Source organism: Crinia signifera, chromosome 3 (assembly GCF_055691185.1).
Source record: "Crinia signifera chromosome 3, ASM5569118v1, whole genome shotgun sequence".
In the NCBI taxonomy this organism is placed as follows: domain Eukaryota; kingdom Metazoa; phylum Chordata; class Amphibia; order Anura; family Myobatrachidae; genus Crinia; species Crinia signifera.
In genome coordinates, this window is record NC_139219.1 from 276791247 (window position 1) to 276935425 (window position 144179).

General features: G+C 44.2%; 1 protein-coding gene across 1 annotated transcript; it reads left to right on the plus strand.

Annotated features, from left to right (window-relative positions):
* Positions 1–25358: 25358 nt before the first annotated feature.
* On the plus strand, positions 25359–107108 carry ACSL3 (acyl-CoA synthetase long chain family member 3). Its single transcript, XM_083178105.1, has 15 exons — positions 25359–25518; positions 58344–58744; positions 63553–63730; positions 80491–80600; positions 82612–82738; positions 87318–87465; positions 89397–89520; positions 91666–91737; positions 92998–93137; positions 95194–95366; positions 95918–95992; positions 97311–97502; positions 99918–100032; positions 100485–100642; positions 101306–107108. Exons 2-15 carry the CDS (start codon positions 58394–58396, stop codon positions 101461–101463), a joined length of 2121 nt encoding a protein of 706 aa, XP_083034231.1. The 5' UTR covers positions 25359–25518; positions 58344–58393; the 3' UTR covers positions 101464–107108.
* The last annotated feature ends 37071 nt before the right edge of the window (positions 107109–144179 follow it).

The window sequence follows — 144179 nt, forward strand, 5'->3', positions numbered from 1 at the left end:
GGACAGCAGCGGGACGCGGCTTGCAGCGGAGGCCCGACAGAGCGGAAGAAGACCCGGCAGCACTAGCGGGGAGGCGCCCAGACAACGCGAGCGACCCGCAGCGTCACCCAGCCGCGTCATCCCCCACGCGCCCCCGGCGACGAGACAGAGAGACTGGACGGCGCGAGAGAAGAGGACGCCGGGTCAACAGCGCGGCAGTGAGGACAGCCGGCGGCAAGGTATAGCAGGGCGAGTGTGGCGCAGCTGAGTGTGGCAACGCTGCGGCTGCAGCGCCCACACTAGCGTGCCCCCCCTGCGGAGAAGCGATCCAGCCGGTCAGACCCCGGGGGACCCCATCGCCACGGCAGGAGCCGCAACCAACTGTAAGTCGCATACGCCTGCACCCTGACCACCTGCTACCCTGCCTGCACCCTGACCGCCCGGCCACCAGCACCACAGTGACTGCCTGCACCACAGGCCACCTGCCACCCTGCCTGCACCACAGGCCACCTGCTACCCTGCCTGAACCCTGACCTCCCGGCCACCAGCACCACAGTGACTGCCTGCACCACAGGCCACCTGCCACCCTGCCTGCACCACAGGCCACCTGCGTTCCCCAGGAGAAGGGAATTGCTTACCCCTATGTCGCAGTTTGACCCCAGGCAGCCATAAAACGCCCTCCCCTTAGCCAGTGGGGACCCGGAGGGACTCTTAACCTCCCCAGGGAGAAAACCAACTCTGCTAAGACGTCAGGTCAGTCCCTCCTACGGTCTGTAATCACAGGGAGAGGAGACTGCCCTAAAGATCTCTCACCAGCCCCTGCGCTGTAGAATCAGGCCCCTTACTCTACAGAGTACTGTTATATCTTCAATAGAGATCCTACAGCGCCATCTTGTGGCCTGAATTAGGAACTTCCTTTCCCAACACTCAAGCAGAGATTCCAGTGTTTTTCCGGATTCCGGACATTCCCCCTTCAGTGTCCTCTGTAGTTCCCCAGGAAGACTGTTCTTAGGCTCTACATGACTGCGCAGTAGCGGAATAGAGGCCTCTAACTGACTCCAACCCTAACCCTGTGCACAGGCCTGCCTCAGAGGCAGTGGTTACGGACACACTCATTGGGTATCCCGTCACGTGACACTGTTGTGGTTTAACGTTAGAGTGATTTATACTATTTGCACTATATATGTGATTTCTTGTTGAAGTGATTTATACTGTAAGGTACAGAAAAGTATTAGAGTATAATTATACGGGTTTACCTAACTGTTAGCAAGTGCCCAGTTGCATACGCACTTTATTTGAGGCGATATTGACATTGTTTCTGTTGCCAAATATATGCTGTTACATGGTTGCGAGTGTTTGACCGGTGACTACAGGTACTCCGGTAAATAAACACCCTTGAAGCCTATCCTCAGCCTGTTCATTGTCTCGGCCGCCAAGAAGAAAGAAGACGTCTGTTCAGCTCCGGTATCAAGGTAACACAAAGGGTTACTGGCCGATCTTTTCCGGTGTACCACACTAGCCCACATTACACTGTTACATCATAGTTACCTCCCCTCCTGCATTCTGCAGGAGACTCCCTGAAATAACAGCAATCTCCCTCTCTCCCTCATGTCACCTAGCCCACATAACACCTAGCCCACATTACACTGTTACATCATAGTTACCTCCCCTCCTGCATTCTGCAGGAGACTTCCTGACATAGCAGCAATCTCCCTCTCTCCCTCATTAGTCTAGCAATCTCCCTCATGTCTCCTAGCCCACATTACACTGTTACATCATAGTTACCTCCCCTCCTGCATTCTGCGGGAGACTCCCTGAAATAGCAGCAATCTCCCTCTCTCCCTCATTAGTCTAGCAATCTCCCTCATGTCACCTAGCCCACATTACGCTGGTACATTTTTGGGGAAAAAAGGAATGGAAGATAGATACACGTACATTGAATCGTCAGCTCCATTTCCCAGCACTTTACCAAATATAGTAGCTCTTACTAACTGATTTGGGGCACATTTACATTTGGATATAAAGATTCTTCTCAGATGTATCCGTACACACCCACACTTATAGAGGCGTCTTTGACAATCTTTTTTCACAATCTCTCCATATATGAACTGGACACTCCATTGGGGTGGAGCATGACATGCCCCCTCAATGGGGCGCTGTGCAAAATTCTATTACCAGCTATAATCTCCCTGAAACTAGTTTCTAAAAGTAGGCAAGTATGGCTCATCTAGTGTATAACATTGTATAGACCTCCTACAAGTTAGTTGCCTTTGGCCTTCACAAAACATTTATCTATTCCTAGATTAGATATTGCTCAAAGAAAACTGAAACTCTTTAGTCATTCATAGAACATGACTAGAAAAAAATTGTGATAAAAATGAGTGTATAATATAATGAAATCAAGCCATTCAGCAAACTGACGGGGGGAAATACAATGTTTTACATACAAACTTGACATACTAGTTTCAGGGAGATTATAGTTGGTAATAGAATTTTGCAAGGTGCCCCTTTGGGGGGGGGGGGGGTGTCATGCTCCTCCCAAAGGGTGTGTCTAGTTCCATATATGGATAGATTGTGAAAAGAGATTGTGAACGTGGCACCTAGAAGCGTTGGTGTGTACTGCTACATCTGGAATCTTTAAAAATGACTTGTATCCAAATGTAGATGAGCCCCAGAGCAGTTAGTAAGATCTACTATACTTGGTAAAGTGCTGGGAAATGGTGCAGATGATTCAATGTAAACGTATATGTCTCCTTTTCTACCCAAAATGTAACAGTATAAAGTGGGCTAGGTGACATGAGGGAGATTGCTAGACAAATTAGGGAGAGAGGGAGATTGCTGCTATTTCAGGGAGTCTCCTGCAGAATGCAGAAGGGTAAGCAACTATGATGTATTAACAATCCACATAATTATCCTTTGAAGGGAATTATTCTGAAAAAGAAAATAGACTGAAATATGTCTGACTGATATGCTGGCATATTGGCTGACAAGAATGTCTTAAAGCTAGTAATTAAAAAATAAATGTATAATGTATTGTCTAGACTTGTGTTTAGTGCTACCACCTTATTGTAACCAAAAATTACAGGCCGTTATTCCTTAAACATGTGGACGGAAAATGTAACATCACCCGTGTAAGATTCACAAGGATTCTAGAATTTTAAAAACATGTTCACTGTGAATCACCGGTAGAAAATAAAAGTGTATGTTAGCCTGGATGTCTACATTCAGAGCCAGGAACAGAATACAATACATACCTAAACTGAGCATAGTCTGTGTACCCAATTTTACAGGGCTTCAGCTCCTCCATATCAGGGAGATCTGATAAACATCATGGGGGAGATTCTCTAAGCTAAAAATGCGGTAAAAACCCCGTTATCGGGTTTTTACCGCATTTTGGGATGCTGTAAGCATTCCCCGCCGGGTTACCACGGCGGGGACATCGCCAGAAAAATCTGGCGATGCCCCATAGAAGCCAATGGGCTTCTAGCGCATCCCACCGCCGCCCCGCAACGACCCCCCGCCGCCCCGCACGGACCCCCGCCGCCCCGCATCGCCCCCTCACCTGTGTCCGGGCAGCACAGAGCTGTGCTGCCCGGACCTGTGACCTCCTCCCTGCACTGATCCTCTTCCGGGTGCAGGGAGGAGGGGAGCCCGACACAGCAGCAGCGCCGGGTGTGTGAGGGAGGGGGGAGCCGCCGGGACCTGCTGGGACCCGGCGACTCTCACCGCAAAGGACAGCTCTTAACGCAAGAGCTGTCCTTTGCTATAATTATCGCATATGTTAGAACATATGCGATAATTATAAATGCGAAAAGAGGTGAAGGGGGTGGAGATTCTTAGAGAATCTCCCCCAATGTGATGAATTGTGGTGCCATGCCCTATGATGTTATCATGCCGCACACTGAATTAAGTCACATGTTCCTTACGGAGAATAGGTCTGTCTGTTGTCTGTCCAAATATTTATATATATATATATATATATGCGATGGACAGGTATGCTCACACACCAAGTATAGGCCCTTATTCAGATCTGATCGCAGTACAAATTTGTTCTCAAAATGGGCAAAACCATGTGCGCTGCAGGTGGGGCAGATGTAACATGTGCAGAGAGAGTTACATTTGGGTGGGGTGTTTTGAAACTGAAATCTAAATTGCAGTGTAAAAATAATGCAGCCAGTATTTACCCTGCACAGAAACAAAATAACTCACACAAATCTAACTCTCTCTGCACATGTTACATCTGCCCCAACTGTAGGGCACATGGTTTTGCCCATTTTGAGAACAAATTTGTACTGCGATCAGATCTGAATAAGGGCCATAGACACTCGGCCTTGGCCTTCATATACTTTAAAGCAAGGGTGTCCAAACTTTTTGCAACAAGGGCCAGATTTGGTGAGGTGAAAATTAATCACATCAGAATGGTCCCCCACTCTGTCCCCATTCACTCTTTGTCCCCCAGCATGCCCCCATTTACTGTATGTCCCCCAGCCTGCCCCCATTCACTGTATGTCCCCCAGCCTGCACCCATTCACTGTATGTCCCCCAGCCTGCCCCTTCACTGTATATTCCCTTGCCTGCCCCCATTTGCTGTATATCCTCCACTCTGCCCCCTTCACATTATATTCCCCTGCCTGACCATCCTTCTCTGTATCCTTCTCTGTATGGCCCCCAGCCTGCCCCTCCTTCACTGTATGCCTCCCATTCACTGTATGTTCCCAACTTTGCACCCATTCACTCCGTCCCATAGCTTGCCCCCCCTTCTCTGAATGTCCAGGGGTTGGACGCACACTCACCAGAAAGCCACTAAACACATCTCACTGTGGCTGCCGGCACCTCCACACTGCTGCAGACAGCAAGGTAAAGGCACGCTCACCGGGACCCCACCTTTAGTGTCCTGTGCTGTACATCCTGCATTTGATGCTCCGCCTGCTTCTGGCTGGATGCTGCGGGCCACTTGAAATGTTGGCACGGGCCACAATTTGCCCCCAGGCCGGACTTTGGACATGCTTGCTTTAAATGGACTCAGGTTTGGCCAGTGATAAAAAACAGACACTTTATCACTTCACTGAGCTTAATAAATTTGCCCCACAGTGCTCTATTCCTGGACTTCCCTCTTAGTATAAAAATGTAATATCACTGCTAATTATTATTTAAATATTGCTGATACCAACTGCATACCCTCCAACATGACCCATTCCATTAGGTTCAAAATGCTCTGCTACTGGACTTCCCTCTCACTGTATGATTTCCGTCACCTTTTTTGAAACACCCTTCTCATCAATTGACTAGTACAACACAGGTGATGGCAATCATACATTGAGTCCAGGAGCAGAGCATGTTGTACCTAATGGAATGGGTCAAGCCCTTGAGCTTTGCCGGCAGCTCCCCGTGAGTCTCGCATATGATTTGGCACTTGATGTGCATGCGATTTATTGCATGTAAAAACTCCCGGGGAGCTGCCAGCGGTGGGGTCCATGCAGCGGGGTCCGTGCGGCGCGGTGCAGGCAGCGTGGTGCGTAGGTAAGCTGAGAACTAGTAGCAGTATATTCCGGGAGGGGGGTTGGGAATCGGCTGCTGAATTATAAAAAATATTTTGAAAAGACTGGATGGTCTATTATTGGCTGAGAGAATTCTCTCAGCCAATCAGTGTCCGGCAAGTCCTTTCAAAATATATTTTTCAAATTCAGCAGCCGCTTCCCACCCCCCAGCAGATACCGATACAAGCTCCCAGCCACTGATGGGCCCAATCCGATAAATTTAATGTGCAGCCCATTCCGACCTCCACACTCCGATGCGCTTGAGACCACACATCGGGTTGGAGGGGATGTCAAACACAACCGATTTGGGCTGATTTCTCGGCATGATCCGTTGGAATCTGGCAAAATCTTCCCAAATCGGATAAGTGTATGGGCACTTTTACCACTTGTCTGCTGGATGGATCTTACTACTTAGCTAATGGATCTTTCCATGCATGACCTTCTATGGTCATTGAAAAATAGGCATCCGAAAAGTTGCCGGGGAAACTTGGCAAAAACATATCTCTGGCTTGGGTACCACTGGTATATCATACCCACCTGCATTGCAAGTTTTCCCTTGCCCCTACAGAGACGTGAGGGAAAACTTGCATTACTGCAACCAGACAATATATATGTGCAGCCGGCATCCCCCCAATATCTGACAGCACGACACATTCAATCCCCCATTGCTACCATATTTGCTTATGAAAGTATTGTTAACATAGCTGGTGCAAGTTATGCTTCTAAAATCAGAGAGATCTCATAGCCCAAAACTCTGCCAACCTTTGTTGTAGCCTACGAGGTGTCTGATTGTAGCAAGGACAGAGCTCTGCAGGGTTATTGCTCGTTGCTGTACCTCCACCCTATGATTAATCATGTTTATCTACTTTGATTTGGCTGAATGTCACAGAAAGAGGTGTGAGCAGGCGTCCTATTTAATTTGGACCCAGTATATTGTAAGCTGTGTAAATTAATCTGCCCGGTTTTATTTGCACATTGCCAGCTCTAAAGATATAAACCCCTTAGCAAACATGAATATCAAAAGATATCAAAGGATACTAGGAATATAAAATGCAGTAACACTAGGCAAATAAGAAAAATTGTGCAAAGTGCATTCCATATAATGTTATAATGGGATCACACAACGCCAAAAGAACAAACCCTAATAAAAAAAATGAAAACCATTTTAAGTGGTTTTTAGTGGCTCCTATAAAGAAAGGTTTTAAGGTGACCAGGAACAGCTTATGTTGTTTCTTCTCCTTTCACTTATAATATGTCATTAGATAACCATAGCAAAACTTAAATCTGTTGCTTTCAACAAGAAACCTAAAAACTATATACATTGTGGAAGGGACAGCATCTTTACACATGAAAGTAGCCAGGCCTGGTATAAAAGCCCAATGCTGGTTCATACAATCAGTAATTTGTTTTGTCTGTATTTTTACAACCAGGACTGTCTCAAAGAGCCCGGGGCTGGTTATGCTTAGGAGGGAGGACTGCGCATCTCTTCTTTTAAACTTTTTGAACTATTTGAACACTTTTCCAGACAGAAGCCTGCACAGATCTCATTGATGTGTGAATGCTTCTGTCAAACTCACCTGCCTGAACCTTGTCTATTATTCTGGCAATTTTTGGTAAGGTTTTTTGTTAGATTTTAACAATCGCATTCTATTGCATTTGTGACTCCTATAGTTTTTAATGGAAAAACATCTGGATGTGATTTGATATGTGGCCTTTTTAGTAAAGGTAACATTTTTTACACTAACCGCACCCTATGACATTTGCGATTTGTGAAAAATATGAGATATTTAGTAAAAAATCTCAATCTTCCCAAAACCGCTACCTATTATGTACATCTGGCCTACTGAGTGTAGTCTGTGTATGAAAATTCTTATTACTATTATTATACTTTATATATAGGCAGGGAACGGATTAAGCACGGGGCGACCGGGGCAGTCATCCTGGGGCCCCCACATCAGCACTGCTGCGGCAGTGGTGGGTGGGTGGCAGGCAGCGGGTCGGGCAGCGCAGGGCGGGCAGGGGGTCCCTGGGCACTGCAGTCAGCGGTGGGGAGCTGTGGCAGATAGGAAGTTAGCAGTGGGGTCCCTGCACTGCCTCCCCAGCGCTGCACGGATCCCGCTGCCCGGCTCTAAGGTACCACCTGTCCAGGGCCCCCACATACCTTAATCTGGCCCTGTATATAGGGCTCCACAAGAGGCCTGCAGCGCCTTATATAGTGCAGATACAGTTACAAAGGAATACAGTCATTGGGTCTACAGCAAGATGGTCGTCAATCGTTAGGTCGACATGGTTCTCGGTCGACATGGGTCAAGGTCAACATGGGTTTAGGTCGACAGGTCATTAGGTCGACACAAGCATTAAGTTGACAGTGTCTAGGTCAACAGTCAAAAGGTTGACATAGGGGTTTTCACTGTTTTGTGAGCCGACATGTGCCGTCAGGCAGTAATTTATGCCCTACCATCCACTATGGCGTGGTGGGAGAATAAAATAGTGTGCAGAGCACAGCAAGGCGCCGCGCCCGAAGCATTGCGAGTGATACGAGGGGATGCGGTGGACTTCAAACAGTGTCCATGTCGACTGTGTTGACATTCGCTTAAAAAAAACAGTGAAAAACCCCTTGTCAACCTAATGCTTGTGTCGACCTATTGAACTGTCGACCTAGACCCATGTCGACCTTGTCCCATGTCGACCAACTTTCTGTAGACTCAATGATCCCAACCCGTTACAACATGACTAAACATAGGGGAGCCTAGCGAGCAGGTTGACACCGCCCCGCCTAACGCACGCCCCCCCCCCCCCCCCCGCGCGCTGCCTGAATACACTCGCTACACTGCAAGCAGATGTGTACATTTACACATCCGCCCGCACACAGGAGAAATTTAATGACTTTTCCTCAGCTCACAGCCGAAAGGTTGTCCACCAGCTGCACAGTGTTTGCCAAATTAGGGGCTGGTGCTTACGTCATGTGATGTCAGCTGCCCGCCCCGAGCGGGGGAAGGCCTGTGTTCTCTGAGGCCCACCCAGCGTTTCTATCGGCACGCCCACCATTTTTGTGAGCACGCCCATGAAACGTCGGGTGACCACCCTGGAATGCCACCTGGCTGTCAATCACTGCGCAAGCACCCTGGTGAGTGAAAAGCCGCCTGCAGCGGAGGTCTGCACATGTGCATAACCAGGCCCCCACTATCAACAGAGGGGCCAAATTGGCTGCTCTATGAGCAGGTCTGAATCGGGCCCATAAAGTGCAAAAACGTACCATTACTAACAGCAAAGGTATATTGGATGCAAGCCATATAAACATTGCTGCATATACAGACATCATACACACAAAGCAGCACCAGTGGAACCAGATAGTTCAGTGGCGCTGGTGACAAAGGGAAGGAGATAGGCCCTTATTCTACTCGGCTCGGTACGGCCCGCGTGCGGCCGTACCGCCGATGTTTTTGTTCTGCACATGCGCAGAGGTCATTCTGCGCATGTGCAGCCCCCTTCGCCGCAGACGGATTTCGTCCGCCGCAAAGGGGGAGTATAGGGGCGTGAGGGGCTTCAGCCCCTCATTACCCTATGTGTACGCCCCGCGTTTCATGGGCGTTCCCATGCAAACGCGGGGCGTATGCATGGTAATGAGGGCATGACGCCCTCATTACCATGACATGGGGGCGGAAAGCTGACGTCGCCGGATGTCAGCTTTCAGCCCCCTTTCAAGCTCCCACACGGACGATTGTCCGTGTGGTCTGAGCTTGCGGGAGCTGCCGCGGCGTGCGGGCCTGCCTTCGATGGTCGTCGACCATCGAAGGCAGGGGGCAGCTCCCACCATGGTGGAGGCGTAGCCTCCACCATTTTTGTGCGGATCGCCAGCCGTCCGTGTACGGACGGCCGTGGCGATCCGTCGGGTGGGCGGCCCTTGGTTTGTGCGGTCGGAGCCCCGTGTGCGGCTCTGACCGCACCAACCAGAATAAGGGCCATAATGAGGAAAGGAAAGAAAGAGCACATGGCAGAAATGGGCACTGCTCCATAGAGTTTACATACTAGAGGGGAGGGGCAGACAGACATGAGTGACACAGAGGATAGGGGAGGGGCAGACAGACATGGGTGACACAGAGGAGTGAGTCAGTGTGTGAGGAAACACAGAAGGGCAGGATGAGAACTAGTCAGATTGAATATAGAAATGTGTTTTCAGTGCCTGTTTGAAGGTGAAGACTCTGATGGGAGAGGAGAGTTTTCCAGTATAGGGCCTGGCAGAGAGGGGACGAGGCAGATAGTTGTTTGGGGAGACCGATGAGCTAAACAGCAATGTTTAGGATGGATTGGGACTAAGTAAAAACCGGACCCGGACAAGACCCTGGACTCTTACATCTCAGAGTAAAAGGAGTATAAGGCAAGCCATTAACTGCGCTGCAGATGTTATTATTAAACAATGTAGTTGTGTTCTACAAAGTATAGCAAATAGTTAAGTGGTTTCTTTTGGAAATAATAATTTAACTTGGCAAGGTTTTGATAGGTGTTGTTAATCTGTAACTGCATGTGACTAACTGTACACATCTAATGATTATCTCACCTACCTTATAATTTGTGATGCAATATACTGTATACTCCATCCCTGGTAAATAGCCATTATGAAAATCTACAAGCTAAAGGTGGCCATACATCAGAAAGATATTGTACCCAATCATACAATCTCAATTGATTGTAAAATGGATTGTATGCAGATTGTGTGCACATGTTGTGTACACAATCATACAATCATGCAGCAGATGGATTATATGACTGATTGTATGGTGGATTGTGAGTAGATTGTGTGTCCAAAAACCACCAAGGACTGCCGGGGATTTTAAGGGAAATTGTACACAATCATGAGCGCAATCGATCTTAAGATCGATCTTTCTGATGTATGGCCAGCTAAAGAGTCAATGAAATAAAATACAATAATCAAACCACAACCATGGCACTTTAATGGTGTGTACACGCGGTCAGATGTGTTGTGCGATGCGAACCCCGATGCGTTCAGATCGCATCGGGATCGCATTGCACGGCATGCATGCGATGGCATACAATTTTGACTATATAGTGCAGATCTGCTCTATATAGTCAAGGCAGCCAAGACTTTCTGCCGTGCAATATGGGAGCGCGCATCAGGATCGCAAGGGTTAAAACCCTTGCGATCTGCGTGTGATACTTTTTGCCCACACTTTAAACAAACTTACTTAAACTTTATATAGAAACTTATCACTAAAAATAACGAGACAGACACAAGTGCTGGCGTTTCAAATAGAATGTCAAATGTATTAATTGACAGCTATATCTGACTATAAATGGTGGCGGCACTAAAGAACGGTCATAGAAAAGAGGGGGTAAAGATCACACACACCATTCAAACATCGTTGGTGTTCAACTTTCCAATCACAACCCACCCGTGCAGATGGTGCAGACCATCCCCTGTCCAGGGGCATCGGCTAACAACATATTGATGCCGGGAGAGTGCACCCCACTATCTACATACGATTTTCATATAGACAAGACCGTTCTTTACCACCGCCTAGAAATAGAAAAATAGGGATGGGAGGGTGGGGAAAGCTGATCCAGAGAGGAAGTTCACCTAACTTCCTGCCTTTTCTAAGAACATCACAACTCCACCCCTGATCCCTGATTGGCTATCTTATTCCTAGTCAGAGCACCCTAACAACTTGCTACTTAAAGTGCCAGCAACTCAGGTCCCTTCGGTGGTTTATGTCACCTCTTTCTTAAACAGCCCTGTTTTCTTAAACTCACCATCGGTAACCTTATAGCACACACTTTAAACAAACTTACTTAAACTTTGCATATAAACTTATCACTAAAAATAACGAGACAGACACAAGTGTTGGCGTTTCAAATAGAATGTCAAATTTATTAATTGACAGCTATTTCTGACTATAAATGGTGGCAGCACTAAAGAACGGTCATAGAAAAGAGGGGGGTAAAGATCACGCACACCATTCAAACATCGTTTGAATAAATTGTCTTTATTCCTTATTTCTTTATTTTTATACTGAAGGAGGTCTGTCCTATCCCATTGTCTTGCTTTTATTTGTGCATCATTCACAATATCAGCGGGATATCATTTTTCTCAGAACTGTTTAGAATATATCTCCGCCTGTTGATCAATGTTTTAATATCAATACAGTTCCTTCTAAGCCTCGTGTACTGGGAGAAGGGGATATTTGTTTTCCATCGATCTAAGTGACAACTCTGGAAATCTAGATAGCTGTTACTATCCACTACTTTAAATGGGTATATGTATCAATCATACGAGTTTCATCAAAGTTTTCTGTAGAGATTACCAGATCCAAAAATCAAAATTCAATTTTAGGATCACTAATTGTATGGGTGAGCGAGAGATTATGATTGTTAACATTTATATGGGTCATAAAACTTTCAAATTCCATTATAGTCCCGTCCCATACAATAACGATGTCGTCGATGTATCGTTTAAACATGACAATTTTTTCCTTATACTGTATATATATATATATATATATATATATATATATATATATATATATATATATATATATATATATATATATATACACCCTCCAATATGCCCATCTCCCATTGACTCATGTGTATATTTGCTAGACTAGGGGGACAGATACTCCCCATCACAGTTCCACACTGCTGCAGGTAGTATACCTCAAGAAAACTAAAATAATTATACCGAAGGACGAAGTCCAAACATTTACATACAAAATCTGCCCTCTCCAGATCCATCTCAGGATCCTGTCCAAGCCTTTTCCTTACTGCAACTATACCTTTCCCACGAGGGATTGAGGTATAGAGCACCTGTACATCAACCGTGCACCATTTGTACTTTTTGGACCAATTTAGCTCATTTATTATTTTCAATATGTGAGTAGTATCCTGTATATATGTTTCGGTACTTGTGTACTTTTACGGCTCCCATCACATGCCAAATGTAGTGGCATGCGATGGGATGCGATTTTTGCAGTTTTAAGCATTTTTGAAAAATCGCATGCGATTTTTAACAGAAATGCATCCAAATGCATTGAAATTAGTATCAAACATGTTCAATGGCCCCCAAATGTCATTTTTGAGGCTGTACCACCCCCACTATCAACGCGAACCCGAAGCGTGGCGAGCGCTCGGTGGCTCGCTGCGCTCGCCACACTTTCTATTCTCAACTCCACACCGACGTGGATAGTGGGGGTATGAAAAGGTCTTGGTACGCGTCCTACGACCTTTTCATACCCCCACTATCCACGTCGGCGTGGAGTTGAGAATAGAAAGTGTGGCGAGCGCAGCGAGCCACCGAGGACACCTGTGTAGCCCGCGAGGGGACGCGTATACCTGTGAAGGTATCCGTGTCCGCTCGCCACGCTTCGGGCTCGGTGGCTCGCCACACTTTCTATTCTCGACTCCACGCCGACGTGGATAGTGGGGGAATGAAAAGGTCGTAGGACGTGTACCGCCGCCCCTCGCGGGGTCGCTGCGCTCGCCACGCTTCGGGTTCGCGTTGATAGTGGGGGTGGTACAGCCTGAAAAATGACATTTGGGGGCCATTGAACATGTTTGATACTCATTTCAATGCATTTGGATGCATTTCTGTTAAAAATCGCATGCGATGCGATTTTTTACTATGCGATGGACATCGCGGGAGCCGTGATTGTCCACAAGTACCCAAATTTTACTAAAAGTGCAGGCTCACATACATCATAGATAACAGCAAACAGCTTGCCACAGTGATATCCAAAACGGTGCACCAACGACTTGAATAGCCGGGACCAGCCTTTTCGCCGCCGCCAGGGTCTCAGTGGTCAGGAACTTCAAAAGCACAGCGTTGTCAGTTTAGGCCACGCCCAATGCATTTCGTCATCTGAGGACTTCGTCAGGGGGTATAAATATATATTACTGTATGTATAATCGCCAGTCTGCGAATGGGATATATTCTGTATGATGGTACAATCGCATTAGTATTGGTATATATTGCACTATATATGCACAAGCTGTTATTTTCTATATAATTAGTGTATTTCATATATATTGCGTCCTTTGCACTTTTAAAAAAATGCTGCAGATATATATATATATATATATATATATATATATATATATATGCTTTGGGCTTTTTTTCTATATACTGTAAGCATTTTTTTCTATACAGGTCGAGTATCCCGTATCCGAATATCCGTTATCCGAATTATTCCGAAAACCATACATTCCAGAAAGTGAAGAAAATTTTTTTTTTTTTATAAAAACTCACTGGGGACATATGTAACAGCACTTCTGAGGACATGACATGTAACTGGCACTATATATGTACAAGAAAATGATTGCTTGCCATTCAAATTCAGTATCTGAGATAGTACACAAATTTTGTTTCATGTTTTGAAACCTTGTTTTTTGAACAAATAAAATATATTTGTGTGTATTTTATGTGGTAATAAAATATATATGTGTGTATTTTATGTGTTTATACAGCATAAATGCAAGATACTTCAAAAAACATCATTGAAATATTAAAATATTCCGAAATACGGAATAATCCGTTATCCAAAATTCTCCTGGTCCCGAGCATTTTGGATAAGGGATACTCAACCTGTATAAGCATTATTTTATGATTTATGTGTATGATTTTTATTGGTATAAATGGATTATGTATGGCAAAACTATTAAAACAGTTATTAGCCTGTTATCGGTATCCCCAGCTGAGGCAAACTCTGATTGTCGAGGCGGGGGTCAAAAGAGGCAACTGACTGATGCTAGGCCAGCCCTCTGGCCATGTTGATGACAAAATGTGTGGCCTAGCATTGACACTTGAACGAAGGAGTTTGGATGTGAGTGTAACCAGCTCCAACACTACGTGTGCTTGACACCGTTCACATGCTGTATTGATTGCAGTTTCTTATACTGCCTATTGTGGTATGTGATCCTTCTGTGTTTTTATGTGCATCTATTCAATTATTTTATCACAGTTACATGCACTACGGAGCGCGTGTTTTCATTGCTATTCTAGAAACGACTGTACTTGTTGGACTCAGGAACACCGCAAGGTTGAAATCAGAGCTGCCGGGTTAGCAATTGAGACCTGAGTGCTGCAGGATATTTTTGGACTGGATTTGGACTATGTCTGCACATTTCCCATCCTATAGAAACTACATTAAAAATTGATATCATACCACCGTATTAGTATTCCACGAAGATCTTTTTGTACCTTCTCTTTTGCATGTACAGCTTCTAAGAATCTTATAAAGAGGAAATAGAAAAAGTGTTCTGCACCAGGGAAGTAACATTCTATTTTACTTGGCGCTCACAATCAAGGTTATATGTTGTTTTTTTTTCAGTTTATGAAAGGTGTTTCTTTTCCCTCATTAATGAAACAAAGATGATGAAATTCCTGTTTTGAGTCTTGATAGCCTTTTTTAGAGATAGCAGAAGGAGAAGTTTTATAGACTTGGTAAGCATCGGTCATGATACTTCTTTTTTCCTTTGTGAGACGTATTGTATGAAATGACCCCTTATTACCGCTTTGGATGTTTGTCGGAATAGGAGGGGATCTGTTTCGGCTTAGGGATGGCCAACCAACGATGGTTTATGTCTGACGTTGAATAGTTTTGACATTGATGGGGGAGAACCAGATGGTTTTCCACCATCGATGTCAAGCTTAAATTAATAGTTTTGTTTTGCATTTTCCTGGGACATGGAGCATAGCTCCGCCCAGGACACGTGAAGCCCCATCCCCGTATTCTGATTGGCCCACAGGCCAATCAGTCAAAGAAAATGGATGACCATTGATATGTAAAAACATTGATGGTCATCCATTGCATAGTTATGCACCATCGATGGTCAGGTGCACTTTTGACATCGATGGCAAAGGTAACGATTGCCATCTCTATTTCGGCTACAGATACATTTTCTAGTCTAAGTTCTTCACAAAATACTGCAAGTTTGTTGCGAGAGCCTAGTGAGGAGTAGAAATCAGTAGGAAAATGCCACAATTTAAACAACCCAATATCGAGGGAGAAAGAAAGTTAGAGCCAAATTAGGGAATGATCTGAAAGGAGCATCGGCTAAATTTGTGCATCAATAACATTACACAAAATGCTCTCTGATAAAAGAAGGAAGTCTATTCTTGACAGGGATCTGTGTACTGCTGACAACAGTGGCAAACGCAGGATTTTCAGAAGGGGGTTTCCAGAGGGGCGGAGCAAAGCACGGAAATGGACACTTAGGTGACCCAGTATATGCCGGGTTAGTTAAAGTATTACAGATAGACCAAATGTATATAAATAATAAAAACAAATATATATATATATATGTGTATATATATATAGATATATATATATATATATATATACATATATATATATATATATATATATATATACATACAGGGGCCTCAACAGCAGTGTAGGCCCCTGGGCATAGCAATGTATTGGGGCCCCTACCGATCCTCCAGCGGTAGGGGTGGGGGAAGCTTTGATGTCCCACAAGTGGTAGGGGGTATTATATCAACTGCTCAGCATGTAGGGCCTGGATCAGTAATTTCCACTAATTACCCCTTTACTGTACAGATGGTGGAAGATTAGGGCATTGGGCTGAATGAAGGGGCCCTGATAAATAACTTCCAGGGTGGTAGCGGATGTTTAATATGCAGAGGAGGGGTGTATAGTGGAGTGGGCTTATTATCCATAATTTTCTGGTGGGAGGACAGCTTGCTTGACTGCAGATATCTCCAGTTCCTGGAAATAGATTTATTAGATTTTAATGGAATTAAAAACTAGATAATCCCACCTACCAAATGGTATTGGGGACTAGGGGATCAGAGTTCAGGAGGCAGAGCAATCTGCCAACAAGTATATAAAACTACATACCAGGTGTTTGGAGCTGGAGCAGCAACCAACTGCTGGAAGGCTGATATCTCTGGTTCTGGGAACAGTAGAGACAAGCTACTAGTGTCCTTTAAAGGGGGAGAGTCCCCGCTTTTGGAATATACCCTCAGAAAAACTCTAAGTCAGACAGAACCTGAAAGATCTGACTGGGAAGAGGAATTAACAGGCTTGGATGGGGACCACTGCTTTGAAGTCATATATCTCCGGTTCCCAAGGGCCGATTTGTAAAATTCTTGTACCCATGGAAAGAGGGGACCCTCAGCTTTAAGCCTAGGGCCCTTAGACTTCTGGGGGGGTTTCTGGGTACTCGGAAACCCCCCCTACTGGACAAACAGATGTATTCCCTCACAGTAGGGTGCTAAGATCTTTAGGTATCATTGAGTGCAAGCTGGTCTGCAAAAAATGGAACACCTAATTTGAAGCGGTGATCTGGAGTGGGAAGATAAATTAGTATCTATGTACTTAGATGTTGTCACATCTGAGGGGTGACTCTGGTCTGGGGTTGGAGTGAAACGAAAGCTGGGTTCTTTAATCAACTTAGACCACATAAACGGAGACCTTTAATGTAGGAGACCTGAAGGTGTGACTGTGAGAAATTCAGGAATTTGGATGGAACCGAAGGAGAATACTCTGAACTGGAATCAGGTAAATTAGATAAAACGCTGGAGTCTCTGGAACAAGGAATCGGTCCTGACTGATGATGACCATCGATGGTGGATGATGACACAGGAGAACACTAGTTAAGTATAAGGCTCAGGCCGATACCACTAACAGATGCACAAGAGAGGTCCACCGATGATGATCATGGTAATATCGATGTTGACACTCTGATAAGGTGGCTGGTAATTTGGGTGGTCCTGGGTATACAAACAGGTAGCAGATGAACATACCTCCCAACTGTCCCGCTAAACGCGGGAATGTCCCGGTTTATGGGGACATTCCCGCGTCCCTCCCGTGGCCACAGCATCTATTCGCGATCGAAAATGAGATGCGGCCTAATTAGCATAAGTCACACCCTCATTTACATATACCATGCCCCTTTTCGGGCGCTCGTGCACGAGTGTCCCTATTCTGACATTAATAAAGTTGGTAGGTATGGATGATGAAGCAGGAACCGATGTAAAGAACAATAATAAACTTGGGTAGAACCGAAGCAATTTCCAGTCTAGCCACTGGAGGGAGTCAGGCTGCAGTATGGTGGTAAACTGCACGTGCTGTAGAAAGCAGGAGACATTAAGGAGCAACTTGGAGATGCTGTTAACTCAAGAGACATCATTGCGCTGACGATTTGTCTGGCCTACTCCCAGCTTACTTATGGGCAGTGAGTACATCGGGGGGGGCGCTGTGCATGTGGGGGTGCTGGGGGCTGCGGTGCTATAGTTAAACCCCCCCTCAATCCCCCGCAGACTTACCGATCACCACAAAATGGCCGCCCCCATATAGCACACAGTTCTCTGAAACTGTCTGCTGTATGGGGGCGGCCATTTTCTGGTGGTCCTCAGCAGAAGAACAGAGCCGCCGGGACCAGCGCGATAGGTAAGGCTGTGGGGGATTGAGGGGGGGTTAGCATGGGCGGCGGGGTAGGGGTGCTCGGCAGGGCGGCGGGGTAGGGGTGCTCGGCAGGGCGGCGACGGGGGGGGGGGCGCCCCCCCCCCTAACGGCGGGGGGGGGGGCGCCCAAAACGTAGCTACGCCACTGGGATGAACATGCCAGATAGCACTATCCGAGGGATCGCAGGCTGTGTCAGGGAAGACAATGTGAGAGCCGCCAGCCTGGGCCGGCCATACACCGCCTTGACTGCAGGAGAGAGTCTAATGCGGTGTACACACGGGGGCGATAGGGGCTGAGATCGCTGGGAATATGGTCACTGGCGACCATATTGCCAGTGATGGGAGTGTGCCCTGGCGAGAAATCGCCGTGTACGCGCCCGTTTTCTGCCCCATTCTAATCGCTGGTCGCAGGAGCTTGCTCCTGCGACCAGCAGGTTACTTCTGCGGCACCGCCAGCTGAAGTTCCTTTTCATCAGCGTCCATCTCTGGTCGCTGATGAAAAGGGGACACTGAGCAATATATTGCTCAGTAATATATTGCTAGCAATATATGGCTGAGCAATATATCTCCCCCGTGTGTACGGGGCTTAAGAGCAAGCCTGGAGAAACACTTGGATGGTAAGTAATACGTGTTTCTCAGACACTGGATCGTGACAGATATATTGAAAACGTATTGATGATATTGAAGTCTCCACCCACAATCAAACAATGGGATAAACAAGGATATCAGGAGTAGCATAGACATTACAGATTACATATCGAGAGCAATAAATATTTAAGTCTACATTTTTCTGCGAGTAATAGATGCGCATCTTGTTGAAATATAACCATATTTTTGCAACCAGGACCAGTCCAAGATCCCAATGCTTATTTTTTTTTTAAATACAGGGGATCCCTACTCTTTTTGTCCTCCATATTTCTGAAACCAGGACTGGCTCACAGTGCCCGGTGTTGGTTATGTGTGTGTATGTGTATGTGTGTGTATGTGGGGGGGGAATTATTCGATGGTCGCTCATCATCGAACGATATTTCTTACGCAAATAAAAGTAAGCCTAGCTTTCACTTTTATTCTGCCCGGAGATGGCCAAATTTTGTGCAAGCACTGACATGTGCCCCAAGCAGGCATCGGCACGCCTGCGTTCACAGGGGTATGACCAGCATTTTTGTGGGCATGCCCATAAAATGCTGGGCAGTCCTCTGCATCTGCCTTCTCTGCGCCCATCAATGATCAAATGTCTTGTTGAATGTGAAACTCGCCCAAAGGCGCATATTTGTGCATGCGCAAAACCCCAACAATTGGCTGGAGGAGCGAGTGGGTCTGAATCACCCACTATGGGCGGTATTCAATGAGAATACCTGCGAGGTGCAGCGAATCCTTTTTTGGATTCGCTGCACATTCGCCACGTTCCGGAGCCTCACCGGCTCCGGTATTCAACGAGTCAGGGGCAGCGAGCCCCTGACCAGCGAATATGAGCTCCTGCGGCGAATGCCGCAGGGAGCATGAGGACGGTGGCAGGCAGAGAGATGGAAGTCTCTCTGCCTGCCCCAGAACGTTTGTGGGGGGGAGGTGGGCTCCCCGGGTGCCAGGCAGCACAGGCTGCCCCCCGGGGGTGCCAGCAGGGGACCTATATTCACTACACCCGATCGTAACGATCGGTGCAGTGAATATATGAATATGTAATGAGCGGCTCGGCTCCGGCGCCCCCTGCTGGCTGCTGTGTAAAAAAAAATATATATATTTTTTTAATTAAATATATATTCATGTGCTTACAGCACATGAATAAAAGTAGCATGCCCCTCCTCAGAATAAAATTCCTGATTTTTTTACACCAAATGTAAAAAACAAAACACTTTATTTTAAAAGTTCACATTCCACTTCTCCATCAAAAGATAGCGATTGCTACTCGGTGAATCATGGCGAAAAAAACCTTCAAATGTATTCGCCATGTGGTCATTGAATAGGGTGAATCACCGTTTTAGTCCAAAATTCGCCAAACAGCACAAATTCGCCATAAAAACATGGCGAATCAGGCTCATTGAATACCGCCCTATATGTATAAGCACAGGGCAACTAGCAGGTAATTAAAAGTAATTAGAAGCCTTACTGTGGGTCATAAGTCGGCAGGGGCATTTTGTGTGTGGGACATAAAATGGTGTCAGCAGCATAACTGTGTGTGGTAGGAATTACAGTGTGTGGCATACAATGTAACAGGCATTACATGTATAGCGTAAAGTGAAATAAGCATTATGATGTGTGGCATAACATATAAAGGGCATTAGGGTGTGTGGCATAACGTGTAAGGGACATTACGGTGTGCGGCATAATGTGTAAGGGGCATTACAGTGTGTGGCATAATGTGGTGTGTTGTATAATGTGTATGGAAGAAAAAATGTCAACTAATATATAGGACATGAATGAGGACCCCCCCCCACCTTTGGTTGCCAACGTATGGGTATACAGGTTGCAAAAGTGGGCTATAAGGTCTTTTCCTGCAAGATCATGGGCCTCATTCAGACCTGTTTACACGGCTGCAAATTTTCAGGCCGGGCGATTATTGATTAACTGCACATGAGTATGGCCTGCAGTATGCATGCGCCAGGCCTACTGCGATAAAAGCCTGATACTTTTTTTAATCACTGGCCACTTGCAAGCTGATTGACAGGAAGCTGGTGTTTGGGGGTGGTAACTGACCATTTTCGGGGAGTGTCAGGGAAAACGCAGACGTGCTCAATCCTTTGAAAGGGAGGGTGTGTGACATCAGCGCTAACCCAGCCTGTTTCTATCGCAGCAGCCGAGTAAGTCATGGGCTACACACAGAATGCACACTGTAGAAATATAATTTTACGGTGAGCGTTTTGAGAATTTCTGCAATATTTTTGCAAGTATGTATACTGTGCTGAGTTAGTAAAGAAATATCACAACATATATACAGTTGCAAACAAGAAATCCAGTATTGCAGGCTATGTACACATGGGGTGATTTCAGACCATTTTATAAGAGATCTGACTAGATTGCTTACAAATTAAACACAAATCACTCAGTGTGGATGCCCCCGAGTGACGTGATGCTCGTTCCAACATGTTGGATTCACCTGACTAGGGAGATTATTCTGATTCACTCGGAAAGGCACAATCACTCTTTAATGGACAAAACCACAAAACCATATTCACTGCAGGTGGGGCTGATGTAACATTTGCAGAGAGAGTGAAGCCCCGTACACACGGGGGAGATATATTGCTCAGCAATATATTGCTGAGCAATATATTGCTCTGTGTCTCCTGTTCATCAGCGACCAGAGATGGTCGCTGATGAAAAAGAAACTGCCGGGGGGAGCCCGGCAGTGGAAATCAGCTGGTCGCAGGAGCATGTTCCCGTGACCAGCGATCACCACAGGGGCAAAAACGGGAGCGCGCACCCGGCGATATATCACCGGTGCACACTCCCATTGCGGGCAATATGGTCGCTCAGCGACCATATTTCCAGCGATTTTACACAAAATCGCCCCCGTGTGTACGCTCCTTGAGCATACCCTCCAACATGACCCATTCCATTCGGTACACAATGCTCTTTTCCTGGACGTCCCTGGTAATGTATGATTGTCATCACCTGTGGTGAAACATCCTTCTCTTCAATTACCTAGCTCCCCACAGGTGCTGGCAATCATACATTACCAGGGACGTCCAGGAACAGAGCATTGTGTAACGAATGGAATGGGTCATGTTGGAGGGTATGCTTTAGATTTGGGTGGGGTGTACCATACTTGCCTACCTGACCCTCTTCATGAGGGAGAAAATGCTCCTGGTAATGTATAATTGCCATCACCTGTGGTGAAACACCTTTCTTATCAATTACCTAGCTCCCCACAGGTGACGGCAATCATATAGTACCAGGGAAGCCCAGGAACAGAGCATTTTCTCCCTCATGGAGAGGGTCAGGTAGGCAAGTATGGGGTATACTTCACACGGATATCTATATTGCAGTGTAAAAATAAAGCTGCCAGTATTTACCCTGCACGGAAACAATAAAACACTCAAATCTAACTCTCTGCACATGTTACATCAACCCCACCGGCAGTGCTTATGGTTTTGTCCATTAGAGAGTGATTGTGCCTTTCCAAGTGAATCAGAATAACACCCTAGATCAGTGGTTCCCAACCTGGTGTACTAGTACCCCTGGGGGTACTCTGCAGACCAGTTGGGGGTACTTGAAAATAATATTGGTAATGGCAGACGATGAAAAGGTCTTTTGATGGCTGAAGAAGACCCATTGCCATGGAGACAAACCATGTTGTGTCATATGCCTGACCAGCAATCCACTGGGAGCTTCCCATGCTGCCCTCACACATCAGCAGTCATCTGCCCAGCACTGACAAAGGTGGAGGAAGCAGCGGCATTAACTCTACCGGTGTTGGCGGGAATCCTGGAGATAATACACAACCAGTGTCTAGACACAGAAGGGCATGATTCCTGGCTGTATACTACTCCTCCTTAATATAAGGACATGCATAAGGATCCGCATACCGCTAAATACTGTCCATATTTCAAAATGAGAGGAGGGGGTACTTATCAATGAAAAGCCTAATCAGGGCCGTTTCTATAGGCGGACAAGCCGTGCAGCAGCCCGGGGCACAGCACGGCTTGTCCACCTGTTACACAGCCGGGGCGCCCGGCCGGCAGCTGAGCTTCCACAATGCCGCCTTCAAGTCCTGCCGCCGCCGCCCGCCTCCGCCTCCAAGTCCCCCGCTCCCCGTCCGCAATGAACAGGCACAAGTGAGCCCCAGGGGATGGGAGCGCATCGCGCGTATCTCCTTCCCCTCGCTCACTGTGTCATTGGGCTGGCAGCCAATCAGAGGACCTCGCGGGCTGGCAGCCAATCAGGAGCCAGCCCGCTCGGTATGAATGGCTGATGGCTCAGGGACACATGAGTGAAAGCAAAGCAGCAGCATGCAGCGGCGGGGGACTGGAGGGGGAGACCTAGAGAGATAGTGAGTTGTGCTGCTGGCACTTTGGGGGAATGTGTGGCACTGTGGGGGCATATATGTGGCACTTTGGGGGCATATATGTGGCACTGGGGACATATCTATGGCACTAGGGGCATATTTGGCATTGTGGGGGCATATCTGGCACTGTATGGGCATATGTGTGTCACTGTGGGGGCATATGTGTGTCACTGTGGGGGCATATCTGGCACTGGGGACATATCTGTGGCACTGTGGGGGCATATATATGTGGCACTGTGGAGGCATAGCTGTCACTGTGGGGGCATATGTGTGGCACTGTGGGGACATATCTGGCACTGGGGACATATCTGTGGCACTATGGGGGCATATATATGTAGCACTGTGGGGGCATATATATATGTGGCACTGTGGGGGCATATTTGTATGTGGCACTGTGGGGGCATATATGTGTGGCACTGTGGGGGCATATGTGTGGCACTGTGGGGGCATATCTGGCACTGGGGACATATCTGTGGCACTGTGGGGGCATATATATATGTGGCACTGTGGGGGCATATTAGTAAACGGCATGAGTTGTACGGCAGCGGCGTGTGGGGCATAATGTGTAATAGGCATTACGGTGTGTAGAGTATTGTGTAATTGCCATCACAGTGTGGGGTGTAACGGGCATCATAATGTGTAATTGTCATCATGGTGTGCGGCGTAATGTGTAATTGTCATCACGGTGTGCGACATAATGTGTAATTATCATCAAGGTGTGCGACAATGTGTAATTGTCATCACTGTGCGGCGTCATGTGTAATTGGCATCACAGATAAATAGTGTATAATGATTCAAGTAGCCTGTCATTGTTTGGCCTCGATCTGTGAGGCGTACTAGGTCACTGTGTGGGCCTTTATATTTTTATGTCACTGTGTGGCCTTCAGCCCGCCAACTAAAGTGCGGGAGTACAATGACAATTCCTGCGGTAACCAATGTCTGGACATGCAGGTTGCAAAAGTGAGATGTAAGGTAATTGTTTTCCTGCTAGACCACGCCCTTGTATTAAGCCACACCCCTTCTTAAAATAAACCACGCCCCTATTTCGGCGCGTGCAATTTCTTCTATGTCATGTTAACTTTTTTTGGGGGGGGGGGGGGGGGGCGCAATTTTATTCCTTTGCCCTGGGAGCTAAATTGTCTAGAAACGGCCCTGAGCCTAATCAAGGGGCACGGGAGAGAAAAAAGGTTGGGAACCACTGCCCTAGATCTTGACTACATGTAGTACTGTCAAGATCTAGTCAGATTGCCAGTGTTCTAACACTGGTTAGCACAGATCGCCCATACACACTTCGCTATGTGTGTATGGGCGATCTAGCCACTATGAAGCACAGGGGCAATTCCCCTAGCCTACATCGCGCAGCATGCAGGCTAGCAGAAATCGTCTTGTCTGTACAGGCTATAGCATCAATATTTGCATAATTTTCCAAAATATTTTATTACGAATGTTATAGACATTCAGATGGAGCAGCTCCTATCGTGTGATTGCATGTCAGAGACACTCGCACGCCCCATTCTCAGCTTGTCCGTCTGCCAGCAGCGAAAACGTCAACAGCTGCTCCATCTGTATCATATACAAGCATTTACACACACACCCATACATTGGGTGAGGCATGACACATCCCGCAATGGTGAATCCAAGGGAACTACCAACTATAATCTTCCTTAAACTAGTTTCCAAAGAAGGAAAGTTCCTATGACTCCAGCACTGGGCAACTATATAGCTTTTGTAACTGTGTATTACACACATAATTGCCTGCAATTAAGTATTTTTTTTTAAATGAGAGGATTTCCTTCCGCAAGCGTACGTAGGTTAACTGGGCGCCCAACTAACATATAAGTACCAGAGTAATTAATGAAAGCAGTGATCAGGCTGTATCCTCTTTAAATACATTTATTTAAGGGGGGGGGGGGGGATTTTATATTAATATTATTCAATATTTGTAAATTAAACCTCACTTATTTGTACAGTTGCACACTAACACCCATACAGAGTTGGGGACGATCGATCAGCTACCCGGTGTTACCATGGCACCTGTGTAACATTTTAACTACCCAGGATGTTATATCCCTTTTTCTAATTGTAAAGCGCAACAGAACTAAGCAACTGTTCTAATTCAAATAATAATAATAATAATAATAATAATAATAATAATAATAATAATAATAGTAATGTCATGAGGCAGGGCTGCTATATCAGTACACACACAAACGTGCCTGGCTGAGAGTGACCTCTAATAAACCCTACCCGCCCAGCCATGACAGCGCTTCCAGCCCCCACCACCGCGCCACTTCCCGCCAGCCAATAGGCACGGCGCTCTCATTGTCCTCAATGACACTGGAGGAAGGATGGGGGGAGGCGGGGCGCTGCGTAGAGTCGGAGGTTTGAGTCACACCTCTGCCATGCCGGTCGCTGATTGGCTGAATGAGGCGTGGAGGTGACGTCACTGGATGCCTTGCGCTCTCACGGCGGTGATACCGGCCACGGCGAGCGAGGAGCAGCAGATACTGTGCGTGAAGCGTCCGCCAGCAGCCGCCGGGACCACAGCTGGCCCTGTCCCCTGGGTGAGTCTCCCTCCGCTCCAGCAGCGCTAATCACGCACGGGGGGGGGATCTTCAGTCACATGTCCTCTGTTCCTGCCCGGTCCTGGGCGCTGCGTGATGCTAATGACGTGTGATCCCAAATTGCAGCATCTCCATTGTGCAGCTCTTGCTGTTTATCCCTATCATGTACATTGCCCTGTGATGCTGTGCAGCTTCCCTTCAATTGTTTACAGTATGTATGTGACCTAGAGAGGAAAGGGGGGTGTGTGTATATATTTTGTATATGCGTGCGTATTTGGTTTTTGTTCTTTTCAATCATGCATGTAATTGCATTCACCATCTAATTAACTTCTTTTATTATGTGTTGTGTTCCACAAGGTCGGATTTTCAACTATTTTTCTATTCCATTTTGCTTCTAGTAGCAATCCAAAATCTTTAGAAATGGAATGCTTTTGATTCGATCATGTGGCATCAAAATCCAATAGAAAATAGACTGTGCCGGCAAGACCATCTAGTACAGATCTGTTCTATCTAGTCTAAATCTAATGTGTACACAGCACTATGAAAATACATTGCACCATGTGTACATTCCTCAAGGCCCAATAAACACTAGAGACAATATGAACAATGTTCATTAACGATGGTGTTCTGCAAATGATATTGCGTGCACACACTGAATGATATCGATAAGCTATTTCATCCTGACATCCCTGGGACCCTACTGAACATGCAGGTCATTGACTACATAGCCTAAATTGACCTGCATGCTCCGGCAACAGGGAGGGGAAGCAAACGTGCATACATACTGAGCAATTATTATTATTTTTTTAATAGCTTAGTAGGGTAAAAATGAGAGATATCTTTGAAAAGTAAAGCCCCATACACACTAGACCGCTTTTTGAGTGGCCTGCAGAGCATGAATGGGGTACATGATGTATAGCTGTACAATAACCATAGTGATCCGATACCCTAGTGTTTATTCTAGCACCTCCCATATTTGAAAACCGATCCAGTTCCTATTCCCTGCCTGGGGTGTCTCTTCTAGCACAGTGTGGTCTGTATATCAGCACTGATATGCAAGCAAGTCCTGTGCTAGAAACACCACAGCAGACAGCGACACCCTAGGCAGGGAAGAGGAACTGCATCGGTTTTTAAATATGGCAGGTGCTAGAATGAACACTACACCCCACATACAGGTATAATATGGCGTTTGCCATGGAAGCATGTCTGCTTTATGTAAACATCTTGTTTCCATTGTAGTCACAATGCACTGTGCAGTGACCCAGAGGACAGCACATACATGACACACTGACTTGAGTATTCAAGTGAGCAGATATGCAAGCTGATTCTAGCTTGTCAGCCCTATAGTCACCAATAAATCCCATCTACTATAGCTTGATGTCAACACATTTAGGATATTGGTCTATGAAGCATCAGGGTTTTTGTAACTCAGGGCTCTGGGTCATATTCATACCCAAACTTTTAAAAGGAAATGACTTTGCTTGTAAAATCATTGCCCTTTTTAAATGTTGGGCATAAACACAATCAGAAGTGCCCTGTTTTACAACCCAACGTTTAGTAAATAAACCCTTAATCTTTTTTAACCTGCTTTTGGATCAGAGCTAAAAGGACCTAGGAAAAGGCCAGAGCTATAATGGAACAAGAGATGCAGGGAATGGGCTATGCAGGAGCTCCTCTTTGTAAAATAAACCTTACATAATGTGTGTAAAGCACATAACAATGTAACAACAATGTGCTTATCTACTTTGATTTTATTATTTTATTGTAGCATAAAAAATGGTGAACCTGCACAGACTGAATGCAGTTTGACATAATACTGTATACTACAGGGTGTTATACATAGTGGTGTAATATAGTGCAAGGTGTCTTATGCACAGGAATCATATGTAAACGGTTGTAAGTAGAAACCTATTACATGGACACTGAACACTTACATTAGTAGTGGTCACTCTAGGAATTTTTTAGGGCAGGGTGCTGACCTTCGGGGATGGCACATTTTACATTAGAAACTACATCCACGAACAACAAAAAAGTCTTCTATAAAAGATTGCACACTGTGCCAGGATTATGCCCATTACACATTAGGCCACACACTGTAATGCCCATTACACATTATGCCACTTAACTGCCGCTTACCTACATGCTGGTTGCCACAGAGGTTATTGTGTGCTCATTGCCCAAAGAAGCTGACACGCTTCTGACAGCAGGGGGTCCTGTCAGCGCAGTGGGGGATGGGATAAGGCTGGAAAAGCTTACACTCTGCGTCAGTGCGTCAGCTCTTCCAGCCGCATCCCGCCCCCGCCGCTCCCACCAGAGGACTTTACTTCAAGGGCAGGGCGGCTTTAGAAGTAAAAAAAACGGGCTATCTGGTGTGAAATAATTCCAGTAAAGTATAAGCAGTATCTTATTATTGGACTATATAGTACTCTGAGGACCTTAATATCTGCCTCATGTACTTAATTCAGAGTAAATGACCTGTAGGAGAATCTGGCTACTTAAGTAGAGTGTGGTATGACGCTCAGACAGTTGGGATTCCTATGGTCATTAGTCTGACATCGGACTCCTGGCCGCCGGGACTCTGACAGGGGACAAGCGCTATGAAGCCTGCTGCGTTCGACACAGGTTCTCTTTTTTTTTTTTTCTCTATGGGGGTCGTGGACCCTCACGAGGGAGAATAAACCCTGTCAGACCAGGATCCCGACTGTCGGGCATTTAACAGTTGGGATTCCGATGTCTAACTAATGAGTGTCTTCCGGCACAAGTCAATTTATGGTCTATGAGCCAGATTTAACAACAGGTGATATCCTTGTTATCACTCCTTATGAATGATAAATTGTGTTCCACATAGAATATCTTTCCTTGGTAAATCTGCCCCTATGTGTACTAAGCAGAGAAATGAATCAAGCAGACATCATGGTGATCTATGAATTTTATTTCAATCTGATAAGGCCACTTCTACAGACAACATCAAATCAGTAAAACCGGTTCTATATACTAAAGGTGCGTACACACGGGGGCGATTTTGTGCAAAATCACGGGAAATATGGTAGCTCAGCCACCATATTGCCCGCAATGGGAGTGTGCACCGGCGATCTATCGCCAGGTGCGCGCTCCCATTTTTGCCCCTGTGGTGATCGCTGGTCGCAGGAACATGCTCCTGCGACCAGCTGATTACCACTGCCGGGCTCCCCCGGCAGTTTCTTTTTCATCAGCGACCATCTCTGGTAGCTGATGAACAGGAGAAACTGAGCAATATATTGCTCAGCCATATATGGCTGAGCAATATATCTCCCCCGTGTGTACGGGGCTTTACTGTTAAGGAATGAGAAAGTGGATGGGCATAAAGTTCCAGCCAATCAGCTCATGTCATTTTTATTGCACTACCTGTAACTTGGCAGTTAGGAGCTGGTATTTTATCCACATCCACTTGATCTCTCCAACAGTTAGTACATCGACTGCATTTTGCTGAATTGGTGCTCTCTGGAGAAGTGGTTTAATCAGATCAGAATAAAATTCATATATCGCCATGGTGACTGCCTGATACATTGGTGTTGTAAACGCTGAGGTAAACGCTGAGGAAAGGGTATTTGGCTGGTAATCCAAGTGTTCATGCATCCTTTGCTAGACATCTAAACAAATAGACGTCAATTCAATTATTTCTCTGATCATCTGCTCCAGACCTCCCCAAAAAAAATTCTCGTAAGAATCCAGAGGCGTGAAAGGAAATGTGTTAAAAATCCAGAGCACCCAAACCAGGACTTCAGATATCCAATCTAGAACTAGATTTAGCCGCTTTGCACGGTTTCTCCCTATACCCCCGTGGGCCAATCCAACTCTTTCTCTCAACAAATAGTTGTGGCACTCAGTCAGGAATAATCACATTAAGCCATACAGAATTATGCCAATGTCTAGTGCTTTTACTAATCATGGGTACATACCCTGACTCTGATGGTAATGTGTGATTACTAAAAGCACTGAAATGTTGGCATAATGTAGTGAAGCTTAATGTGATTATTCCTGAGCGCGTGTGCCGTACCTAAACAGTCAGGTATTTCCTGCAATCGTTCAGGCTCAGGGCAAGTAATGATGGTGCTGTTCCTGATAGATTTACTGTTGTCTGTGTGTGTCTGTCCTTTCTCTTTCTCTTTCTCTTTCTCTTTCTCTTTCTCTTTCTCTTTCTCTTTCTCTTTCTTTTTTATATATATTTATGAACATTTTGTATCAAGTTTTTAATCAGCTGCAAGTCATTATATGGGGCACGAGACTAGCGGTGCTGTGTACCAAATTTTTATGTACAGTAAAAATGCATGTGTCTTCCAAGCCCTTTTTCTCTCTTGAGTAAGCTCAAATTGCTCACTGCGGGCATGACTGCTGGCACCTGAAGCCATGCAATTGTCCATTCTATTTTGTTGAGCATGTCACAAGTGGTGGTTGTTACGTTCATTTGTGTGCGTTACCTGCGATTGTTGTTAGTGCTTGGGATGGCCCAAAAATGTTTGTTCTTTTTTTTGCTTTAAACCTGTTTTAGTTATCATATGGAGCAACTTCAGTAGGTAGGAGGATGATATTTTTTTTAGACCACCCTAGTGTGTGTGTGTGTGTGTGTGTGTGTGTGTGTGTGTGTGTGTGTGTGTGTGTGTGTGTGTGTGTGTGTGTGTGTGTGTATGTATGTATATATATTTTATAATATTTTTTTTTTCTAGAAGAAGGGAAACGGGCGCTGATAGTGCATGAATTGTTTTAAAGCAGATATTTATTTCTGACACAAATGGGCAAGTAAAGGTATGAATAAACGTACCAACGGTTCTCATTCACCACAGTCAACAGCATGAATGAAGGTGGAGCCGGTTACACTCGCTTCTCCGTCCTCCAAAGCACAGCAGTAGTGGGATTGATCTTGACACTTGGCCACACCCCTACGCATTTCGTATCAACTTAGTCAGAGCTCTAATTGTGAACTGATTACACTCACAGGTTCTATTAGTTCAGCGCACTGATATATATATATATATATATATATAATTTCCTCCCTCCACGCGCTTATGAATATTTATAAACCAAATAAGAAATCGGCTGCCTTACCACAGTGTCCCCAGAGTGTTAAGGGACAAAACCAACAATACAATACACAATTGTGGTGCGGCGCCTAAAATTTGGAAATAATGTCCATACATATGGTGATCCAAATGTTCAGTGAAGCAAACAGGGAAAGTTCATCCAAAAACGTCTGCTGTCCTTCCCTGTTGGAGATAGAGCTTTTACTCAGATATATAAGGAATCCATAGAAGGACAAGATATTTCTCTCTCCTAGAACTACCTGCAGAGACAATTCTTTCTAGGAAGATTTTTACATTGTACCCCTGATGAAGTCACTGAAGACGAAACTTTTTGCAACATTTGTACATTGTTTTGCCTGTGAAAACATGAAGGACTGAATTAAGCAAGTTTTTGGTTGAACTTTCCCTGTTTGCTTCACTGAACATTTGGATCACCATATGTATGGACATTATTTGCAAATTGTAGGCGCCGTACCACAATTGTGTTCTATCTATCTATCTATCTGTATCACTCACATTATACAAACTCTAGGAATGGCGGCACTTGTAGGTCTTGAAAATGAAGAATATTAAGGCGCCGGACACCAGTCATATCAGCTTTTCAGTTTACCTTTAAACTTTCATCAGGATATACTAATAAAGTAAGTACATAGATTTATACCCCATTCTCACTGTAGACAAATTCCTGGGTCTAGCATGTCGACCCAGGAATTTGCCTTTTAACACAGGTTTTTCTGCAGTGTGAACGGGTCGCATACAGGGATCTCGTACATGGATAAAACCCTTCTTTTTACCTGTGATTGAGATCCGGGTATGCAGACACGGGTTGACCCGTTCACACTGTAGAAAAGCCCGTGTTAAAAGGAAAATTATCAGGTAAAACTTCTTCACCCGGGAATTTGCCTTGCAGTGAGAACGGGGGTCCGCCCGTGCAGTCCCCGGCATTTTAATGCTGGGGAAAAGCAGTGTATTTCTCGCTGGCAGTGAGAACGCGGTATTATAATCACCCAGTGCAGGTCCTACTTGTGATGTGCAGCCGCCCAAGATTGAGGTATGACTTCATCACCGGCGCCTCGCCAGTGGTGAGTCACATGTCAATCAAAATCATTAAACAGAGATAAACCACCTTCACGACAAAAAAATGTTAGATCAAAAAACATATGACTGAAATGGGGTATTACTGAAATGGTCATAGATGGGTAGAATACTCAAATGCGGTGCAGTCATGATAGCAACACGAATGTAAATACTGGCCTTGGCGTTAGTCACTAGGGGGAGGGTTACACTGTGGTGGAGGTTAGGCTACAGGAGAGGTGGGTTAAGGAAAAGACACTTAACCCAACCCATCAACTATGGCCTGATGCCTTTAGACATTAAAAGGGCAGACTAGAAGAAACATGGTGTTCACATTTATTATTTTATTATCATTATATGGTGCCACAGCACCCAATTACAGAGAACATAAACAATTATGAAAAAACAGTACACCGTGAGTTGCAGTACAAGACCAGATGGGACATGGACAGTGTATATAGTCTTGGCTGTACCAGCAAATGACACAGAGAGGGTGGCAGAAACCGAGGGATTTGATCGTTTAAATAAGAGTAGGAAAAGCACATGAGGGAAGAGGGCCCTGCTTGTGAGTGCTTGCATTCTATAGGGCTGTATTCAATGCGGCCGGCGAGGGGGTTAAACGGCGCGGATCTCCGAAAATAAGCGACCCCCCCCCTTTGTGCTGGCCGCTCAGCTGATTCAATGTTCCAGGGGAACCCTCGCTGTCAGATGATGGCGAGGATTCCCCTGAACAGCGAGGCTCGTGGCTAATGCAGGGAACCCACTGCATTTAGGGGCCGCTCAGATTCTGTATGTTATACATAGTAACCTGTCTGAGAGAGCGCTCATTGCACAAAGTTGGCCACGCCTCTCTATTTGGTTTGATTAATAGCTGTGACTGGTCCTTTCGGTAAGCCTGATGTGTGCGAATAGCCTATGTTTGGAATGGAGTTAAAAGGAACCCCAAATTCTTCTGCATTAACTGCAAGTGAAAAGTGCTGTATTGTTAATAAAAGCTGTTTTAGCCCTGATTTTTTGGATAGGTGCCCTTAGTTACAGAAAAGGGGTCAATCTCTAAACAAAGTCATTTTAATAGGCCTGCACTGCTTTTGGATCGTGTTCTGCAATGTAATCCTATTTTTAGTTTAGTTGTGTGTTGCTGCTTGGTTCTCTTGCAACAAGCTTGCTTTATTCTGTGTCAGGCTCTGTTGCCAGGGTGCAAAATGCTTTTACGTGATCTCCAGTCCAGCTATGTTTATCTTTTGTACGGAACAATAGTACTTTTTGTTATCTGATCGCATACAGAATCTGACATAGACGGTAGGCCTGTGAAGTGGATAGACTGATCAAGAGACCATTGCACAGATCCTTCTTTACTTCTTTCCAGTGTGGGCCCTCTTGCGGCACTAATTAACACAAGGCCCCAAAAAGTTTAAACTACTACGCTGGAAATGCAGCAGCCAAAATGATGGGGTGCAATCAGGGCCGGCTCTACCATTAGGCAGCTAAACAATGCCAAGGGAGGAGGAGGAAAAAAAGAAAACTCTGGGTGGGGGCACCCTAGTATCACAGATCAAGAGATTTAGTTCAACATTAAAATATAATCTTTATTTAGGTATGCTTTAAAATAAGGGTTCCTGTACTATGAGGGTTAAATACAATAAAAAAGCGCAGCAAAAATATTGGAAGTATATAGAGACCCTGGTCAGGCTCAAGGTCAATAGAATCCTCATTAATCCCCTGATTAGCACCAGTTTTTGGTCTGCTTGTTAGTGGGGAAGGTATTAAATCATAGGATTTTCCTGAACCAGGTATTTGTCTCGCAAACAAGGCAGGGATTTACAGCAGTGTGTTGTGTACTATGTGACAGATGATAAACTGACTGGTAGGTGCAGTTGTGACAAATGTGATATAAATGTGGACGGTACAGCAGGCAAAAGAAAATAGCGATGATATAAGGAAAAAGAGAAATCCACTGGTGAGGACCAGTGGTTACCTGGGGAGAAGAGGTGACCAAGCGTAGCGAAACGTACGTCAGAGGATTCCGCCGGTTCACGTGGTGCACACACGTGACCGGCTTCTCTCCAGGCAGGGACGCCAGCAGCCAGCAGCGAGCGCATACAACCCGACACAACAGCAGACCTCACTCCGACGTATCTCACCGGTGGGGTCTCCCCAGGTAACCACTGGTCCTCACCAGTGGATTTCTCTTTTTCCTTATATCATCGCTATTTTCTTTTGCCTGCTGTACCGTCCACATTTATATCACATTTGTCACAACTGCACCTACCAGTCAGTTTATCATCTGTCACATAGTACACAACACACTGCTGTAAATCCCTGCCTTGTTTGCGAGACAAATACCTGGTTCAGGAAAATCCTATGATTTAATACCTTCCCCACTAACAAGCAGACCAAAAACTGGTGCTAATCAGGGGATTAATGAGGATTCTATTGACCTTGAGCCTGACCAGGGTCTCTATATACTTCCAATATTTTTGCTGCGCTTTTTTATTGTATTTAACCCTCATAGTACAGGAACCCTTATTTTAAAGCATACCTAAATAAAGATTATATTTTAATGTTGAACTAAATCTCTTGATCTGTGATACTAGGGTGCCCCCACCCAGAGTTTTCTTTTTTTCCTCCTCCTCCCTTGGCATTGTTTAACTACAATTATTACTCCGGGGTGCACCACTGACTGTCCCGCACAGAGGCACCACATGACATATATTGTCTGAGTGCTCTGGGACCTACCTTTCCTTGCTATTAGGAATTTAGTCAGTTATTGTTACAGATCACTTATCACCTCATTTATCATCTAATAAATATCGGTGCGGATTTACTCCTCTCCTTTCCCCCTCCCACATCCCCCCGTCCTCCTCCTCAAAAAACCTCTACATAAGCTTTAGGCAGCTGCCTGGGGTGCTGGTAAATCAAGGATGTCTATGACGATCCTTGTTGTACTTAATGCAGGTGGCTGTTGTGGAACTTTTAAGGCCTCAGCCCCATGCTTTCCCTTGAAGCATACTTCCCTACTCTTCTGCTCCCTCCTCCTTGTACTCTGTTGTGGGAGGCAAAGGGAGGCCTCCAGGGAAAGCAGGGGACCACCTGATTTGTGGGAGCCTCCCTGCCATTCTGGAATGTTATGCAAGTATGCCTTAAGGGGATGGAAAGAGGGTATTGGTTGCAGTATGGGGGGGGGTGTGGAGTGGAGGCAGTAGGTTGAAGTTTTGCCTAGGGTGTTGAGAAGCCTTACACCGGCCTGGGTGCAATAGGCTAAGATGCCGGGATTTGATTAATCTGTGTTATATGAAATAAGACTCTCTATGTCAGGGCTGGGCAATAGTGGCCCCCCAGCTGTTGATGAACTACACATCCCAGGATGCTTTGTATTAGTTTTGCTATGTGGCCATGCTGAAACTGATGCAAGGCATGCTGGTATGTGTAGTTCATCAACATCTGGAGGGCCGCTATTGCCCAGCCCTGCTCTATGTGCTCAAAGGTTTACCACCAAGTTTTGTTTACAAAATGATGTACGGCAGATATAAATTAAATATATTATAGCGCCAGCAGGAATACAATTCAATAAGGTCCCCTTTCCTTGGAAAGAACGTTGCACATGCTGGGACCCCCCCCATACAAATACAGAACAATAAATTGATGAATGAAGCGTTCGTTGGATAAGAGCAGTGTCTGACCAAGTCGCTGTCACAATGATGCCTAAAATGTGTCCTGGCAACTAAAGCTGCATGTCCCATCCTGGTGCTGCACTTCAGCTACTGTACGGGTAGGAAACTTGGAAACCTTTTACATTGTTTTTTTTTTTTTTAACTTCTGGAGTTTCAATATACTCGCAGCATTTTGAGCCTTAACTGTTTTGCCTGAAGCACAGTGGTATCGGGAGCAGTGTAGTTTTGTAGAGAACTCTCTGACTTCAGTAATAGCTCAGCATAGTGCAGGAACTGCATTTACTCCCATCCCCAACACAAAAAACATGCCACAGTCTGTAGCGTAGTTGGCCATGCAGGAGCACCGACCGAGCAATGCAGTGTGTGTGCCAGATGTGCAGATGTCTGCGGTCACTGAGGAATATGCCTGATATGTAGTTCCAGGTTTGTCCAGAAACAACCAATTGGGCCAATACTAGTTCTTGTGTGGTAAGATTTGGGTTTCTTTTTTTTCCTTTTATCTCAACATTTGTAGGAGAACCATCTTGTGGTGAAAGTGACCTTGATATCCAAGCTCATTACAATAATAATTAATAAAGTCCCAATGCATATTGTGGTTGCTCATACTTCTAATCTGTAGTGATGGCCAATCTGATACCTTGCAGGGGATACAGGTGTGTATCCCTTCAATTGGCCACACATTACTCTTAATTTCAGTAAGTTAAAAATATATGTACCGTATATACACGAGTATAAGTCGACCTGAATATAAGCCGAGGCACCTAATTTTACAACAAAAAATGGGAAAACTTATTTACTCAAGTGGGACCCTCACTCGAGTATAAGCCGAGGGGGGCTTTTCTAAGCATAAAAATGTTCTGAAAAAGTAGGCTTATACCGAGTATATATGGTAAGTAGAACCTCTATTCATAAAGACATACAGTAGGAGCAGGTAATTTATTACAGCTATAACATACAGTGGGTGTAGTATGAGCTGGGGACCACAGGTGGAGGGCTACCTGTTGCTGATAAGGTCAACAGAGCTTGAAGTGGGGGGAAGCATTATCATTGGGGGATTACAGACGGTGTAATGGTTAGCATTACTGCCTCACAGCGCTGAGGTCATGGGTTTGATTCCCACCATGGCCCTAACTGTGCCGAGTTTGTATATTCTCCCCACATTTGCGTGGGTTTCCTCCGGGTACTCCGGTTTCCTCCCACAATCCAAAAATATACTGGTAGGTCAATTGGCTCCAAACAAATTAACCCTAGAATGTCTCTGTGTGTGCGTACATGTGGTAGGGAATACTGGGGCAGGGAGTGATGTGAATACTCTGTAAATCGCTGCGGAATATGTGTGCGCTATGTAAGAAACTGTTGTTCAATAAATAAATCATTGCTGGATAATACGAAGAACTAGGGAGGAATTAACAGCACAACAATAAGGTTACACTATGCTGTGTTACTTGGGTTTTTGTTTTCAGCACAAATGAGTCCTGTTTAACTCCATATTATCGCAGATACAAAGTTATCTTATTAGTTTACAGTTTATGCTGATTCCACATTGCTCAAGTAGAAGGTTTCTGGTGTATGTGCTGTATTGTATTTCCTGTCAATGTGTCTTTAGACCCTTTGAGTGCCAAGTGACTTTGTCAAAACAGGTGTAAAATTTTGCCAAGCAAACCTTTTTATTCATCATAATGACCTGTAATGTTTTCCCTTTTATAAAGGAACTATCCTCTTTTTATACACAGTATTTTTTAACAACGCTATATAACAAATGTGAGCGATGCTGGGATTTTTAGCAATGTTCTGCGCATCTCACAGATATTGGCACTCAAAGGGTTAAATGGGTACAGCTTCTAAATATAAAAAGGAGTGTTGCCCGTAGCAACTTATCACATTTCCCTATTGCATCCTAGAATATATCTGATTGGCTGCTGTGGGCTACATCACCTAATTTCGTTTTTAGCAGCTTTAGTAAATATCCCTTTAAGTTCATCCTACAGACTCGGCCAGTTTAATGTTGAATGAGAATACGTTTGTTTCTGGATCATGTTGCTGCAGCTATATTCTCTGTGCAGACGGTCATCTGTGGTAGATGGTGAATTTTGGCCGGAGCAGAGCACAAATTAGATTTCTCCGTTTCACATGGAAGGTTCGTTCATTGCTCTCCAATCAGATGCTCCAGAGCTTCCGTTATTTTTAGTGCACTGTAAAATCTGTCCTAATATAAGGTATCTGGAAGTACTCAGTTACTTGTGTATATGTAATATATTTGACATTTTTATAATCTTATCCGATTCCCAGGAAGGGTATAAAATACCCAATAATTGAAATCAAGAGTATAAAACTATTTAAGAACAGAAATAACTGACCGGATATGATACGTTTTACATATACTGTTGGGAATCTATTTTTATTGTATGAAATATTCTGAAATTGATTGCAAAATTTGGGTGAAGAATAAAACTAAAGATGCAGTTTCTAGTAAGCGAGGAGTTGAAACACATAAGAGCGCACTCTGCTGGTGACAGTTATGTCCTCCCTGTGTCTGGAAGTGTTCTGCCAAATACTGTATACTAATGTATCCGAAGATTCCAGAGAGGAACTTGTGCCAACATCCACGTTGACTCTGGTAGGAGTGATTGCCACACCTTTTAAAGTAAAAAAAAAAAGATTATTATTCTACTTTGTTAATTTGTTTTTATCTTGATGAGGACAACTGAATTGAGGCTTGAATGGAGCAGAACTGTAGATTTAGATCCTTTAGAACCATTAAGCATACAGAAAATGATGTCGCTTTTGTGAGTGCAATTGTATAATAAAGTTGTGACGTTATACAGTAGATCTAGTGCTGGGGAGGCAGTTTTCTGGATGTCACAAGTGAGGGTGAATCCTACCCAGAATAAGTCATATACATTTTATATTGATCTGGTGTCTCGGGGGTAGATTTATTAAGCTGGATGAAGTGATAAATGTTCTGGTTTTTATCACTGGCCAATCAGCTCCTACCTGTAATTTTTTTAAACCAAGCCAGTAACTTCACTGTTAGGAGCTGATTGGCCGGTGATAAAAACCAGACACTTTATCACGTCACCGAGCTTAATAAATCTGCCCATTAGTCACAGCATTTATGAATTTGAAGTGAATTCACCTTTTTTGTACAGAAACATTATTTTTATTTTTTTTATCGGCCACTGTACAAAATTAGAGGAGATGGTAGAGGGGCAGCAATGAGGTGATTCAGGGCCACATGTACTGAGCTTGAAAAAGTGATGACATGAAATAAAGCACCACCCAATCAGCTCCTAACTGTCATGTCACAAGCTGGGTTTTGAAAAATGAAAGGAGCTGATTGGTGGTTTATCACTTTTCAAGCCAGTTTTGCACTGAGGGGCCAGATGTACTATCAAGCCCCTGAACCTCCCAGATCATTTTGGAAGTGGAGGTTGTCCAGGGGGTTAGGATTTTTCTCCCAGAAGATCAGGCGATTATATGTTTGTCATGACAGATTAGTTTATGCATTGTTGGTAAGAGCTAGACTGAACTGCAGTCATCTTAATTTCCCCATTTAAAAATAAAAATAAAATTGAGTGATTTGCTTGCTTTCTTAATGCTTTCTGCAACCTTGGCACACTTGATATACATAGCCATAATGATAGCTCTTGCATATCATTGACCAGAGCCTGTGACATTCAGCACAGTTCAAATACCATAAATAAATAACCCTCTGAGGCACTTACAGTATGTATTATATGGCTTTTCTTCTGGACTTGTAACTTGATGGGACTGCTATGCTATTACTGGTGCCTGTCCTTGTGTTTCCCTCCTATATCCCTATAGATTGTAAGCTTGCAGCAGGGCTCTCCTACCTCCAAGTCTGTGTGTTGTTACCCAGCTTGTTTTATCTCTGTCTACTATTGTAAAGCGCAACAGATTCTGTTGCGCTATCAGTGGCATAACTATTAAATATGCCCCCCCCGCCTTACGGCTCGGCATAATGCCGCCGATACCTGCCGCATCAGTCTGCGGTCCCGGCTATCCCTGCTCCTGATAATGAAAAGTGACACTAAGAAGATGGCTGCCCCCATACAGCAGACCGTTTTTAAGGGAGCTAGAGGAGGCCTCTGCCCCCCCCCCCTCCCCCCGCATCCATTATCTATATATAAGCACAATAAGGCGGCCCTCACGGGACCTTTATGAAAAGCTTCACTCAACAACCCGTGTCTCCTGTCTAATGTTTAAGTCAGAAGTGAGTCAGAACGTTTCAGTCAGAAGTGACTTCTATCCTGTTCTTGTAATGAACTATGTTCAGTGCCTCCAGCTACAATTCTACTCTTTTCATTTGTTCTGTTTTATGTACCAGAAACTGAGCTATTACTACTTTCCCTTAATATAATGTTCCATTGTACTTTTATCTTCCACAATATTCCAAGCTTTGTTTAAAAAACTACAATTTCAGCAGCAGAAATAGTGATTGACATGTGAGCTGTGTCACTATCTCGGTGTGCATGCTATGTAACACCAGAGATGCACAGCAAAGCTGCTGATAAGATAGTGACAAATTTGGCTGAATAATTTCCGTTAATGAGCCACAGTTGAATAGAATGCAGTTACAGCTTTTGTCATGTTCCGGGCCCGGGTGCCGGACGGGTTCCCGACAGTCGGGATCCCGACAATCATTTACCCGACGTCGGGATCCCGACTGTCAAAACGCCGACAGCCGGGTGCCCGACAGCCACCCGCTATTTTCCCTCGTGGGGGTCCACGACCCCCATAGAGGGAGAATAGAAAAAAGCCCCCGCAAGGGGCTTTTTTGCACTCGCCATGCTGTCTGACTCTGGCCAGTCGGGATCCCGACTGTCGGAGTCCCATACCACACCCCCGGGCCCTCTGCTTGTTCTCGTTCCCTCTCTGGGCTGCCTACTGTGGTAATTGTGTTGGAGCCAGTGTGTATGGAGAGTGTCTTTAGCCACTGTAATCCTTCACAAGAGGATATATGGTAGTGAGAGTGTTGCTTTCTTATTAGGAAAATATGGTTTCAGTGTATTATCTGGGAGTATCAAATGGAAAAGTACTGTACTCTTGCTGGGTTGCTGCTTAATTATACTGCCAGCTAACTCCTTGTCCTTTGTTTTTGGTGTCAATATTTAATTTAGTACTAAATAAATAGACATTACAATTCATTAGTTGTTTGTGACCACTCTCCTGCACATGCTCATGGTTTTGCATTTGGTTTACTCTAAACTGTGTCAGAGTAGGCCATTGGTGTGGTTGCCATTAACAGATTGAGCCATGCTCCATGGTAAAAGTAAAAAAGACTATGGGGATATTTATAAAAGCTTGTAGAGAGAAAAAAAACGAAAAATAAGTTTTTAAGCGCTTTCTCCACAAACACAAAATGTAAGCTAGAAGCTGATTGGCTAGTATTTTTCTCTCCCAATGTTATCTCTTTAAGCTTTGATAAATATCCACTAAAAATGCCCACACACACTGCGATTATCGCATGCGTTTTGAACTTTTAAAGTTCAAAACTCATCGCATTGGATAGAATCGCACCTTGTACCTGCGGGGATGCGATGCGCGTCCCCGCGGTTACAATATTGTATAGCACAAAAAGTATCTGCAGACAGTACTTTTTGTGCTACATTGCATTTCATGACTTTTGTAGTACATGCGATGTACATTACTTAACTATGAACTAAAAAAAAAAAAAAAAGGTTAAAATTGCATCGCATCACACCCGTACAGTAGATTGCATCGCATCCCCCTTCAAATACCAAAATCGCACGATACAAAACGCACAGCACACATCGGCACGTGTATGGGCACCTTTACTGAGAGCCTTGTATTTGCCTATGGCCCAAAATTTTCAAGTAAGATTGATGTTGAATGAACTTGGAAGCCAAGCAATGTGTGACCTGGCAGCGTTCTGGATGGAAAACCAGGTGCTGAAGTGCCGCCGTCGTACACTAATATAACTATAAAGAGAAGCCGTTATCGCCACATAACTTTAAAATAATCAGAATAAACATCAGTGTTTTAGAAGGCTCAGCAATTAGCATGATATATAACTCCCATAATCCCCTGCAAACCATTGGCTCAGACATATTGCAACCATTTGGAGGTTTTGATGTGTTGGTCTATCCTAGATAGAGTGGATTGCAACTGTGTATAGGTGTTACAGCTTATTATGCTCTTAAGTGGCTTTTCTGCCACGTGGGAACACGCTTTACCAGCTTTTTAGCAAGCTAATTGTGCTTCACTGGAGTTGGTACATGCAGATGGGTGTGCTTCCTCTAGGCTTACTAAATGCAATTATTGATTATGCAACATCCCTTGTGCTAGGCATACCTATTTATGCTGACGTAAGGCTATTAGTTCAGGGGAAGTGGAAGATCCAAGAGGTATTTTGGTGTAATTGGGTGCTGAAGGGAATGTGGGTCTGTTTCAGATGAAAGGTCTGAGGACTGTTTTGATGCAAGTGTGGGTATGGGTGGCATGTGAAGTCCATAAAGGAGTTTAGTGTTGCTTTCGGAGTATTGTTTTTTTACATTCTGAGATATGTAATTGTTGGATCACCGTACATTTATTATTTATTTACAGTTTCTTATATGGCGCAGCAAATTCCATTGCTCTTTACAATAGGAAACAAACTGGGTAGTAACAAGCTGACATAGAGGGCCCTGCTCGCAAGCTTACAATCTATATGGATAATGGTATAGGATTTCATAGCATGGTAGTCCCTCTAGATTGCAAGACCAGTAGGTATCAAAGATTCCTGCTGCGATTTCTCCTAGATACATTCTGGAGGTCTAAATATTTGCGGCTAAAACCCAAAAATGGGTGTTTTGGGGGAATTGGCTGTATTTTCTTAAACTCAAAGAAGTGCAATTTCCAGCTAAATTATGTGTTGTAGTTGGAGCATCTCCCTATTAATGGGAAGGATACATCCAGCAAACATATGCCAATGCTCGGCTGAGGCTATTTATCAAGGATCATAACTGTGCATTTATGAGGTGAGGCTATTAAATAATAAGAGTCTATTTGTAAAGGATAAACCGTACTGCAGCCCAGATGTACTAAGCCTGAAAAGTGATAAAATGGAGTGATCAACCCCCAGCCAATCGGCTCCTACCTGCCATGTCACAGGCTGTGTTTAACCACCAACCAATCAACTCCTACCTGTCATTTTTTTTTTTTTTTTTTTTTTTTTAATCACTCGCCATTTTATCCCTTTTCAAGGCTTAGTACATCTTGCGTGGGGTAAAAGGGAGTGGGAGAACACGGACTTTGGCGTCTCTTGCACAGACAATTTACTGTCACAATGGCCCTTATTCTGATCGGTGCGGCCCGATCAGGATATGCGGCCACGACCGTGCAGGCGAATCCCCGCCTTCCATACGGATCGCCACCTCCGTCCGTACGCGGATATGTGGCGATCCGCATGAAAGTGGACGGGGATACGCCTCCTCCGTCTTGGGAGCAGCCCCTGCATTCGATGGTCGCCGAACATCGAATGCAGGGCCGCACGCTCCACTAGGTCCCGCCACCCAAGACCACACGGACACTTTCCGTGTGAAATCATGTATGGGGGCGGGCAGCTGACATCCGGCGATGTCAGATGCCCGCCCCCTACACACGCGTCACGGCTTCATTACCATGCATACGCCCCGCGTTTGCATGGGAACGCCCATGAAACGCGGGGCGTATGCATAGGGTAATGAGGCTAAGTAGCCCCTCACGCCCCTCTACGCCCCCTGTGCGGCGTGTAAAGAATACGTGCGGCGAAATCGCCTGCACATGCGCAGACGATAACCATCGGCGGGACGACCGCATGCTGAGAAATCCGCACCGATCAGAATAAGGCCCATTATGTTTTTTTTTTTTTTTTCCTGTGCATCTTAAAAATGCTTAACTCAAAAGTAGAGCACGTGTTGACTTAAGTGTTTTAGTTAAATTTCACAAAACACCTACTTAATCTTTCCGTATGATAATAAGGCTTAAGCTGGCCATACATCTACAGATCTATTGTCAGATTGCAAGACAGAGGGGGTTTGCAGGTGCACAATGCAATCATTACTGCTAACGTATTCCTTTTATAATTCATTTATGAGGATGTTAGCATACATTTGGCCAAATATATCTACCTGCTCACCACGTTAAGGTCTCCTCATTAGAGCAGGTCCCTAGCACTATGGGGTTCGTGCCTGGGGTACAGGGCACCCCCAAGCCAGTCCAGCAAAACCACCCCAGGGCATCAGATAAATAAAATATAGCTGTGAAGTGTAATAGAGTGTAAAGTATCGGGGGCGATAGGGGCTATAATCGCTGGGAATATGGTCGCAGGCGACCATATTGCCAGTGATTGGAGTGCGCACCAGCGATAAATCGCCGGGTGCGCGCTCCCGTTTTCTGCCCCATTGTAATCGCTGGTCGCAGGAGCTTGCTCCTGCGACCAGCTAATTACCTCTGCGGCTCCCCCAGCAGAGGTTCCTTTTCATCAGCGACCATCTCTGGTTGCTGATGAAAAGGAGACACTGAGCAATATATTGCTCAGCAATATATTGCTAGGGTACTTCTGTACTTTCACGGCGCCACTAGAAATCGCTGGATCGCGGCCATTGAATGCACTAAAAATCGGGTGCGACGCGATGCCCGCGATTTCCCATAGGGACCAATGTTAAATTTCTCAATTGACACGATTTTTCTGTTCAGTGCCTCAATTGACACGATTTTTCCATAGGAATCAATGTTAAATGGCCCACAGAGGCCAAATAGACACCCTGAAGTGTGAAATGGCCCCCACAATTGTTAACGCCACCCCACGATCAACGTGAACCCGAAGCGTGGCGAGCGCAGCGGTACGCGTCCTCCGACCTTTTCATACCCCCACTATCCACGTCGGCGTGGAGTTGAGAATAGAATAGTGTGGCGAGCCACCGAGCCCCGCGAGGGGACACGGATACCTTCACAGGTAAACGCGTCCCTTCGCGGGCTTCACAGGTATCCTCGTCCCCTCGCGGGGCTCGCCACGCTTCGGGCTCGGTGGCTCGCTGCGCTCGCCACACTATTCTATTCTCAGCTCCACGCCGACGTGGATAGTGGGGGTATGAAAAGGTCGGAGGACGCGTACCGCCGCCCCTCGCGGGCTCGCTGCGCTCGCCACGCTTCGGGTTCACGTTGATCGTGGGGTGGCGTTAACAATTGTGGGGGCCATTTCACACTTCAGGGTGCCTATTTGGCCTCTGTGGGCCATTTAACATTGATTCCTATGGAAAAATCGTGTCAATTGAGGCATTGAACAGAAAAATCGTGTCAATTGAGAAATTTAACATTGGTCCCTATGGGAAATCGCGGGCATCGCGTCGCACCCGATTTTTTTTTTTAGTGCATTCAATGCCCGCGATATCCTATCTGTCCTAATCTAGTGGCGCCGTGAAAGTAAAGAAGTACCATTGCTAGCAATATATCTCCCCCCGTGTGTGTACGCACCTTTAGAGTTGTGTTTTTGGCCAAAAATCAGATTGCAGTGCTAGAAGACACTCCATACTTGACGGACCTAGCACTGCATAACCTATTTTCCCTAAAGTCAAATCTGTACTCAAAGGCACCCTTTTACATCGAGGTAAAGGTGAAAACAATGGAGCTGTTACAATGGCTGACTAATAATGCGCTACAGCATGGCTTTAATGAATAAAAAAGAAGAATGCTAGAGTGTGTGGATGCAGAAGACGAGTACATAGCAGGGGAACAGAATTAAAATGTATTTACTATAATTAAATGTAAATGATCTTGTCAGACTTGTTTACTAGACACACCCCGTACATCCCAGGATGGCCATACAAACTATTGATTGAAGAAAAAAAATATTATATTTAACCAAAGCCCTTTTTTTTTTTTTTTTTTTAAACTTGAACAAAGTTCTTAAGTCCATATATACATTCATCGTATCCGCACTCACCTAGAGTATAATGCAGGAGCCTTTTGCCCTTGTCTGAAATCACATAGGAAAGTCAAGAACAGTTTTCCCCCTAATTATCATTAAACTAAACTTCTAAAATGTTAAATAGCTGTTGTATTATTAAAGCTAATAGGGTAAAAATATAGAGACCTAGAGAGACCCTTTTTCCCCCCCCCATATTACATTCACTGATCTTGTAGCTAAATTTTTCAATTGTGCTGGACCTGTAGTCACTGCCGGCCTAAAGCCAGGACTATAAAAGTAATGCATATCCTCTCTCTATATAGGTCTAGTGTCTGTCTCCGAAACACTGCCAGCTCTTTGCAGCGAGTGAAACTACATCTTTCTATCTGACTGGCTTATGTGCCAGTTTGTACAATATACACCATTGAATATAAAATTGTTCCCATAGTGAACAAAACGGTGTTCTACTTTAGTTTTACAGGGAAAATTAAAAACACTACAATATTTCACATTGCTGTCCACATGGTGGCTCTCCAGAGCTTTTTCTTTTTTGTGGTCCACAGTGTTCCAGAATACGCCATGGAATGTATTTCATGTCCTTTTTCTCAGTATTGATCAATGCTTGTAAAGATATCTTAATTTCCTCTACTTTCCCTTTCTCCCGCTACAAGCAACTAGGGTGAGCCTAGAACGAAGTAACCATTTTATGTCTGGTGAACCAACCAACCAATCACCTCCTAACTTTCAAGTTACAGGCTGGGTTTTAAAAATGACAATAAGGAGGTGATTGGCTTGTGCGTTATCACCAACCACTTTATCACTTCCATAGGTTTAATACATCTTCCCAATGTCACCCATGACTCAGGGCCAGATGTATAAAGCTCCTAACAGTCATGTTACAGGCTGGGTTTGGAAAATGACAGGTAGGAGCTGATTGACTGGTTAGTTTATCACTTTTATGGAGCTTAATACATCTGTCCCTCTGTATCAAATGGGTGTCTTGTCTGAGATGATGCGTGAAAGCGTCAGGGCTGCCACTAGTAATGTTGGGGCCCTGGACTGACCTTCATCTCCCTCCTTCCAGGACGGTCGGGTGCGCACGCTGCACTGTGTATTGTGCGTGCCTGGCTGAGGGGCGCTGGGTTGGGGATGCATTGTGCGGGGGATGGCGCTGTGCCACTGTGGGCAGCTGCCCGGGCCCCTCCAGCACCACCCTGTCGGCGGCCATGGAAAGTGTCTGCAATTAGAAAAAGTAAACTTGATTTAACTATAACTTCATAGGAAATGATTCTGGTGAGCTGACGCTGGTGTGAAAGCCTGCAGGGACATACTGTATTATTGGCCATTTAATAACTTTCGGTTTTTAATCTCCATTCACAAGTATTCATAGTGTTATGCTTCACTGCATGTTCAGTAAAATCAAAATTGCTTCACACTGACCCTCTTATAAGGAAATGGGTAGTGCGGCTCCAGGTTATTGGATCACAGCAGATGGGGCACTACATGTCTAAGCTGCTGTATAGCTGTTGTGCTGTTTACAAAACATTTTTTATGATCGTTGGTGCTAATGGCAATTTATCGGATGCTATTTGTATGCACTGTAATGCTATTTATAATGTGTACAGTACAGATTGTCAGAGCTGTGGTTTTTGCTGGCAGGGTTCACTCTAGGTCATTGCTTTGTATACTGGGAATGGATCTTTGCCTGACTATAAACCTCCCAATCCTCCCAATCATCTGTATCTGGCAAGGAGCACTAATGAGGTTTGTGTATAATCTATTCCACTTGTTTCATTAGAAGGAGTCAGTATCCAATCCCAGGGGTGGCTGCGCTTTAGTGTCAAGGCAACTGCTGGTTATTCACTCCCTGTACAGTCATCTACCACCCATTCATTCTTTTTTTTTTTTTTTTTTTTTTTTATTTATTCAGAAAAAACAAATACATAACATTTATATAACAATTGACATACAGACAAACAATAGACATTATTGGTTTACTTTAGCATCTGTGGGACATCCCCCGCACAATCTTACTGATTTTACCTTAGCTAGCTAGCTTATCTGCGTGCTACGCAGTTTTATAACAGCGAGATTGTTATATGTTACTACTCTGCTGCTATCATACCGTGCCAATATTGCTTGGGGCTTATCTGTACTCAATATTGCCTATTGTACATTTATTAAACATTACATCACTAGACAATACAATACAATACAATAAGCGGTTGATACGGTGACCTTTGTCCATTTCATTGAAATTTTTTTTGCATACATATACTGATAGAAAAAATTTTGGCTTTACAACATATGTTCCTGATATACTTTAAGCATGGTTCTTAGGTACTAAGATGTCTAGGTCCACCCCCTTTTCCCTTTCCCCCGTTTATTTTGTTATGTTATCACCATTTTGTTATATTATCACCACTTTAACCAGTGGATTGTGAACCTTTATATAATTTTTTTTTTTTTTTTTTTTTTTTTCCCCCCCCTTTGTGGTTTTTATTATTAATTCTATACCACAGTTTTACTGTGTCTTGTGTTGTTACAACATAATCTGTCATTTCCGTTTTATGTGCTACGTGTTTAGACTCGCATAGCGAGAGTTAATCCATCTGTGCCAAATTTTAAAAAAGGTGCTTATATTGCCTCTACTTGTGTAATTAAATTTCTCTTGTGCCATTGTGTAATTAACTAATTTTACCCACGCACCGTACTCTGGGCCTTCCTTTGCCATCCATTGTCTAGCTATTTGAACCTTGGCAAGTGCACAAACATTATTAATATAGACTTTGTCAAATTTATTATAGCTGCCCCCATTACATATTCCCAGTACACAGCACTTTGGTCCCAGGAGACTTATAGCTATCCCAGTATTGTTAATCGCCCTGACCACTTTACTCCAAAACGATCTCAGAGCCACACATTCCCATATGAGGTGCCACATTGTGCCTATTTCTCCTTGGCACTTGGGGCACCATGGCGACTTATTACCCCCCATTTTACCTATCCTCACTGGGGTCAGATAGCATCTATGCAGAACAAACAATTGGATCTGCTGTACCCTCAGCGAGTTAGTGGCTTTTGGTATGGATTTAAGCGCGTTATTCCATTCTTCTTCTGTTAACTCACCTAGATCTCCTGCCCATTTATCTCTTAAGGCATTAAGTTGATCTTTGGAGATAGCTTCCTCCACTATATTATAAAGCCTAGCTACTGCTTTTTTTTTTCCTTTTTCCCTTAATTCCTTTTTTACTGGTAGTGCTGAGATTATTGGTGTCGTTTTATAGAATTGGGCCTCTAGTGCACTCCTTAATTGCAAGAATCTAAAATAAAAGGATCGTGGGAGCGAGAACTCTGCCTCTATTTCCTCGTACGATTTTATCCCGGCCTCGGTGTAGACCTGACCTATGGCTGTAATGCCGTAGGGTCTCCAGGTTGTCTCCAATTGTAATGATTTTAGTTCGCTAAATCGCCTGTTATCTATTAGGGGATGTTCTGGATCCATGTCTGTGTGGGCCATCAGTTTAGATACTTCCCTCCAAATTTTTACGGCTTGGACGACCAGTGGGGCATCTTTGCGACTTATAACTCCTCTTAACAGACACTGCAAAGGGGTATACATTGCATTTGATTGTGCAACTAATATTTTTACATGATCGCTGCCTCTGTCTTCCATAACCCATTCGTATAGATGAGTTAGTTGACCTACTAAATAGTATAACCTAAAATTAGGAAGGGATAACCCCCCTTGTCCTTTTCTCCTCATCAAAGTATCTAGCCTAACCTTTGCCCTCCTTCTGTTCCAAATGAAGGAAGAGATTATACTATTAAGTTTTTGGAAGAAGCTCATGGGAATATAGACCGGGGATTGCTGTAAAATATAAAGAAATTTTGGTAAAATAATCATTTTTATTAAATTTACTCTGCCATATACTGATAGGGGCAATTTACTCCATGTTTTAAACTTATCTATAACCAGATCTATCAAAGGTTGTAGGTTAAGACTTACAAATCTATAGGGGTCCCTATCAATCCATAGCCCCAAATACTTAAACGTATCTGTCCACTTGATAGTAGCCAGAGCTCGTGTATGGGGATCGGGCTGCACTCTGACCGCCATTATGTTGGACTTGGATGCATTTACCTCGAATCCAGAGTAACCAGAGTGCCGCTCGATCAATTGCAAGACCTTTAAAATGGCGATATTATGATTAAGCATAAAGATGAGTAGATCGTCCGCATACAATGCCACAGTGTCCGATCTCTGTCCTATTTGAAAGCCAGTAATATCCGGATCCCTCCGCAAGGCACAGGCCAAGGGCTCTATAGCCAGGGCGAAGAGACCGGGCGAAAGCGGACATCCCTGCCTAGTCCCTCTAGAGAGGGAAAAGGCAGGAGACGTCCAACCATTCACCGAAACTCTGGCACACGGGCCAGAGTATAACAGCTGCACCCATTTCACAAAATTCGATCCAAAGCCAAACGCTTTCAAGACTTCCCATAGATACTCCCATTCTACAGCATCAAAAGCCTTAACAGCATCTAATGACATAATTGCCGCTTCATCTACACAGTTGTCATGAACCTGCAGATGTCTAAAAACTTTTCTTATATTAGTCGAAGTTGATTTACCGGGCATAAATCCGGTCTGATCCGGATGTATGATTTTAGCTATATATTTATTTAACCTTATAGATAGAATTTTTGCCAGTATCTTGGCTTCTGTTGGCAGCAGTGATATCGGCCTATACGCCTCCAATGCTTCCGGATCTTTGCCTGGTTTAGCTATCAAAATTATTCTTGCTTCCATCATGGACTGGGGACACACACCCAGACCATAGCAGGCGTTATAAAGATCAAGGAGCAGAGGAGCGAAGAAGTCGAGCTGCTTCTTATATAAGTCAATAGGGATGCCATCTAGGCCTGGCGCTTTACCGCCTGGCAGGTCTCTTATTGCATTTACTACTTCCTCAAGATCCACCGGAGCCTCCAATGCCCGACTATCTACTTCCTCCAGGGAGGGTAGGCCTATATTACTTATATAGCCCCTCAGTTGTTCTCGGTTATAAGGGGATCTAGATTTATAAACATTACAAAAATATTCTTTAAACGCACTTCCAATATCCGACGTATTGATCTGCTCCATTCCGTGTATATCAATAATTTTATTAATTATGTTTGGGGGATTGTCTGACTTAGCTAGGAAGGCAAGGTAACTCCCGGCTCTGTCTGAGTTCAAATATCTTTGCTGTGTGCTATACTTCAGTTTACTGATATTTTCTCCTTTAATGGTCTCCAACCATATTTCCCTTGCATTTTCCCAGACTTTCTTGGACTCTAAGCTGCCGTCTATCAGATACTTCATCTCTGCCTCCCTGCATAGTTTTTCCAGCTCTGCTATTTTTTCTTGACTAACCCTTCTAATTACTGAGATTTTTTTTTTAAAAATGCCTCTCATATAGGCTTTAAATGCATCCCATGTTGTCAACTCAGAGGCAGACCCCCTGTTCAATCTCCAGAACTCCTCCCACTGCTCTGTTAATCCATTCATCACCTCTGGTGTATTCAGCCAAGAGGGATCACATTTCCAATGATGACAACCTTTATCGACCATCTCCTCTAGCACCACTACCAAAGGAGAATGGTCCGAGATGCCTCTGGTTTTATACTCAGTGCTTATTATTTGTGGGAGCAATGATCTGGAAACCAACACAAGGTCTATCCTCGAAAAGGCAGAATGCGATGCTGAATAACAGGAAAAATGCATCTCCTTAGGATGCCTCAGTCTCCATGGGTCAACCAACCCCATATTTTCCACATAAGTAGCGAAGCCCCTGGAGACACTGCCCCTACTATTAACCCCTACATTTTTGTGCCTCTTATCTAAATTAGCATCTAGAACATTGTTAAAGTCCCCTAAGCAAAACATTGGGACATCTGGGGTTTGGGCCGCAAATTCCGTAATTTTCACCATCACGTCATAGGAGAATGGCGGGGGAATATACACAGCAAACAATAAAAGATGATAATTATTTATGACACAATCAATAAAAATATATCTCCCGCCAGGATCTATTTTAACTTTGGTATATGTAAACTTAACGCTTTTTTTAATTAAGACGGATATACCTCTAGCGGACGAGGTAAAAGGAGCATGGAAGATGTGACCTACCCAAGCTCTTTTGAGTGCTAATAATTTCCCACCTGTAAGGTGGGTTTCGGAGAGACAGGCTATATCAACATTTTCTTTCCTAATATACCTAAGCACAAGTGCCCTTTTTATCTGGTCATTGAGTCCCCTGGTATTCCATGCTAGTATCCGTACCATTTATGTTGCTTGGCCACTGATTTTTCCTGCTTTACTAATATCCTATACCAACCGCACAAAACAACATATATACATTTACCCCCCACCCCCCACCCTGTATACCTACCCCCCCTAGGCATACCTACAATAAGGATCCCCCCCTCAACAAACACACCCCGCCCAAATCACTTATAAAACACACTACACCCACCCTGGGGCTAACAACCCTTTGACCACTTTACCAGTGGAGTAGTGATAGCATAACCCCCCCCCCCCGGCATTTTACACAGTATTTCTACACTTATAATTAATCTGCTGCGTTTTTTTTTTTTTTTTTTTTTTCAATATATATTTTACATTTTTTTTTTTTTTTTTTTTTTTTTTTCCTATCTTAAGTCTGCCCTTCTATTGATTCCTTCCAATACTTAAATGCACTGCCAAGAGCGGTACCACTTATCCCAGCAGCCTTGCATACGTCAAAAACATTAATGTTTATACAATCGCGAAGCTGTCTAAGCTCTCCACCAGCCACCAAATGTGATTTCTATTAGCTTTTAGAAGGAAAACGGACGTCCATCCAGTCACAAGCCTCTTTTGGGGAGAAAAAGAATTTAACTTCATCGTCTACCACCACTCGTAGTTTGGCTGGAAATAGCATTGCATATTTTATATCCAACTGTCTTAGTCGTCGCTTAACATCAGAATATTTTGCTCTGCTTTTTTGCACCTCTAAAGAGAAGTCAGGATATACTGCCAATTTAATTCCTTTGTAATCCAAGGGGCCTTTCATACGAGAAAGACGGAGTATTGTGTCCCGGTCTTGATAATTGAGCATTTTGAATATAAGAGTGCGTGGTGGTGCCCCCGGAGGTGGAGGTTTGGTTGGCACTCTGTGCGCCCTTTCTATGGCAAATTGCCCAGAGAACGATGAGACATCGTAGTTGTCCCGAAGCAGTTGTTCCACAAATTTAGATATTGCGGTCCCTTCCTCTCTCTCCGGCAGTCCTATCAACCTGATATTATTGCGTCTTAGTCTGCCTTCGACGTCGGACAGTTTGGAATTAATATCTCGAATTTGGTCCGCCATTGTAGAGACAGCCTTCAGCAGCTTATTGTTAGTATCCTCCACGCTAGACACACGACTTTCTGCCTCTTTAATACGTTCTTTTACTGACTTTACATCTTGTTTTATTTGTACCAGGTCAGATTGCAAATCATTAATTCGCTCGGTCAGACGTGTTTCACTTTTGCTGATCGCCTCTAATATCTGCTGCAGCGAGGTATCTGGGGTAGCAGGGGGATTAGAGCCTTTTACTGGCGTAGAATGGGGGGTATCTGTGGCTGAGTGTGAGGTATTACCTGGCTGAGTCCTTGAGTACTTTTCAAGTCGTGCAGCTGCAGCAGCTGCAGCTGCGGTGCTGGTTTTACCCATTATCCGGATGTATGATCTGGGCCTTTTAGTGGGTTACTCCTCACTTGTCCTGGCTTCTTTTAGCGCCGGATACTGCAAGCAACACCTTTTAAGCCTTAATACTGACACCGGGCAACCTGCCTCACACACTGCTGGTCCTAGATTTACCCAGGGCCAGTGGGGGGCTGCAGAATCGCCCGCTATTGGATACAATTCAGGGTACAGTTCAATCTCCTGTAATCTCTGCACACACTTTATTGGGCACCGCAGCCCAGTCGCATATGCCACTACACCCCGCAGATACAGGACAGTTAGATAGTACCAGACTCACCCCCTGCTTCACCTCCTGAGCGACAGCATAGCTTCCCGTGCGGTGTTTCTTTGGTATAATTACCAGCAATTTGTTTCTGATCCTCCGCAGCGTGTTCACCGAGCCTCGCTCCGTCTCCTGCTGCACAAGGCTACGTCGCGGTCTGCAGGTTAAACAGCGCCAGTCATACGCGCATATTTCTACTCCCGAAGCCGAAGACACAGGATAGTAGTGGAAGAGAGCCTCTCCGTCGGGTTCGCCGCCCTGGCTCGCTAGCGTGGTGCATGGACCGGCACTTGGGCGTCACACTCTGCCGGAAGCAGACGTCACTGATCGGGCATTCTGTTACGCAGCCACCGTTCGGATATTCAGCCGGGGGGAGCAGCCATCACACTCCTCACTCCTTCCCGTCCGTGGTCACGCCCCCACCAATAGAAAAATAGCACCACCCATTCATTCTGGTGCCACGTGAGATGTCCCGTCCCACATCAACCGTAACAGCCTACACACCGTGCCAATAACTGGTTCTAGCAGCCACAGCTTTATGGAAGCATTCCAACTGTGTATACATAATACTGCTAGTACTTTATTATCAGGCCCAAAGGTGATGATGGAGGGTAAAGGGACACATATCACACGTGTATATACTGTATGCAGTAAATCAGCTTCATTTTTCAATTGCACAGTGAAAATCTGTCATAAAGAGTGTGTGGAAATATGCAGTCATGTGTAATGCTGGGCACACACAGGACGACAAGGGTCCGATCCCATCAATCTAGATCCAATTCCGACTGATTAGATGTAGATTGTGTGGTGATTGGGCCCTTTTCTGTCCTGGTGTGGTCCGATGCCGATCCGATGCGCGGTCCCGCGGGTCGGTCATTATTCAGATTCTACCTGCAGCAGGTAGGATCTGGAAACAATACTCCCGGGTGCGAGTCGCCATCGGATCGGACCCTCTCACGGTGCATCGTGAGCGGGTCGTGCCCCCCGTGTCATCTGACCCGCTCACAATGTGCATCGTGAGCGGGTCGTCCTGGTGTGTACCCCGCATTATAGTCACAGGAATATACAACCGGACCGCAACTGGGATTCTTGTCATATACCCCCCCCCCCCCCCAAACAATCTGAAATGTAAGAATCTAGCCTCAATTATTTCATTTCATCAACCTGAATATAAAACTGTTCTGTTTAACCAGGTCTACCCAGTCCCACAATGCTTTTGCATGATAAATTGAAAATTCAATATGTAGTAGTAATAATAATAATTTATTATTGCCATATAATGTTTAAAACTAATTATTTGACAAACCACATTAGTTTCTGTTCTTGCCTTTTTGTTTAGATGATTGATCAGAGTGAGGGTCCTGCTCCTCAGCCCCATATACACTAGCCGGTATGCTCTATGAGCGATATTGGCAGTGTTCCCCCTGAACTCACTAGAAAACTATATGCAGTAGTATGTACGCTGGTACATTGGTAAGCTATATCAGTCAGTGACTTCATCGGGACCCGCTGAACATGCAGGTCATTGGCTATGTAGGAAGAATTTACCTGCATGTTCAGCAGATGGAGGGAGTCGTTAACGATGGAGCAGTGGAACGTGGGAGATATTGAGTGCAGAAGGGTCTTCTGAGCGATATTATTTCATTTCTCATCTAGCGTATATGGGGCTTGGGGAATCTGTACATTTGTGGGGAAATGGGTGGAACCCCAGATACCTGGAAATGTCAATTTGGAGACTGAGAATTTAGCACACTGTAGATGCAGGGTGGCATTGTGAAGGCACAACATGATGTGAGGGGTCTGCCATAACAGACCCAGGCTCTTTCGATCAGTAATCTGAGAGATTAGAGAAGTTGCTACCCCATACAGAGATGGTAGGGACCCACTTTAAGTACCGCTGGTTTAGAACATATTAAAGCTTGGTACACACTATATGTTATTCGGAGAGATCTATCTATCTATCTAAATCTGATGTGTTAGAATGAGAAAATCTAAATATCATCCAGTGTGTATGCATACCTCCCAACTTTACCAGCTCAGCAGGCGGGACGCTGCCAAAATTTTCAGGGCGTGGCCTAATTTGGGGGCGTGGCCTATACTCACGGCTCTCCCGCGAGGCCACGCCCCCATTTTGCCGCTATGGGGGCATGACCCAGAGGCTCTGTGAGCCTCTAGCCATGCCCCCAGCCCCCTGGCTGCGGGAATAGACGCTGTGCGCATGCTTAGCAGCTGACAGGGGGGACTCCCAACAGCCCCCCCACACCGCGGGACACTGCCGCCCGCGGGTGGGACAGGCCCTGATAATCGGGACTGTCCCGCTAAAATCGGGACTGTTGGGAGGTATGTGTATGCACTGTCGCTGACTGCTCTGCCTGCAGGATGATGGAGGTAATCACTAGAAAAAGCCATGGCACAGAATAGAGTGTATACATTTGCCGATGCAAAGTCTATGTCTCTGCTGATATCACTGGTTGGTACACACATGAGTCTGTTGCAAATTTGTCTACTATGGGATTCAGGGAGATGCTGCGAAATAAGCGCCAATGGAGAATATAATGCAGCTGCCTACAAATGAGTCATGGGGTCATGAAGGTTCATGTTTTCTTGTGACTTCTTCTGTCCAGCATTTATTTGTTCTAGTGAAGGGGTAAAAATGAAACCAGCATATTTTTATGTCTCAAGCTTCATAGTCTTGAACTATGCTGTATGTCTACCAGTGACCTGCCTGACACATAGGCTTGTTTCCTCATTGCATACAAAGACTTAAGCAGTAAGTGGAAGTCCATGGCTAAATAAGATGACTATAACTGGAACTGCAGTTATTTCATTTTTTAAATGGAGGTGATAGAGGCTAAGGGAGGTATTCAATCATGGGCCACGGCTATCGAGCTGGCCCGACAGCCGTGACCCTGTCCCGTTCTTGGTCTGCTCAACCGACTAAAAGCAGGCAGGTTTCAATGTCCCACCTGTAGCGGGACCAGAAGGGGGCATAGCCGGGAGCTCGTCTCTTCCCGGCCGTTCACAAGAAGTCGGACTCGCTCTGTTCAAGCAGGCCCAGTAACTACTGTTAATTTAAATCAAAACTGGATGCATTTTTGTCCACTAAGGGAATCCTATAGATATGACTTTTACTCAAGTCAGTAGTTCAAAGTTAGATAGGTTGAACTTGATGGACTAACGCAGTGGTAGCCAACTCCAGTCCTCGAGAGCTACCAACAGTTCCCATTTTCCAGACAACCTAGCTGCTGCACAGGTGCACTCATTACTAGCTGACACATTTTTAAAAGATCCACAGGTGGAGATAATTACTTAATTGCTTGTGGTTCTGGGGCAGATTTATTAAGCTCGGTGAAGTGATAGTGTCTGGTCTTTATCACTGGCCAATCAGCTCCTACCTGTCATATTTCGTACCAAACCTGTAACTTCAGAGGTAGGAGCTGATTGGTCGGTGATAAAGTACCAGGCCAGCCATATTATCGCTTCACCGAGCTTAATAAATCTACCCCTCTTTGAGGAGATCTGGGAAAACATTAACTGTTGGTAGCTTTTTTTCAGCCTTTCGTTCTTTTTAGTTACGATGTGGCTTTGGTGTGATAACTGTATTGTTTTAAACAAGCTTTGCTATTTCTTTATTTTCAGAATGTGAACATTAAGTTTTAGATAGGGCAGTAATTTTTGCTTCAACAGAGAACAGTGCCACCTTGTGGCAAAAGGTGGCACCTGTGTGGATGGTTTGTCTAGTTTGAGGAACCTTTCTTGGACATAGGTAGACCATTATTTTACTAGAAGATATTACTACTTAATTTTGCTTGCAAAACAAGTAGATGAAATTGAATTTACAATCCTTCATATAATTTAGCATTGCATGCTCTAAGATTTATGCTCTTAAAAGCCAATTATATTTTTATCTGGCATAACTTTTTCTACAAATATGACAAATTGGACGCCACCTGATGGCTAAAAATTAAAATGCATAGCAAAGTGTACAAAGTGCTATTGCATAACAACATAAATACTTAAGCAGTTTACCATTTCTGTTTCATGTGTATTCAGTTTTCAGAACCTCCTTAACTTCTTATGTTTGTGACTGTTTGGAACACACCATTATGTAATCTGCTTTAGTGCTACTTCTTGCTTTCCTGTTGCTCCCACACAGTAGAAGTGGCCGTAGTCCCTGCGATCTGTATAAGGGCTCATTGCCCCCAATGTATGATGGGTATCTGTAGTCCATGTATAGTGCTTTCGCTCTCTCTCAGGGCCGCCACCTTCAGTCCGGGTTCCCCCCGCACTCGCGCACCCCCCCCCCCCTTCCCCGGAACTGACCTTCATTCACACTTACTTACCTAGCTGCGGCATTCCACGTCTCCTCAGCAGCACACACTACAGTGCAGCCTGCAGAGTGCCGAGCCCCTCTGTGTCCTAGGCTCAGCGCTCTGCAGGCATGCACTTTGTATCGTGCATGCCTGGCTGGGGGGCTGCCGGGTGGGGGAGGCGGTGTGCAGGGGTGGATGGTGTCGCTGTGGGCAGCTACCCGGGCCCCTCCAGAGGCCGAGGCCCGGGACAGCTGTACCCACAGCACCCCCTGTCGGTGGCTCTGCTCTTTCTAAGCCGCACTATACCTTTGCTAGCTCTAAATTTAATGTCTTGAGAAATAGGGGGTATTCAATTCAGGGTCCCGACAGTCGGGACCATGGCCCGGTTTCAGTCCGCTCGCCTGTTTTTTGGCAGGCAGGATTCAATGTCCTACCTGCCGATTGGCAAAAAGGTGGCGCGTCTGCGAAAACGGCAGTGGATTGTCCAGATCCGGCTGAGATCTCGACCATACTTGGCCATTTTTCGGTCTAATGGGCCCGATGGCTTTTAAAGTCGTGTTCGTTCGGACGAGATGCCGCTTCAATGCTGCCGGGAAAGACCGCATTAAATATGCGCCCACCGCTATTTCCCCAGCCAGAAATAGCGACGGGCATTGAATATCCCCCATAGACTATTGTATTACCTATTTTGATGTAGCTTCATATGTTTCATAAATGTTATTGCATTCTCCACTGATGATCTCTTTTTTTTTTTGTTTCATTTCAGATATTTATTTGTTGCCATCACTCCAGCTCTCCCCTTAATTGATTTCCAAAATGAAGATAAAAGAGGAAATAAACCCAGTGCTGCTTTGCATCTTGCATTGCTTTATGTGGCTTTATGATGTTATTGTCTTTGTTCCCTGGTACTTACTCTCTGGAGCAAGGGAAAGGCAACGGCGGGCAAAGCGGATAAAAGCCGAGCCTCTGACTGATGATCCGAGCAGCCCATTCCGCTCGGTGGACAGCCCCCACAGTCTCGCCTCCTCTCTTTATCAGGGCTGTGATACTCTGGACAAGGTCTTCAAGCACGCCACAGACCTTTTTAAAAACAAGAGATGCCTGGGAACCAGAGAAGTGCTTAGTGAGGAGGATGAGATCCAGCCGAATGGAAAGGTCTTCAAAAAGGTGTGTATTCATCTGTAGTTGGAACCACTATGCAATCAGTTCCTTGGCCATGGTATGACAAGGTGAGATTTAAGGTGCACAGACTGTAATGCCCAGTGGTGGCAGTAATTTTATAGACTGCACCAGCTTATGAGATGACCACACACACTCACACCAGTGCCTCGGTGATGCCAGAAGTTCCTTGTGAACTCTTGGTCGAAGGGCACAGAGGGCTTAAATAACATCACTCACCGGTTCACGTTACAAATTCCCATTGCTACTTTGTATGTGGCTTTGTTTTACACATTTTGGGGGTCGTTTACTAAGATGGGAGTTGTATTTCACATGGGATGTTGCTATGGGCAACCAATCAGAATCTACTTATTTATTTAGCACCCTCTAGAAGATAATAGACAGGATCTGATTGGCTTCCCATGGCAGCATCTCATCTTAGTACATTTCCCCCTTTGTGATTTACAGGATATTGCCACTTTCAGACAAGTTGTTTCTGTTCAGTCTGTTTCTTAGACCAAAACCTACATTTTACTTCTGCGTTGTTGTAGAAGGTACAGTGTATTCTGAGCTCCTGGAAATTATATTATTATATATGCAATAAAAAGTTTGTGTACCGCGTACAAATCTGTGATATTATTGTGATAATGTTGCATTGTCACGAGTACAAATGTGAAAAAAATGACCTCTGCGTTAAAGGTTGAGAAGACCCCACACAACAAAAAAGGTTAGTTAATCGTGTTCATTCTTGCACGCAGCAGCTGTTGAAACCCGTTAAGCCATACTTGCCTACTTTCAAATTCACCTCTCCGGGAGAAGCCTGGAGAGGCAACATGTCGGGGGCGGGAGCAAGGCTGACATCACTTGGCCCCGCCCCCATGCCGGAAAACTCAGTGATTCACGGGCCTGCGGAGGGGGGCGTGGCTTAAATGCAGCGAAATTCCGCAATGGCGTCATTTTTGCCCCTCCCCCTCTCCGTGGACCATGATTTCCAGTAATTAAACCAGCGGGCATGGGGGAGTGGGGGCTATTACCACAAAGTGGGAGACTTGCCTACTTTCTCGGAGGTCCGGGAGAAGGACCCGATTTCCGGGGGGCTCCTGGTCCTTCCGGGAGGGTAGGCAAACCTGCGTTAAGTTCTTCTTCCTGCCTGGGATGTCTATCTGGTGTGGTGCTTCTAACACAAGTCTGGTCTGCAAATACAGACCTCCCTGTAATAGAAGCATCACAGCACAGACACCCCAGGCAGGGGTGTCACTCCAGATGCAGAGGGCTAGAATGTACAGGAAAGTAAGCTGTATTTGACAGCTCTTCATCAGTGTTTAGTGAATTCTGTTTTGCATGCTATGATACAGGTCATCGATCCACCCATTCATCCGCCCCCACAAAAAAAAAGGAGGGGAGGAGAAAAAGGTAAGAAGAGGAGAAAAGAAGGGATGTAAGTCAAAAAAGCAGTCGGCAAACTAAATATCACAATCTATTGGGACACATCCGTCTACTTGCTGATACCAAGAGGTGGTTTAAATACATTTTCGGATTGCTAATTTGGTAGGAGTAGGAAGAGTATGAATATATTTAATTGAGAAGAGATAGGGGAGATGAAGATTGCGCTGGGAGCAGCTCAGTTAGGTGACAGTGAAGAGGGCACACATGAAATCCGAAGTGTTGCGGTTTTACTTGTCACCACTAGGGTGCAGTATTTCTATTCCATTGAGTTGTGCTGGGTGAACAGAGGATGCACATTTTGAAGACTTAGAATTTTTTCTGCTATAAGTGGCCTCGCACTCTCTGCAGTGTATATAATAATGGTATTTAGGTATGGTTCCAAAATTGTTTTCCCTCATAATAAATTCTGCCTACACTTACTGTATTTCCTTCCTTGCTGGGAGTTGGTTATATGTGACGTACATCTACATGCTGGTTATCTCTCACGCCTGTTATTTGACATCATTTATTTCAAGCTGACTCACTATAAAAAGTAGTGTTGTGAAAGTAGTATATGCACCATCAGCTGTATTTATGCTAACTGTCCTGCTAGATTTTCTCTTGACACTCCATTTTACTACTGTGCAGTTTATGGGTTTATGTACATTTACAGTGTTTGCTTTCCATTTAACAATAATACTGCTTTCACATTGCAGAAACCGGTATTGACCCTGTATCCTTAAATGGGACTTTAAAACGGGTCTGAGCCTTGAGACCTTTCACATTGCAGGTGAAAACCGTTTTAAAAATCATTTAATACCATTCAAACATTCAACCCGTTTAACCCCCAAGGGACACGTTTCAAGCCATTGAAATAGAGCTGTTCAAACTGCCAAAAAAACGGCTTTAAAACGTGTAGGACTCTGCTTTTTAACCGTGTTGAAATACCGGTTAACTTTAACCTGTAACTCAACTCTGGCACTTTCACATTGCAGCCTTAAACGTTTTAAAATGGGGAAAAAAACGGCAATATACCGTTTTAAAAGTGCCATGTGAAAGGGGTATTAATGTATTACTAGTCTATCCCATCAACTGTTTCTTAAGATATTTAGGGACAGATGTATCAAGCTTTATAAAGTGGAGAGCTAAACAGTCAGCCAATCGGCTCCTACCTGTCATGATATAGTCTGGGTTTGAAAAAAAACGACAGGAGCTGATTGGATGGTTGTTTCTCACTCTCCACTTTATCACATTCTGAGGCTTGATACATCTGGCCCTGACGGTGAGTTTTCAAGAGCTGTTCCTCACAGATTTCTTCATAGATTTTTGGGAGACTGACTGACTTCTCCAACAACAACTCTGGAAGCACCCCAATAGGTGTCCCTTATAAAGAAGACCTTTATGTATAACCTCATATCTCCTTATACAGGTTGTTCGCTTGTGTACTAGGGGTGTGCAGGGCTTCCAACGGATAGAGTGCAGGGCTGTGGCGTGTGACTGCCACTGACGTGCTGTAGGACAGCTCCCCAGAGAAGAGAGGGTTAGTTGCTGAGCTAATCCTCTGCTCACCCAAGTGTTATTGTGAGCATGGAAAAGCCTCCTTACTGGCTTAAAGGGGAAGTGATGGTAGATGGGTGTGTGCATTGTGGCTAGCTATATAAAAATACTCTCACTGCTGACAAAATGGAATACCTCTCACGTGTCCATTATGAAGCTGATGTTAGATGTCTAGTCTGTCAGGACACCATATGTAGCCTTCTGTTTAGTTAACAGCATAGACTTTAGAGGCTTACACAGACATCACCGATTTGTTGTATTTCTCCTTGAAAGGAAATCCTGCACACATGACGGAAAATGCACTGTACAGATTTACCTCAGCTTTCCAGTGTAAATGTAGTGGCCGAGTTCTGTGGGGACCAGTGGGTGTCAGCTGAAAGGTATGCAGTGTCTAGGTAGACAGTCAAAAGAGCGACATGGTCAAAAATTAGACACATGGAAAGGTTGACACGAGTTTTTTCACCATTTTTGGGTGTCCATGTCAACACCTGTTGACATGGACGCCCAATTAGTGTAGCGCATGCCGTCATATGGTCACTGCTTCAGGCCTGATGCCTCACTCTGCTGGTGCTTTGATCGGAACACTTCACAGTTCCCAATTGTAGTATTTACTTGTGTCTACCTAGACAATGTAGACCAGGCATGTCCAACCTGCGGCCCTCCAGCTGTTGTGAAACTACAGATCCCAGCATGCATTACCTAATAGCAGAACTGTGGCAAGGCATGATGGGGCTTGTAGTTTCACAACAGCTGGAGGGCCAACTTTGGACAAGCCTGCTGTAGACCTTTCAAGTGCTTCCCGGTCATTTTATATGCAGGATCAAAGCCTGTGCGTAATTTGGGTGGTTGTTTGATCTGCTGTTCTGTTTTAGTGCTATCCTCTTTAGCCCACTTTAATTTCTCAGTAGTAGACTTGCCATAACATCCCTTTTTAATATGGGACACCTACAGTATGTTTTTACGCAGGCTCCGTGGCCAATTAAAGAGGGATACGGTCGTATTGTCGACCAAACTTGGGTCAACAGTCATTAGGTCGACTAGCAACAAGGTCGACAGGTGTCTAGGTTGACATGGTTTTAGGTCAACAAATGCTTTAGGTCAACATGGGTTAGGGCGCGAAGTCGACGGGTTTTTTCACTGTTTTTTGAGCCGACGTGCCGAGAGGTGTATTTCATGTCCTACCATACACTAGGGCGTGGTGTTAGAATAAAATAGTGTGGCGAGGCACCGTGCCCGAAGCATAGTGAGCGGCTGCGGTTCACTTCCAACTTTGTCCATGTTGACATTCGGGTAAAAACCCCATGTCGATCTTGCGACCTGTCAACCTAACCCATGTCGTCTTTATGCATTTGTCGACCTAAACCCATGTAGACTGTCCCATGTCGACCTAGTTGCCTGTCGACTCAACGGTGTCGACGTAAGTCGGGTCGAAAATACGATCCACACCCACTTAAAACCTAGTGAAATGCAGGCTTGAATTCAGTCAGCTACAGAACCTGTGTAAATCATAAGTGTACCAGATTAAAAGGATGGGACAGTGATTTGCTTAGCCCAGAAATATGTGGTATAGCAGCTGCTTGCACACAGTTGTGTCTACCGTTTTATCGCACAATACAACACTACCCTGTGCACTATCCTGGTCACCACAGCTTAGCCTGTTAGAAGTATTGCTAGAAAACATTAATCGCGACAAATCTCCTTTGTTCCTCTGTGCTGTCCAGCCAAATGGCATGTAGCAGCAGTGGAAGTATATTGTGCTCAGTAGCCCATCCCAATGTATAACCTCTAATTGGCCTTTTCTCCCACTTTATTGATCTCTTTGTAACCCCTCACAGGTGATCCTGGGACAGTACAACTGGATATCGTTCGAGGAGACCTACGTGTCCGCCTCTCAGTTTGGGAGTGGACTGGCTGCGCTTGGCCAGAAACCCAGGTCTACAATTGCCATATTCTGCGAGACCCGAGCGGAGTGGATAATCGCTGCACAGGCATGCTTCATGTACAATTTCCCACGTGAGTAATATGCCACACTCTTGGGGGAATGAACCGCTTGTCTAGGAATGGAATTCCCATCCAGGCGATCGATTAAACTGCACTATTTTATACTAATGCTGATCAGTGCACGAGGCTGTGCTGTGGGCGTCACACACCTGCTGTATGTGCATTGTGTGCAGTGATGATGTGCGCGCTCTGTACATAACTGGTAATAAGTCATCTAGCGCCTCTTCCATACTTTGTGCTCAAACAAACTGGGTCGAAATAGGTTGTCAAGGGTATGGTCGGAAGGTCGACAATGGAAAGGTCGATAGTCAAAAGGTCGACATGAGTTTTCATATTTCTGACCTGAATGTCAACACAGTCGACATGGACACCGTCTTAGTGTACCGCATCCCCTCGCATGGCTCTCTGAGCTCAGCACACTATTTTATTCCCCCACCACACTGAAATGGATGGTAGAGCATGAAATACCACCTGTCGACCTACCCATTGTTGACCACCTGCTTGTGTCGACATCTCACATGTTGACCTATGTCCGGTGTCCACCTAAGTCCTGCCGACCTTAATAGGGTCGTCCTAATGACCGTGCCCCATAAAGGTGTCGTGTTTTTTTACTTCAGGGTTAATTCACATGAAGAAATAAACGTCATATATCTCAATGGACATTTCAAAAAGGGTATGGGTCATTGGGCCGTCCAAATTAAGGTCGACCACTGAAGGTTGACGGGGCTTTTGTCGACACATGAAAAGGTCGAGTAGATCAAAAGGTTGACACAAGCATTAGGTCGACCGTAAAAAAGGTTAACCTGACTTTCACTTTTTTTTTTTTTTTGTCCCGAATGTCGACATGGGCACTGTATCTGTGCACTGCGTCCCCCCTCAGGGTTCGCTACGCTCGGCACACTATTCTATTCTCCCTCTACGCCCTAGTGGATGGTAGGGCATAAAGCGCAACGGAATATGCTGCGCTATATAAGAAACTGTAAATAAATACAACCTTAGTTATGTCAACCGAATGACCGTATGCCTTCTAGAAAACATAACATGCATTCGATTTCTGAAATGTACTTGGACTTTGAGCTGTAACAGTTTTATTTCACTTTGAACTGTGACAGTTTGTAGCTTGCAAACAGTCCAGAGGTGTAACTAAATATTCGTAGGCCCCATAGCAAAAGTTTGTAAGGGCCCCCTATTTATCAACTGATGGTGATAAATGTATGTAAAACATATTACTTAGACAGTAAAGATGGGCCCCCTTCAGCTCTGGGCCCCATAGCAGCTGCACCCCTTGCACCTATGGTAGTTACGCCCTTGAGTCCACCCCCAAAAAATATTTCCAGTAGGCTTAGATGAAGCCTAAAGGGAAACTGCTCCTAGCAGCTTGTAACGGCTTCGTTATACTCCAGCTGGCATCTTCCAGTAACTGGAATAAGCCTTAAGGAAGCAACGTTGTTCTAGAAGAAACATTGATACACAGGCATTTCATATATTAAAATCATGCGGCAGATTTTAAAGCAGTGGACTATATGCTCCCATATTGTGTACATGGGGCCCGATTTATGGAGATCTGATGGCATGGGGGCCGATTATGAGTACATTGCACATGCGTATGGTTTGCAGAATGCATGCACGAGTGCTGGGATGAAATCGTACTATTTCTATTCTCTTGCAGTTTTCAAGGTTATTCACAGGAAGTAGCGTCTGGGGGGTGGAAACCGTCCATTTGGTGGGAGTGCTAAGGAAAAACACTGGAAGTGTCCGGGAAAACACTAGGTGTGTCTGAGCATTTTAAGGGAGGGTGCGTTATGCCAGCTCTAGGCCGGATATGCCTTTTGCCATCACACCGACGAGTCTGTCTACTCTGAGCCTGTGATGACTTGTGCCCAGTATAGTAATCATTCAATGGTGGGCCTGTTACCAGGGATTTTGGACATATTCGCACAGCTGCAAATGGGTTTGTAGCTGTAAACATCCACACGCGCAGCAAGCACATTCACTCCAGCCGGGGTGGCATCTTAACTGAACGCTGCCTGTGTGATCAGGTCTGAATTAAACCCCATGGGAATGAATGTATTCATACACCTAAATGTAGACTTGTGTGTCCACCTCATACCCATACACTCAATGTGACCTTTATTTATTTATTTACAGTTTCTTATATAGCGCAGCAGATTCCGTTGCGCTTTACAATGGTAGACAGTGATACAACAAACTGGGTAAAGCTGTGTACACACGCTTAGATTTGCTTTAGATTTGATGTTAGATTCGATTTTCTATTAGATCTGGCATTAGATCATCCCATTCGATTTGGCATTAGATCTGTACTTTTGCAATCGATTTCACAATGTAGGCACAATGTACTCATTTGATTTACTGGATCGAATTCGAGATTTCCTTGGGTGCACAGTAGATTTTTCTATTCGATTTTGAGAAAACGGGAGCGCACATCGAATCGAATGCAGATCGAAAGTGTCCTAAAAACCATTCGATGTGGATTCGATTTTGCTTCTATAAGCAAAATTGAATCGAAAACTGAAAAATCTAAAGCCCAGTACACACACATCGATTTGCTTTTGATTTGATGTTAGATTCGATTTTCTATTAGATCTGGCATTAGATCTTTCCATTCGATTTGGCATTAGATCTCTACTTTTGCATTAGATATCGAATTCGATATAGAATTTGATATACATTCATGGTACATTGTACACATTCGATTTACTAGATCCCTTTCGAGATTTCCTTGGCTGCATAGAGGATTTTTTTGTTCGATTTGGCGAAAACGGGAGCGCGCATCGAATCGAATTTAGATCGAAAGGAACAACAAACCGAAACGATTTCTTACAGGATTCAATCTGATTTTGCTCCTATAAGCAAAATCGAATCGAAAATGGCCAAAAATCCAAACGTGTGTACGGCCCTTTAGCGTGTGTGCACAGCTTTCCAGACAGACTTGGAGGTTAGAGGGCCCTGCTGCAAGCTATAGGGATACTTGACGCCATTGTCAATATGAACTCACACCTGCCTATACTTGATGCAATTAATGTGCCCGGAAACCAGAGCATTTACAGCTCTAAAAGAATATTTGGTTTCACTTTTGTGTGAATTTGGCTAACCGGGGGAAGGGTGGAAGATGGGGTGATCTTGTTGGCATTTAAATGCTGCGACTATATCAATTTGCACCCTTCGTCCCTATTTGAACTCCCTCCACATATGCCACACGTATGGTACCTGCGGACTCCACAAGGATGCAGACATAAATGCTATGAGGGAACAAGGTCATTGACACGCTATTGCAGTGGCACTGCATATCCTTGTACCCAGCTTTAGGCACTCCGCATCAGACCCTTAATGTGGGAATGTTAACCCCTTGTTCCAAATGCTTTTACTCTGTCAGCTGCTGAATGATGCATAGAATGGGTGCGGCATCCATAGCTGGGTTACGTGGACAGTGCAGCTCCCTGGAAAGCTGATTTATGAGGTACTGGCAGAGAAAGCTGCTGCTCACTCTGTGTGAAGAGACTTGTGGCAGAGTGCCTGGTACAGGCTCCAGACGTGCGGGAGAGCTGCTTGCTCACAGTCAGGTGCTTTCTGGCTTGGTTTACACAAAGCAATATTTTATTATTATTTCACCCCGAGACATTCCCATTACATTTCTCATCACAAATGTTGAAACCGCAAGATAAGAAATGCTATTTTCCATGCCGCAGCACCCTTAGGGCTGTTTCACACAGTACGGTTCCTGCCGCACGGTGAAATCCCGTACGGCCAGGGAGCCGTGCCGCACTCAGCAGTTGTGAATGGACACTATTGTGTCCATTCACACGGGACGGCCACGGCCCGGCCGCACGGCTGCAGCCGGATCCCCCCACTGGAAGGGACGGCTGCCGGGCTGTGGCCATCCCTGCCATTATAAAATTCTGAGTGCGGCGCGGCTCCCTGACCGTACGGGATTTCACCGTGCGGCAGGAACCGTACTGTGTGAAACAGCCCTTACTGATGCAAGACGTGCTGAGTGGCGCCGTCATGTACTGTCATTTATGTAGACGTCACACACTTGCTTGGCTGCTGCCGCTTCAGATCTGGTTTGTCAGCCGTCTAAATCCAAAATGTTTTTTTTTTTTTTTGCGTTTTGTCCTAGATGTCTGACTTTATTACAATGATGTTTATATTAATGATATTTGAGCCTCTTTTCCGGAATCCATGCAATCCAGTACTTTCCCTCAGACCTCAGATCAGCGACACTGAACAGGCTTATGACTGAGGATGCGCGGTCACACGCACTGCATGTCTTGTCTTCCCCTCTCCTTATCATTTACTTATACACTCCTATTCCCTCTACCTAATGCGTGCTGTGCACGACTCCACACGAATACAGCGCTGTTCCTCCAGTCAGCTTCAGGAAGCTTGGCACACCCCATCCCCCAAGTCTGTGACCTACACGGGCCTGATTCTCCATGTAACATAAACAAACTGTAGTTTCTTTCTCACCCCAGCTCCAACTTTCCCACCATGGTGGATAGCATGACCAGGGCCCTGCAGCAGGATGTGAGGGGGAGAGCAGAGTGTTCAGGGCATGAGGTCTGTGAGCCTGCGCTGGCTTCTTGAAACGTGCTGAGTCTCACTCCTGTGCTTTTTCCCCTAACTCAGCAACTGCTGGGCTTACAGCGGATCATCGTCCCCGTGACGTCAGGGACGTGTGGTGTGTCTGTCTAACCTGTTACTCTTGTTTTCCCCCTTAATAAAGATGTATGTATTGAAGTCAACACGGGAATACTGTAAAACCATAGGAAACGACCAAGTTACATATAAATAAAAACAACAAATACCATGATTTTTATTGCTCATCACAACTACTTTTTGTTTGTATGTGGTATATTTACTAAAGTGCGGGTTTGTAGATGTGGTGTTGCAACCAGTCATGGGCCTAATACAGGTTTTTACACCTATGCAGTTGCGATTTTTCAGACTTGCCAGTCATAGGAAGTGAAGCTGCTACCCAGAAAAGAATGGGTTGGGATCATTTGGTCGACAGTCATTAGGTCGACATGGGTCTAGGTCGTTAGTTCGATAACATGGGGTTTTTCAGTTTTTTTTGTTTTTTGTACCTGAATGTCAACACAGTTGACATGGACACACCGCATCCCCTCGCTATGCTTCAGGCACGGAGGATCGCTATGCTCTGCACACTATTTTATTCTCCCACCACTCAATAGTGGATGGTAGGGCATGAAATACCGGCTGTCGGCACATGTTGGCTCAAAAAACAGTGAAAAACTCCATGTCGACCTAAACAATGTCGAACTAATGACCTTTCTACCTAGAACCATGTCAACCTTTTCCCATGTTGACCTAGACCCATGTTGACCTAATGACTGTTGACCATAATGCTGTAGACCAAATTACCACATCCCAAAAGAATATAGGCGCCCACAGGAGCCATTGCAAAGTTCTCGGAAACTGCATAAACATACACAGCATTGTAGCAATAATGTGGAACATCGCCTCACTGCGAAAGACTAGGATCATGCAGACTCCCTGCTGCAGTAGCGATGCTGGCGCCATGTTTCCCTGCGGCCTTGATTACAGCTGAGTGCAGATGACCCAAAAAGTTTATAACACGCCTTTGTTTTTGGCACCACTCCATGCATGCGGCATCAGAAGGTGGTGTGTGTGTGTGTGTGTGTGTGTGTGTGTGTGTGTGTGTGTGTGTGTGTGTGTGTGTGTGTGTGTGTGTGTGTGTGTGTGTGTGTGTGGTTTTTTTTTTTTTTTTTTTTTTTTTATAATTTCTTTTTCTCTTTTTTTCTTTCTTGCACTGCTGCCTGTCCCCTCCCTCAAATGCTAGCAGCCATACTGTGGCATTTGGGTCACTGCTAGCAACAGTCTCATAGCTGCACATGAATGGTATGGCTGCACAGGCCAGATTCAGGGGTGGATTTATTAAACTCTGTAGTGATAAATTGTCTCTGGTCTTTATCACCAGGCAATCAGCTCCTACCTGTCATTTTTCAAACCAAGCCTGTAACTTCAGTTAGGAGCTGATTGGCCGGTGACAATGTAGCAGCCACATTATCACTTCACCGAGCTTAATAAATCTGCCCCTCAGGAACATCCGAAATCTCCCTCCCTCCCTCCCTCTCCTTTAACTACACATGAGGTGTTTGCGATGGGGTATATCGCCCTGTCTGGTGCTGTGGGGTGGACTGCCGAGCCCAGTGCCAGGGGGCGGACCGCCCTGCTTTGGTGCCCCTGAGTACGCAAATAGGGTAACTGTTACATTGTGCAGCTTATACATGGAGTTTGTCAGATGGGTATTTAGAGCAGGGCCAGTGTAAGGCTTCTCAGCACTTCTTTGGCAAAGCTACCGACTACCCCCCCCCCCCCCCCCCCCACCATATCACTACACTGCCACCAATACCAACTTTTTCATCCCACGCAGGAGTAGTGGTGGCATCTTGGAAGTTCCACACAGACACCACCTGCATTAAGTAAACTAAGAATAGCTTCCTCATTGATATCCCAGCACCCGAGGCAGCTGCCTAATGGTAAAACGGTCCCTGGGTCCATGCAGAATATCGTCCTTTGCTGTGTCGACATTGATATCATGTTCACATTCTGCATGGGGCAACATTTGTTACCAGTTTGTCATAATCTCTCCCGCCCTCAGAACTTGCAAGTCGGGTGGTCATAATATTGTTTTTTTTCAAACTATCCTAAATATATATGTATATGTCTATATCTCTAAATCTAATCTCCTGATGGCACTCCCAAGATTTTGTAAACTCTGCACAGCGGCAGAATCAAAAGAAATAAGAGCAAACACAAGGCTTGTGTGTCAACGTTTCGGGCAAAGCCCTTTATCAAGACATGTCTTGATAAAGGGCTTTGCCCGAAACGTTGACACACAAGCCTTATGTTTGCTCTTATTTCTTTTGATTCTGCCGCCGTGCAGGGTTTACAAAATCTTGGGCGTGCCATCAGCAGTTTGTTTGTTACATTACTTTCCTTGTGAAAATGAAAGGCAACCCAAGGAGCTATTCCTTCAAGGACGAGTGCCAGGACCCCCCTTGATATATCTCTTATCTCTATATATCTATCTCTATATATTTATATATCTATCCATATCTGAGTCTCTGAAACACTGCCATCTGCTGGCAGAGTGTTGAACTACATCGTTCTCATACATGCAGGAACACAGAAGGTAGCAGACTAGCTCTCAAAGCTTTTGATAGTATAGTATATCTGTCTGCGACCACCAAGGGGATTCCAGGAAGAAACGTCTCCCGCAGCAGCCCTTTGGTTCCACTAATCATATAAACGCTTTCAAAATCCATAGCATGTGCCTTGCAAGGCTGTTGGTATAGAATAACTTCAAAGCGTTCAATTACAAAAAAGATTACAAAGAGTATATTATTATTTAAAAGTACACACAGATTAAAAAAAATTAAAAGAAAAATCAAAAGGATAAAAACACTGTAGTGCAACCATCACCTTTTTTAATAAAAAATGTCTTGGGGCATCCTGGCCATGTGGCTCCCGTAAGTAAATGAAGAATTTATTTCAGCTTAAGAGACACATTTATCTCTCTAGTCCTATTTCACCCCACCTTTGTGGATTTTAACACTTTCAAAACCAAAAGTAGTTGCGACCTTGGTGTGAAGTCCCTTTTTTCTTCTGATGGCCAAGAGTTTCTCTGCCAAGACCGAAGGGACGTTTTTTTTCCTGCTTCATTATACTGTACTGGGTGGTTTTATGGTCTTTAATGAAGAAGAGATTCTGTTACCAGATGCCTCCTTGAGAAATTTATATTGCCTTCCTTCAATTTTGACACCTTCTATGGATGTGATGTCTCCTCAAAGACCGTACCAGGTGCACACATTCTCCTGTGGTGTATCGTAAACCCTTCACATTTTACAGCCAGCAGACGAGAGCGAGGACATCTTAAATGTTCCCTGACTCAGTTCAATCACCTGGCCAGTTAATTACAGAATGGCAGTTTGGCATAAAGGGGTAGATGTGTTAAGCAGTGATAAGGGATTGGAAATGTGAGCCAGAGGTGCTCCGTATAATTTTATACTGTGTAAATTTTTATAGATGTTATATCAGTGCTGATTGGTTGCCATGGGACACTTCTCCTCTGGCTCATTGCTCCTCTCATCACTGCTTCATACATCTACCCCACAGTTTAAAAATAACATTTTCAATACATCATATACATTGATACAACATACAATTTGAACAATACTATTTGTTTAAAATGCCCTTTCCGATTAAATAGCTTCACCTCCCTGTTGTAAGACAGGCTTGGAGGCAGTTGCCTTTCCTTAGGGCCAGATGCACTAAACTTCAAGAGTGATAAAACGGAGTGATATACACCCAGCCAATCAGCTCCTGCCTGGCATGTCACAGACCGTGTTTAAAAAATGTCAGACAGGAGCTGATTGGTTGGTTGTTGATCACTCTCCATTTTATCACTTTGAAGTTGAGTGCATCTGGCCCACCGCCTGTATCTCTACACACTTTTCTAAATCTCCCTCAGAGTGTTACATAATCCCGTGGAGCCACACTGGCCGCCAGTTCTTGTATATTGTAGCAGAGCTGTGTATGTTGTGCGCTGCATGATGCAACCAGGGCAATTAAGGGTAGACTCCTGGGGTTTTCTCGTTCTTTCTTCTCCCTTTATGGAAACTGCTTGTTTTCTTTTGCGGTCTGTGAAATGTGTACTTGGGGTGGTGGGAACAATTTGCAATTAGGGTATTTATGAGAGATCTAGCAGCATGACTAGGCACATGTGAAGTTATAGCACTTTTTTGGTTTGCCATGGTTTCGGTCTCTTGAACAAGGCGAGTGTGTTCTTGTCGGTGAATTAAGACTGTCACATATTATAAAATTATTTGGTGAGAGGAGTATCTCTATTACACAGCCTCCATTGCAGGAAGGCCATGTCCATGATCTGTAAACATCAGTGTCGTCTCTGAGCATATGAAAGCAGATCTGGCTGAGAACCGAGGGCTCAGAAGATGCAGCTCTGGCTCCTTACAGCTGTTTCCTCCTCTTCCATCATGACGTCCGTGTAGCTTTTTGGCAAGTTCACAAGATCCTTGTGAATTAACCTTCGTGGTTTGTGAGATCAGAAGTAGGGCTTTTTAGCAGCTGTTAGTTTTGTTTTGGAAATAATCATTTTGGTATCAAAGTACTTATCTACTGCTATGTTCTTTCTGTGATTGTTTGTTCTATTATTTTGCACAATAAATGATGGTGAATGCAGCCACCTGTCCATATAAGAGTACACCAACTCTTCTTGATGAACTTAGACCAAATAGAGAATCCACTGGTGTTGGAGTAAATACCATAAAAGATGTTTAAAGCACACCCATATATTGAGTGAGTGATTTTCCAAGCAATGCGTTTCTGAGATTGTCGCCTTCCTCGGGTTTGGCTGGATGTTCCGGTGTGCCGTGGATCACAGGGTGGGTGGCTGGGTGTCTGTGTGCATGTGTGTGGAGGACACAGGCTGCGTGTATGTGCATGTGTGTTTGAGGCACCGGCTGCAGCGGGTACTGTGTGTGAGGGAAATGCCCACATTTATTATGCCTCTGGGCAATTGTGGTGAAGTTATGCCACTGCTGGACTGGATTATTCTGATCCATACACTCTCCTGCGCGTTCGCACAGGGAAGCAATAATGTACAGGCAGCCCGCAGATCTAAGACACATAGAGGTATCTTGGATCTGCGAGTGCTTACAAAATCACTTGATGGTCGGCGACTGTCGAATGATTTTTGCCCCTGCATGCAGGGGTGCGAATGGATGTTTATGCGGGCGGCGCATACATAACTTGCACAGCTGCAAAATTCTCAGCTTTGTGTTTCAACCAGAATAAGGGCCTATGTTACCATATTACCTATATACATGGATGTATATTATCTATACACACGAATAGATTATCAGAAGCTGTGTATTTTTCATACAAGCTTATATTGAACTTGTTCTGTTATTATTTAGAAACCTCTTTCCGGTTTCAGCATGTACAGATACTGCAACTCTGGGTGGCTGGTCAATACAGGTGTATTCATAGGCATGTTACAGCCAGAGACTGACTTCATACACAGTTGCAAAGACTCTGGCAACTTGGTTCTGGCAACTTGCTAAGAAGTTCCATATGCGACTGATTAGATTAGAATCTCTGACTGGTTGTTTCTGAACAAATGACTGACTGCGGCACTAGCGTATTTTTACAGAACCGCTGCACATGAAGACTCTTGTGAATGTACCTGGGTCCACCTCTGAATCGGACCTATAATCCCAGGCTGTACGTGTTTTAGATTTTAAACAAAGGCCAACCATGATGGAAGTAAGTCCCAGGCTAGCTGTGTATACTGGTTTCCTAACTGGTCTGCACTGAAAAAAAGAAACCTTTTAATAATTTTGAGTAAGGTTTGTAGAAAGAAGTGTAGAGCGATTCTGGAACATAAAGGGTGTAGGACATACACAGAGCACATTCATAGGGCCAGGCTTTCCCTGATCTTAATTGTTTATGTAACTGGGGTCAAAGGAGTGAGTGAAGACAGCTTGTGGGAACTATCCCAGGCACTTGCTGGCTTTGTCCCCTACTCCACCAGTTAGAGAGGAGGCAGGAAAAGCTATGGTCTATGTTGTGTATTCTCTTTGGGTGCTCATTGTATTATGCCTGTTATAGTGGACATGAACATGAATAAGTGTAATGTGTTAGCGTAACTTACTGATGGGTGTTTAAGATGAGTTTTAATGACTAGTCACTTTGAATAGGAGAATCAGGCTTTTATACAGGCTAGTCTATACTCCTAACCAGAGCACCGTTTGCCATATTCCTGCAATTACTCTAATATCACTACATCACTGTCATCGTTTCGCCATAAAATGCCCACAGCTTGTATTACGAAATCATATACTTAGTGTTCATTCTAGCACCCGCTATCTTTTAAAAACCATGCAGTTCCTCTTCCCTGCCTGAGGTGTCGCTGTCTGCTGTGGTGTTTCTAACACAGGACTCGTTTGCATATCAGTGCTGATACACAGACCACACTAAGCTAGAAGCACTACAGCAGACAGCGACATCCCAGGCAGGGAACAGGAACTGCATGGGTTTTCAAAGATAGCGGGTGCTAGAATGAACACTATATTATATACGTATAATAAACACACACAAATTATTTATCCAACTGGAGTTAAGGTAAATTAGGCTATTCGAGGAATGCTCATCCCCTGTGCTGTGCAACATAGGATTTGTGCCTTACAGTAATGAAGCCAGATCTACAATCTAATTATGGCTACCCATTAAGAAGCCACACCTGTCCGTTATCAGGTACAATATACACTGTATATACTACAATACTGTAACTCTGCCATAACCTGCCTGCAGTTCCTCTGGCTCCACATCTGACACACACATATAAACCCAGTTCTTTTCAGTCCAACCATTTAAAATCAAGTACCAGTGTATACCCTTGCCCACTTGTTAGAGCTGAACCACCTTCTGTTTCAAAGCTCTGCCAAGTCTCCTGTTCTCCTTAGCCAAGTCACCCTAGCATAAATTGTTTACACAGTCACGGCATGTAGCATTCATATAAACCAGACAGCTGTCATATAGCCTCTGTCTGAGAACATAAACACTCACCTTCCCCTGACCGCCATAAGCCAGATTCACTACGTCCTGCCCCCAGTTAGACAGGCCAAATATAATGGCGTAGTTAGGGTTTGAATATGAGTGCATGATACCCACTGTAAGTTTTACATAACATTGTGTATTAATTAATATACAGTATATTGAAGCCTTACAGTATAATGCAGGGGAAAATTGGATAATGCATGCTTATAGGTTCACTTGTAGGATAATGTCACAGACTAGAAAACTCCTTTGCTGTATGTGCCACTTTGACCGTCATTGTGTTAAATCCTACAACACCCTCTGAAACTGAACCCTAACCTTTTTGTGTTGGTATTCATAAATCAATCTGAATTAGAGACATAACCGACATAAATATACAAAATAGAAAGCTTAATTGTTGCTGGCACTTGAACAAAGAGCTGCAATTCTGTATCTAACAAGGCTGCGGTCAAAATACCTGGAGACCAAGGTAGGCAGAGTCCTGACACATTCCGGTAGGAAGTGCAGTGGATAGGCCCCTTTGACACGCTCCGTCTCCTGCCGGGCGGCGAAACCCACACGGCCAAGAAGCCGTGCTGCACACAGAAGTGAATAATGGACATGATTGTGCCCATTTTCACGGTACGGCTCAGCCGCCCGGTTGCAGCCAGATGTCGCCGCTGGAAGGGACGGCTGCCAGGCTGTGGCCATCCCCACCGTGCGTGTGAAAGGGGCCTTAGGGCGATGGTTGGGGTTTGTTTGTGGGAGAGGTTAAGGTTAATCTGCAGGCAATGAGAGCACCTAGAGCTAGGATATGCAGAACAAATACTCTTTGTGCCTACTGGGATAGAAGTGGTTTTAGTGCTAGCTAGGATAGGTAGGGAATATGGTCATAGGGCCAGCTAAGATATGTAGGAGTTGTGCTTCAACTCCGGCTTAGATAGGTGAAGTAGTGGTAGCTGGGATAAGCAGTGATTGTAGTGCCAGATTACAATACCAAATAAGATGGATGAGAAGTTATCCTAGTGCCAGCTAAGTGTAGGTAAGAGAAGCAGTCATTGGGGGGGTATTCCATCTCTGTCAATGTTTCCAACGGTGGAAATATACTGTATACAGTTCAGTATTCAATCCCAGCTGGGACTTGCCTGCCGTAATCTCACTTCGCTATGGAGGTGAGTCTGTATTAATGGAAACTGAGGTGCATTGTTGTATCTGGGGCCGGCTTTCATCAAAATGACGCCGCTTTTACCGATCCGCGGTTTTTCCGGCGGTGGGAAAATTTGAATACCGACTCTCTACTTGTTATCAGAAGCCATTGGAAATGGTCGGGATACCAACTGTTGGGACATTCCGACAGTTGGAATACCAGATTGAATACTCCCCTAGTGTGAGCTTGGATACCTAGGCTTTGGTTCAGGTGTGCCAAACATGTGGATATAATATTACAACGGAGAAAATCTATAAAATGATTAGAAAGTAGTCTTGAGTATACGGTTACTCGCTACTTGTATCATGGTTGTGCTAGGAGTTTGCCCAGATCTATGGATAGATACCGTAAACTCACTGGAGACAAAAAGCCTAAACACTTAAACTTTAATTAAGTGAAACTTTTTTTTTTTTTTCTTTCATGCCTTTCTTCTTGGCTGATTAAAGGATGGCATATATCCCAAAGTTAAAAGGCATATCATGTTATTATAAAAAAAAATATTAATGGATTTAAAATTAGTCACTGCATGAACATGGATGCATAAGCTAAAAGCCTAAGGTCATCCATCATCCAGTTTCCCATGGTAGATCACCACTGGCCTGTTTGAGCTGGCTGCTAGCTTTCAGAGATCACATCTGAAGCATTTAAGAAAATAAAAAAGTCCAATGTGTAAACTTCAGATGTGGTTTTTGTCCATTTGAATTGGGAAAACATTTCCCTGTTGCCTAATGCTAATGCAAGCTGTGATCTCTGGGAATGAGCACATGGAAATCAACATATAGTGTTGCGTATGGACAAGGCCAAGAGCATGGACAGGGCTTCATTGGTTAGCAAACAATATATCTGTATGGGCGGATCTGTTCTTAGTTGTATTCAGCGATCGCCAATACAGTTGGTTTTTGAGCAGAGCTCAGGCAGCCATATATGGGTGCTGGATGGCTGCCAGACAGTCGGGATTCCGACGGTCAGTACTCAGTCATCGGAATACCAACAGTTTTTAAATGCCCGACAGTCGGGATCCCAACTAACGGGCTATTCTCCCTTGTGGGGTAGACACCGAGCCAGCAGCGAGCCCACAAGGGGCTTCTTTGCGCGCTCTCCCCACCTGTTGGAGCATCGGCAGTCGGGATTCCAATGTCAAGATATCCCGATTGTCAGGCCGCCATATATGGCAGATACACAAGACCTAATTGCTGTGTCTGTAGCTTCTGCCACTTCAGGGACTGTACCATCAAGAAGAGGATGGTGCACTTCTGCCTACACCTCCTCTCCCACACCAATCCTATGCTCCCAGGCAGAAGTGCAGCTGCTGTCCCCTAGTATCATCCTCTCTGTGGGGGAGCACGGATGGAATCGGCACAACTCTACATTCATTTGGAAAAAGGGCGCATTCAAGCAGCTGGTCTGCATTAGCTGAAATATGTTCCAGAACAGGGGGCAGACCATGGCTGGACGCCCCATTCCCAAGGTTTCATTTAAGAAGGTTAAAATAGGACACTTTCAAACATAAACGGAGGCTCTGAAAATCTGTTAACTAGAAAAGCAATAAAAGCAACTTGCTGTGTCATGTATCTGTTTTAAATTTTTCTTTCTTTTAGGCTGTTATGTTGTACAAACCAAAATACCTCTAGACTGTTGGCAGTCTGGTTTTTGTTTCAAAATTGCACATTAAGCTCCTAGAACACTTTTTTTGTCTTTGTTAGGACATGAAATTGGTGCTTTTTAAAAACAAAACAGTCGTCATCCTTATAAGTATAACTCGTGCTGTTAGAGTTTGGGTGCCTTTCAGAATGTACTGTATCTTCATTTATCCATATTCTATAAGAGGATAAAACAACTGTGGGAGCCCAGAAGGCATTTTTTTTAAATGCATCTAAAGGTGCCCATACACTGAGGCGAAATAAAATAATACTCACTGGGCAGGGGAGAGGGGAGCAGCAGCCACACAGGCAAGGAACCGGGACTCGGGAGCCGGCACAGGTCACAGCATGGGGAGCAGGGGAGAAGGGAGCAAATGCGGCACTGTCAGAAGCTTACATGACAAGGGCTGCTGTGATTGGACAGCAGCTGGATCTGCTGTCCAATCACAGCAGCCCCTGTCAATTAGGCACTTCTAGAAGTGCCGCTTTCAGTGTTATTTTTAGTGTTATTTTTAATGGGCTTTTTAGCCCACTGCTTAGTCCTGCCCCAAGCCCCGCTCCCCGCTTCATCCCCTTGCAGTTCTGTGTGGGAGGCACGCTTATCGGTGCCTCACAAACTAGGTTAAATCATTCAAACCAGTAAAATAATATAAAGCAAATACTTATGATACAGCATATATGTCATAGGTATATTCTTTGTATTATTTTAAAACAAATTGACAGGGAAAGCCCTGCCTCCACGTCCCTGCTGTGATGCCCCCCGCTGAGCGATTGTGTGTGATCAGCTATGTGCTGAACGATTTTACTAAGCGGGGCATTGCCTGTTGTTTATAGGCAAAGCCCCATGATCTATCAGGAAAGCCGGTTCAAGCACTGGCTTTCCCTGCGAGCGATAGCTGCACACATGAACACTCATTGCCATCGCTGTAGGGCATGGAGCGATCAGGGCTCCATTTCTAAGCAATCCAGTCAGATTGCTTAGAAATGGGACTGCATGCCCCCTGTGTGTATGCCCCTTAAGTGATAATTATGGTTCCTGCACCCATTTCCTGGTTACTGCTGCTGTTTGTTGCGGAGTCCCTGAATGGCAAGTACAGTAACCTGGGGTTGTTGCATAGTATATGGTGGAGTGGCTGCAGAGCCTGCAATATATGGTGGTAGCAACATATAGAGAAGGGGTTGCTCTGTAGATAAGGGGCACTACAGTGGCGTAACTAGATACATGTGGGCCTAATTGCAAAAGTTTGTAAGGGCCCCTATTTATCACTTAATGCTGAAAAATGTATATAGCACATGATACTTTGACAGGCAAAGCGGCCCCTCTCAGCTCTGGGCCCCATAGCAGCTGTACCCCCTGCACCTATGGTAGTTATGCCTTTGGGGCACTATATATGGAGGTGCACAGGAGTGAAGTTTGTGTATAGCTGCAGTATATGGAGAAGGGGTTGCTCTGTATATAAGGGGCACTATATGGAGGGGCACAGGAGTGACGTTTGTGTATAGCTGCAGAATATGGTGGGGGTTGCAGAATATGGAATGGGATGTGAATCTTTCGATTTGAGATATATCTCTATCCTAACACAAGAAATTTGTATAATAATTGAAAGATATTACAATTATGTATAATATAAGGGGGGAGATTCTCTTGCCCCCTTCACCGTCCATCGCATACATAATTATCGCATATGTTCTAACATATGCGATAATTATGGCAAAGGACAGCTCTTGCATTAAGAGCTGTCCTTTGCGGTGAGAGTCGCCGGGTCCCAGCTGCTCCCGGTGGCTCCCCACTCTCTCCCTTACCCGGCGCTGCTGCTGCTGCGCCGGGCTCTCCTCCTCCCTGCATCCGGAAGAGGATCATAGTGTAGGGAGGAGGTCACAGGTCCGGGCAGCACAGCTCTGTGCTGCCCGGACACAGGTGAGGGGGGGTCAGTGCGGGGCGGTCGGTGGGTTGGGGTAGAAGCCCATAACGGGGTTTTTACCGCATTTTTAGTTTAGAGAGTCTCCCCCAAGATATGTGTAGCAAGTATAATGCATATATAATCCTATAGATTGTAAGCTTGCAGCAGGGCCCTCCTACCTCCAAGTCTGTCTGTTACCCAGTTTGTTTTATCACTGTCTACTATTGTAAAGCGCAACGGAATCTGCTGCGCAATATAAGAAACTGTAAATAAATATAATGTAGCATAAGCGTTAGGTAATGTGTAAATAGTTTTCCCTTTCACCAGAAGTCCTTTAGTGGGAACATCCAGCAAAAGAGTGTCTCGATGACTGTGTCTGACTCTTGGTTTTTCTATTTCCAGTTGTCACCTTATATTCAACACTGGGTGGTCCAGCCATTGCCCATGGACTGGCAGAAACAGAAGTCACCCATATAATCACCAGCAAGGAGCTTCTGCAGTCCAAATTGAAGGTATCTATGTCCCTTTTGATTTTCATTAATGCCCCTATTAATGCCCCTATTAATATTTTTACAAAGTAGGTGAGGGAGGAGGGCGAGAGGTGCTGGTTGGCAGATGATGTTCTGTGTGACCCAGATAAATGACGTTGTGTTTTGGGTTACATAAAATTCTGACTTTAAGTCCAGTAATATTATGTTAAATTACGTACTTTCTAGCCAAGCACACGCGTGTTTATTTTTGTAACTTTTGGTATAATTTGCGGAGGCCTTTGGGGACCAGTGGTTATTTTATCTGAACCATTGGCATAATAGCGAGCCTGTGTAATCTGTCATAGAAATATTAAGGATCTCTGCAATTTATCATGGGGTGATGGCAACAGATAACCAATATCTGCCATAGCACCTCCATTTCTTACCACAAAGCCATCCCGTAGGTTTCTGTGATGGTTGCCGTGCAGTCTGATTCATTCCGGAGCTATAGTAGCCAATGTGCTGCCTACCGCAAGTTCTATTGGGGCAGTGAATGCGCAGTACATGCTCTGAAGCCTGACCTAGAAGCAGCTAAATATTATATGTTCGGGCTCCCTTTTTTATACGGTTCTAAAATCCGGATCTTATTGGTTATCGGCTCTCGCATGTTTTGGATAGCCAATAAGATCCGGCTTTGAGAACTGAGTAAAACCGAACTCGTACATCTCATAAATATGCCCCCTAAAGATTTCTGGAGTTTATTTTATATAGTCCATTTGACCTACAATTCTGTAGAGGCCGTATACAGTTATAGTGATAACCTAGGTTTGGTCACCGCTAAACACCTCAATAGAAAGTCTAATTGCTCCACAATGTCTCAGGAAGCATTTGCCAGTGCAGATGATGATGAGGATACTGGATGGTAATCACTTTCGCTGAAAAAAAAATAAGTAGAATTACGATGAAACAGGAAATAAAAATAGTTTTCATGTTCTGAAAAATAAAACTGCTTTACCTGAAAAGTCATCGTCTTGTGGTACGGACTCCTCTCACCGTCCTGATCTGGCTGTAAGGATCAGATGTTTTCTACAGTACAGGTCTGAGCTACAGTAATAAATGACACCACAAATCAGATGGGAGAACTCCGGGAAGCTGACAGGGGAGTTCTAGGGAATCTAAAAAGACTTTCCCTTCAGATATGTCTCACTAATGTATGGGGGTCTTTAGCGAACAAGTCCAGTTTTATCCAATCACCTCATCTGGAGGCAGAGTCCGTTATTGTGGGAACTGCAATAATACACATTGGAAAATAAGAGTCGATGTTTCACAAATCATCAAAATGACAATAACACTACCTACCTCCCCCCCCCCCCCCCCCACACACACACACACACACACATTACATAATTTTCAGATTCAGAGTTTTAATTCTCTCTGTCGTGCAATCTATGAAGCCGACATTCTAATTATACATGTTTAGAACTTGTTCCATACAGGCCGGTTTCACATAAAGTAAACGAGGCACTATCTGTGTCCTGTGTGTCAGACTCGGCGGTGCTGCTTTGTTTTGGGCAGTTGACTGTTTGCTAGTCCTAGCGGCACATATATACAAATCCTACTTTGCAGTAATCCTATTTATTCTGGCCAGCATGGTCCCTGCATAGCCCTGTCTGTTTATACACTATGTATAGTTTGGCATATCACCAGTCTAAAGAACATCATTCTGTATAAATAGCTAGGAAATGTCAAACCTAAAAAAGCACTGAGATGCTCTGTACAGAAAACATTCAAGATCATTATATTCTGTCTTCTACAGTAATGCGTATAAGTAATGGTGTCCTCTGGGCTTTCGTGTAGATAGGATTTAGCAGTGAATGCACACGATACTTGCTAATATATACTGGTGCTATATAATAGATACTGTGTGTAAGCATATTATATTGGGTGTTTAAAATACAGTGCCCATACTTGTTTTTCCTTGAATGAATATGAGCAACATTGTGCAGCTTGTCCTATACAATGACTAATTATTCTGTGTTACTCTGATCAACAGAGCATCCTCCCTCAGGTCCCCCTGCTAAGGCACATCATCCTAGTAGATGGGGGCAGCAGCGCAGACTACCCCCCTAACATCACTGTACACAGTATGGAGGCGCTGCAGGCTCTGGGGAAAAAGCAGGGTAAGTCACGCTTCATTGGCTGATAATATAAAGCACCAGTAAATCTAAACAGCTGCTAATAATAATCACATGGATGTGTACGTTTCAGCTGCTCATCAAGTTTTTAAAGTGTTAAGACCGTGGTTCCCAAACTATGGGCTGTGGCACCCTGTTGCTGGGGGTGCCGGACGGTGTCCCGACAGTCATTAACCCGACGTCGGGATCCCGACTGTTAAAACACCGACGGCCGGGTTCCTGACGGCCCTCGGCTATTTTCCCTCGTGGGGGTCCACGACCCCCATAGAGGGAGAATAGAATAGGTGGCGAGCGTAGCTCCCCACCATCCCCGCAGCGTGGTGAGCGCAGCGAGCCCGCAAGGGGCTTCGTTGCGCTGGCCACGCTGTCTGAGACCAGGCAGTCGGGATAATGACTGTCGGGATCCCGACTGTCGGTGATTCATACCACACCCGGTGGTCCAGGTCAATATAATTGGCAAAACCAGTGCTTGTGACTTATAGTCATAAAATATGAGGACAAACAGAAGTGAATCCTGTCCCCCACCTCATAGCTGAACTTAAGGATAACAAATAAATGCAATTTATTTAATTTAAGATTTTTTTTTCTCTAAAGCACTCCATAAACTTTTGACCTAAGGGTGCCACGAAAATTTTTTTCTGATATCTAGGTGCCATGGTTCAAAAAAAGTACACCAGACATGAAAAGCTGACAATGCTATTATTGTCTTAGCCAGCTTCGTCTGCCCATTGCAGAGTGGTCCTGGTACTCACAGTCCAGCAGGATCAGCCTGTTATTGGGCAATTTTAGCCTATTGAGTAACCATACAGGGTCAGGGAACGTTAAAGTGCCTGGAGGTGTTTCATAGAATTAGCGTTTATGTACATACTGATATAAGTTTTTTTTTTTTATAAGATGCCTTTCTTGTTGCTGTATTTTATAGGTTTATTGTTGCTCTACAGCGGGGGTGGCCAAACCGGTCCTCGAGATCTACCACGGTCCATGTTTTCCAGATCACCTAGCTGCTGCACAGCTGTAGTCACTACTAACTGTCACATTTTCAAACATGCTGCATTCATTCCTACTATAGATCCACAGGTTGCCTGAGACACATGAACTGTTGGTAGATCTTGAGGACAGGTTTGGCCACCGCTGCTATACAATATATCATGTATGTGTCAGACACTCACATGAATTCCTTACCATTCATTAGGGATGGCCATCATTGCCATTGATGGTTGCCATCGATGGCAATTTTGCAACTGGCCATCCATAGTGCTTAACTATGCAATGGATGACCATCGATATTTTTACATATCGATGGTCATCCATTGTGTTTGATTGGCCTGTGGGACAATCAAAACACGGGGGCGAGGCTTTACGGGTGTCGGGGCGGAGCTATGCTCCGTGTACCGGCACTTTGGGAAAAAAAAGAAGCAAATCATAGTTTTGCTAAACAATCTGGTTCTCCCCCATCGATGGCAAAAGTATTCGAAATCGGCCATGAACCATCGATTTGAAATCATCGATGGTGTATGGCCATCCCTACCATTCATTCCAAGCTATACAGCAGTCACACCACGTATCGCAGAGGTATGTGCTTAGCTGTATATGTCTGTATGAATACATAAGTACATACAGATCTAAAACCAGAGACAAGGGAGCGCTAATAGCGCCCAATATCATTGTGGTAATTCAATAAACAAATACACGTGTCTAATGGGGCCTACACGCATAGCGACACTGCTGAGCGTTCTGCACAATGCTAAATCATTTAACTACATTTATTCAGCGCCCTGGATATTAATCGCGAGGGCGATAGCGATGTGTCGGGCCATGCAGTGCTATCACTATGGCCCCTACACACGGAGCGATGTTGGGGCATTTTCTAAGCGATCTAGTGAGAATCCTGCATACAGTGTTTTCCTGCAGTAATTACTCTGCATCCTGGCATTGAGGGTCAAACATCAGGATATCCCAATGCTAAGCTTCCTCACACACAGCAGGAAATCCAGACGCAAGTCATTAACTTGGTACATCCCACCCATCCCCCTATTATCTTATGTAGGTCTCTCATTTCATGTGAACAGATGTAGTCTCAGGGACCCACACATCTGCTACAAATTACACAAAAATGATTAATTCATTTACTGCTCTGGTTCCCAGCACCAACTGGTGCCTGACACGCTTACAGCACATGGTAACATACTCCATGATGCTGAGGTTTTGGATCCTGTGCTGGTATTCTAGTGATGACTGTGATTCCTCTGAAGGCAGGGAGCTTGTAGTAACAGCAATATTTAACAGAGGAACAGGAGTCAGGACTAACATGGCAGAGGATGAGCACTTCAGCAATCCTGTTACCAGCCAATGGGGGGGAATCATACTTTGCCTACTTTTCTTTTCACCTCCCTGGGAGAAGCCCGGAAAGGCAACTTGTCAGAGGGGGGCGGGTACAAGGGTGACATCACTTGGCCCTGCCCCCATGGCACAAAACGCTGATTTGTTGGCCGCGGAGAGGGAGCGGTGCTTAATTTTAGCCCCGCCCCCTCTCCAGACCTGCGATATGCGGTAATAGAATCAGCGGGGAAGGGGGTGTGGGGTCTCTGGACGGCAAGCAGGAGACTTGCCCACCTTCCCGGAGGGGAGCCTGGGGGAAATGCTGTATATGATATCTATGCTTACAGAAATGTTATGCCCTCTTTATGCCTTGAGAAGCTGAAAATTGATCTGCACCTTTTTGTCAGTCTATTTATTTTTTGTATTGTACTGGTCTGGCTACATGGGGGCAGATGTATTAACCAGCGTTAAGTTCATATGCTGCCCTTAATGCTGGTTAACTGGGGGGATTACGTTTGTTTTAAAATGTATTAACGACGCACCTAACATGCACTAGGGTTACTCAACAAGGCTGTCACCTGCAATCCCCCCAGCAATTAGTGGCCGGAGCGATGTTTTAACAGCCACCTAGGCGTTTAAACCACCCCAGTCGCTGCACCAGCCCAGGGCTAGAATTGTCGTATCCCCACTGCATGGACAACGCTAGCCCTGATGCCGGGTCCAGGCTACGCTTGAATTCGGCTGGTGAAAGAGGTTGTTTAATGCGTATGTCTAGTGCTTGCTGGGGTGCAGATAAGGAGAGCCATGGATGCTGAACATAACTGCTCTACTTATCGGCAAAGGGGGGTGGGTTAATACATTCGGCTGTAACGGATGCCTCCATCTCCTTGTTATGCAGGAGAAGCGGGACCCATTATTTATTTAAACGTTATGTTAATACATTTGCCTCATGATTAGTCATGTAACTGACAACCTAATTACAAAAACACAATGTTTTGGTTGTGCTACAATTAGCATGAAGTTGTGCTGTGACTTTATTAAAAAAACAGAAACAAACAAACAGGCCATTATAAGTAAATCCCTTGGTATTCCACATTCTTGTTGCTTGAAGTCTTCGTTTGATTGAGCTTAACCAATGCAGTAAATGCATATGCACAACAGATATAGCGAGGGTGAACCAGATCTTGGAGATACATGTGAGTGATAAACAGCCAACCAATCAGCTCCTAACTGTCATAGTAATACATGTTACTGTATATTACATTGTAATGTCTACTAGCACTTTGTGAGTCTGAATTTCATTAACATTCTGGATGCGTGGGTGGCTTACAAAGTGTTCCACATGCACAACCGATATAGGGGGTTATTCTGATTCACTCGGAAAGGCACAAATACTCCCTAATGGACAAAACCATATGCACTGCAGGTGAGGCTGATGTAACGTGTGCAGAGAGGGTTAAATTTAGGTGGGGGGTGCATTTCACACTGATATCTATATTGCAGTGTAAAAATAAAGTAGCCAGCAGTATCCTGCACAGAAACAATAAAACACCCAAATCTAACTCTCTCTGCACATGTTACATCAGCCCCACCTGCAGTGGATATGGTTTTGTCCATTAGAGAGTTATTGTGCCTTTCCAAGTGAATCAGAATAACCCCCATAGCGAGGGGGAACCAGATCTTAAAGATATGGGTTAGTGATAAACAGCTAGCCAATCAGCCCATGACTGTCATTTTACAGTCTGGGTATGAACAATGACTGAAATGGACTGATTGGCTAGTTGTTTATGACTCCAGGTTTTATTGAAAGATGTAAAATAACTCATGGGACAGCATAATATGTTTGCATTGCAAGTATGAAAACATGGTTCTTTCAAGTGTTCTAATACATAGCAAGGTTTCACAGCATTACTTTAATAAGCCGTATTTATTATTATTTTAAATCAAACCTATAATGCAAAGAAGAGAACCTGGATTAAACAAAAATATATATATATATATATATATATATATATATATATATATATATATATATATATATATATATATATATATATATTATTTATAATTTCCCCAATAAATAAAATTATAATAATAATAACCCTGATTTTTGGTAAACCTTAAAGTTCATTGTAAGTTAGAAGCCGCTATTGTACAGCTGATCCTGCAGTTCTAGCCTTGGTGTGTAATCATATAAACACTGTTGATTCTTTCATAAATGACCTTTGCCGATACTGTTCCGCAGTAACCAAACGGTGCCCCCCTCTGCCAAATGATATCGCCGTCATCATGTACACCAGTGGCTCTACTGGCTTACCCAAAGGAGTGATGATCTCTCACAGCAATATAATAGCTGGCATAACCGGGATGGCACAGAGGATAACCAACTTGGGGTAAGTTGTGTCTGACACACGCTGATTTATGCAGAGTTGTATGGCGCAAGGGTTCTCTAGTTTATATTCCGCTTCTCCTTTTACAAGGTTACAGGTTGGGTGGGTCTGCAGACTCCTGTTTCCATGCAGGTCCCCTGTCACAGTAATACATGTTACACCACATTGTAATGTAAACTAGCACTTTGTGTGAGTCTGAAATCCATTAACTTGCTGGATGTGTGGGTGGCTTACAAGCAGTGTTCCCTCTAAGCTGTGCGCATGTGCGCGCGCACACAACTCACCGAGCCCGCGCACAGACATTACAACTGAGCGCACAAAGGTTAAAATCTTGTTTAGTGTGCCACGAGTTTAGTAAGGTTGAAAATCACTGCTATAGCCTATATGTGTGGTGTGTGAAGTCTGTAAACATTCAAATTGCTTTATTAACTCAACAGAACTCGAAACCTAGGCCTTTATACGTTATGTGACGCACAAAAATGTACATTTCCTTCCAAAGTTGCACAGCTAATATCTTTTGCCGCACACAGCCTTCGTAAAATTAGAGGGAACGTTGCTTACAAGTGCTCCGTAGTAGCTTTTTTTTTATCCGCACTGAATGCATCGTAACATTTAAAAATCTTGTGTTATAGGGCCTACACACATTATGATTTCAGGGCATCTTCTAAGCCAGTAGTGGGCAATAAGCTGTTGACCATGCTTAAACTGGTGCAACGCATGCTGGGATGTGTAGTTCATTAACAGCTGCAGGGCCGCTTATTGCCCACCCCTGTTCTAAGCAATCTCACCAGATCGCTTAGAAAATGCCCCTATGTCGCTCTGTGTGCATGGGTAATAGCAATGCCCAGCTCCGCACGTCGCTATTGCCTGGCGATGTAAGGTCCCGCATGCTGGATATATCTAGTTACTTGCCAGTCAGTGCCTGCTTTCTCACCAGAGAAGACTGGCCCTGACAGATCGCTCAGCACACATCGCTGACACATTGCTGTGTGCTAAGCGATCCTGAGCAGTATATATTGCTTAGATCACTCACTACATCTCCCCATGTGTAGGGCTCTTTAGACTTGGGGATGGAGCACTTCCAAACATCCCCAATCTTTGTAAATGGCGTCATGTACTGTATAATCTGTATTTATACTGTTCTCCTTGTAAACCTTAAATAAAAAACAGAGAACCATGCTAGTGGGGACTGATTCAGGTGCAGTCGTAGTGGTGAAACAGCAGCCATCCATTTGTCCAATCTGCGGACAAGTAAAAAGATCCACCCAACATAAGCATCTGGACATTCTTAGCAACTGCGGACTTCACTAGAGCAACAACTTTCTAAGTTCCTCCATGCCAAGGGAGCTGTAGCACTGGTGCCATGTTTTATGTGTAGGAATTTGCAGTCCCATGCCGAGACACACCCGGCAATTGGTCACAACGTGCCTGTTTTTGCAAACACTCCCGATTCTCTTCCCCCCCCCCCCCCTTCCCAAGTGCCCTTTTCCTGTTAGTAAATCTGCAACTGATTCCTATCTGCGAGTCACATTGTAAAGGTATCTTGGTGTGCACGCGCTATGGCCAATAGGCAAGCACAGTCTACCGATAATTCAGTTGCGACACAATCATATCTGGTCCGTATTCTCTAGTCTACAATATACAGTTTAGAGGAGAGAATAGACGCTAGTGATTTCAGTTACAGAATGTGGGTTGATTTGGTCCCTAGAATAGGAGATAGTTTCTGACTGGACGCTGGTTAAGGTGGGGAGAAACTTAAATGGTAGTTTAGAAAATATTAGATACATGAAATGCATGGACCATATAGGTATAGTTGCAAATATGCATAAATGAATAGTAAAAATCTAAAATGATACAAAAATGATATGCCGAGTAATGTAATGCTTACACCAGGCATGCAGTCTCTATTTCTAAAACTTTTTTTTTTTTTTTAGAGGAACTGATACTTATATTGGTTACTTACCCTTGGCCCATGTGTTGGAATTGAGTGCGGAATTGGTTTGCCTGTCACGTGGCTGCGGCGTGGGCTATTCCTCACCACAGACGCTCTCAGATCAGGTAAGTCATCTAGGCCCATATTCATTTTAAATGACTACTTTGTCGAAACAAAGATTAATATCTCTGTTCTTCTTAACTGAGACATCGCTTATATTGTGTTTTCAAAGTATTCCCAAATCTGTGTCCTCGGGGACGGCCTGGCCACATGTGTATGTGTGGAAATCCACACGACACCCCACCTCCGAGGGGTCATATTCCAGGCTATGGACTCAAATTTATGTTTTGCTTCTTGATTAGAGAGTCAATTAACTGGGGGACCAGCACCATAGATAAACATGGAAACTGCTCCAATATTCACCCTCTTGCCAGTCAAGTTGTTTGTATAACCCATCCCCTTCCTCTCTGCATAATTAAGGAACCAGACCGGCCTTCCCCCTTAAGCATGCGCCCCCCCCGGTAGGCCTTCATGCCACTGTGTGACACAAATTGTAAATGTCAAGTATAATATTTCACCAGCAATACTCTATGGCCACCTACCGTGTCATCTGTGCTGGGTGTTTGAGACGTAAATTGGAATCCTGGTGTTGGGAAGTGCAATCCCCCCCCCATGCTCACGGCTTTGTTTTCAATGTAGGTGTGGATATTCCTAATGGGGTATTTATGATTAATATATTGCCAAGCTATTTATTCTTTATCTTTCCAAATGGCAACAAGTGCTTTGGTGAACTCTTAGTAAAATGTTGGCTTTATTAGAATTGTCTCAGTACAGTGCTTGTGCCTTAATCTTGCCTTTGACCAGGTAATTAGATCTACCTGTGTCCGAATCTACCTAGTGTATATACAGGTATTTATTTTTAAATTAGCTTCTGCTTCATAAAGTTTTTAGTGACTGTTAGTTTCCCTTTGCTGGGAGCCACGGTACTTGTTTCCTATCTGGGCGCCCAGGTTTTCTACGTACGGCACCGTACTGAAATCGGATCGCATCGCATCGTACACATACACGATATTGAACGATGCGATGCGATCCGATTTCCCATAGGAAACAATGTGAAATGGCTCAATTTAGCCAAATTATAATAGGAACAATAGTAAATGGGCCAAAAACACCCCTGAACATTGAAATGTCCCCCCCAAAAGTAGTTGACGCCACCCCGCCATCAACGTGAACCCGAAGCGTGGCGAGCGCAGCGAGCCCGCGAGGGGCGGCGGTACGCGTCCTCCGACCTTTTCATGCCCTACTATCCACTAGGGCGTGGAGTGAGAATAGAATAGTGTGGCGAGCGCAGCGAGCCACCGAGCCCGAAGCGTAGCGAGCCCCGCGGATACCTTCACAGTTATACGCGTCCCCTCGCGGGCTTCCCAGGTGTCCATGGCGACGCGGACACCTGGGAAGCCCGCGAAGGGACGCGTTTACCTGTGAAGGTATCCGCGTCCCCTCGCGGGGCTCGCTGCGCTCGCCACGCTTCGGGTTCACGTTGATGGCGGGGTGGCGTCAACTACTTTTGGGGGGACATTCCACTGCTCTGTGGGTTTTTTGGGGGTTTCTGGCCCATTTACCATTCTTCCCTATGCTGATTTGGGTAAATTGATCCATTTAACATTGTTTCCTATGGGAAATCGAATCGGATCGCATCGTTCAATATCGTGTATGTGTACGATGCGATGCGATCAGATTTCACTACGGAGAATAGCATGGTGCGCAATTAACTTAGTGGGCGCCCAGATAGGAAACAAGTACCGGAGCCACCAATAACCGGTGAGAACAGGCTGGGCAGATGGTTATGTACTTACTGGAAGACAGAAAACATAATTAGAAGTTGTGCTATTTTTGCGTTTTCATGTAGTGTTCTAGATTGGTAAATGTTCTCTGGTCCCTACATCTCATGGTTCTGTTGGGCAGTAATGTGTTATGTAACCTGGGACTCTGTCACAATCTCTATATTAGGCATTGTTTACAGAGCAATCTATAGAATACAGGAACATTGGGTTCCATTGTGCTAGTAGGAGCGACAAGAATGCTGTTCTAAAGAAATCTGATAAGTAATGTGCACGTGTGCTGTGTGTATAACCTTTACAAGCAGGGAACACTGAAATGACGCAAACGGTGTACAAGGTGCTGCCTATATTATGTTTATGCTCAGCAGCTGTCATCTTTTTGTATACGCCTGACTGTAATGCTATAACAGCATTTTTTTCGTCTTCCAGTCCACTAAAATCAAGAGAGGAAGCAAAGGAGATGCCTCAGAGCTTCAGCCAACCCTGATGGCCGCTGTCCCTGTAAGTAGTGCTTCAAGAAAATGTCCCCTCCCCTCCCATTTACTGTAAGCTGCCTTGACGTTGGAGTGACTGACTCAGTGCTCAGGTTTGTAGGACAATGTGTGAGGAGCTGCAGGTCCAAATATTTACAGATTTCCTACAAGCTTTTGAAATGAGTGATCGTACCACAGAGCGTGCATCAGATGGTTCTAATGTCGGACCTCCCTCCCACCCTGTAACACAAGATCAGAGGGTTTATATTTATTATAAAAGAACATAGACGTCTAATTTTAAAGCTCCAAGCGTCATTACAGTTCTTCAGACAAATACTTAATTATTAAACCTTACAAGCACAGGAAACGTTAAAAGCGCATATTAGAGAAAAACCAAGATAAATATTTAATTTCAATATAAAACTGGCTGCCTTCGGTATTTTTTATCACATACAGGAAGGTATTCAATCTGGGCCACTATTTACAACGGGGGAAATAGCGGTGAACGCCTATTCCATGCTCTCTTTCCCGACAGCATTGAAGAGGCAGATCGACAGAATGGGCCCGACTTTAAAAGCAGTCGGACCCGTTTTGTCATTTTCGGCCATGAATTGTCGTGATCGCGGCTGAATATCGACAATCCACGGCCGTTTACGCAGACACGCCCCCTTTTCACTGATCGCAAAGTGGGACATTGAATAGCGCCTGGCGATCTGCGGTCGAACAAAATGAAAACAGGCCAGGGTCACGGCTGTCGGGCCAGATCGACAGTCATGACCCGGGATTAAATACCCCTCACAGTAGATGAAAAAACGGCCATTAGAAAAACTTAGTTTTTTAGTAAATTTAGTTAAATTTATGTAGTTGTGTATGGTGCAAACATTTCTTTTAGGTTTTGCATGTGTAGAGATGGTGCCTGATAGAATGGGGTGTCGGACGGGATCCCGACAGTCATTTACCCGACGTCAGGATCCCGACTGTCAAAACACAGACAGCCGGGTGCCCGACGGCCACCCGCTATTTTCCCTCGTGGGGATCCAGGACCCCCATAGAGGGGGAAAAGAATACGCAGCATGGCGAGCGCAGCGCGCCCGCAAGGGGCTTTTTTGCGCTCGCCATGCTGTCTGACTCCGGGCAGTCAGGATAATGACTGTCGGGATCCCATACCACACCCATAGAATGTGTTGTGTTTATATGTATATTATGTATATGGTGTGGGGGTGCTAATTGCAGCTTTTGGCTAATATTAGTATGTGGATTCCTTTAGTCACACACATTCTATTTCTAGGAAATCATGGATCGCATTTATAAGAATGTTATGAGCAAAGTGGCCACCATGAGTCCGGTTCAGAGAGGTCTTTTCTCCCTTGCATACAACTACAAAATGAAGCAGATTTCCAAAGGGGCCAACACTCCGCTGTGCGACAGGTACAGTATATTCTCTTTTGGTCATGGTAACTTGGATTCAGTCTTTAATATATTTCACAATCCTTGTATGTGTAGCATGTAAAAATAGCTTTTTTAGAATTAACTTGTTGCCTCTACTTTAAGTAACATTTTATGGTGAGATGCCCAGAACTAGGAACTGCACCGAGCCATTTATCCCCAACTACCCAGTGCTAGTACCTGCGCAGGGCCCTTTATCACCAACTACCTAGAGCTAGTAACGGAACAGATCCATTTATCACCAACTACCAAGATCTGGTAACTACACTGGTTTTTATCTCACAAAGTGCCCAGAGCGATGAACTACCAGAGCCTTTTTATCACCATTTGCCCAGAGCTAGGAAAGACACAGGTCCTTCAATCGCCAACTACACAGGTAATTTTATTGCCATTTAGCTAGACATAGGAGCAACACATGGGCTTTTATTGCAAAATGCCCAGAGATACTGTAGTAATTATCAAAGGGCCTGTAATTTGCAAGAAAGAGCAATTCCTCTGGCCCTAGCAGAGGCCCTAAATGGAAGCTCCACCTTAAAGTACATCCCATTTTGTTATATGGTATTGGTTTAGAATTGGTATATCTATGTTTTTTTACTCTTGTTTTTAAAATGAGCTACAGTAATGTGCTCATGATAAATCATTTTATTAATGAATTAAACTAATGTCAAATATTCAAAAATATCCTGGGGGAAGGTCCTCTCACAAATATTGATGATGATTTAACAATGTTACAATAGCACAGCTACAAAATGTAACATTGATCAATTAGTGGTCATCCAATATAAACAAGAACACGTTAAAGTCATTAAGTGAAGCATTGTGGTTAACTATGGATGGTACAAATGACATGTTAAAGTGCCCAGGGTGACCTGCCCTAAGTAATTGTTAATGGAATCTAGTGTTGCTTTTAGGGAGCTGGTGTTCCCACCATTCCTACACCTACCTGCAGTATCAGACGGGACTGATATTCAGCCAGCACCATGAGATAAACCTTGGAGCCACAGGAAGAACTAACTCTCGCATTTGTTACATTCCTCTGGACAAAACCTTGATTCCAGAGGATTTACATCCTATTTGCTGTACTGACACATGTAACACGGATGTACTGCTGTCACTTAGCCGTAAGCCATAGTATAGCTCCATTAGCTCTAACAAACTATGTAGTCACAATAATGGGAAATAACTGTTGCATTGTGGAAGGCCTTGTGCAGGTCTAGATGAGGCCACAGGATGATGCATTATGGCGTGACATGTAGAGTAAACAAAGGAAAGCATTGAGCGGTCGTCATCTGCATTAAGGGAAGTGGCTCGCCTCAGTCTAGGTCAGCTAATGGCTAAGTGTTAAGTCTGGAGTCACCATATGACCCTCCTGTGCAGGCCTCTACAGTTACTTGTAGGCTTCCCAACTTCTAAGAATCTACTGGGTAATGTCCTGCTCCAGCTGCTCTAGCAACACAGTACTTCACCCCGCAGGGTAAATAAACCTTCCCCGGAGTTTGGGATTGTTTAAATCCTGTCCTATTTATCAAGGATTAATGCAAACAATATGCTGCCCTGTAAGACCTGGAGTATTACACTATTATGGAGCATCTACTGCACATACTCCGTAGCTACAAGGCATAAGAGTTTGTGGTGGGACGTTGGGGCAGGCCTCATTGGTGTGATCTCTGTTCTCTATTGGTTTATTACCTAGTTTCATTCCACCCTAATATGATGGGACACCATATAAAAGTACAGTCTTCAGGTTCTTTTTTTTTTTTATGGTATTTTTTATTTTATTATAAAGAACAACCCATAATGACAGATTTGCCAGTTTTGCCAGTGTTACTGTAGAAATTGCTGATCGCTGTGCTGACATCGATTCTAATAGGAGGGCATGATTGACAGGTGCTCTGATTTATTGTGGCATGACATGGACTAGTGCACCTACAAACTAAGCAAGTGTGCCAGGGCAGTGTCTGCGGGGTACAGCTATTTTAAAAGCGGAATAAATGTTTTGGAATGGATGTGAAATGACCTGTTGACGCCTCTTTTGCAGGTTTGTGTTTTGGAAAGTAAGAAAGTTGCTAGGAGGGAAGATGCGGGTCCTGCTGTGCGGAGGTGCCCCACTTTCTGCCGCCACCCAACGCTTCATGAATATCTGCTTCTGCTGTCCAGTAGGGCAGGGCTATGGCCTTACTGAGACCTGTGGTGCTGGCACCATCACTGAAAGTGAGTGCGGACGTTACCAAGATGAGACACCACAATTGCCTTTTATGAAGTGTGCAATCATGAGAATAAGGGGGGTATTCAATTCTCAATCCGACTGTCAGGACGTTCCCGATGGTGGGATTCACGACCGCTTTTGACCCATTCCGACTGTAACGTGACAGTCTGTATTCAATGTTCCGACTGTCGAGTGTAGGAACGGCTGCGTTTTGTAAGGAACAGCCGCTAAATTGTCGAAATCTGCTGAAAGCCTTCAATGCTGTCGGAAATGGCAGCTTTGAATAGGAGAGGGCCACTATTTCGGCCTGCGGAAATAGAGATTGAATACCCCCTTAAGCATTTCGGCCTCTTATATAGTATGTTTGCTTTTTTTAGCTTGACATTTTTCTGATTAAATATATTGCATGTCGTGTTTCTTTTGAGTCGGAGGCCGCTGTGTTATCCCGCTGTTGATCACGGAAGCACGTCCCAATGATACGTCATTTGTGTGACGGCAGTAAGAGTGTCCTTCTGTAAAGCGCTGACCATTGATAACCCAATGTTATATCTTTTAGTGTATGACTACAGTACGGGCAGAGTGGGAGCTCCGCTGGTCTGTTGTGAGATAAAGCTAAAGAACTGGGAAGAAGGTAAGCAAAGTATTCATGTACTGTATGGCATTTCCTGTCACTCTGCATTTGTGCTGAGCTTTGCGCCATCTTCACTCCTTTATCTGCACATCTATTGAAGGGTGGAAAGCAAAAAAAAACAAGATAGTGGTGTCTTAGTGCCTTCACTAGACCCTTCCAGATCCACCCCACCGTGTACATCACTAGCCATATTGAGCTGAAATTCTAGTTACTATGCTGCTTCTCGAATAGAAAGTACTAAACTTTGGCTATAGTATTTTGCTGTATGGAAGCTAAGGATTTTAATATTTTACTAAAATGTAGTAGTCAAACATACGTGATCTCAGTACGCTTCCTGCAATCCCAGCATTGCGACCAATGCCACTAACCAGCATCCAACATCACGAACGTCGGTCCATGCAAATTGCCAGCTGAGTAAGAGCCAGTGACTGAGATGACTGATGGAAGTGGAGGCTGTGAGTCCAGGAAGTCTGCATAGTAACACACAGACCCCTTTCTCTCCGCTCCCAGAAACCACAGGCAACACATCCCCGTTTCTAAGAATGCTGCTCACCATTTGCCACCTGTCAATCAGGCAGCAGTAGATGATAAATGCAGGGGAGACCACAGGGCCCTTTCTGAGCATGTGCAGAATGGACCTTTCACAGCAGCAAATTCCTGATGATGAGGACTCTGCATGCTGCAATGGACCTGCAGTGAACTATGAATCTGGCTCCGTCCCAACACATCCTGGAGACATGTACAGGGGTTGGAGTTGGAGGTTAGGCTGTGGGAGGGTTGGGTTAGGGTAAAAATACTTATTGGGATGCCTCAGGGTTCTGGCCGCTGGGGTTCCTCTGCCAGTCTTCAGACTTTATACGAAACTCGTTGACATGTATTTTTCTTACACTGACAAAAGCGAATGTTATCCGTGGTCTCATCTCATAGGGAGTTCTTGTTGTAGAAATGAGTTTACAGTAAATGCCATTTTGACGAAGAGAGATAACATCTAAAGGATATACGATATTCACAGAAGAATAGATAAGAGTCTATTTTTGAAGTGTTTCTTATTTCAACAAGTGATATCTTGGCAGGAAATAAATGTTTTATCCTCATTGTGAGACCTACACATTCCTCAAATGATGCTATTCCTAAATACAGATTCTCATGATAAGATCTCCAAAGTATAAAGATGTGATAATCTCCGTGGGAATTATTATATGCGTATAACTGTTTTTGTGCTCTGCCAAGATGAGGTCACGGGTCACACTGGCCATTAATTTTCTATTCTGTGACTTGTGATCTAATATAGAATGTTTTGGGTTATTTCCTCGCACAGGTGGCTACCATAATACTGACCAGCCAAGGCCCAGGGGAGAAATTCTGATTGGTGGGCCCAATGTAACCATGGGGTACTACAAAAATGAACTGAAAACCAAGGAGGACTTTTTTGTGGATAAAAATAGTCAACGCTGGTTCTGTACTGGGGATATCGGAGAATTTCATTCTGATGGCTGCTTAAAAATAATTGGTGAGTATTAGTCAAATATTAGTGTCCTTTGACCGTGTCTTTTAGGGACACATGTGCTGATTGAATAAATTCTAAAGTTACTATGATAAAGTGTAAAAACACATATACAGTATACTGCCCGGTAAAGATACATACAATCACAGTGCATAGACCTTGCTAATACAAATTACTCTATTGTTATACTCTATTGCTTCTGTGTCCTCTTTCCACACCGAATTTATAAATTCCAAAGTATAGTCTAGAAATAGTCCTGGGACAAGGACAGTGATGATGGTACATATATTTTACGGTGCGGTTTGGTTGGGATAGTGCTAGTAACAGGGAGCCAAATTTTTGGGGTGAAACGCGAAGAGATTTGCAGCCAAAACTGCTCAGCTGGGTAAAGAACCCAGGTGACAGGCGGTTGCTATTTCTTTGTAAATAAACAGAATGGGAATTTTCTCACCAGTCACGTAAGGTGTCCACACGTTGCGATTTTGAACTTTTTAGTTGAAATCACCCTGTTTCTTTTGCCTCGCAAAGTGTGCTTCCTTGTAGTTGATATTGCAAGGCAAAAAAGTATGTGCAGGCGGGTATTTTTTCACTACTAGATCTCATGTAGCCTGTAATTGACTATTATAGTGTAGTCAAAAATCGGGCGTAGTTAAAATCACATGTAGATTTAATCAACCCAGTGTACAGTCCAAATTGTATAGCAAAAAATGTATGGCTCAAATCACACCATTTCACAATGCGTGGGCACCATAAGTGCCTATTTTTTTTTTTTTTTTATCTATTTTGTTTAAAAGAAAACTGTTAATGCCTAGAATGTATAGATGTTTAGGGTGGTATTCAATTGTTTTTCACCAGCATTTCAGCTCGCAATCCCCGGGGGGGTGGTGAGCTGAATGTGTGAATTAATTGCTAAACCTGACCATCATGAGCACAATATGCACAAAAAAATTGATCAGTTGAATTTCGCCCCATGATCTCCCATCATTTTAGACAGGGAGATCGGGTGCGTGATAACAATTGAATACCACCCTTAGAGATACATTAGGTCACAAAACTGTTGTATTAGATTATGCCATCTGTTTTGTATTTGCACAGATTGTATTTTACATATCTGCTATATATTTTGTATTGAGTATTGTACGCTGCTTCAACACAGCTTATATTGTTTTACTCAAAAAAGTGACTATTCTCTTATTTTTTTGCATGAAAAGTATAAATCCAAATAAATAAATATTCGCTATATACAGTGATAAATTAAGGTACCGGTTTCTAGTTCCTTTTCAATGCCTATTAACAGCTCTTAGGTTTTCCAGTAGTCTGTGCACTACTATACATGCCAAACAAATTGTTCCTGTAATTTAGTATTTCCTTAGCGCTCTGTATATTGTAGCCGCTCTGTAATTCATAGGCTGTCCCAGTCACTACTAACAGAGCGTCCATTTAACACATTGACCCAGAGTGTTCAAGCTCTTGAATGTCTCTCCTCCTCAGCTGAATAGCACGTAGAGGGAGCACAAACCAGCCGATTGTTTATATGTACCTGGTAATACACACCGGAGGCACTGGTAGCCTGTGTTCACATGAAGACTATACTCAATCTCCTATGTAGTTTCGATGTGGCAGTTTCATTCTGCCATATTTCTGTTCTGCATAGCTGGGAAGATCGTGTAGCATTTATTACCATAAGGATAAAAATATATGTACAAGAGCAACTTACCGGCGTCTTGGTGTTTAAAGTGGCATTCTTAACATGTTATGTGGCTGTAGACACTTATAACAACATATAGTGGCTTACAGAGGCAGTGCTGGTAGTATATTTCATACAGTATATTGGGTGGTGACTGCACACCCTAATTCTAAACATAATGGGCCAGATGTACTAAGCTTGAAAAGTGATTAACAACCAGCCAATCGGATCTTAACTGTCATGTCACAGGCTGTGTTTGAAAAATGAAAGGTAGGAGCTGATTGGCTGATGGTTTATCACTCTCCATTTTATCACTTTTCAAGGATCAGTACATCTCATCTAATGACCTGCTACCAAGCATATATGTTTTGTTCCACGTGAACAATATTAAAAAATTGCAGGTGCAAACTAAGTACTAAACAGTGCGAATAAGAATACTTCTAATAAACTCTGTAATATACTGCAACAGTCAAATATGAGGGGCATAGGATAATTTGGGCCGAAAATATGGGCACACTAACTGCAAACAGTTGAATTCCTCTAAGGTTCTATGGGTTCTGTTCCTGATACTTGGACCTAAGTGTTTGGTCGCGGTTGGTGGGCCCATATTTTTATGTTTTGCACCTCAATTTTTCGGTCATATTGCAGATTTTATGCAGGACTATGTGTGCACCTGCTTTTTCTTTTTTTTTTCTTTGTGTCATTTATTTTACACAAATGAATTTGTCCTCTAGACAGGAAGAAGGATCTGGTGAAGCTCCAAGCAGGAGAATATGTATCACTCGGGAAAGTGGAGGCTGCACTGAAGAATCTCCCCATCGTGGACAACATCTGTGCATATGCAAACAGGTGAGGCAGCAAGAACTAGGGGTCCGGATTAGTCCAGAACCGCTCTGACATGGTGTGGGTTCTGGCCGATTTGGACATCTTTATTTCGTTTCCCGCAGGGAAAGTGTGGCGGTACTACTGTACGGGCATCAGTTTTTGGTGTGCAAATTTCTGTGCATGAAAAGAGCAATTTGTCCCAGCACCTCCCTGTATATCCTTCCACGTAGTAACTGCATAGCAAACCATGAAGGGAATATTTTCTCTGAGTAGACATTAATACAGACCATTGACTTTAACTGCTGCATGTGTTATAAGTGACTGAACCAATGAGAACCTGCAGTGCCTGTATTATTATAGTCCACAGTGGTTCATATTTTATTACGGGTTACATAATTATGTAGATCCCACAGGAGAAGAAACACAAACTCCTACACGCTTTTAATTTTGCGTATATCTTAATGTTTCCATTACAGCGACCAGTCATACGTGATCGGCTTTGTTGTGCCTAACCAAAAGGAGCTAGTAAAGCTGGCAGAAAACAGGGGGACAAAAGGAAGCTTCGAGTCTCTGTGCAATAATTCCATAATGGAGAAGGAAGTGCTTAGAGTGTTGGTGGAATCTCCTGCTGCTGGTAAGTAGTGGTGGACATTTACCAGGAGTTCTTACAGGTAGCAGACACAAATGGCTAAATAGAACATTGAGCCACCACTTGTATGTGTCAAGGCATTGACTCCGCCTATTGGGCAGATGCACTAAGCTTCACAAGTGCTAAAATGGAGGGTGATAAACAACCAACCAATCGGCTCCTGCCTGACATTTTTGTCAACAGTCTGTGACATGACCGGTAAGAGCTGATTGGCTGGCTGTTTTTCATTCTCCATTTTATCACTTTTGAAGCTTAGTGCATCTGACCCTGTGTCTGGAACTGTACAGGGGAGATGCAGTGTGATTTTTTTCCACAGGAAACAGAGCACATTTATTATTGCATATCACTCCCTTCTACAGTTTATAAGCTATTTACCCTAGAACATGGGCACACACACACACATTATGCCCTGCCTCCAGCCAACATCAGGACCAGCCATATTTGTCCGCAATCCTGGGAACAGGCCTCGGGACTACATAGATCACAGTAGAGGTTCATTGCATTACAATCCATAACAAGTGGGTATTATGTGGGATGGGACATCCGTTTTCTCACCTTTTTCGTGGTATGGAACCTCGATTGTGACCGCTTCAGAAATTGGTGCCAATTAGTGTATTTACCACAGTGTCTTTTTTTTTTTTTTCTTAGCCACCCTTGAGAAGTTTGAGGTCCCTGCAAAGATCCGCCTTGTTTCTGAGCCTTGGACTCCTGAGACAGGATTGGTAACCGATGCCTTTAAACTAAAACGCAAGGAGCTGAAAAGTCATTACCAGGAAGATATTGAGAGGATGTATGGAGGGAAATGAAGCCTAAGAGCCATTCTGTTCCCTTTGCTGTTACAACAACGGTTACTTGTGAACCCGGCTGTGGCAGATCGTACAGAGTCAGCCTGCGGCTAGGTCCCGGGATCAATGGAAAAGCTTGAATATGCCCTACACAAATATTGTTACTATACCAGAGAAACAAATGCTAAATGAAAGAAAAACAAAACTAGAATTACATTTTTTTTTTTTTTTTTTGGTCTGCTGGTAGATCCCAGTATTTTTAACCAATAAGAGAGATCGGATTCTCCTCCAGTCAGCCAGGCCGTGCAGTTGGAATGAATGGTTTTTGTAACTCATGAGCTAATGCAGCATCTGCCTATGATGTATGGAAATCTACTGGCTTGTTCACACTATGTATAGACTTGTTTCATTACAATCCACAGAAATTGATGTTTATTTAGATTTTTTTTTTTTTTTTAGCAAACCTTATATGGAACCATTTTACATGTTCCTCATTGCATCAGCGATTCCCAATTGCCATATTGCTTTTCATAATGATCAGCGTGTGTGTCATCTGGCTTCTATTTCACTTTATCATATTGGCCTTGTCTGTATTGTTAATGAGTTAAATACCATTTTTTCTTTTTCGCCATATATTTCTGTGTGATGTCATATCAACCAGAAGTGTGTCTTTCTCACAAGTAATACACCCCATTATTATACAATGGGATAGATGTATGAAGCATTGATAAGGAAGACGTGAGCCACAGGAGAAGTGGCCCATGGCAACCAATCAGCACTGACGTAACATCTATAATTTGCATAATATAAAATGATACAGAGCAGCTGATTGGTTGCCACGGGCCACTTCTCCTCTGGCTCACTTCTCCCTTATCACTGCTTCATGCACCTACCCCATATATCCACAATTCTGAATGCATTACATGTGCATTAGGAATATAGGGGCAGATGTATTAAGCCTTAACAAGAGATAAATGCAAGGGTGATAAGGAGAGATAAACGTCCAGCCAATCAGCTCCTTACTGACTTTTTTCAAACACAGCCTGTAACATGGCAGTTAGCAGGTGATTGGCTGGACGTTTATCTCTCCTTATCACCCTTGGATTTATCTCTTGTTAAAGCTTAATACATCTGCCCCATAGTTACATGCAGTTTCAATGCTCGGCTCTAGAGAATTGTTGTGAAACTATTTTTGATACACTAATCCACCTGCAATTGCAATGGAGCAGTGTGGAGTAGCCCTATTAGACCATAATACTCTTTGCTGGAGCTGTATCACTATATAGTACATGATCCCATACTGTCACATAAACACACTGTCTTTGCATATGTGTTGCACACCCTGAATGTGTGTGTGCTTGTGAATGTATGTGTGTAATGGGATTTGTTATGTATAAACAGGGTCACTTAAAGCAGCAGTCCCATATATTTAGGCTTTTATCTACTAATCATTGAAACCCTTTATTTGTGTGATCTCCTAATAGAGGCACCGTGTACACGTGTGTTGCAGAAGTGGGTGGTAACTGTTTACTTACCACTATTACATGGTTTTTGTGTTGAGCCAATATCACTTTAAAAAATATATTGTACAATTGTGCACTGAACTTCAACCCGAATTTTGTGCCCTTCTAATAATGCCACTTGGCTGTTCCTGTTCTACACGGTCAATCAGATCCCTTTGTTATTGCAGTAATTTACAGAACATAGCGAAGAAATTATAAAAAAAAAATTAAGAAAAATGAACTTGTTTCTTGAACCCCATAGGGTTCCTGTAACTGTCTTTGCAGGGCTTTGTAATACACTTCACACTCACAAAATGGCCACATGTAGTAAGCCGTCCCCTCACATTTTGTGTTTGATTTACCCATACACGTGTATAAACAGAAGACTGTCGTAGCAGACAAATGTGCAGATTATTGAGAGTGGTAGCAGACTGGATATTGGACAATCTTACACCGTGCCTGTGTGGAGATTTCTGCCACCTCTTGCACACCTAGGACCACTTCAGCAGTGCCTTCACGGAGTAAGTGTCCATCTTGAAATACCTTTTCAGAAATGCCAGTGCAAATCAATGTTTTTTTGCACTGGTACATTTACAGAAGGACACATGTAGTCCTTCTGGAAATTAGACCACCAGAGTCCACAGATTAGGCCTGTCTTCTATTTGTTTTTTCTTTTTTACTGAATGGGACTGCTGCTTAATATTATTATTTTTTATTTTAATTATTTTAATCTGTTTTGTAGGAAAACTGTAAAGTGAGAACCATAACACGAACTTTGTACAATAATTATTATAGATGGATCATCCTAAACCTGTTTAATTTATTAAACCCCCTGAGGGTTCTGGGTAATTTTTTCTCTGGACCTGTTTGAACAAGAATTGATTGTTGTACAGTATGTAAATCATTTTTATCATCGTTTTGTGCTTTAGGAAAGCAGACGATGGCTTCAGGTGGTCACTGACTGTCCTGCCATCCCTTATATCCAATGCTGTTTTCTCAGTGTAGTCTGTATGTAAACAGCTACAGAACTTTCTACATCCGGATGAGTGTTTTTGTGTGTAAGGGGATTTATTTTTCCGTCTATGTTTTAATTATCTGAAAATATCCTTTTTTTCTTCTCTCATGCCTATGGAAACAGAGCATACGCATAGTACATTAGCTCATGCTTTTATGATGTAGGTTGAATTAGAAGTCACTGGCCGTGGTGGAGTATTTAATGTGGGCCTGTCACATACTGTACACTGTGGGGGCAGCCATTTTGTGGATTCAACCACTATTCAGCCTATCTGTTCATTTAGATCTTTAGGTGTCTGCGAAGTCCCTTGTGGATTGATAGGTAGTACAGTGGTTGTTGCCACCGTGTGTAGGTGACCTATACAATTTAGCTTGTTCAGATTGAGGGGTAAATGTATGAAGCTTGGAAGTAGTATCTATCCCCATAAAGAACGGGATACGGTCATTGGGTCTACATCAAGTTGGTCGACAAGCATTGGGTCGACATGGGTCAAGATCTACAGGTCAATAGGTTGACATGGGGTTTTTCACTGTTTTTTTTTTTGTGCCGACAGTATTTCATGCCCTACCATCCACCAGGGTGTGGTGGGAGAATAAAACAGTGTGCGGAGCGCAGAGGCGCACCATGCCCAAAGCATAGCGAGCGATGCGGTGCACTGGAAACTGTCCATGTTAACTGTGTCAACATTCAGGTCAAAAAACAGTGAAAAACCACATGTCGACCTTTTGACTGTCAACCAAATGCTTGTGTTGACCTGTCTACCTTGTCCCATGTCGACCTAATGCTTGTCGACCAACTTGCTGTAGACCAAACGATCCCAACCCTAAAGAACGTTATGTGCAAGGTGATAATGCACCAGCCAATCAGCTCCAATATGTAAATTGAGAGTAAGGAGCTGATTGGCTGGAGCATTATCACCTTGCACATAACATTATTTATAGGGATAGAAATAACTTCTCCAAACTTCATACATTTACCCCTGAATCTCTGCTCATAATTAATTCCTTTCCTTTCTTGTCTCTCCTCACAATACAATTCTTTGTCTACAACTTTATCATTCCTTTACCAGCAAATATCTGTGTACAGTAGGATTCTCAAGTCTATTAATAAATAACTTATTTTACTACCACACATCCAGTGTTGAATAGAAATGTTAGGCTGGGTTGCACCAACGCTACGTGCATCCGACACACTATACATTTTTATAATATAACCCGAAATTCCTTTTGTGTGCATTCCTTTTTTTTAACTGCCAATTCAGTCCTTAAAATAACCGTTGGATCGTATTGACGGAATACTTGGTTTTAGACACCTTATAGGTATTTTCCATGTTTATTGCATGTACAACAGTACGTTTCAACACGTGTACGTTTTATGCATCTGTTATGTGACCGATCACATTTGTTAGGCGTTTAAGCACGCACCATGTCGTGTAGTAAAATCTGAAATGTAAGTTCCTGGAACACACTGATAAGAACAACACCGTGTAATGTAACTGTTACTATACCCAATGTGATTTAGAAGCATTAATGAACATCTGAAACATTTGTTAACCGTATAAAGATGTAAATAAGGACAAAACTGAATGGCTACATAGTTGGCAGGAACAAACCTTGGTTATGTATTATGTACAAACTCCCCTTAACGAGAGAACCATTATCCATAGTAAGTGTTTTGTAGTAGAAAATTTTAGTGGTGGGGTGGCGCCCCAATTGTAGTTACGCCACTGTGCTTGAGGACCAGGGTTGGGGGAACCACTGTCCTAGATCATGGAAGAGCTTGGAGTACTGGGTGGGAGTGTCTGGTATGATGTGAATGTAGGCAGTTTGCTTCTCCTTGTATTTATGTCTTTGTTTAATGTGTGTGTGTTGCCATTGTACTTTTGGATCTTAAAAATAATCCAAGTCACGTCCATAATAAAGAGAATATAACTGTAAGATTGTATCACCTAGAACAAAAGAATATCACAAGTTACAGCTCATCCCGAGGTCAGACCATTGTGTCAGTGGGAAACTAACTGTTTGCATGTAGCATAACTCGGGATGTTGCAGCCACATCTGGTTGCTGTTCATTTTAAAAATTAAAAGAACACCTTTTTGCTATGGATGCAAGTGAATGTTTTGCCACTGCTGACCTGGTATGTGTTCTGGGTGTCACTAGCTGGTGAATCTGATATAGCTACTTAAACAAACACAGCTGCAAAGCTGATCTGATATATTAAGAACAAATGTCCGACTGTGCGATCTGTAACTTTCCTCTTGTACACACTTGTCACTTTAAATTGGAAGCTAAGCGGATGTACGCAGGGTTTAGTATTGAGGATGTGGAACGTTGTATTTATAATGTTTGTCTCGTTAAAGCAAGGTAATCCACAGAAAGCAATCTATTGTCTTTGGTGCGCTGCAATGTTGTAACCGTATCATAATAATACATTTAAATCCTATGGGGGGAGGCGTATCAAACCTGCTAAAGAGGACTAGTGGAGATGCTGCCCCTGAGCTAGGTGACTGATCGCTCAAATTTGATTGGTTTCTCTTCTCCTCCTATAGAAGGTTTGATAAATCTTCCCGTAAATAGTGAGAAGAGCAGCCCTTGTATTGATTGCTTGGTCTCCGTTTAGATGATTGTCCTACCTCTCCTTGTATTAATATCCCTCCCTCATCCAGTGCCTCTGATGTGAAGAGTTTCTACCCTCCTCTTTAAAGCAAACTATTTTAACCGTTCACCCAAAATATATTCAGAAATCTACATATTCTTCTATTGTGATATTATTCTAATGCTTCTATGAAGCAGTTCAGTTTCCTGGCTAGTAAATGGCATTCAGAGTGGCGTTTTCATAAAAAAAAGGGTCATTTTGCTGTCTCTTTCTAAGAAACCAATAAACCTTTTATATAGAACAACTTGTTCCTAATATCTGTGTAATACGTAACTGTAATCTGTTTGAACCCCTTGTTCCTTGAATTGTGAACGTTCTTTTGTGTTTCGCTGAGCCTGGGCACTGTCGCACCTGACATGTGGTATGTAATGTACAGATATGCCGGTGTTTGCTCTACTTGGGTGGAAAGCGATTGTCCATTTTGGGTTATGATGTTTATTTATTTGTTACTCTAAATGGTTTGAGGTTTTGAAATAAACGATGTGAATTGACAGAGATGTGTTTGTGTATTTCATTGTTTAATACTAGTGCAGTATATGTACTATAAATACATTTTGTCTACTCGTTAGGGGCCAAATGTATCAAGCTTTCAAAAGTGATAAAGAGTTTCATTCAAATTGTCCTTTAAGAAAAAAAATATATATTTTTATAAGTAATCGATATCTATGTTCAACCTATTTACAGTTAAGTGTTCATAATGGAATGGGAAGAGAAATGGTGATCGATCAGATCTTGTTATTCATTTTGGTTTCACCCATGCCCAGCATAGAATCCCTTCATTCTATTTGGGTAGTTTAGTGCATAGGTTCTCAAACTCGGAGCCTTATTCAGTATCCGTTGGAAATTATCGTGTAATGGGCCTGATTTACACCTGATCACTAATCAGCGACTTTGCTATTCGCCCATCAAAACTACTGACTGCTATGTAGTCTCAGTAGTTGCAAGAGTTGGGTTGCGAAAACCTTCCGTGGTCTAGGTGTGTTTAAAAAAAAAAAACAGGAGTTTCTGTGATGACCACTTCCAACCTGTCTCAGTCGCAGATCAGTGGAAGCTTCAGACCTGCTCACAACTGCACAGAAGGTAAAAACTGTTTGATGTTTTGGGAATTGCAAAATTAATTTGTGTGGATGGAGATTAGTGATCTATTCGCAATTTAGCAAGGGGCGTTTTTTTCTTTTTCTGGGAGGCGGCTTTCTACCTGCAGTTCACTGCGGCTTCTCAGATTATCAATCATGAGATTCAGACCTGCTCATTGGCAGTTATCGATGGTGTACTGAGCAGTTATCGGCACATGCGCACACAACCATACACAAGGCAAGTCTTATGTTCATGAACGTACATAGATGTGTGAACACAAGAAATCGCATTTAGCAATTACCAAATGGAGTGGTGGTGGCGTGTCAGTGAGATGGGTGTGCAGCCTATACGCTGCAGGGCATGTAGTGGGTTTGTCATAGCGTTGCATTAAAAATATATGAAAAATGTATTGTAGGAATTGCAAATGCACCAACACCACCAGCCGAGTAGCTGGAAAGCTATGCATACTTGAAGTACTGTTGTCATCGGTTAAAATTCCAATTGTCAAGCTGATAAATACAAACTCACAGGCAATGACAATAACGCTTGTCTTTAGGTATGTTATGTACCGGTATATGTATAGTGTTGTGCATGACTTATCGCTTATTTAGATGGTGCCACAAGGGTTCGGCAGCGCCTAACAATAAATGAGCAAAAAAAAAAGAAACCGTTAAATAATGAATTACAGTACAAGGCAATTTAGGACAAGTACATGGTAAATAAAGACCGTTTCATCAGAGGACAGGACACTGAAGCAATTATTAGGGTGGCAGAGATATATCAGTCAGTCCATAGAAGGGGCAGCACGCTCGTTGAATAAATCAATAATCTGCCTGGTTCCTTCCGTTTAAAGTTCCCCGGCCAGGAACCTCCAATAGTCTCGATACCGGAGTCACTCTGTAATAAAGAGTCAACACAGATGGCTTTACGCCAACGTTTCGAAGTCTTCTCCCTGAAGCCGAAGTAAAGACTTTGAAACGTTGGCGTAAAAATCTGTGTCGACCTTTTTATTACAGAGTGCCACTGGTATCGAGACTATATATCTATCCTATCGAGAGAGGCAGAGATGGATATATTCTAAGAAAAGAAAGATGCCTCACAGGTCCTTAGCTAAATTAAATGGCACCAACAAAACACCAGCGTCCATTTCTACAGTGAAGAGGCGACTTTAGGATGGTGGCCTTTTAGGCAGAGTGGCAAAGAAAAAGCCATATCTGAGACTGGCCGATAAAAGGAAAAGATTAATATTGGCAAAAGAACAGACATTAGAGGAAGACTGGAAAAAGTGTTATGGACAGACTAATTTAGGTTTGAGGTGTTTGGATCACACAGAAGAACATTTGTGAGTCTCAGAATAAGTGAAAAGATGCTGGAAGATTGCCTGTTCAGCATGGTGGAGGCAATGTGATGGTCTGGGGCTGCATTGGTGCTGGTGGGAGAGTTGTACAAGAAAAAAGGGAATTTTATTAAGGAATGTTATTAATCCATTTTGCAACATCATGCCATACCATGTGGACAGCACTTGATTGGAGCCAATTTCCTCCTCCCAACAGGACAATGACCCAAAGCACACCTCCAAATTATGCAAGAACTATTTAGGAAGGAGGCAGCTGGTATTCGGTCTGTAAAGAAGTGGCCAGCACAGTCACCAGATCTCAACCCCATTGAGCAGTTGTTTGGAGTAGCTTGACCGTATGGTACACAAAAAGTGCCCACCAAGCCAATCCAACTTGTGGGAGGAGCTTCAGGAAGCATGGGGTGACATTTCTTCAGATTACCCCAACAATTTAACAGCTAGAAGGTCAAAGGTCTGCAATGCTGTAATTACTGCAAAAGGAGCATTATTTGACGAAAGCAAAGTTTACAGGACAAAATTATTTCAAATAAAAATAATTTTTTCTAACCTTGTCAATGTCTCAACTATATGTTCAATTCAGTTTCCAACTCATTTGACAAAGTCCATTTTCATGTAAATTAAAAAATTCAACTGAAAATAAAAAATCTAGAAAAAAACTTTCTAAATTCTCCACACACATCCTCCGGACACATTTTTTTTTTTTTTAGTTCTGCAAGTCCCTGGAGGACAGCCTGCTAATTAAGTATATGTTCACATATTGGGCGGTATTCAATGAGCCAGAATCGTTGGTCACAGTGATCCAGATTTAACATTCGCCTGCCAATCGCCGGTTTTTAGCTGTGAATCGCCATGCATGGGGATTCGTGGGGAGTCGCCAAGTCACCCTATTCAACGTGGCTGAGAATCGCCGGCCCTAACGGCGATTCTCAGCCATACCGGCGTTTCCCTATACAGCCGCATTAATGTAGTCAGTTGTTTATAAAAATGCAGAGAAATGCAAGAAAAAAGCAAATTACCCTGGACAAACGCTTCCCATACAGCATACGGCAAACGCTGGGTAATCTGCTCAAAGGGCAAACGAAGGAGTAAGGTGGGGAGGAGAATCATGGGTAAGTGAGGTGCACCATGGGTAAGAACAGTGCTTTGTGGGAGAAAAAAAAAATACCTGAAGAAATTAAATATATATTTGTATAGCACTTCTACGACCATGACATCACACAAGGGCAGCAAATAATAATACATTACACTTGCACAGTTAAATAGAACACTTAAAACCAATTATTTGACATGTTCCTATCAAAGTTCACCAGAAAAAAATGACGAGGGACACTCGGTGAGGAACGGCGATATGTAACAAGAAAAAGGAATCGCCAACTTCACATTGAATACACTTTTGGCGATTCCCCTCGACTACAGTCGATTCCCCATGCAAAATCCTATAGACTAAAAACGGCGATTTTTAGAGAATTACATTTGGCGATTGGTGCTTCATTCACCGGTCCTCAACGGCGATTATAGGTCATTGAATAGGGTGATTCGCTTATACAGCTCATAAAATCGCCGGCACACATGAAAAAAACACAGAATCGCCATAAAACTTGGCGATTCTGGCTCATTGAATACCGCCCACTGAATAAGTGTTAACACATGTTAGTTTTAAGAATTACATGCTTCACTCCTCCTCCTCTTGTGGCATTGCTTAAGGGTGGGGGATCTTAGGAGAGGGATGGTACAGGGTAAATAGGGGGGAGTTAGGATGGTCAGGTGAGGCAGATACTTTGGTCATATGCAGGAAGGTTGGCAGGGAAATTGTGAAAGGGTGAGGAGCAGGGGTTTAAGTGAGGGGTAATTGGGGGAAACTGAGTTCCACCACCTCTAATGGTAGGGGGAACTAGTTCCACCTCCACTGTAGCCCTGAACAGTAGCACCAACAGGAAAGACTGTCCCAGCAACTTTCTTTTCTGGCACAGCATATAAGATTTCAAGCTGTCACAAGGTACTACTGCTGTGGGCATTAGGTGCAAGGGGCATTACTACTGTGGGCATTGTGTATAAGCAATCCTGAGGCCCATTATTACACATCTGCTTGCATGTGCCTGCACAGAGAAATAAGTCATTCTATGGTTCCTCACCATGGAATGATTTTTACTCTCTTCGCAGATAACCGTAAGCCTGGACTTACTTTAAAGTTGTCCGTTCTTCTGCGATTTGGGGGCAGGGGCGCTGACAGGTGACTTCATCCATCCGCTCCGAGCAGACAGACACTCCTGCGTTCGCCCATGAAACGCTGGACAGACCCCTGTGCCCATCCGCTGCCTTAAGGGCCCCATACATCAGCAATTAATTGTGACAATTTTCAGATATGGAGATGATTGCCACAATTAATTTGAGATGTGTGGGCTCCCCCTTTTGGCAATCCCAATCAAAATCGCCAATCGATTGCTTTATCAGATTTTTAAACATGTTTAATAATCTGGTATTATCTGCAGATCTTTTTTATATGTGTGGGCATTCCCAATTCGTCTTCTTCATCTATTTACATTATGAACAGCAATCGATTGGGCAATTTCCAGATATGAAGATGCAATCTTTAGATGGAAAAATCTGCCGATCACTGAAATAAATCTGTAATGTGTGGGCAAAGTCAGATAGATTGTAAAATCCATTTATCTGGCCAAAAAATCCCTGTATCTGGAAATCCATAAATTGTGATTGCTGATGTATGGGGCCCATTACACTCAATTTGTGAAAAAACTCACCAAAGGCGTTCCCTCCGGGGGGCTGCACATGCGCATGAGCACACTGCCACCATCACAGATGGGGCTGAATTCGGACCTGTACGAACAGGTCTGAATCATCCCCAAAGTTGGGAGGTTGACTAATCAAATGCAGATGTAACCTCCATCTGACAAGGACGCATGAGCGGCTCACATGCTTGTGGTGGGGAGCAGATTCCCTGCCCCTCTGCACTTCAGTTTAGTGGGGGCTGTGGTGGGGCTGCGGGCTCGGCGGAGGTGCTGCAGGGAGGCGGTGGAGGGCTCAGATGGAACGGGGAGCATGAGTGTCTCATGCTCGCGCACTCCCTTCTGTCGGCTGGCGAACGGTGATTCTATCGCCAGGAGCAGTCCCAATGGGAGCTACGCCATCTGTATTATGGGCATGTTGTATTTTTCACATTGTAGGCCACACTCAGACGGAGGATTTGTACCTAGCATACGGCTGGTGAAGGTTTAATGACTGATGGTGGTGCCTAAAAAAATCACATGATCATGATCTGTTACACTGAAAATGGGTGGTTGTACTCCAAGGAAGGGCATTGTAGTGGTATTACCATAAGATCACAGAAGCAACTAGGCAAAAACCCAAGAAAGGTCACCACTCTGATTTGGGCCCTATGAGCAAAGGTCTTGCCATCTCAACAGACCCCCCTCAGCAGAGCCACTCCATTAGGACTTCTTCCATAAATTTCCTGGGCTTTTTTTTTCCCCATTCCAAACCACCCTTGGAAAACCCAATTGTTTTCCTTGCATCCTAAAACAATTGTTCTCTAGGATTGTAGAATCTGTAATTACCTTTTAATTGACTGAGAGCCTTTAGTCTCATGCTCTCCAAATGACATCACAGAGAGCTGTGAAGTATAATACTCTCATACAATCTCCCTGGTGTATTGTCCCTGAGAGAAGTTTTAGATGGCGATATAAACTTAACTCTTCATGAAGAGCACAGTGACTGTAGCTTTAATAAAAAACAGAATATTAAACAAAGTTAAATTATTAGTTTACAAGAGGCAAGAACGCGTGGAGACTATATACCAGAATGTTTTATTGCATTAAAACTACTTAGGAATTCTGTCACCATATAAAACATCTATTGGATTTCTGCCTTGTAATATCCTTATCTTCTGGTAGTGAGGTTGAGGATTATAAACGTAAGTTATAATAGCAACTCATACATTTTTAGAAACCTTTTATAGAAGTTATTAATAAAATAACTACTAAAAGGATTTAAAATACTGTATAATATATTTTAACAAGCTATGACCTTTGTTTTGGTAGTTCCTCTGGTCTGTGCCATCGTATAATATTAAATGTTGACAGTGTTTTGAGGGGACTGGAATCTGTTTTAGAAAATACCCTACCATCTGCCTTTTTTTGTATTTGGTCACCTAATAGTTTAAAATTTAGTTTAATTCCACATTATACTAAATATTATACATCTACCTTGCAGGGACAGTGGCAGTAATAACCACTGTGACGGTGAATAAATTCTCTGGTATTTTGAAGTCGAGGCAATTTTGCCCAGCGTGTATGGACAGCCATGATGGGGAAAATCGCCCAGTGCCTACATACTGAGTGATTTTTGCCCATTGAAGTGATTTTCCTGGGGGTGAACGACTTTCTATAGTAGAACTCTATGGAAAGCCGTCCACCCCGTTGCTCAACTGCTGGTAATACCAGCAGATGAGCGGTGGTGGCGGGCGAAGATGCGGGTGCATGCGTCAGCGACCATCGCACTGGCCGGCTTTTGGGCTGAAAGCAGCTCAAACTGTAAAAATGAGCTACTACAGGGAAATCTGACGCGTACGGTGTCAGATTGGGAACTGCACAGAGGCTTCCGAAGAGAGAGCTGAAGATCTCCATCCTGAAAGTAAAGCTGATAACACATTAGACATGCGCTCCAGTTGGTCATTTGGTGAGTGTTCAGGTTGGTTGTGCATGCAGCCAGGGCCATACTAGCCTTCTGGCAAATGCCAGAGGTGCCGATGGCCAGGTGGGCCGATTTCTTACCCCAAGGTGGAGGCTGTACTTCCTGATTGGTGCACAGAGAGATCCCATAGATTCACGGTGGTGCTGGGGTCCAGGAGAGAGGGGGGGTGGCATCACATGGAGCTATTACCCTCTCTCCTGCAAGCCGGGATAGGCAGCACAGGCATGCCTGGTGTGTGCATGCGCACGGCCTTTATGAACAAAGGTCCTGCATGCAGCTCAACTGGTGATATCACTAGCGATGCCATGCTGCCGAATGCAGCGTGGTAGCCCCATTTGTTTCGTCAATCTCTGCATCAGCAAGTGTGCATGCATCAATTGTAATGTCATGCTGGGTGCACATAATCTAATGGCACCCACCGTAAGTCTCCATAGGTTTAAAGTGGCTTATGCCATCGGAGTTTAGTACATAAGGGTTATATCGTTGTTCTCACCTATATTGTGAATTGCAATGCCAGTAAGCCTTCTGAGGGAGATTCCTATAAAATCTCATGCATTAATTGACTATTAGCAAGAACATAACTACCACAGGTGCAGGCAATGAAACTGATTTGGGGCCAGGGGCGGGCTGAGCCGGGGGGCAGAGAGCCATGTGCCCCCCAGGCCGCTCTGGATGGACTGCTGCGGGCCGCGGCCTCCTTACCTATGCTTTTGCACTGCCGGCGGCCATGTTCCTGTAGTCTTTTAAACATGGCTGCAGGCTGCGGCTACAGGAACATGGCCGCCGGCCTCCACAGCTACATGGAAGAGGGCCCGGGCCGGCCGCCTGTTCCCTCTCATCACCCGGCAGTGGCAGACGCTGGGTGTGGACGTCATGACGATGACGCCTCCCACCCACGCGTCTGCAGAGAAAGGAAGGACTCGCAGGCAGGCTGGAGAGTCGGGGGACTGACCTGTGGCCGCAGCAAGAAATATAGAAAATCTGGGAGCCGCAGCAGGAGAGAGAAAAATAGAGTAAGTGAGAATCAAACTCACACATAAATATATATATATATATATATATATATATATATATTTCTGATGTTTCCTGAGGTGTCCCCCTGTATAATAATAATAATGTCATGAGACACCACAAGCTGCTCCCCCTGTATAATAATTTGTGTCATGGCATTACTATTATCATATTATACAGGGGGAGCCGCCTGTGGTGTCATGGCATAATGCCATGACGACACCACAGGCTGCTCCCCCTGTATAATAATAATAATGCCATGACACCACAGGCTGCTCCCCCTGTATAATAATAATAATGCCATGACACCACAGGCTGCTCCCCCTGTATAATAATAATAATGCCATGACACCACAAGCTGCTCCCCCTGTATAGTAATTTGTGTCATGGCATTGCTATTATTATATTATACAGGGGGAGCCGCCTGTGGTGTCATGGCATTACTTTTGTATTATACAGGGGGAGCCGCCTGTGGTGTCATGGCATTATTATTATACAGGGGGAGCAGCCTGTGGTGTCATGGCATTACTTTTATATTATACAGGGGGAGCAGCCTGTGGTGTCATGGCATTATTATTATACAGGGGGAGCAGCCTGTGGTGTCGTCATGGCATTATGCCATGACACCACAGGCTGCTCCCCCTGTATAATAATAATAATAATGATGACACCACAGGCTGCTCACCCTGTATAATAATTTGTGTCATGGCATTACTATTATTATATTATACAGGGGGAGCAGCCTGTGGTGTCCTGTCTTTTACGCAATGGAGCAGCCTGTGGTGTCCTGTGTTTTTACGCAAAGGTGCACCCTGTGGTGCCGTATTCTTTATGCAGGAGAGCAGCCTGTGGTGTCCTGTTCTTTATTTATGCAGGAGAGCAGCCTGTGGTGTCCTGTTCTTTATTTATGCAGGAGAGCAGCCTGTGGTGTCCTGTTCTTTATATATGCAGGAGAGCAGCCTGTGGTGTCCTGTTCTTTATTTATGCAAGAGAGCAGCCTGTGGTGTCCAGATCGTTATTTATGCAGGAGAGCAGCCAGTGGTGTCCAGATCGTTATTTATGCAGGAGAGCAGCCAGTGGTGTCCTCTTCTATTTTTATGCAGGTGAGCAGCCTGTGGCAGGGGCGGAGTGGGAGGCCGGGAAGCCAGGCAAATTTTCAGTGTGCCGTGTCCCGCACCCCTCTCAGTGACCATTCTCCTACCAAGTCGGGCTGATACATACAAAACCTTGGCTGCCACAATCGGAGCTTCTGCACTTGCGCAAAATCTCAGTTAACCTGGAGCCACATGACAATAATGTGCTAGGCCAGGGGGTAGTGTCACTAGTCCCCCTGCATCATAAATTAGGCTGGCTGCAGGAGACTGTCCGTGTGGCAGCTGCGGCCACTCTCGCTGCCATAGGTGAGCAGCTCCGCCTCCTTCAGCTACTCAGCTGTTTAAGGAGGCGGAGATGACCAGCTATGACAGTAAGAGCATCCAGAAGCATCCGCAGCCAGCTGTAAGCATGGCAGGAGGGGTGGAGTAGTGTGTGCAAAAGCCCTCCGCCGGCTACTGTGAGTTTGTGTGCCAGTGCCTGGCTTCCCCTGATCCTTGTGCGGGTAGCAGCCTGCGGTGTCCTGATATTATACAAGGCAGCAGTTTGTGGTGTCCTGTTATTATACAGGGGAAGCAGCCTGTGGTGTCCTGTTTTTATACAGGGGGAGAAGCCTGTGGTGTCGTTATATTTTTAATGCAAAACCTCCATTTGCCAGCCAGCCCCTGTTTGGGCCCATAGCTTAGTGGGGCCAACTTTTTTCTTACCATTGGGTGATTCATAGAAGCAATAATCACAGAAATTTATACATATCTTATGATCAGGCGCTGAAAGTTCAACAACATGTAGCCATTCCCCTTCGTTGGAATATGGTATATGCAGGAAATAAAAGGGTGGATATAGTGAAGTACAGTTATGTACAACAATGCTTTAATTCACACCAATAAAAACAAATAGTGCCTGGTAGGTCACAATCAGATCCTCCATGTGTGATCCAAAGGACTATATATAATGAGCATAAGACACTGGACAGTATACACCTATTGGGACCTTGAAAAAGACTCCAGAAGGAGTTGAAACGCGTTGGTCAGACCATTGGGACGCCACCTGCCTGACTCGGAGGAGACACGCCGGAGTTGTGACAGACTGAGACCTGTGAGTTGCCCCGGGACTAATTCACTTGTGCCTAATTGAACTGGCGATCAGTTCAAAACAATCCGGTAATTGTTTTACCTCTGAGCTAGACAGGAAGGCTCTGCATGGATTCATTATAATACTGCACTTTTATCAGATTATTATCTGCTGTTTCGTATGTGCTTGGAGGATCTGATTGTGACCTACCAGGCACTATTTGTTTTTAATGGTGTGAATTAAAGCATTGTTGTACATAACTGTATTTCACTATATCCACCCTTTTATTTCCTGCATATACCATATTCCAACGAAGGGGAATGGCTACATGTTGTTGAACTTTCAGCGCCTGATCATAAGATATGTATAAATTTCTGTGATTATTGTTGTGTATTAAGGGTTAAGGGAAACACCCTTCATATATATATCCGATTGGCAGCTGAGCGCACTGTTGGTGGACACTCCACACTTCCCTCTAGATTCCTAGAAGCACTTACAAACGTTGGTAGATAGATAGTGAGTAACACTTGTCCTGCGCAACTTCTCAGGCTGCCTTTGGATTGTCACTAAAGGTCTCCCTCAGACCTTAAGAATATGGCAAGAACCTACCGACCTACAATAGATTCCGTCCCCTAGAAGAGGGTCCCATACGAATCCCACAAAACAAAGGAAGAAGTTGGAGAAATTGACAGGAACGAAAAAGGGGGAACAGGGGAGGCAACCAAAAACTAAGAGGGAAAAGAAGAACAGTGATGAAAACCAAAACAAAAACCAATATCGCCACCAATAAGGAGAAACCTGCACCTATAGAGGAACCATGCCGAGTGTACAACTTGAGTAAAAGATCTCTAACAGAAATGGAGGAAAGGGTATTACAAAAAGGTTTAAAGTTCGCACCGACAACTAAAATGGACCATTTCAACACCTACATTGATGTACAAAAGTACATAAGAAAACTCACTCTAAAAAATTTTTTTGACTCCAAAGAACAAGAAGAAGATAACCATAAAGAAATCAACCCGTTCAAGAAAAAATCCACATTTTTTCCAGCTCATATGAAAGGTGCGTATGTGGAAACATTCTCTAAATTAGTAATAGACGACTTGGAAAAATTAAATAACACTAAATATGTAAAAAAAATGGAACCTAACCAAAAAGGAACAATCAGCTTTGAAACATCTACAGATGGATCAAGAATTAATTATCAAACCCTCGGACAAAGGGGGAAGTGTGGTGGTTATGGATAGAAATTGGTACGAACAGGCTGTAATGAACCAGCTAAACACCAACACCTATCGGAAATTGAAAAATGACCCAACCGCCCGCCTAAATAAAACTTTCACCAAACTAATAGGAGATGCTTTGACCAATTCCATCATAACAAAGGATGAGAAGGAGTTCATCGATATACAAGATCCAACGATCCCCACCATATATATACTGCCGAAGATGCACAAAGATGAACAGAACCCCCCGGGACGACCTATCATTGCAGGCACTAACAGCCTTACCAGCAACTTGTCAGCCTATGTGGACCACCATCTACAACCTTTGGTCAGGAATACTAAATCCTACCTAAAAGACACTACGGATACTCTAACAAAATTAGAGACTATTAAATATACAGAAGACATGATTATGATAGCAGCAGATATAACATCATTATATACAGTGATAGACCATCAAGATGGAATCAAAGCTGTGAATTGGTTTCTGGAAAACAACAACATCCCAGCGAATAAGACCAACTTTCTGATAGAAAGCATCAAATATATTCTGACCAATAATTATTTCTACTTTAGGGGGGATTACTACATACAACAAACAGGCACTGCCATGGGGACCAGATTCGCCCCCTCCTATGCTAACCTCTTCCTAGCCAAATGGGAGGAGGATAGCATATGGAATAACAACACATGGGGGTCGAATCTGGTCTCGTGGCACAGATATATTGATGACGTGCTCTTCTTCTGGCAGGGGACAGAAGATGAACTAGAAAAATTCTGCCAACACCTTAATAACAATACCATTAATCTTCAATTCTCATTTCAAACTAGCAAAAACGAAATCCATTTTATCGATCTGACCATATATGTAAAAGATGGGACTCTCTAAACAAAAACCTTCCGTAAACCCACAGACACAAACAGCTATATTCAGAGGGATAGTGAGCATCTAAAAAGGTGGCTTGATGGGGTGCCAAAAAGCCAGTTTCTTCGCATTAGACGAAACTGTTCTGAGAACAATGTCTGCAAAGTACAAATGGATGATATGATGAATAACTTCAAAGCTAGAGGCTACGAAGAATCCAAACTGCAAGACACCAAGAACACCATACAAAAGATGGAAAGAAATTCACTTTTAATAAACAAACAAGAAAACTCAAAAACATCAGTGAATAAATATGCCTTTATTACCACATACGGTTCCCACCACAATAAATTGGAATCAATATTTAAAAAACATTGGCATATACTAAAAAAAGACCCCATTTTAGCCAAAGAACTTCCCTCTAAGCCTCCTTTTATTTATAAAAAAGCAGGAAATCTAAAAAGCAGATTGGTAAAGAGTGCCATAGATACCACTGTGAATACAAGAATAAAAACTAAAGGATTTCATCGATGTGGCACATGTCAGATGTGTCACCTAGTGAAAAATGAAACCTCAAAAACAACAGAGTTTGACATAAAAGGAAAGAGTCACAAAATAAATGACTTCATAACTTGCCACACTACGTATGTAATATATCTGATAGAATGCACATGCGGACTCTGCTATGTAGGAAGGACCAAACGGAATCTTAAAACCCGAATGAGTGAACATATAAGAAACATCAAAAAGGGTTTGGATACCCACTCATTGTCAGAACATTTTAAAAAGGTCCATGCATGCAATCCAAACCACATTAAAAGATTCCTTGGGATTGAGAATATTAAAACATCTTGGAGATACCGGGACATAGAACAGAGACTGGCGAGAAAGGAGATGAACTGGATTTTCCAGTTAAAAACCCTGATCCCAACAGGGCTTAACAAAGACTTCGAACTGAAATGGTTCATGTGATCTCCACCCTGCTATATAAACCATGTTGTTTCCAGTCTTTTTATTCCCCTTTTATATACTTTTATAAAAAAAAAAAAAAAATTATAAATTTTTATCCATAGAATATATCCTTCGTTTTATATATATATTTCTCCTAAAACAATTGCCTCTTTTAGGATTGAAAGGTATTTTCTATAAATAAGCACTGACAATCTCTTATTATTTTTCTCTTTTATATGTCTCCTTTTATATGTATACCTATGGAAAAGGTTCCCATTGATCAAAGAGGAATGGCAGACATCACTTCCGCCATCCTCTGAAAACACGTTTGACATCCAGAACCGGAAACCGGAAGTGGTCACCGGATGTTGATACCCGGTAATCGCGGCACTTCCGCCGGCTCCGAATCAGCTACCACCACAGCCTGTAGCTGCCCATAACACTGGACAACTATAATATCAAGTAAAGAAGCCGTCCAGAACATTGTTAATGCTATTAACTTCATCTTCAGTAAAATTACGAAAACCGGAAGTCGCGGCCGCGTCACTTCCGGTCGCGATCGCGCACTTCCGGTAATGGGAAGAATGGGCGCCATTTCAGAGTATAAAAAGCCTCAGCACATGCACTCAGTCACTTTGCCCTGGAAGAAGAGCACTTGTTGCTCGAAACGCGTTGGCGGCAGTGACTGATTGGACCATAAGACTGAACCTAACCTGTGCTAAGATATTTGGGGCCACAGCAGGGTGCACATCCGGACTGCATCCCTGCCCTTTTTCCATCCCTTGCTGGCTCCAAATACCCTTAGGGGTAAGGATTCATCTCAATTTACTATCATTTATGTGAACCGTTTTTATGTGAATCTGTGATATTTTGTCGAAATAAATTTTACATATTTTTATCTTACCTCTGGCGCCTGAAAACTGTCACACTACTTTTTTTCTTGTGTTACCTTTGGGCCTGTAGTATCAATACCGATATAAAAGTAACTAGAAGGACAATAAGTGAAGTGCGCAGTTTACGTACTCTTTCCGTAACCTGCTTACCCTTTAAACCTAGCTATGTGCGAACAAAACGTAGCGCAGCGTAGTGGACCTTTTAAGTGTTTATACACGCTTAATCGACACCAGTAATTGAGTATCCCTTCGCAGTACTTAGTACCTAAACTGCAAATACCTTTTAAGGACAATGTCCGTAATACACCTTATTGCTAGATGCGAATAATAGACGAGACCAGGATATAAACTCAAAGTAAGGAGATAAGATTCTCCAAATAGTGTATTTTAGTCCCTAGCAGACAACAGGGGGTTACAGAAAGAGAGAACACAGTATAACACGTGATATAGTTAAATTAACAATACTAAGTACACTTTAAACTAACAGGGGAACAGAAACAGATACAGAATATAATCAGCCACATTACATAAACAGGAATACAAATGTTACTGTCATGGAATAGCGCAGCGCAGTCCGGTCGGAGCTCGCTATATTCAAATAGAACTATAGCCCGGTCAATGGTGAAGGGATATATGCAGTGCCAAAGTGACCGAGCCAGCTCAGGGATAGCTATATTTATAGGGTCCAAGAAGGGGGGTCAAAGGCCGTTACAATTGGTCAAGGGTTCAAATGTCCAGTCCTCAGTGATTGGAGCAAAGTATTACACTTGATTTGGATTGGTGCAGGGGGAGTGTACTTTGGTGTCCTTTGTGTGTTGGCATCGTCGTCGGGGTCGTAAAAAGCAACAAGAACCGATTATAACTTGATTCCTTTGTCTCACACAGTTTTAACAGAAATAGTACATGGGATATGGATTTTGTCCGTAATTATCGGACCTTATGAGTTGCGAAGTTTTCGCTACGACCGGAGTGCTGCGCATGAGAAACGGAACATAACGATACTAAACATTATACAGACATAATTGTGTATTGCTGATTAACCTATGTGTGGTGCACTAAACCTTTAAATAACTATATTTTATTTGGTGTATGTATGGTATTATGAATTTATGTGTATTAGTATTGCTGCGCTTATTGTCCACTTCGCTACACAGACTCGGGTATTATACTTTATTTGCGCAACTCTGCGAACCAAAATGGCGGCCATACTATCCTAAAATGGCGTGTGTGCAACTCGACTTTAACAGTAGTATATCTAGTAGTTACACATGCATAGACCTGCTCATTATAGTGTACTGTTTCTTAGTGTGTACTGACAGCCCTACAGTAGGACATAACATTAACTGAGGCACTAATATGGTATATAAAATTAAACCAGGGTACTGTTATTGGGTCATTAGGTTTTCCCTGTTTTAAGCGACACATTTAAGTTCCAACAGTTAATTTAGCCCTTGTATCCCTATGTGTTTGGCACAAGCGGGAGGTCTGTAGCTCTGTGTCACTCACAGCAGTTCATTATTCCAGTAACAGATCTTCAGCATGAGATCCTGATGGTGATCACAGAGAGACAGAACATAGGGAATGATGAACAGTGGAGCAGTTAGGTACAAACACCCCCGTTATCTTAGAACTGGTCCAGCATTTCCCAGAAATCGCAGAACAATGTATGTGCACCCTATCCAAGGCAATACGGGAAACATGTTTTCAGTACACAACAAAGTTCCTGTTAGTGAAAGGGAATTACCAGGAGCCTATCCGTGCCTGGAATGACGACTATGGGATAACAGTTTGAATTGACATGGAAAACATGCTAATGCCTGTGATCTAGGTCTTTGCAACAGTCACAGGATCACTTCTCATAAGGGTTTTAGGGCATTTGTTCCACCCTGAAAATACATATTGTTGACCCATTAAACAAGATATTGTGACAAAACATTTGGCCGGATGTACAAAGCTTCAAAAGCCAATCACCTGTCATTTTTTAAACCCAGACTGTAACATGGCAGTCAGGAGCTGATTGAATGGTTGTTTATCAATCTCCATTTTATCACTTTTTAAAGCTTAATACATCTTGCCCCATAGATGGGAAGTGGTTTATGTGTCTTTTTTTTCCTATAGTACTTTAAAAGTATCCATAAAGATTTAAGATATGGCTGAAAATAAAAATAGTTATGCTTTCTATTTGTTTTCCCGGTTTCAAATTCTAAACTCAATAAAAACTAAAAAATTATATATATAAAATTCACAAACATCCAACCTCGCCACCCAGCCACCCTATCATCTCGGCCAGAGGCAGCCTTTTCCAACCAATATCTCAGCTATTGGACACATTGATCCAACCGTTTGTAACCCAAAAGGAAACACATCTTAAGGACACTACTGACTTCCTGAATCGTTTAAGAAATCTGCCGGCATTATCTCCCAACACTATCATGTCTACCATGGACGTGACCTCCTTATATACCTCCATCCCTCATGACCAGGGACTGCTAGCGATGCAGCAATTCCTTGAATCGCTAGGGGAAACGTTCACCTTTGACAAAATCCTGTATCTTCAACTACTGGAATTGGTATTGGCACGCAACTTTTTTCGCTTCGATGGCCAGATATATCTCCAGCTAGAGGGCTGTGCCATGGGGTCGGTGGTGGCACCGTCATATGCCAACACCTTCATGGTCCAGCAAGAACGCCTCTTCTTCAGCGAACACACCAGAAATTCGAACATCATCCTACTATGTAGATACATAGATGATCTATTCATGCTATGGGAGGGAGCATCAGAAGACTTTGTCAATCTGATACTGGAAATCAACTCCATGCCAGGACCTATAAAATTCACATACACCTGGCACAAAGACCAGATTGAATTTCTGGATGTGTCAATATCACTCAACAGCGGCACCATCAGCACAAATATCTTCTATAAAAGCACAGACAGGAATACGCTTCTATTAGCTAGTAGCCATCACCCGCCTCCGCTAAAAAGTGGATTAGCATATTTGAAGATGCTGCGAGCCGCTTGCATTTGCAGTGATTCCACCAAACTACCTTCTGAATTGGACACCATCATACAGAAATTCCACCAACGTGGTTATAAAATACAGGATCTAAAAATAGCCAAAGACAAAGTGTTGCGGCAGAACAGGGATGAGTTCAACAAGACCCCATGCAGCAACAACAGATGTATTCCCTTGGATAACTACCTTTGATGCAAACAGCAGTCTAATTCCGATTGCCAGTAAGGCACTGTGGCCGATCCTGGTGACCGACAAAAGCCTCCCGTGCTTCTCCAACATAAGCCCCATGACTTGTTACAAGAGGGGAAGAAATTTCTGTGACCTACTTGTCCATACAGATGTCACGGGCTTTGATACTAGCAGATACGGAACCCGCACTGCCAAAGCAAGTGGATGCTATAGGTGTATAAAATGCACCACCTGTCAACATCTCATACAATGTTCTTCATTCAAACATCCACATACGGATAAGTTCTACCCAATCCGGCATGTGCTCACATGTAGTACAAGGTACATTGTATATGTCATAGTATGCCCATGCGGACTCTACTATGTGGCATGTCCACTAGGGAGTTCAAAGAAAGAATGGCCCAGCACAGATCTGCCATCAAAGCCGCATTGGATAATAAGCCCATGGAGCAAACGGTGGCCGTCCACTTCAAACGCTTACAACACCCTTTGACATCTTTAAAATACTACATCATAGATCATATCCCCCTATGCCCAGGGGAGGAGACAGACAAAAGTCGTTACTTAGGCTTGAAGCAAGATGGATTTTTTGTTTGGACACTGTATCTCCCAAGGGTCTGAATGAGAGAATCATGTGGAATTCCCTAGTTTAAAGTGTTGCCAACTACTCTATTCCCCTGTACTCTCCGTTTAAATACAAACGAGCAGTCCGACCACAAAGGTCGACATATGTGTGTCGACCATGTTTTGCATTTACTTTATATAGTGTGCCAGCGATACTGAGTTTAGTAATCCTTGTGTTGCTCCACATTAATAGTTTAACAACCTGCTGTATTGCTTTTAAACTAACGGTGTATGTTTTTCAACTTGTATAATCACAGCACTTAGCACGTTTGTTTCACATTCTCCTACAGCCTCCAGCTGAGTGATCTGCGGCATCAGTAACCTGGGTAACGCTGCAAGCATGCCGCTGTTTGCATGGCAACGGGACGTGCTGCCTCTGCAGCCAACCAGGAATATCCGGAGAAACGGAAGTGAGTCTCCGCGCGTCAGCACGGTTTACGGCCACCCCCGTTCCGACGCCTGATGCCGCGCACGATCCCCGGACACCTGGGGCCCTTCATACACTATTTAGGTAAGCACCTTGTCACTTTGATTTATTCCTGCTGTATGCCTGACAAAGGGGCCTTGAGCCTCGAAACTGTTGCACAATAAATGTAACTTTCTTTACCAAATCCTGGTTCTAACCCTCAAGGGTTCCATCTACACTACGCATATATATATATATATATATATATATATATATATATATATATATATATATATATATACATATATACACAGACACACACACACACATAGGGCCTGATTCAGGTTCATTTGCAAAAGCAAACTCGATACGAATGGCTACGATATCGGAGAATACGACAGCTTTGTAAATTTGTCATATTCTCCATTCGTATTTTCGGGTTGTATACAGCCAAGCCCATTCGTACACGTCTGTATGAGGATCGGCTGTTTAAAGCCGGCTTAGTATATTTACCCCATGTTTCTTTTTTCTTCTTCTCATGCTCCCTTAGATGCCGTCTATACCCACAATACATGTTGCACAAAAGTCTGTAAAAATCCACTGGCATCGGACGGTTGTCACAATCCGGTTCAAAATTAGGAACAATATCGGACAGGTGCCGGATAATAATGATACAGCTGTCTTGATATCAAATTATATATTTGTGATTCATCAGTGGTTCTTATATCCTTATAATATCAGTCTGATGGCACCTTAAATCAGTAGGCTATGGAGACGTGCGTATTGTTCTAGCTGCCTCCTGTCTGTTCTTTTGTGTTCTAAACAGCTCACATTTTCCATGACAGCAGCTGTGTTCCTTAAGATATAGCCGCAAGCCAGCAAGATATAAATAAAGAGGGAGTCTGGGTCTGCTGCATGGCCATAATACTCTAGTTTAAAGAGTCAGATTCGCAGAGAGCCAAAACTGGGAATTTTGCAAGATAATACAAACAGGACACTTATTATTAACACTGTTTCTACGTCAACATTTTAGCTGCTGATGGAATTCATAATACAGATGCAAAACCTACTTTGTCGCTGCTTAGGTTAAAATCTACTAAAATATATATATATATATATATATATATAAAAGTTCTTAGAGTGCCGCCCATCTGTAATTCTGCAGCAGCTTTTTGCAAATATTAAATTGCTTTTAGGCTTTCAATCACCAGCAATTGGCTGCTGTGTGATTGTTTGCAAGGTTTACGATGTGCCCTCGCTGGTTTGTATCAGTATGTTTCATTATTATCTTTTTTTTAGATGGTGCCGCAAGGAATCTACAGTGCCTTAAAAAGTACATATACAGTACAGTGTACAATTACAGTACAGTAGTACAATTAAACATGCTTGGGATAGGCATATTGATATCCTTACAAAAAAATAAGGATCAAATATGTTTTGAGGTAACCTGTTTAAAAAAGGGGCAGACTAGATGGGCCAAGTGGTTCTTATCTCCCGTCAAATTCTATGTTTCTATGTTTCTATGGCTGCTGTTGACAAGGGAAAGGAATTTATGGGGTAAGTGAGGTGCGTTAACGATGTGACAATCAGAACTGGGAGAAACAACAAACTGGACAGCTTGTAGCTAAAGGGACTTGACTATTGCCCCATGTGTATTGGGAAATGACTCATAACATTTTTATTTATTAATAGTCTATTTATTGGGATGTGTGTGCAGAAGCAAGAACATTTTGTTACAGCACAAACGTGTCTGGGTAAGTTGCATGTTACTTGGAGTCATTATATATGTAAAATAAAGAGGGAGGACAGGGACTGTGCATGACTACGTCAGTGGTGTAGCTAGGTGCCACGGCGCCCGGAGCAAGGGCATGTTTCACGCCCCCCCCCCCAATTTGTGGTAGGTAAGGCTCCTGCGCAGTCAAAAGTGGGCACGGCCCATCATTATACCACTCACATAATGCCCATTGCACATTTTAGCAAACTTTGTAATTGCCAATTACACATAAGGCCACACATGATGCCCATTGCATACTATATAACATACCGCAATGCCCATCGCATACTATACTATATAAAACACTGTAATGCCCATTGCATACTATTTAACAAACCGTAATACACATTTAACACATAAGTGCCAATTACCTACATGCTCGATGCCAGGGGCTTCATGCTCGATGCCAAGGGGGACTGAAATTGCTCATTGCCAAGGGGGATTGAAATTGCTTGCAGGGAGGGAAGGTGGGAGTAAGAGTGCGGAGCAGGGTGGGTGGTTGTGATAGTGCAGAGCAGGGAGGGAGGGTGGGAGTGATAGTGCAGAGCAGGCAGGGAGGGTGGGAGTAGTAGTGTGGAGTGAGGGTGGGAGGGAGGGAGTAGTGTGGAACAGGGAGGGAGGGAGGGTGGGAGTTAGGGGTGTAAGTTCAGAAGGGGAGCCCGGAGGCGATAAAGATCCTGTCGCTGTCGCTGCAGCACATTGGGGATGGCGAGAGGCAGACCCAGGGCATGTCCCCTCCCCCTCGTGAGGCATCGATCCGCTGCAGAGGCAGCCTCTATTTGCGCACCCCCTCCCCGCTGTGTCCGCGAGTCGTGCACAGTGCTGCTGTTTAAAATTCACATCTTCCGCTGGACTGCGCTAGCCACTAGGCGCTCGCGGTCCAGCAGATTCGGGTCCGGCATGACTCGGAGATTCCTGCATGACTCGGGTCCGGCCGTGAGGGCAAAACGTCATCGCCTGGTGCCGGATTTCGCGAGGCTTTAAATCGCAGCTCCCACGCCCGCCATCTTCACTCCAGTCTAGTAGTGGGTTGGGAGAGGGTGTGTTAGTGCTGCTGCTGGGGCTTAAACTTGAGCTTGAGCTTGACCTTGAACGCAATATTTTATTCGCTGGGGCTGTCTTCCTCAGTGCTGCTGTGTACTCTGTTCTCCACTCTGCTTAGGGTGGGATCACCCTAGCAAGGAGGACAGTCTAACTGTGTACTTGTAGTACTACTGTCTCCTCTGTGCTGGGGCCTACCTCTGGTGCTGTGCTGTACCTAATATTATATTACGGTACTATTTAATTATATATATAGTCCACTGGTGCTGCCTGCACTGAATAGAGGCTGCCAGTATTATTTACTCAGGCCACTAAGTGTACCTACCTCCTACTACCTTCCATACTAGGCTGCTATATATATAATTTAATAAAAAAATAATACCTGTCCTGCAGTGCTGCGTGGAACTGTAAAAAATAATTCCATGCTGCTGGTGCACTGACGTGTGCCACTGAGTGCCAAGCAGTACCTAATAAAATGAATTATTATGCTGGTGCATATAGTAGTCTGCTACTGCTGCCTGTAACTACCTTTTGTGGTGGCCACAGGCAGTGCTACTGCCTACCTACCTAGTAGTTTCTCTACCTACTAGGCTGCTATATTAATATTTAATTTAATTATATATAGTCCACTGGTGCTGCCTGCACTGAATAGAGGCTGCCAGTATTATTTACTGCCGAAGTGTACCTACCTAGTACATACTAGGCTGCTATATATAATTTACTAAAAAAATAATACCTGTCCTGCAGTGCTGCGTGGAACTGTAAAAAATAATTCCATGCTGCTGGTGCACTGACGTGTGCCACTGCCTGCCGAAGGCTGGAGCAACAGCAAAAACTCCTCAACCTGCCCTGCCATCAGCTTAAACAAGAGGTGGTGACGCACTGGAACTCCACCCTCTATATGCTGCAGAGGATGGAGGAGCAGCAAAAGGCCATTGAAGCCTACACGGCCACCTACGACATAGGCAGAGGAGCGGGGCGGCACCTGACGCATGTGAAGCGGTGAGGGAGGAAAGGAAACACCCGCCTACTGAGCCAGATAGCTGAATCCACCCTAGCGATCAATTGAGTGAGAGAAGTAGCAGCCAGATAGCCCTCATATACCAGATAGGGGTCTTGTTGGCTGCTTACCCGTACATGTACGGTTAGGTAGTAAGACAAAGGTTGCTGAAAAGCGATACATCTCCAACCCAGGGGTCCTAGAGAGGTGGAGGAACTCTTCCATCTGCCACCTTAAAATTGATTAGCCCCCTCCCCTCCACCCATTAGACTGCTAATAAATGAATAATAATCACAAAATGAAACAATCAGATTAATTAATAATAATCATAATCACACAATCAAGCCAGATAGGGGTCTTGTTGGATGTTAAACTGATCGAAACAGTTACACACTTGCAGACAAACTCTGTGCTGCACGAAATGCCCACTGCTCCTTGGCTGCACATGGTAAACAGTGCACGATCAAGCCAGATAGGGGTCTTTTTGGGGCCTAGTTTTTTAAACTGCCATCCTGTCTGCCACTGCAGTGCCACTCTTACATGAGCCACGTGTTTGTGCCGCACACTTGTGTGGCTTAGCATAGTTATCCAGCTACCTCTGTGCAACCTTTTGCCCTAAAAACAATATTGTGAGGTGTGAGGTGTTCAGAATAGACTGGAAATGAGTGGAAATTAATGTTATTGGGGTTAATAATAGCGTTCGAGCAAAAAAAAAAATAATTCTGCGATTTTAGCAGTTTTTATGCTTTAAAAAAAAAAAATCAGAACCCAAAACCCAAAAATCCAAACACAAAATGTTTAGGGGGTGTTTTGGCAAAACCCATTAGAACCCAAAACCTGAAGGTAATCAGAACCCAAAACCCAAAACACGAAAAGTGGCCGGTGCACATCCCTACTAAATATATGATCATCTGTTAGACGCATGTGGTTAGTAGTTTCATCAGAACTTACTGTGAGTGTAAATAAATAGTCCAGACATATGTTATCCTGTATTAGTGTCAATTAAATAGTCACTGTGTCTGGGTTAATAATAATATTTGTTTTTTACTATAAGCACAGTAACAGGCAGTTGTCCTGTATTAGTATTGATTAGACAGTCACTGTGTCCAGGTGAGTAATGGCTTTCACTATAAGAACAGTAACAGGCTGTTGGTTATTCCACAAATACTTAATACATCCATGTTTTGTTAGTAGGATAATTGAGAGATACCACTGTACAGGGTTGATAGTTTTGCTGCAGGGCTTCCAATAAGCCTAAGTAGGTAGCCACCTCAAGTCATCCAAAAAGGAAGGTCCCCCGGCTTGTTAGCACTCCGCTTTATCCAGAGTCCGACCTCGCAAGATCGATATATGGATAGCTGGTGATTCCTGTGTAAAGGATCCATACTAATGAGTTTCTCCGCCTATATCATCAGTCTTTGTATACAGTGATACCCCATGAGACAATAAAAATGTTTTATAAAGAGATCATACCATTTCCCCAACCAGAATTGAATTTATCTGTGACTGTTTGGATTGTGTGCTTATGCATAGTTATTTCGAACATCTGGTTGAGTTGTTTCTCCAAGTTTGGGGGACCGCTATGGGGACAATTTGTGCGCACAGCCTAGCAAATCTCTATATGGGTAAGCTGTATATGATCATGTAACATTGAAACATGTGAAAACAATAAATTTGCCAACAAACGAAGCAATCATTTTCATCATTATTTAGAGCATTCGTTAGGAACAATAGTTCAAGCTTCATGAATAAAAAATGTATGTCAGATATAACCAATAACACAACTTATGTTAAGGTATACACGAATAGAAATTAGCAACAGATAAAACTTAAGATTGGGGAATAAGGGTTGTGATTAGTATGGATTGAAAGGGGAAGGGAAGTATTAGAGGGTAAACAAATAAGAGTTGACTATGGTGAGCAATTCGTATGAATCATCGCATCATACATTTTTGTACATTGTAAACCTCATACGTAAACCTAATGTATTTGGCTAAATTTTAGCACATACCATGCAACATGGAAATATATCATATGTACTAAAGCTTAGTGTGTTCCCACTATCTGTCTCAACAGAAAGCAGTTAGTTGTTTAAAAAAACGTAAATGGTGTCTTGAGTTTGAGTATCTAGAGATCCTATATAAAGTTCCCATCTCTTATATATTTGGCTACATGTGTCAATCATCCTGAGAGTGTGTGTATAACGCTGGACAGGGTCACACATGAAACTGCACCCCCCACCCAGCCTTATACACACACACCACACATAATACACACACACATGTAGCCTAATATACAGTATAAGAGATAATACACACATATTGGCCCCTGCCTGCCTGCACTACACCCCCCGCAATACCACACACCTATAATACTCACAGACACATGTAGCTCAGCCAGTGTCGATGGGGGCGGAAGGGAGTGCAGTGAATAAATTAAGTCTGCGCAGCTGCAGATCTGTGGTGCTGACATAGCAGCCTCTGGCAGCCAGGGGGAGCATCTCTGCCTCCTCTCAGGCTGACCTCGAGTCGCAGACAGAGTCACATGGTCACAGCCTGAGAGGAGAGAAGCATGATGCAGCTGTGACTCGGCAGAGCTGCCTCCTCCTTTATAATAAAGCTCTGGGCTGGCTGTAGCTCCTCTCAGGCATTTCCGGGTGAAGCAAGACTGCCCTGTGAGTGTCAGGCACCACAGGTATGTCACATGTGGGAGGGGGATGCCAGCAAGTCTGGGGAAGGAGGGGGAGAGGAGGAGGTTGTCTATAATAACTTAGGGGGGGGGGGGGGGGTGCACAAGGCAGCAGCAACCCGCTCCCCCCCCCGGCCTGCACACCCCACCGTCCTGCACACCCACCCCTGGCACACACACACACCACCCCCCCTGCACACAGCAGCAACCCGCTTCCCCCCCCCCCCGGCCTGCACACCCCACCGTCCTGCACACCCACCCCTGGCACACATACACACCCCCGCCTGCACACCCAGGTCACAGCGCAGACACACAAGTGTACTCATTACTCACTGACCCACTTCCCAGGTCACAGCGCAGACACACAGGTGTACTCATTACTCACTAACATACTTTCCAGGTCACAGCGCAGACACACAGGTGTACTCATTACTCACTGACACACTTCCCAGATCACCTCGCAGACACACAGGTGTACTCATTACTCACTGACACACTTCCCTCATCACTGCGCAGACACACAGGTGTACTCATTACTCACTGACACACTTCCCTCATCACTGCGCAGACACAAAGGTGTACTCATTACTCACTGACACTTCCCTCATCACTGCGCAGACACACAGGTGTACTCATTACTCACTGACACTTCCCAGGTCACCACGCAGACACACAGGTGTACTCATTACTCACTGAAACACTTCCCACGTCACCACGCAGACACACAAGTGTACTCATTACTCACTGACACTTCCCAGGTCACCACGCAGACACACAGGTGTACTCATTACTCACTGTCACTTCCCAGGTCACCGCGCAGACACACACGTGTACTCATTACTCACTGACACACTTCCCACATCACCGCACAGACATACAGGTGTACTCATTACTCACTGTCACTTCCCAGGTCACCGCGCAGACACACAGGTGTACTCATTACTCGCTGACACACTTCCCAGGTCAACACGCAGACACACAGGTGTACTCATTACTCACTGACACACTTCCCAGGTCAACACGCAGACACACCACCAAAATCCCTAACCCAATACACCCCTTCCCGCCAACACCATCCGCCCCACCCAAAATTAAACACATTCATCCACAAATAACAAACATAATTCACATTAAAATATATTTATAATTTTAATGGGGCGTAGCCCCTTACGATGGTGTGAAGAGCGCCCGTAGGACGCAATGAAACACCTAGTTTATTATAAAAGCGCATGACACCTTTTTCTACTTTAAGAAGAGTGTCTTGCCTGTCAAAGTAAAGTAATTGTAGAAGAGTTTTTAACCTGACCGAGGGTCAGGGATGTTTTTCTAGTTTGCAAGAATTGTCTTTTGGACAACAATGAGTATCATGGAAAGGAGAAGAATAATCCCCTTTATGTTCTCCTGAATTCCAGTCTGTAAAGTAAAGACACAAAATGGCAAAGGACTCAGTTTTAAATTGAATATCGTATTGATGAACAGAACTTTTTTGATTAGACCAATGATGGTTGTGATATGCAAATGTTATGATTTTTACTGATTGCTCGGCTAAGGTTCAGTCATTGGTGTATAGAGAGAAGAGCAGAGGGAAGAGAACACATTCCTGGGGGGCCCCCGGTGCTGATCGTGCACACACTGGTTGAGAGTTTTCACCACCTGTTTCCTCTCTGTCTTGAAAGCTACAATCCAGAAGGTAGATTCTGAGATACCGAGGGAGAGAAGTTTGGGTTGCAGGATGCTGGGAACAGTTGTATTGAATGCTGAGCTGAAGTTGACAAATAGAACCCTCACATAGTTGCCTGAACAGTCCAGGTGCTGTAGGATGCAACGCAGCCCCATGTTGACTGCATCCTCAACACTTTTGTTTGCATAGTAGGCGAACTGCAAGGGATCCAGCTGAGGGCTAGTCGTTTCTCTCAGGTGGTTCACTTGAATGCATACATAGCCACAGAGGTAAGAGCAATCATCCTGTAGTTGTTCATGTCTATAACAGTTGAGTTCTTAGGTACCAGGACAGTTGTGGAGCATCTAAAGTAGGAGGGAACCTTACATAACTCCAGTGAGATGATCAAGCTCCTGGTAAAGATGGGGGCAAGCTATACAGCACAGGTCTTCAGGGCAGATGGCAATACACCGTCCGGGCTTGTGGCTTTCCTATGGTTTGACCCTTTTAAACACTGCCTCTACCTCCCCTTAGCCCACCTGTAGTGCCTGGGAGTGGCAACCAGAGTTATAATAATAACAATAATAATAATGATATTTATATAGCACTTTTCTCCCAATAGGACTCAAAGTGCTTTACCATTGTCTTTACAGCTTAAAATACAAAACAAGCTTAACAGTAGATATCAGTAAAATGCTTGAGTAAATAGGTACGATTTTTGTCTATTTTTAAAGGATTCTACAGTGGGGGCTTCTCGCACTGTGCGAGGAAGAGAGTTCCATAGAGTTGGAGCAACAAAGTTGAAAGCTCGACCCCAGATGAATTCAGGGAGATTCTGGGTACGGTTAGTAGTCCTTCTTCAACGGATCGTAGTAATCGAGTAGGACAGTAAGGAATCAGAAGCTGCTGCAGGTACCTTGGGCATTGGTCATGTAGGGCCTTGAAAGTGAGTAAGCCAATCTTGAAAACAATTCACCATTTTACAGGTAGCCAGTGAAGGGCGTAGAGAATGGGAGTTATGTGATTAGTTAATAGTCTGACGGCTGCATTTTGTACCAGCTGCAAGCGGTGCAATTCTTTTGATGGGAGATCCAGGTAGAGAGCATTGCAGTAGTCTAGGCGTGATGATATAAATGCATGTATGACTTTAGGCAGGTCTTCTGAGGGAATTAAGTGCTTGATTCTGGCACTTATGAGTTATGGGATGGGGGAACAGATTTTCTCAGGTCAGGAATAGGGTTAAGACAGGGTGCCTCCTTTCTTGAACCTGCAGTAAAAATTATTTAACTTTTCTGACAGTTTCTGGTGCATGACAGTGGGGTTAGGGGATTTCCTATAGTCATTAGCTGATCCATCCATCTTATTCGCTAGGGATCATGTGTTTGGAAGTTGGATGGCCGGTGGCCTCTTTGTCTCCACTTTACTAGGACCCCAGCAGGGCAACCCCTCCTGGGCCTCTTAAAGTCTCCTGAATTAGTCTCCAGGAATCCCTCCCCCCCCCCCCCCACACCCAGACAGCAGTGGGTGCATGCCTTAACCTCCCTAGGGCAGCCTTCTTCCTTTCAGGTAGCCTGGTTGTCCCTACAGTTTGATTTGTGGCCGAAGCTGGCATAGCCTGCTACACTACTGGGTCCTGGGCCACAGGGCACCTGCAGATCTTATCCCCATACACCATGTGCCATAGCTATGCTGCCATTTGTCCAGGGTGCCTTGTCTCTCCCTGGGATCAGTCATTTTTCCGCTGCTTCTAGGCAGCGCAGCCGCACCACTACCTTCGGGAGCTGCAGCCACTCCACCACTAGGGTCTCTAGGGGTCCCTCTCCTTACTCTGGGGGGGCAGTCCCTTCACTTCCATCTCTGGGGGCTGTGAGGTCTCAGCTGGGCCATCGACATACTACCATCCACTCCATTGCACAGGGCAGTGAGAGCAGAAAGAGACGCCGAGCAGACCAGCAGCTTCAGCGTGCTCAGCTGGGGGGGTGAATACAAGAGAGCTCATAGGTTCCTGTCTACTGTATCTAGTTACAGAAGACATGGGGGACACCCATAAAAACAGAGAGAGCAGGGATGTTGCTTGGCCGTCTGCAGGAGGATGAAGTGTATATATATTTCCATATATGCCAAATATCATTTTTACCATGGCACGCTTGTTGCAAATCACTTTTTTTTTAAGAAACATGCTTGTCAGGTTACATGTATACATTTCTTGTACAATATGCTGTGCATGCTTGAAGTGCCATCCTATTTATAGAGTTACTTTTGCTATGTGCAGTGCATAACATCTGCTTCTCCGTGATACAGTATGTTTGTTTATCTGGATTGGCTTATTGTTTGTTATAGATATGTATTGTGTCGCATGCAAGGCCTCTGTACATTGGGCCTACTTCAAAAGCAATTTTTTTTCTCTAATGGACAAAACCACTGGGGTTATTCAGACCTGATCGCTTCTCTGCTATTTTGCAGAGCCCTGCGATCAGATAGCCACCGTCTCACCATAGTGAAATTTTGGCCTGTGAAAGGCTTGCAAAAATATTTGATTGCCAATTAGCCGCAAATCCATTTGCAACTCACTAACCATCTAAAGTTTTTCCAGTGTATACAGTGTGTGCGTAGCCCAGGACCTACTCAGCCAGTGTGGTAGAATCAGGCTGATCCAGGTAGCCAGAGCTACTTGGTGCACTGCAAGTGGGGCAAATGTAACATGTGCAGGGAGAGTTAAAGGGCATACACACCGAGCGATTTAGTGCTCCTTCACACCGAGCGATTTAGTGCTCCTTTCTAAGCAATCTGACTAGATTGCTTAGAAAGTAAGCACAGATCTTTCCATGTGTGTACCCTAAGCAATGATGATGCGCGGTCCCACCCACACCACTATCATCTGCTAAGTCATTGCATGCAGTCAAAATCTAGTCTCAAATTGCTTAGCAAGTGACTGCAATTATCTCTGTGTGTACAGAATGAGCGATAGATAGATTTTGACTGCATTGATTTGCAGATCAGAGATCCATTGCAGGTCATTTATAGAATTACATGGGGCGTTATTTCACTGTCTGAGCAGCGGCTATAGGATCGCAGGCCTCTGCAAATTCGCACAGTCATGATCAGGTCTGAATTAGGCCCTTTATACATCTGCCCCATTGTTCCCAATAATCTCACTTGGAAAAACAAAATAAAAATAAAAAGGAGATGTGTTCGCTAACAGATCCCCTCGCATGTGGCCGCTAGCAGGAGAAATAATTCCATGATCGCCGACCATCTAATTATTTATTTTGCCTTTGGAAATAACAATCTGTCTGAACTGACATTTATTTCCTATGCAAATCTTTAAAGACGGGGCGGGCTCTGACATCCTGCGTGTCCCATGGGAATGGTGGGCATTTCCATTGTTCCACCCCGTTTCTGTCCCGTTAACGGGCCGGTGAGTGTGTAACTCGCTGATGCCATTCGGTGCCGGGGTTTCCACTTGCGCAGAAATGTGCAAACCTGACCGTCGGGACTGCGGCCAAATTCAGAATGCTACGAGCGATCCTGAATCAGCCCCTTTATGTGGAGAAAAACTGAGAAATTTAATGGTATAACATAAGACATAGGAGTCATAGAATAACAGCCTGTTTTATATTTATACTGTATATATGTGTATGGTATAATAATAAACATGACATCACGTGTAGGGCCAGCTTTACATCCTGTGATTACACGTGATTTAACAATAGGGAAGATCAGGCAGAGCAGGCATGTCCAAACTATGGCCCTCCAGCTGTTGTGAAACTACAAGTCCCATCATGCCTTGCCACAGTTTTGCTATTAGGGAATGCATAAACTATGGAAAGGCATGCTGGGATGTGTAGGGCCATAGTTCGGACATGCCTGAGTTTGAGTTTAAGGGACCTCTTAGGCCTTATTCAGCTTCAGTTGTAGCTTTCCTAAAAATAAAAAGCAAAACTGCAATTGCTTCCGCCCGCACGCAGAGTCCACCCAGCCCAGGGCAAGGCCGTCCAAAATAATTGCAATCACATTGCAAAAATGTTGTATCTCCACTAACCATGGCAATAGAATGTTTTTTGATTATTGTAATATAAACATCACCTTTTGAGCTGGGACAGTTAAGCGTCGGGGAGTACGTGTACGCAGTTCCAGATTCTATACAAGACGATTAATGCTGAACCTTGTACGCCAAGAGGGACTATTTCACATGACTTCTGCCATAGTTTGTAAGGACACATCTGTAAATCTAGTCCCATTGGAGCTTATTAAAATTCACAATATGTAGATATATAGGTAGAGATATAGTAAATTGTTTAGTTAAAGAGAGTGTGACAGTAATAGATGTTAAAATGAGATTTAGTTGTCATCCGGTCCGAGAGGACCCCAGCAGCCAGAGTATTGGTATCCTCATTGGATCTACGGTGTCTAGGCTGACAAAAGATCGACATGAAAAGGTCCGACATGAGTCGTTCATCATTTTTTTGTAAAAAAACCCTGACTTGTTCATACTTTATTATCCATGTGGGCATAGAGTTACATTATAATAGTGTGCTGAGCACAGCAAACATGGTAAGCACACCGAGCCATGCAAAGGGGACGCGGTACATTTCTACATTGTCCATGACGACCTATGTCAACAGACTCCTCAAAAAATCATTAAAAAATCATGCAACCTTTGTCAACCTTTTTCCATGTAGACCTTTTACTGTTGACCTTTTGACCATATCGACTTTTTGACTGTGGACCAATAGGCCTAGACACTGTAGATCTAATATACCATAACAGTGTTGTAGGCCTCAGGCAAAGCCATGCACATGGGCCCCTACCCATCCAATAATGGGATATTGTTTTAAACAAATCATAAAAAACCCCTCCTGCAGTCCTGCACCATCTCTCCATTTGCTTCTATACAATGAATGGCTTTCAGAACTCTGATTGGTAGATAGCTACAGTCATCCACCTATCAGCATGCTGACAGCTATTCACGGTCTGGCTGCAGGCTGGGAATCAGGAAGAGAATGCTGCCTGGCTGCTATGAAATTCTCTACTGGCTCCCAAGAAGCTCAGTTGGCAGATGCTCACAGCCCAATCTGCCCCTGCTCGAAGGCCTCTATTATTGAAGGCCATTGGGCAGCTGCCCATTTAGTTCATATGTTAAGATGGACTTGCCACTGTCTGGAATTTAGGTAGTTGGTATGCCGCGGTCAGTAGTGTGACAACTGGCATAATAATGCCGGTATCCTATACCCAAACTGTTAATTTTCAGAGCCTAATTCACAATCATGTTCACTGAGAACTGTATCGGCGCCATTGCAATTTTATAGCCTGTACCACCTAAGAGAGAAGAGTTTTACTCCTAAAATATGAAATTGTAGGAGAAGATAGATGTTTGTTAGCCATAATATACCTTATATGCTGCTGGTTAATGGGTATATCAAATGACAACCTTTAAGCAACGTACCTAATAGTTCTGCTGCTTTTGTTGTGGGGCTGTTGCTGGGTGGCCTGGACTGGGTTCTCTGTGCGACAATCCGCCTGAGCTGGATGTCTCGTTTGCTGGTAGCCCTTCATTGGGGGTTCTGTCTGGCTGCTCTCAATGCTTGTACTTCCTGTTTGGTTCCCAGAGAGTGTTCAGTGTTGGTTGCTTGCTGTGCAGTTCCTTGGTGCAGTTTTCCAGCCTGAGTTCCTGGCCGTGTGTCTGCAGCTCAGGCTCCCGTCTTCAGCATGCTTCGGCCTGTGTTCGTTTTCTGGGTTCCCAGTTTGGAGTTTCTATGCCTGCAGTTGAGGTCCAGTGCAGAGGGTTGCATCTCCTGTTGCTTGCTCAGGGTGTTGTGGGTCCTGTGGGCCTCCTGCACATTGCAGTGAGGTCCTTTGGTTAAATACTGTTGTTATGTGTCTATTTGGCTTCTGGGTTATTTATTTTAAGTATGCATGCTTATTAGTTTTTCAGGAACCTTCAAGTTTAATTTAGTTAGTTTTCATCTTGTCTTCCCTTAGATTATATAGGGGGAGGGGCCCTAAACTGCCCACCCTGGACATATAAGGTGCTACCTGCTGAGACCTGTAGTGCAGCAAGCAGGAGGAGGAGTTTGCAGGTGCACACTAAATATAAATGCTAGACCTTTTAATATCATTGCTATATTGCATTTCTGAGGTTATTAGCAAAATGATGGCCATTATTATCGGCTTGTCCACCACGTCCAGGTCCAGGGCACAGGGCCCCCCGGGCCAGCCTAGCAGGACCACCCCATGGCATCACATTAGTGTGAAATTAAAGTTATAGTAAAAGGGATAGGGGAAATTATATGTGATAAGACTTACCTAGGTAAGAGGTAATAATAAATGTGGAGGGTGCTACATATATACTAAACAAACTAAAGGGGTGATGGAAAGTGTACGGTATGATGCCATGGAGCAGCCCAGCAACAGCAGCCCAAAGAGCCCTGCACCCCAAACACAGTCCCACAGACTAACACTCAGCATATATGTATAGTAGGACTTACCCTCATAGTGCCAAGCTGAAGTGTGCAGTCTTGAATGTTGGACTCCAACCTAATTAAAAACAATCTGGGACAGGTGGTCCTGGTGCTAGTTAAGGAGGAAGGCGTCTCTAGTTCCTTCCAGTGTGTATGAATACACAATATATAGTACATAGGGGGAGGGGCCCTAAACTGCACACCCTGGACATATGAGGTGCTACCTGCTGAGACCTGTAGTGCAGCAAGCAGGAGGAGGAGTTTGCAGGTGCACACTAAATATAAATGCTAGACCTTTTAATATCATTGCTATATTGCATTTCTGAGGTTATTAGCATAATGATGGCCATTATTATCGGCTTGTAGACCAACGTCCAGGTAACCTCAATAGGACAAGTCCCTAACACTACTACTTCCCTTAGATTACACTGTTGCCTTGTCCCTCTGTAAAACCTGGTGGCACCAGAGTTGGGGTGGTCTTAATTTGCCCCTTCAAATGTGGCTGTTAAAGGTGAAGTCTTAGCACCGCAGGTATCCAGTGGTTTCAAGGGGAAACAATAGAGTTAGCTGTTAGAGTAGGCTGCTGTGAACTTTTCCTAACTTTGGTCACAGTTTGTTTTTTGTTACTTCCATATTCCATTCATACATGCATATTCTGGCCATGTGATCTGCATTTTCACCTCTATGCTCCTGGTTAATGTCAGTTACTTGTGTCAGTCCCGAGTCATATATTCTGTTTAGTTTGATTTATTTGTTATTTCTGGATAGTCCTGCAACCGCTCCAGGTACCTTTTGCTCTAGTTCCATGTTCTATCCCTATAGAACAGGGTTAATCCTAACATTATAACTGGCCACATTACTGGATTATAGCAGGATGTCTCCTGCTCTGCATAATCCAGTCCAGTTTTCTGTTGCCAGCCAGAGTATGGATGAGGATCCAGTTATAGTCCTGTCTGACAGACTGAAGTTTTGTGAGGACATGCAGAACCTCACATTGCAAGCCTTCCTAGGGCTGTCCATCCGAGTAGATGCTCTGCAGCAGCAAATATCTACTAAAGGAGAACATTTTTTGGACAAATCTAATTGTTGTCAATCATGCAGACAAAGAGGTTATGGCACCTATAAGAATGACTGCTCTACACCTTCAGAGTTTGCCAGTAATCAGAGTCCTGGGCAATTAGGGGTTACACAGACTGTGGCTGAGCAGCTGTGAAAATCATCCTCTGACAAAAGTCCGCTGACTACTGAAGTTGTTGGATTCATATTCCACTAAAGACATTTCTCAATCATTTAATGCAGAGAAAACCGCAGGTTTGAATTTCTATAATTCTAGGGAAAGAAGGAAGGAAAATTCTGGAGAATCCTGTGTCCTAAATTTTTTGAGGCAGAATGCCAGGGACGAAAAAATGACAGTCACTGTATGTACTGCAGAAGTGCTGGTCATTTAATCAAGGACTGTTCCTTCTGTATGTCAGGAAGAAGTTATGCTTATAGCCCTGAGGGTAATGTCTGATAAGTTGCCTTTAAACAGTGCTTCCAAACACCCCTTCTTCCAAAAAAGAGGCCAAAGGTCCCCAAGAAGTGGGACAAGTCTATAACTGGGGTCCTATGACCCAGAACCCAGGCTAAATCAGGGACCAACTGAGGGAGCTTAAATCCTTCAGCTCCAGGGAAAAGCCTGATGCTATTTCCCTAGGAGATGCCTCAAGTTCTGCATCCTCAATAAAATAGTTTGATTTGTCAACCCCAGGAGGGCTATCTGCTGATGTCGGTGGCCGTTTTCCAGGAGGGGAGACTGTTGTTTCAGCAGATGTTCCGGTCCCACCGAGCGAGTCTAATGGTACATCCCCAGAGGGGGTCCTGAAGGCCCCAGCATGGGAGGGATCCTGAAGGCCACAGCCCTAGTGGGGGTGCTTAAAGATGTCCCCCCAGGAGGGGAGACCATCTCCAATGGGAGGGACGACCTATGTTGTATTTGATGGCCTAGCCCCAGGAAGGGGTCCTGTCTGTCTATCCCCAGGAGGAGGTTCTGTCTGTTTAGCCTCAGGAAGGGTTCTGTCTATTTAGCCTCGGGAGGGGATAAAGTCTGTTTCTATCAAGGAGGCAATAAAGGGGGTAAGATCTGTCCAGCCCCAGGTGGGGGTTTTATCAGTCCAGTTCCAGAGAGGGACTCAAATCATGCTGTCCCTGAGGGGTACTCCCAATCTATTGTTCCAGATAAAGATCCTAGCCCAATTGTTTTTGAAGGAGATCTAGAACAATATGTGAATCTTATATGTCAGTGTCTTGAATTAGGTCCACTTATTCCCTCTCCAGAGGAGCAAATATTATTCTTGCTCATGACCTTTAAAGGGGAGGCTTTGGAATGGGAAAAACCACTCATTCAGTCTTGTGGTCCTGTTCATCAAGATTGGGAGCCTTCAATAATGCAGTTCTTAAGAGATTTGGTGATTCTGGGGTAGTTTCTCTAGAGCCTTTTACAGCCACTGTTGCGGTATTTAAGGACAAGGTGTCCAACATAGGCCAGGGGCATAAAAACCTGGCTTCTGAGCACTCACAGTCTCAACAGGATCATTGTTCTTTTGTTCCATCAATTTGTTCCAAATCCAGGAGTTTAACTATTGGTTTTGCCTCAATAACTTCTGCCCAAATTTTTAACAAATCTGGTACGCTATATCCAGAGTCTGATGAATACGATAAGAATCCTGCCTATTGCCAATTAATTAATTATTTTCTTTCTCGGATTCCATTTACCACAAAGAAGAAAACTCTCATTATCCCCTCAGATCTCGACTTCAACTCGGATTCTTATTTGGCTTGGTAGAAGGTACCATCAATTCGGACAATGGCCCTTATTCTAGTTGATTCGAACAGATGCATATTTCGGACAGGAACCGAGTGTTCTTAGCCCTGCCTACCGTGCGGATGACTCACACCGTCCGAATGCGGTAAGACGCCCGAGCGTACGGACCGCGAGTGGATGTTTCATGTGAACACCTCCTCCATCTGTGGGAACCTCCCCCATCCTCTCGGATTCCATTTACCACAAAGAAGAAAACTCTCATTATCCCCTCAGATCTCGACTTCAACTCGGATTCTTATTTGGTAGCCAATAAGTATGGCTTGGTAGAAGGTACCATCAATTCGGACAATGGCCCTTTTTCTAGTTGATTCGAACAGATGAGTATTTCGGACAGGAACCGAGTGTTCTTAGCCCTGCCTACCGTGCGTATCACTCACACCGTCCGAATGCGGTAAGATGCCCGAGTGTACTGACCGCAAGTGGAGGTTTCATGTGAACACCTCCTCCATCTGTGGGAACCTCCCCCATCCTCCGATGGTCGCCGACCATCGAATGATGGACCGAGCGGTCAGGCAGTACCGAGTGCTCCAGAGCACTCAGACATTTTTCCGTATGAAAGCAGGGATATGGGCGGGAAGCTGACATCTGGCTATGTTAGTTGTCCGCCCCCCACACATGCGTTATGGCGGCATTACCATGCGTACACCCAGAGTTTTCATGAGCCCAAACAGCCCTTCACGCCCCTCACCAACCCCCTGCTCGGACGGTTCCGTAACATCATTTTCTGCCCGGACCTCACTCCGTGTTCGGACGTGCGAGGCGTTCGCACATGCGCAAATACACCTCTGCACATGCGCAAATACCATTCATCGGCCATCCAACCATACACAGCCATCCGACTCAAAGAGAATAAGGGTCAATGTGTGGGGTCTTAAACTGCTTAGACCACTAAAATCCAGAATAAAAAAAAAGAAAAAGAAGCACTAACTCTTGCCCTATCTTATTGGGTGTGGTACAGGGGTCCGACAGTCGGGATCCCGACAGTCATTAGCTGACGTTGGGACCCAGACAGCATGGTGAGCGCAACCAAGCCCCTTGTGGGCTCACTGTGCTCGCTACGCGAGCCACCTATTCTATTCTCCCTCTATGGGGGTCGTGGACCCCCACGAGAGAAAATAGCAGGTGGCCGTCGGGTACCCGGCTGTCAGTGTTTTGACAGTCGGGATCCCGACGTCGGGTAAATGCCTGTCGGGATCCCGTCCGGCCCCCATCTTATTTGGTAAAAATTGGAAAGGGTCTTGTTTGTTGTCTAGAATTTTGTCTTTGTCTAGTTTTGTTTGTCTTGTCCTTGTCCAGAGGCCATCCTCAAGGGGGTGGGGGGTGGGTTAATGTTAGGTCTGCTGCTGCTGCTGGTTTTGTTGTGGTGCTGTTGGTGGGTGGCCTGGACTGGGTTCTCTGTGCGGCGGTCCGCCTGGCTGGATGTCTCATTGGCTGCCCTTCATTGGGGGATCTGGCCGGCTGCTCCCTGTCGGTTGTACTTCCTGATTGGTTCCCAGTGAGTGTTCAGCATTGGTTGCTCTCTGTGCAGTTCCTTGGTGCAGTTTTCCGGCCTGAGTTCCTGGCCGTGTGTCTGTCTCCAGCGTGCCTGGGT

Excerpts from the sequence above, each read along its gene's own strand:
- ACSL3 (XM_083178105.1), top strand. The coding sequence starts at position 58,394 with ATGAAGATAAAAGAGGAAATAAACCCAGTGCTGCTTTGCATCTTGCAT. Across the intron at positions 63,731-80,490 it reads CTTCATGTACAATTTCCCAC|TTGTCACCTTATATTCAACA; the intron begins GTGAGTAATATG and ends TTCTATTTCCAG. Across the intron at positions 91,738-92,997 it reads CCCTGATGGCCGCTGTCCCT|GAAATCATGGATCGCATTTA; the intron begins GTAAGTAGTGCT and ends TTCTATTTCTAG.